At 41.2% G+C, this 144,179-nt stretch overlaps 3 protein-coding genes and 1 long non-coding RNA gene across 7 annotated transcripts; 1 reads left to right on the forward strand and 3 right to left on the reverse strand.

Moving 5' to 3' along the window:
* Positions 1 to 38,476: 38,476 nt before the first annotated feature.
* SMARCE1 (SWI/SNF related, matrix associated, actin dependent regulator of chromatin, subfamily e, member 1) lies at positions 38,477 to 61,542 on the reverse strand. 3 transcript variants are annotated; one of them, XM_027516749.1, is made up of 11 exons: positions 60,972 to 61,542; positions 58,712 to 58,763; positions 58,492 to 58,535; positions 55,464 to 55,568; positions 50,493 to 50,573; positions 49,173 to 49,304; positions 48,737 to 48,908; positions 43,443 to 43,615; positions 42,812 to 42,913; positions 41,964 to 42,186; positions 38,477 to 39,758 (listed from the first exon to the last, which is right to left on the reverse strand). In XM_027516749.1, exons 2-11 carry the CDS (start codon positions 58,716 to 58,718, stop codon positions 39,550 to 39,552), a joined length of 1,248 nt encoding a protein of 415 aa, XP_027372550.1. In that variant the 5' UTR covers positions 58,719 to 58,763; positions 60,972 to 61,542; the 3' UTR covers positions 38,477 to 39,549. The 3 variants fall into 3 exon arrangements, with proteins under 3 accessions (XP_027372550.1, XP_027372552.1, XP_027372551.1); XM_027516750.1 differs by having other exon boundaries at positions 38,931 to 39,758; positions 41,976 to 42,186; XM_027516751.1 differs by lacking the exons at positions 55,464 to 55,568; positions 58,492 to 58,535 and having other exon boundaries at positions 60,972 to 61,313.
* On the forward strand, positions 61,531 to 66,840 carry LOC113877042. The gene is made up of 2 exons (XR_003506675.1): positions 61,531 to 64,523; positions 66,181 to 66,840. It is a non-coding gene; the product is annotated as an uncharacterized LOC113877042 (long non-coding RNA).
* On the reverse strand, positions 65,073 to 74,865 carry KRT222 (keratin 222). Of its 2 annotated transcripts, none has more exons than XM_027516752.1 (6): positions 74,676 to 74,865; positions 71,487 to 71,615; positions 70,542 to 70,762; positions 67,998 to 68,074; positions 67,549 to 67,684; positions 65,073 to 67,126 (listed from the first exon to the last, which is right to left on the reverse strand). In XM_027516752.1, exons 1-6 carry the CDS (start codon positions 74,769 to 74,771, stop codon positions 66,898 to 66,900), a joined length of 888 nt encoding a protein of 295 aa, XP_027372553.1. In that variant the 5' UTR covers positions 74,772 to 74,865; the 3' UTR covers positions 65,073 to 66,897. The 2 variants fall into 2 exon arrangements, with proteins under 2 accessions (XP_027372553.1, XP_027372554.1); XM_027516753.1 differs by having other exon boundaries at positions 74,594 to 74,768.
* Positions 74,866 to 107,168: 32,303 nt separating this feature from the next.
* On the reverse strand, positions 107,169 to 111,645 carry KRT24 (keratin 24). Its single transcript, XM_027519283.1, has 8 exons — positions 110,891 to 111,645; positions 110,006 to 110,088; positions 109,477 to 109,633; positions 108,824 to 108,985; positions 108,601 to 108,726; positions 108,039 to 108,256; positions 107,713 to 107,825; positions 107,169 to 107,520 (listed from the first exon to the last, which is right to left on the reverse strand). The coding sequence occupies exons 1-8, from the start codon at positions 111,539 to 111,541 to the stop codon at positions 107,417 to 107,419; spliced, it is 1,614 nt and encodes a 537-aa protein (XP_027375084.1). The 5' UTR covers positions 111,542 to 111,645; the 3' UTR covers positions 107,169 to 107,416.
* Positions 111,646 to 144,179: the final 32,534 nt, after the last annotated feature.

Genomic DNA, 144,179 nt, shown 5'->3' on the forward strand with positions numbered 1-144,179 from the left:
TAATGGAAGGCAATGTCTCCACATTTGTATGAGGCTTGCATATTTCCAAGCACATTCTTTAGTCTAATCGCATTAACAATCAGGGTTGCTCAGTTTGGTAGGTTTCAATTTTCTGACTAATGAAACTGAGACTTAGAAGTGTCTTGATTTTTGACTCCAAGCTAAGGGGCTTTTCCTACCATGCCAAGTTGACGTGAGGCATGACCTAAAGGGCTAAGGCCACTCCTGGGAAAGATGTTCTTAGATCAGGCTTTCTACCCGCTGCCCTGTTCTCTGAGAATGCGCGCACGGCATACCCATGGGGAAGTCCTGCCCATGAGCAAAGGTTTCTGAGAAGGAGTAGGGAGCAGGACGTGGAAGAGACTTTTATAGTCATTCAATCCAACCATGCACTGATAACCCAGTGACCTTAAGGATAAAGAAAAACTTAGCCTACCATAAACTCAGCCCCACTATTAACATAAGAAAGAACAGGGTAAGTCTTGTACAAGGCATGGAAAAACAGAGACCTTCTGTAGAAGGTCTGATCTGGAGAGACCCAAGAGAAGGCAGCAGACCCAGAGTCCCCTGGAGGGAGCCTTTAGTGCAGGTGGAGCCCTGGTTAAAGTACCAATTTCTTGGCTCAACCCAGAGTCTCCTCTGGCTTCTGGTCCCTCTGGGTTTGTAATTCAATGGGTAAAGTCCCAAACCACGCCTCTAATACTCCTGTCTCCATCCCTGTTTTGTTTCACTTGGGAACAACCAACCCCAATTGAAGCCAAGGAGTGTGGGTCTCCACCAGTGCAGGGTAACCCAACAGGCAGATTTAGGATAGACTGAGGGTCCCAGCCAGACAGGGACACCCCCAAATTTGAGAGAATTTATTTTGAACTGACCTAGAAGTTTGCAATCAGAAAAATCTAAAAGAGAAGTTCTTTTAATTTCAGTGTATGTGTACATTTTGTGTTGGCTGGTCGGTCTCAGGAATTTTATCTGGGGAGAGACAACAATCTTACTAGGTTTGAGGGCATTTGAAGGTCATTATCAGGTCCCAGGCCATTAAGAGGTAAAGGAGAAGCAGGTGAGAGGTGAGGAGTTGTCAGGCTGCAGAGAGAAAGGAGGCTGCTCTCCAGGAGGAAGAAAAGGGAAGGAGGACTGGCGGGAAGCCTCAGGTTACCCTGACACCTGCTGCCACAGCTCGGCGGTGGTTTCCTGCCTCTTGTCGGGACGTGCCTGCACAGAGAACACAATGACAAGAAGATGCTTCCTGTTTTGCTGCTTGGTTCATTGTGGGGCATCAAGTGTTTTTCACGTTGCCGGGTTCCCTGAGGAAAGCGGTGGGGGCAGGTGAGGATGGGGGTCTGATGGCAGGTTAAGGGAAAGCAGGAGGCAGTTTATTCTTCCAGAATTGCTCAGCAGAACCTCACACCATTCTAATTTTGACCCCTAGAGATGTGGGGCTGGCCACAGTGTCTGAATGTAGCCAACAGCTCTAGGCTGGAGCCCCTGTGTGTGGCTGAAGGTTGCCCAGAATCCCTCGTGGGCTCCTTTTGTTCCCTCAGTGAAACCCAGTGTTGACATCTGTGGTGACCTTTGTCTTGGCAGGTGGCGAGGGTGATCAGGAACTTGGACTGAAATAGCCTCTGTGGTGAAAGCAGGAGGCAGGAAGTGATGTCTGGTCTCGTGACAATTGACAAGTGAGACATCCAGCGGGCCCACTCCCTACCCGCTAGGCCAGGCCCGCCACTGGGCCAGTGTTGCACATGTCACAGCTGAGTCTGTACATTGTAGGTATTAGAAAGCCCAGGTGGCTTCACGCTTGCTTCACTTGAGACTGCCTGTTGTGGTAGAAAATAATAAGGGGTTCTGGTCTCGGTTCAGCCAGCTATTTTCCAGGAGCGCCTCATTGCTTGCTTCTTCACCTGGGAACTGAACCAGAGGACCTGAGATGTCCTCTCTGGTCATCCACATTCGAGGAGTCCATTGATCATCTCCTGGTGGGGCTGGGAAAGAGACCATGTCTGCCTCATCCTTTTCTTGTGCTCTCTTCATGGCATTCAAAGCCCTTCTCTAGCCTGAGGCTACCCATTTTGTATTGCCACCATTCTGGACCAACTTTGAGTTCCCTCAAGAGTGAACTCACTTTCCTTCTGGGCTTTTCCAGATGCTCTTCTCTCAGGCTAAGATGCCTCTGAATCCCTCCTCCCCTGTTAGACTCAAACTCATCATTTGAGACCCTGCTCAGAGAGCCCTCACCTCCTGAAGAATTTCTGATGCTCAAGCCCACATCATTCTATTCACACTACTACTGTCCTAGTATCTCTCAGTCTCATTTGTATGACAGGCATCTATGCATTTTTCTCCCTCCATCAGGGTGCAAGTAGTTGGCAATTTATTTATTTCTTGGATGTTTAACACAGCACTTGGCATATTCTTGGTGCTCAACCAGTAGACTGAAGCATCTTTTCATTGATTTGACCCCAAACAGGCTCTACCTTGAGCTCATGAAATAATGCTCACTCCTTGGTACAGCCAGAGAGGAGCTGGGCAGAGGAGGGCAGCTTAACGGGCATATAGCTCTGACTACCTGCCCCTGCTCCTCAAAGGTTAGTGTCAGTGTTGGCTTCTGAATAAAGCTCCTGGGGTCCCAGCTCTGGGGAGGCTCCCAAGCCATTAAGGCAAGTTCCCAGTTTCCAGGATCTTACCTATTGTTTGAGGCAGGACAGGAGCTAATACTTACTCAGCACCTACTGCATACCAGACCCTGAATCTGGTATGCTTCACTTAATTTCACAACAGTTCTGTTAGGTGAGCCCTGCAGATGAAGAGACTCAGAGAAATCAAGGTCTTTCCCCAAGAAGACGTAGAGCCAGTAGCAGAGAGCAGTGAACAGAGCTTCCCCATGCATCCCCATCCTACACAAATTTGAGCTGGTGACCAGGAACTCAACTTCGCAACCACTAAAGACCTCAAAGTCAAATGTCTCTGCTGTCGTCACACCAGCAAAAGTGGAAGCCCCCTGCAGCCCTCACCATACTTCTGAATCAAAATCTTCATGAATGCTTCTGACTGGTGGAGAGTAGGTCACGTGTCCATGCCTAGCTGCAAGGGAGACTGGGAGTTTGAGTTCTTGACTTCTACTTGGGGAGGCAAAACCATAACAAGGGAATTTCTTCCAGAAAGAAAGGCTATTCATACATAAGATGATGGGCAGCTACAAACATGACAGATGTACTCTACACTGACTCATTGACTCAAAGTCTCACCAAAGAAATTTATTTTAGAGACCTGAACACATTCCTCTTTCAAATCTTGCTCCTTTCTTAAAATGTGGTTTGAAGAATTTTTATTATATAAGTTTTTGAGGTATAGTTTGCATGCAATAAAACCCACCTATTTTAGTATACAGTTCTAGGGACTTTTGCAAATACATACAGTTATGTAATCACCACCACAAGCAAGGCACACCATGCAACAATTTCATCACACCCCTGAATCCTCTCATACGTCTTTGTAGTCAACCCCTTCCTCCACCCGCAGCCCTTGGCAACTACAGATCTGGTTTCTGTCTATACTGTCTGGTTTTCTAGAGCAAAGACTTTTAAGAGCACAGGACAAAAATAGAGCTGAAGAGATTCTATGTGTAAATATCAAAGGACAGGTGTTAGAGTCTCCCCTCCTTGGCCTCTGTCCCAGGGAGAGACAAAGATGATTGCAAATTGATTAAAATGGTCAAAAATATAATTGTCTTTCAAATGTCGAGTTTAGGGGTTAATTCAGAAAGAAGGATGAGGCAACTGTTGTGGTCCCAGCTCGCTGCATGAATTCTCACTTGGAGTGACAGGCAAATGGCAGCTCTGACCAATACAGTGCTGTCCGCAGTTCCTCCTAACTGCACCCCTCTTTGTCACATGAAGGATGGGCCCACAGTCAGTCAAGTGTCTCCACTTCTTCGTCACCCTCCAGGTCCCAACATCCAGAATCCCCCAGGCTCGAAGCTGGCCAAAGGCCAGCTGCGCATGGGGATGGTGGTGTAGACAGAGCTTACGTGGCAGGCCGGGGAGTAGGAAGGAAAAGGGACTGAGTTGCAGGTCCTGGGCTGGAGGCTGGTAGGAAGCTCTCCAAGGAATCTGAGAATTCTAAATTTAAACATGGCCTTTTAGGTCATTATAAAATATACTTTACATGATGGAAACATATTTTCAAAATGGGATAGAACCTATTTTATTAATACTTGCCAGTTTATTGGCATACATATCTGGCATGTGGTATGCAGGTTTCTACTGTACCCTTGGCTGGCCCCTGCAAATGTTGGAAGCTGGCCTTAAGAAAACTCTTTAAAAAAATTGAAGTATAGCTTCCCAGGTGGTGCTTGTGGTAAAGAACCTGCTTGCTGATTCAGGAGTCATAAAAGATACCCATTCGATCTCTGGGTCAGGAAGATCGTCTGGAGGAGGGCATGGCAATCCAATCCAGTATTCTTGCTGAGAATTTCACAGACAGAGGAGCTTGAACGGCTACAGTACATAAGGTCACAATGAGTTGGACATGATTGAAGCTACTTAGCATGATTTACAATGTGTTAATTTCTGCTGTACAACAAAGTGATTCAGTTGTACATTTATACGCATCCTTTTTTCCATGTTCTTTTTCATTATGGTTTATCATAGAATAAATGATCTGACTATGGCTGTCTTAGTAGAACCTTGTTGCTTACTTAATAAATATCTTGAGCCTTCTCAGAGATAGTTACCAGAGCTTCCTGTAGGCCAGGCTCCCTGGTCAAGTCCTGTGCTCCTCTCCGGAGGTGGTGAGAAGGGAAGGCAAAAGGGAAACATGTACTGAATGGCCAGCTCTGGGTCTGGACCTGACTTGCGTCCTTTCCCTCACATGACCTCATTTGGGTCTCTCATCTCCACTGCCAAGTGGGTACCACATTGCCAATTTCTAGGTGAGGAAGCGCAAGCTGAGTGACATTTGAGTGCCTTAAGTGTCCAAGCTGGGATTCCAACCCAGATCTGTGTCGCCCCAAACCAGCAGCCTCCTAGGTTGCTGTTAGAGGGTTCGAACTTGCCTCTGCTCTCCTCCGCACCAGGATTCGCAAGGGGCAAAGAGTCAGTCACTGAAACAGGTTGCAATGAAGCCTATGCGCTGCTTTGGGGGTGGAGTAAACCTTAAGTTTCCAGAATCTTCTCTGGTGGACCTGATTTTTATTCCAAAGCAGAAAAGGTCAAAGCACAGGTGGCTAGAGCGGGGAGCGTGCAAACACTTAGGTAAAGAAGGTACACGTGAATTTGCTGTGGAAGCAAGAGAAAGAAAGACAGAGAAGGGGAGGGTTTCAGCACAAAGAACTTTGGCTTTTGAGTCAGTTCTGATTTCAAATCCAGGTCCTGGTCCTGACTAATTGAGTTTGACCGAGTTGCTTAACTACCCAGAACCTCAGTTTCAATATCTGCGAAAATAGATCAATACTAGATGGGTTTCTTCTACAAGTCTCTATGAGGCTGAAATGAAGCAGAATCAGTAGAGCAAAGGGTCGGGGCCGGGGAGCTGGGGGTGAGGAGGACAGGTTCTCACAACTCACCCCCCACCCCTGTCCCCCAGCCTCTCTCCTGTTGACTCAATCACATGAGCACATTTTGGCATTTTGCAGACTTCTACAGTTAAGAAATCTAAAAATAAATTTGAATTATGGTGGGTTTAGCGCCCGAGGAGCCCTGGCAGGCACTTCTGTGTAAATAGCAGAAGTGAAAAAAAAAAAAAAACAACCTATCTCATTTCTAGTATTTGAAACCTGAGTTAAAGAATCCCTATCGTGTGGGCAACTCATAGTGGAGAGGTGGGTGGCGAGGGGGAAGGTTTGGTGTTTTTCTCTTTGTTGTTTTGTTTTTGTTCCGCGATGATGTAGGGGACTCTCCAGGGATGTGTGTCACAGAGTAGGGAGGGGATGGGGGAGTGAAGAAGGCAGGGCAGGTGGGAAATTTAATTCTGTCCCTGACGTAATAGAGCAGAGCTGGGGGAAGGGGGTGTGTCGGTCGATGGGTAGAAAAGGGGACCCCACTCTTAAAGGTCCCGTGGCTGTCATGCCCTTCCCACCCCATGCTCCGAATCACAGTTGGGCAAGTTCCTGAATTCATTTTCAGTGAGCTTCTGAAGAAAGGCCATCTCTGGGGACTTGCCTTGTTCCTGAAATGCTAGTACGTCAGAGACTTCGTTTAAAGGGTGTGAGTGAGTGTGTGTGTATGTGTGTGTGTGTGTGTGAAACAGACTCATAAAAAGGGAAAGTAAGAAGCTGGCTAACTTGACCATGGTCCACATTGATGGGAGTCACAACTTATTCTTTTTAAAAATAATGCTATTTATTTATTTTTGGCTGTGCTGGATCTTTATTGCTGTGTGAGATTTCTCCAGTTGCAGTGAGCAGAGGCTACTAGGGTGCTTGAGCTTCTCACTGCAGTGGCTTCTCTTGTGGAGCACAGACTTTAGGCAAGTGGGCTTCAGTAGTTGCGGTTCCTGGCTTCTGGAGCACAGGCTCAGTAGTTGTGGCAGGCAGGCCGCTTAGCTGCTCTGCAGCACGTGGGATCTTCCAGGCCTAGGGACTGAACCTGTGTCTCCTGCATTGGCAGGCAGATTCTTTACCACTGAGCCACCAGGGGAGCGATCTTATTCTTATTCTTGTTGTTTTTAACAACACTCTTTTGCACCCTTCAAATCTAATTTTTCACTGTTCCTCCAATCCATGTTTTAGAGGCTCAGTGAGATGAAGTGAATTCCCCCACAAGTCCTAAGTGGGAGAGCCAGGGCTTGAACTGGCCGCCTCCTTCTCTGTACAATGCTGGCACTCTGTGCAAGTCAGGCTTAGGTCCTGAGGCTTGGGGAATCCAGGTCTCCCCAAATTTCCCTTATGACCTTGACTTTTGCAACTCTTTTTTAATTTCAATGTTCATTTTAAAATTTTTATTTATTTTTAATTTATTTTTTGGCCATGCTCTGTGGCTTGCAGGCCAAGGATTGAACCCTGGCCCCAGCAGTGAAGGTGCTGAGTCCTAACCACTGGACCATCAGGGAATTCCGGGGAACTTTTAAAAAATGGACATACTGACCTTGTATGCCAGTGTCTTCTAGAAAAGAAGTGAATGAGCCAAATAAAACCATACCATACTATGTTCGGTTGGATGGCATCACCAACCTAATGGACATGAGTTTGAGCAAGCTCTGGGAGTTGGTGATGGATAGGGAAATCTGGTGTACTGCAGTCCATGGGGTCACATGAGTGAGTGAGAGTCTGGCATGACTGAGTGACTGAACTGAACTGATACTATATTTGGTATTTACATCCATATAGTAGTCTCTGAGTGGGCTTCCCTCATAACTCAGTTGGTAAATAATCTGCCTGCAATGCAGGAGACCCTGGTTCAATTCCTGAGTTGGGGATTGGGATAGGCTACCCACTCCGGTATTCTTGGGCTTTCCTTGTGGCTTAGCTGGTAAAGAATCTGCCTGCAATGTGGGAGACCTGGGTTTGATCCCTGAGTTGGGAAGATCCCCTGGAGAAGGGAAAGGCTACCCATTCCAGCATTCTGGCCTGGAGAATTCCATGGACTGTATAGTCCATGGGGTTGCAAACAGTCAGACCCAACTGAGCAACCTTCACTTTCACTTTCAGAAGTCTCTGAAGGTGACTTTGGAGAAGGAAACCAAGCTGTCTCCTGATCCCACCACAAATAAGGGAGTTAAGTGGCAAAAAGAGGCTGTGGGGTAGGTCTAAAGGTGGCCTTCCTGATTGCAAAGTGAAAGTGAAAGTGTTAGTCTCTCAGTCATGTTAGACTCTTTGCAACCCCATGGACGAAGCTCCTCTGTCCATGGGATTCCCCAGGCAAGAATACTGCAGTGGGTTGCCATTCCCTTCTCCAGGGGATCTTTCTGAACCAGAGATTGAACCTGGGTCTCCCCCACTGCAGGCAGATTCCTGACTGCAGGGGGTTGATAAATGCAGGAGCCTCTGGAAGATAGAAGTGACATCTTCTGGTCCCCTGAGCATCTAGTACCTTTCAATATTGGCCAAAACCACCACCTCCTGATGCTCGCCAGTGCTTGTATTCATCTTCTAGATCCAGCTCAAATGCACCTCCTCATCCCCTAGACTTCCTGGCATCGCCATGGAGCATCATGGGCTTTTCTTTCCTGCTCAGTACTGTGACTTTTGTACCTCTACTTAGCACCTCTGTAGTTCTCCCTGACTTACAGCCAAGTCCTTGAGTTTCCCCCTGCCCTGAGCTCTCAGAGGGTAGGATCAGTTCTGGTCATCTTTTAAATTGTTAAAATGTATTTATCTATATTTAGTTGCACTGAGTCTTCATTGCTGCTTGGGCTTTCTCTAGTTGTGGTGAGCCGGGGCTGCACTCTAGTTGCAGCGTGCAGCCTTCTTATTGCAGTGGCTTTTATTGCAGAGCATGGGTGCTAAGGCCCTCGGGCTCAGGAGTTGCAGCACTTGGGCTCTGGAGCACGTGGTCTTCAGTAATTGTGGTGCTCCGGCTTAGTTGTTCCACAGCATGTGGAATCTTCGTGGACCGTTGATCAGACCCTGTCCCCTGCATTGGCAGGTAGACTCTTAACCACTGGATCACCAGGGAAGTTGGTTCTGTTCATCTTTACTATTCATATCTAAGATAGCACCTTGTACAGAGTTGATGCTTATTAAGGTATGCTGGACTTTACAACAATGAGTTGCTGCCTGTTGGTGGTATTTTTTTAAAAACCTCATTAAATTTGACAAGCAAAATTGATAATATTAAATGCACTTTGTACAATGCCAGCATGCATAAAAATAGGTACTGCTACACTCTTTTGGTAGAAGTATAAACTGGTTCAACTTTTCTGGAGAGTAACTTGAATTACTTAGAATTTTTTGTGCCTTTTGGGCAAATTGTTTTCATTTTATTTTCTCTCTTCTTTCCCCTCCCCTCCCTTCTCTCTTCTTTCCTATTCTCACAAGGGGTTATTGAATGGCTTTTCATCAAGTATTGCTACTATTATATTCATGGCAATGTTTTGAAAAATACTAGCAAAAATTTGGCCAATATTAATATGGATTTGAATAAACTATCATTTACATTTATGATAAAATAACAAGTAACCTTACAGTTAATGATATATGAATATTTGTTAACCACATAAACCAAGTTTATGCAGATGGTGACTGTAGCCATGAAATTAAAAGATTCTTGCTCCTTGGAAGAAAAGCTATGACCAACCTAGGCAGCATATTAAAAACAGAGACATTACTTTGCCAACAAAGGTCTGTCTAGTCAAGGCTATGGTTTTTCCAGTAGTCATGTATGGATGTGAGAGTTGGACTATAAAGAAAGCTGAGTTCCGAAGAACTGATGCTTTTGAACTGTGGTGTTGGAGAAGACTTTTGAGAGTCCTTTGGATTACAAGGAGATCAAACCAGTCAACGCCAAAGGAAATTAGTCCTGAATACTCATTGGAAGGACTGATGCTGAAGCTTTAACTCCAATACTTTGGCCACCTGATGTGAAGAACTGATTCATTTGAAAAGACCCTGATGCTGGGAAAGATTGAAGGCAGGAGGAGAAGGCGACAAGAGAGGATGAGATGGTTGGATGGCATCACCGACTCGATGGACATGCGTTTGAACAAGCTTCGGCAGTTAGTGAAGGACAGGGAAGCCTGGCATGCTGCAGTCCATGGGGTCACAAAGAGTTGGACACAACTGAGCAACTGAACTGACTAAACAAAGTTATAAAGGCTAATTACAAAATAGGACTCATGGTATAATTCCAATTTTGAAGGAAACAGAAGGATATATCCGTAGAAAAATATCTGGGAGGATTTACACTTAAATGTTTTAACCCTTTATTTGGGTGGTGGGATTTCAGGGCATTTTAACTTTCTTTTTATTTCTCTGAATTTTCTTTATTTTCTACCATGAATTTATATTATGTTTAGAACATGGAAAGATACCTTACATTGTTTTGAGTGGATTCTCTGAGTAAACTCCTTGGTCCTCAAATTCTACATATAATGACAATTTTTACCTCTTCCCTACCATTTTGGTACCTTTTACTTCTTTTTCTTGTCTGATTGCTGTGGCTAGAACTTCCAATACTATGTTGAACAGAAGCAATGAAAGTGGGCATCTTTGTCTGATTCCAGATTTTAAGGGGGAGGCTTTCAGCTTTTCACCATTGAGTATTACATTGGGTGTGGGTTTGTTATTATGTTGAGATACAGTCCCTCTCTACCCACTTAAATTGTTTTTAAATAATTTTATTTATTGACTTATTCTTTCTACTTCTTTCCCCTCCCCTCCCACCCCTCTTTTTCCCTCTCCTCTCAAGGGGTTATTGCATGGCTTTTCATCAAGTATTGCTGCTATTAGTGGCGATGTTTTTAAAAACACTAGCAGGCCGTGCTGGGTCTTCATTGCCATGCGGGCTTTTCTCCAGTTGCAGCAAGTGGGGGCTTCTATCTAGCTGTAGTGCACACATTTCTCATTGCAGTGGCTTCTCTCTAGAGTGTATGGGCTTCAGTAGCTGCAGCTTGCAGACTCTAGAGTTCAGGCTTAATAGCTGTGACACATGGACTTAATTGCTGTGCAGCAGTTGGGATCTTCCCAGACCAGAGATCAAACTCATGTCTTCCACACTGGCAGGTGAATTCTTTCCCACTGAACCACCAGGAAAGCCCTAATTTTTTAAATTAATTAATTAATTAATGTTTAAGTCTTTATTGAATTTGTTACAATATTGCCTGTGTTTCATGTTTTAATTTTTTGGCCCCGAGGCACGTGGGATCTTCCTGACCAGGGATTGAACCTTCATCCCTTGCATTGGAAGGTGAAGTTTTAATCATTGGACCGTCAGGGAGGTCCCTTCTATGCCCACTTTTATAAGCATTTTTTTTATCATGAATGGATGTTGAGTTTCACCAAATGCTTTTTCCTCCATCTATTGTGATGATTACATGGTTTTGTCTTTTCTTTCATTGACGCGGTGTATCACATTGATTTGTGGTCCTCAAATTCTGAAAACACCAGTAATCACATCAAAATGTAGGAAGTCGGGGTTAGAAGAGCTGTTGGGAGTTTTTTGGGCCAGAGGCTCTCAAACTTGGCTGGACACTGGAGTCACCCATTAAGCTTCCCAAACTCTGCAGCTCAGTCCATGCCCCGTGTGGGTAAATCAGAATCACTGGGGTGTATGTGGGCATCTGAGGGTTATGTCTCCCCAGGTGATTCTGTTGTGCAGCCAGCTGTCAGAACCACTGGTGATGAGCTGCTGTCACACAGCAGTCACTAGCCATGGGTAGATATTTAAATTTCATTGAAATACAGTAAAATTTAAAATTGAGTTCCTTAGTCACACTAGCCATATTTTAAGCACTCACTAGCCACATATGATGAATGGCTACCATCTCAATGCCGTTCTAGATCTACTCAAATTTCAGCAGAAGAGACTGTGGAGGTTCCTGGCTGGGGTCTGTGTATGCATGCTCAGTCACTCAATCATGTCCGATTCTTTGCAACTCCATGGACTGTAACCCCCCAGGCTCTACTGTCCATGGGATTTTTCAGGCAAAAATACTGGAGTGGGTTGCCATTTCCTCCCCCAGGGGATCTTCCTGACCCAGGGACCGAATCTGAGTCTCCTGCATCTCCTGCATAGGCAGGCGGATTCTTTATTACTGAGCTGCCAGGGAAGCCTCTCCTGGCAGGTGGGCACCCTCCTTATAGCAACTCTGATATTTGTGAAAGAAGAGGTCCCTAGCCCTGCTTTCTCCAGATCTGCCTAGGCTGTAGGTAATGGTGTGCCTAGAAAGTTCTTTCTGCTTTCTCAGGTCTCCTCCATCCTCTTCCTTGAGCACAGGGAGGTTTTCTGCTCCATGATTGTTCTCAAGGACTCCACAGGCCCAGGCCCTCCTGAGCAGGCCAGCAGGCAAGCAGTTTACATGGAATCCAAGCGCTCAGCGGGGAGCAGAGCGAGGTAGGTCGAGTGTTTTCCGCAGCTGCTGAGGAAGGTGAGTGAGCCGAGGCAGAATAACAAAAAGCCACTTCAAAAACAGACCAGAAGAGTCAGAGAGCAGAGACAATCAGAGGTTTGAGACACACACACCTCCCTCAAAACCCTGGCAAGAGAGCAAAAACAAGTCAAGGGGGAGCCTCTAGACCTTCTAGTTTCGACACCGTCGCGGTTGCTGACTTTGAGAACGGGGCCTGTCCCAGCCAGTTCTGAGAGGAGCCAGGAGCTGAGGCTGTGGGGGCTCAGAAACCTCACCTGAGTTCTGAGAACTGTATGGCCTGGTGGTGGGACAGTCCCTGAGTGTTCTGTGTCTCTGGGAAGACTGGGTGTGTGGGAATGGCAGACTCAGGCTGGCTGGGTGAGAGTTTGGGGGCTGTTTTAACCTAGAGACTAGCTGCCGTTTAGAAGCAGAGCACCTCCTGGCCTGGGCTCTGGGACCTATCCCTGGGAGATGGGTGGGGGGAGATGGACACAGTCCATCAGGGAATTCCCATGCACAGGCCACCCTTGTCTAGGAAATTCCTCTTTCAGAACTCAACTGTGAAGACGCCAAGCCAGAAATGGAAGCCTGGTGCTCCCTTCCCATCCCCAATTCTGCAGGGCAGTAAAGTACAGCACAGAGAGCCCTGGGAATGGAGGACTTGGCTCAATCCCCAAGCACTGTCACTCACTTGCTATGTGATTTTGGGCAGGTCAGTTTACCTCTGGACTGTAGTTTCTTGACCGGTAAATTGTAGGGTTGGTTTAGACCGATGGTTCTCAAGCTGGGCTACTTGGTGTATAATCTGGTGAGCTACAAAAATAAATGAGATTCTGCTTGTTCTGGGAGACAGCCTAGACATCAGGATTTTTAAAAAAATCCTTCAATGATTCTAATGTGTAGGCAAGATTGATAACCACTGGTCTATCCAGATTCACAAGTGCATCATGCTTGGGAGTCAAAATTGAGATTCAAATTCCGTATGACTGGCATAGAGCCTGAAAAACTGCCTTTCTCCCAAGCTCCCAGGTGATCCTCATGGATCACATCTTAAGTCATAGCAAGTCTATCTTTAACATCCAGGAAACTGAATTTCAGGCTCCAGCAACCGAGTCTGTTACTGTGTGTTGTGTTGGTAGCTGGCAGTAGCTGCATATTTCTACCCAGAGACATCATTGTTCTACATTCTTTCTTTTCCCCCCCTCTCACATAAGAATCATTTATGACTCAAATCTCACCATTTGAATTCTGACTATTCTCTCTGGATATGAATCAAACAGGGATTGTCTCTTCAAGGGCAGAAAATGAAAGGTAAAGCCAGACTGTGGTGTGAGTTCAAGGTGGACCATTTTTATTGGAAGAATGAGGAAAGACTCTGTGTAGCAGATAATAACAGTTAACAAGTGTTGAGCCTCCACCTCCGCTGGGCACTCTTCAAGCTTTACACAGTTGTTTCATTTAATCCTCACACAAGCAACATGGTAAGTACTGATCAGGTCCCCCAGTTTACACATGAGGAAGCTGAAGCTTAAAGAGAATCAGAGACTTTTCCAAACAAGGAGCAGATGTGGGACTTGGACTCACCTCTCTGTGTTGACTGCTAGTCATGGGCAGTATTTGAGTGCATCACCAACCAGACTGAACTCAACCTAAGCAGATGCAACCAGACTCAACCAGGTTCAGTCAGACCCAATCAGACTCAACCAGACCCAGTTTCTTGGCACCAATTAGTTGTTGGTGAGGAGAGGGGTGGGTTGGGGTTTACATGAGTTTGGTCTACTTAAGCAACACCTATACTCACCTTCCCCAAACACCACCGCTCTCCCATCAGAAAAGGCAGTAGTTTTCCACCCTGAGCCCAGGCTTCAAGGCCTTTATCTGGCACCTGGGTTCATAGTAATTCTTTTTCCTACTTGATTGCCTGTCTCAATATAAATCTCTGCCATGTGCATCTTTTTCTACTTATATCATTTTCTTTTCTCCATGGGAGCAGGCAGTGCGTCCAGCTTTGTGACTGCTTTATCTTTTTTCTTTTTTGTAGGCTTGTCCCTCATGAGGAGCCTAGAGTATTACCCCTCTCCCCCAAAGGATGCTGCATAGAAGACCATCTGAAGCTACCACGATTGCTGCGAATTCTCATCATCTCAGGTTCCACTGGGTTCTCCGCCAAAATGGTAGTCAACAGCCCAACCCAACAGTTTTTCCAACTTGACTCAAACCTTCTTGTCTCATTTCCTGACATCGGGGTTGGGCTGGAGTGGGGGTAGGGAGTGAGAAGGCAAGCATGGAGGCTTCCTTGTGCCCCCACTAAGTCTTGAGTTCCTGAAGACAGGGGCCTTGTCTTCTCCTTTTTATATCCCCAGAAGAGAATATGGTGCGGGGGAGACAGATGCACACTGATGTCTATCAAATGAGCGAATGAAGGTGACTCAGGGGCATTTTCTGACGCACTGAACGAATGGTCACACTGATAGCTTGTCCTGCTTGGCCCTCAGGCAGGAGTCACTTGGCACAGGTTTCAGCTTGTGAAGTCCCCGGAACCCTGTGGGCACAGTTACTGGGAAATCTTTCATTTCACCGCATCTTCTAAGCTTCTACAGAAGCTCAGGAAGGGGGAGGTTTTCTTAGAGAGCCCAACCCCTTGATATGCTGGGTGGGTTGTTGAAAATCGACCTGGAGAGCAATTAGAAGAGACCCACTACTCTTAAGGGGGCCCTGGGATTGTAGAATCATGGGGACCCCTCTCTTTTTTATCTTCCAGAGAAGGGTTGATCTTAGTGCAGTGGGTATTTCTTAAAATGGGGATGAAAAAGATGAAGGGTTCAGTTCACACAGAAGAATTTTCCTCTGCAGATAGTTTTTCTCCTGTCATTAAAAAACAGAAAAGGAAGAAAATACAAAGGAAAGAAATCATATATGTACCAAGATGCTGAGTGTGCTCAAGAATCTAAAGAAACTTAGGGAAAGACAAATATCATATGATACCACTCATGCATGGTTATCAAATGTGGGTATCACTCATGTGTGACATCACTTGTAACTGGAATCTAAAAAATCGATGTAAACTAATTTATAAAACAGAAAAGGACTCACAGATTTTGAAAACAAACGTATGTGGGGGAGGGGAAGGATAAATTCAGAGCTTGGAATTAACATACTACTAGATATAAAATAGCTTACCAACAAGGACCTGCTGTGTAGTACAGAGAACTCCACTCAATATTCTGTCTGAAAAAGAATGAATACACACATACACATAACTGAATTACTTTTCTGTACACCTGAAACTAACACAATATTGTAAATCAACTATACTCCAATAAAACTTACAAAAAGAATCTAAACAGATCGTGTTGGTCAACTGGTCCCAGGGGATTGTTTCTATTTATTCAACTTCTGTTCTTAAGTAAGAAAATACTGCCCATCCAATTCCTTAGGAATTCCTCTTATCTTTTGAATCTAACAAGAAATAAGCCAAGAGAAACCTATCCCCACTGCTACGGTGTCTGTTCCAGTGGGATAAAGTCTGGCACTAGGGGCAGAAAGAATTTAGGAGAGGCCCCCAGGAGTTCTCGTGCTGGAGGCAGGTGGGCGCTGCTCTAGGTATCACGTATTGTTGTCGACTCAAACTTCTTCCTCTGGCTTCCCTAGGAAATGGTTAATCCATTTACACCGTCTCTTCTGAAAGCATCTTTCATCCCAGCAGGATGTAAATGGCAATTGGTGCTATTTATATCTCCATCTTCAAGAAATAGCTGCCTTGCTTACATTTTATTGCCCAAGTTAGTGGTTTTGATTGTGTGGAACCATGAGGTGGGCCTAGGAGAATGGATTAATTAATCTTGTGTTTAACAAGCATCTTTCTTGAGTGTCTATTGGCTCCTGTGACTTTTATCTGTATGTTGTTGACTTTTAAACTTTTTTTTGCTTTGACCTCTATCTTTAACATTAAATTCCTATTTTTAAGAAAAAAGGAGAGGGAGAGAGAGAGAGAGGGAGAAGAAATAGGATTAAATGATAGAGGGTAGCCTATAGAAATCATTCTCTAATACGTATTCAGTGATTCTGTTTCCAGGTGCAGAAGTTGAGGCCATGAGATGGGTTGCGATTTGCCTAAAGTCTCATAGAAAATCAGTGGCAGGATTCAGATCAGGGCTTTCCCCAAAGGTCCTGGATAGACCCTTGAAGTCACGGCATCATAACTGATTCACATCTTCTTGGGCCCTATTGTTCTACGCAGGAGACTGGTCTTCTCATGGGCAGGGATCTTCCACTTCATCCTCTGTGCGTCCCTGCACCTAGCAGCCTGGTGCTGGTAGAGCCTGGTGGTTCCAGAGGGATATGAGGAGTTAAATTGGGTGGTTAAATTTGACTTTTGAGACTCAGTGGTAAACAGCATGAAGCAAGGCAGGCGGGCCCCACCCCATCCTCTCCACTCAGCTATGTCTGCAAAGACTTGGCTCGAACCTCGCCTTATTTAAGAAGACTGTCTAGACCAACTCCGTCTCTGAATTTTGGAGCAATTCCTGTCTGCGCCTCTCATTTAGGACCCTCTTTATCTGGTGGCTCTCACTGGTGAAGAATCTGCCTGCAACGCAGGAGATGAGGGCAGGAGATAAGGATTGGATCCCTGAGTCGGGAAGATCCCTTGGAGAAACGAAATGGCAACTCACCCCAGTATTCTTGCCTGGAAGATTCCAACCCATGGTGTCTCAAAAGAGTCGGACACCACTGGGCGACTGAACAATAACAAAATATAAGGATTTATGTGAGGAGGAGGCGGCATTGGTTTTAAGTGTGGGTTGTGGTTCTCAAGCCTGTGTTTAAGCTCTGCTCCATCATTTTTAGCCCTGTTATCTCAGGTGACTCCTCTGAGCCTCCATTTACCTGTAAGATGGCTCTAGTGACAATTCCTTCCTCTCAGGCTCCTTGTAAGGATTAACTGGGACAAGCCACGAAAAGCATTCAGTGCCGCACCAGGCACTCAGCACATTTTAGCTATTATTGTAAACATTCACAATGAAATGTTTTGTTTCTCTGCCTTCGTTGAGCATGGTTACCTTACCTGTGACCTGGAGGAAACAATGGGCGCTCGTGGTGGATTGTTATGACAACCAGACGAGAGGCTACATATGAAAATGCTTTGTAAACTCTTCAGGTTTGGGTGTGAAGTGTGACCGCCCCCAAGATCACACAGCTGGTAAGATGTAGCATCCTCCTGGAAAAACCACACCCACCCCCAACACACACACACACACACATACACAATACCACTGCCAGAAAACATCTAGGTGGTCTGACCCCCAATGCCATTCCTGTTCCTTGGTTATTTCAATGGCCATTCATTGAGAACTCCCAGGCCTTCTGAACCAGCAGCGATAGGATAGAAAAAGGTGATTAACACGTGGACTTCACCCTCAGGAAGCTTACAATGCAGCAGAGGGGTGTGTGAGCAAATGTATTCTAAACAAGGCCAAGTGATACAGAAGCAGTAGCAACAGAAAGACAGAGGGAGGGGAAGTTTGGAGGTGAGAGGTGGTTTCATGGCAGGCTTGGCCTTGGGGCCAGTCTTTGGTGGATGAGGGGTGTATCGTTTGCTCTGGTTGCCAAAACAAACTGGGTCGCATACACAATGGATATTTATTTTCTCACAGTTCTAAAAGCTAAAAGTCCTAGATCAAGGATTTGGCAGGACTGGTTTCTTCTGAGACCTCCCTCCTTGGCTTGCAGATGGATGCCTTCTCGCTGTGTATTCACATGCTCATTCCATGGTCTATATCCTAACACCATCTCCTTATAAAGATACTAGTCATATTGGATTAAAGCCTACCCAAATGACCTAATTTGACTTTAATTATCTTTTAAAGATAATTACAAACACATTCTGAGGTATTGGAGGTTAGGACTTCAGCACAGTAACTGGGGTGGCAGGGGGCACACAGCCTATAACAAGGAGGATGTTTTCTATTTGCGTGCGTCCGTGCGAAGTTGCTTCAGTCGTGTCCGACGCTTTGCCTGTGGACTGTAGCCCTCCAGGCTCCTCTCTCCCTGGGGTTCTCCAGGCAAGGGTGCTGGAGTGGGTTGACACACCCTCCTCTATTTTCTATTTACATTTTTCCAATGATAAAAATATTCATAAAATGTGAACTGCTGAAAAGCCCAAGAAGGAAAATAAAACCACTAAGAGATGACCATATCTGTGCTATATGTATATATAATAAGCTATATATATTATATTATATATATATATATATTTAAAACCTTCTAAAGTGGGCTTATACCTTATGGCACCTGTTGTTTTCAAACCTGCACTTTTCACTTGACAAGTATCTGATGAACTTTCCTCCTCATCATTAAATATTCTTCTACAACATCACTTCTAATGGTTGCGTGGTGGTCTGTCAGAAGGATGTATCCAACAGAGTCAGCCAATGGATAGTGACATTTTGATTGACCAAGTTTGGGACAGACATGTAGTCTTATGGGAGGAAATGGTATGAGATTCAAGGGCATAGTAATTGGTTACATACACTTGAGCAAACGGAGCCAAAAGAATTCTCAGAATCAGATAGATTATACTTGTAAGAATATATCTTTTTTTTTTTTTTGGTGGGGATACACTGTGGGTGAGAGGGCACTACTGCTTCTGAGAAGCCCCAAAGGGTCCTAAGAATGAGCCAGCTGTACAGTTTGTGTCTGACTCATTAGAATCTCAGTTAGGCCTTACAGGGCAACTGAAATCCAATATTTGACTTTACACCACGAGACTGAACTTGATGAGCACTTAGTTGTTTTAATTGAGATGCTGCTTTTTTTTATGAGTGATTCTTAGTGATTGGTGATGATTACTTTCCCTATCCCTCCCTCCCCTCTTTTTCTGCCTCACTGTCTGTTCCTGATGAGAAGTCTTTGGTAAAACAAAGCCAAGAGTCAGGGACTTAGTGATAGAGAGGTCCGTTTCTTGTTTCGTACTGAAGACTCTGAAGGATCTAAAAGGGAAGTTCAAGTTGGACCAGGAGGGCTTCTAGGGAGAGAGGAGGTGGGGAGACGATGCCATCCTCGTGGGTTTTAAATGATCCAAACAGTGCTTCAGTAGGGGAAACACACTTAGGTTTCATTTGCTCTTTCATGCAGGTGGGAGAAGGGGAAAATTGAACGATCTTCTTGTGATTTGATAGAGAAAGCCCATAGAACAGTTGAGGGATGCAGAGATGTCAGCTCCAGTGCGATGTCTAAGACAACTCATCCTCAGGTGAGGAAACCAGTCAGACTTGCAGATGTCTTTCAGGGCTCTTTTTATGGTTGTCTTTCAGGCAACCATTTCTAAAGCTTTAGGGATCTCACCAGACCCTTCTGTTGACCGAATGTGTCCAGGGACAGATTTATTCAAATCAAGTCCAGCCTGAAAGAGTAATGAAAAATCATGTGAGTCCACACATCACCCCGGAGAATAAGATTTATATTCTTGTGAAAATCTTCAACCTGACACCTTATTACATCTGATTCTTTGAAGTATTTTTTGGATATAGAGTGGCACCTCTCCCTCTCCAGCTTCGGGGCAGAAAAGCCATCATCTGTAGTTCCTTCCTAGATACTGGTATTTTTGATGCTGGCCCGCACTGGGGACGGGGGTGCAGGTAGGTTGGTGACTTCATCAGTTGGCATCACAAAGAAGAAAGCAGATCCTCTGAGCTCAGTTTTACTGGCAGAAATGGGAAAAGGATCAGGAGAATAGTACTTATTAATTGTGCCATGCTGAGTGTATATTGCTTTGTATTTGCCATCCTCTGAATTCCCTGTGATTGCAGAAATTGTAAGGCTTTCTTCTGGTGACAGATTGTATTGACACCCCTCCCTCGTGCTGTGGGCGTGAAAAGGGTTATGTAAATGATTGCTACTTTTAGGAGCTAGCAACCCTTCCACTTTAGTGAGGACACAGGAAAAGTGAATCTGGGAAGGATGTAATTCACGTCAAACATTTTTCAAATCCACATCATGCCAACCCAGTTAAGATAATCTGCTGTAAAAAAGGAGAAGTTTGCAACAATTTACCGCGCGATGACTTGAAACAGACAGTTCTTGCGCATTTTATGGTTTTTTTTTAAACGTGAGTCTTTGTTGAGATGGCACTGCACACCCAGCTCTGTAGGAAAACCACATAGGACTGGTCTCAAAGGCGGACGCATGCCCCCTCATTTGGTGCAAGTGAGTTTTTGGTGTCTTTCAGCAACCATCTCCAGTGCCTAGCGAGAGAGTCGTGCCACCCAGGAAAGTAGGAAATGCTGCTAAGGAACAACACCCACATTCCAGCAGACATTAATCCTGGAGGCTGGCAACCCTTCTCCAAATGCCTGTAAAACAGCACTCTCTGCTGGGAACCAGGTAGCCAGGGAGGCAAGTCATGAACCCGAGGAGGAAGCCTAGGTCAGTGATGCACCTAAGGCCCGATGCCAAGGTGCCCAGGGCAAACGTGGTCCTCAGGTCATTTCTGCATCATTCAATTATGAAAAGCTGACTCTATTTAATTCATTTTAATTAAGAGGGCTGGTTCCCCGCCTTGGCAGAAGACAGTCAGTGGATGCAGAGTGAGCTGGGGACCAGGAAGCAAAAGTACCACCTCCCCTGCATCTGTCGTGAGGACTGAACTGGCACCATGTCACTCCTCTCATTACGCTTCATGAGTTGCAGTCTGAAGCACGCCAGAGGCAGGGCATTACTGGCGCCTTCAAGTGCTAAAGTCGAGGGGCCTGGGTGCTCAAGGAGGAGGTGTGAGGGGAAGGGATGTGTTTACATGACACAAAGGACAGTTGGTCTCATTCCCTGTTGAATGTACATTTCTTGAGGGCGAAGGGTTTTGTGCCTTGTTCACCCAGAACCCAGCCTGGCACATCGTCGGAGCTCAGTGAATATTTGCCAAATGAGTGATTCTCAAATGTCAAACTGAGCTGGTCCTTCCAATGAAGTGGTCGCTTCACTGTGAAACCCTGTGGAGAACAAAAGTGGTGTAAGGTTGGGTGCCTGTCCCAAGGTCACATGCTGCCCTATAACCCCTTGGTATTCATTCATTCACTTATTCATTCATTCATGGAACATCTATCTCTTCTGTAATATACTGTCTAATAGTCACTGGGGTACAAAGATGAATGTCAATCAGTATTGTTTAATACCCTCCCTGAGTGGGGCTCCAGGGATACCATGGTGACTCAGATTGGGACCACACCCTTGGGAGGAGACACGGAGTGTGCAAACCACAGATGGTGAGCTTCTCACACCACCTGGAAATAGAGCTGCTGGGAAAAGCTTCTCAGAGGTGGGCACATGTGGGCTGCATCTTGATGGCAGGGTAGGCATTTGTGAGGCTGGGGCGAGACCAGGGGGAGTACTCAAGGTGTGAAGGTCTGGCATCTCCCAAAGTCAGGCTGAGGCTACCCTCCAGCCATACTTCCTCACTCCCAGCTTCCTCACCACCCAAACCCACTGACAGTATCTTTTCTTCTTCCTAACTCCTTCATCATTCACTCCCAGCCAGGCTCACCCTAGAGCCTGACTCCATAGTAAATGTACAGCACAGATGTAGTTATTATTAGTAGTAACACAGTAATCCAAGTCTATGCCCCAACCAGTAACGCTGAAGAAGCTGAAGTTGAACAGTTCTCTGAAGACCTATAAGACCTTTTAGAACTAACACCCAAAAAAAGATGTCCTTTTCATTATAGGGGACTGGAATGCAAAAGTAGGAAGTCAAGAAACACCTGGAGTAACAGGCAAATTTGGCCTTGGTATACGGAATGAAGCAGGGCAAAGACTGATAGAGTTGTGCCAAGAAAATGCACTGGTCATAACAAACACCCTCTTCCAACAACACAAGAGAAGACTCTATACATGGACATCACCAGATGGTCAACACCAAAATCAGATTGATTATATTCTTTGCAGCCAAAGATGGAGAAGCTCTATACAGTCAGCAAAAACAAGACCGGCAGCTGCTGTGGCTCAGACCATGAACTCCTTATTGCCAAATTCAGACTTAAATTGAAGAAAGTAGGGAAAACCACTAGACCATTCAGGTATGACCTAAATCAAATCCCTTATGATTATACAGTGGAAGTGAGAAATAGATTTAAGGGCCTAGATCTGATAGATAGAGTGCCTGATGAACTATGGAATGAGGTTCGTGACATTGTACAGGAGACAGGGATCAAGACCATTCCCATAGAAAAGAAATGCAAAAAAGCAAAATGGCTGTCTGGGGAGGCCTTACAAATAGCTGTGAAAAGAAGAGAAGCGAAAAGCAAAGGAGAAAAGGAAAGGTATAAACATCTGAATGCAGAGTTCCAAAGAATAGCAAGAAGAGATAAGAAAGCCTTCTTCAGTGATCAATGCAAAGAAATAGAGGAAAACAACAGAATGGGAAAGACTAGGGATCTCTTCAAGAAAATCAGAGATACCAAAGGAACATTTCATGCAAAGATGGGCTCGATAAAGGACAGAAATGGTATGGACTAACAGAAGCAGAAGATATTAAGAACAGGTGGCAAGAATACACAGAAGAACTGTACAGAAAAGATCTTCAAGACCCAGATAATCACGATGGTGTGATCACTGACCTAGAGCCAGACATCCTGGAATGTGAAGTCAAGTGGGCCCTAGAAAGCATCACTATGAACAAAGCTAGTGGAGGTGATGGAATTCCAGTTGAGCTCTTTCAAATCCTGAAAGATGATGCTGTGGAAGTGCTGCACTCAATATGCCAGCAAATTTGGAAAACTCAGCAGTGGCCACAGGACTGGAAAAGGTCTGTTTTCAATCCAATCACAAAGAAAGGCAATGCCAAAGAATGCTCAAACTACCACACAATTGCATTCCTCTCACACGCTAGTAAAGTAATGCTCAAAATTCTCCAAGCCAGGCTTCAGCAATATGTGAACCGTGAACTTCCTGATGTTCAAGCTGGTTTTAGAAAAGGCAGAGGAACCAGAGATCAAATTGCCAACATCCGCTGGATCATGGAAAAAGCAAGAGAGTTCTAGAAAAGCATCTATTTCTGCTTTATTGACTATGCCAAAGCCTTTGACTGTGTGGATCACAACAAACTGTGGAAAATTCTTAAAGAGATGGGAATACCAGACCACCTGATCTGCCTCTTGAGAAATTTGTATGCAGGTCAGGAAGCAACAGTTAGAACTGGACATGGAACAACAGACTGGTTCCAAATAGGAAAAGGAGTACGTCAAGGCTGTATATTGTCACCCTGTTTATTTAACTTCTATGCAGAGTACATCATGAGAAACGCTGGACTGGAAGAAACACAAGCTGGAATCAAGATTGCCGGGAGAAATCTCAATAACCTCAGATATGCAGATGATACCACCCTTATGGCAGAAAGTGAAGAGGAACTCAAAAGCCTCTTGATGAAAGTGAAAGTGGAGAGTGAAAAAGTTGGCTTAAAGCTCAACATTCCAAAAACGAAGATCATGGTGTTCGGTCCCACCACTTCATGGGAAATAGAGGGGGAAACAGTGGAAACAGTGTCAGACTTTATTTTTTTGGGCTCCAAAATCACTACAGATGGCGACTGCAGCCATGAAATTAAAAGACGCTTACTCCTTGGAAGGAAAGTTATGACCAACCTAGATAGCATATTCAAAAGCAGAGAAATTACTTTGCCAACAAAGGTTCGTCTAGTCAAGGCTATAGTTTTCCCTGTGGTCATGTATGGATGTGAGAGTTGGACTGTGAAGAAGGCTGAGCACTGAAGAATTGATGCTTTTGAACTGTGGTGTTGGAGAAGACTCTTGAGAGTCCCTTGGACTGCAAGGAGATCCAACCAGTCCATTCTGAAGGAGATCAGCCCTGGGATTTCTTTGGAAGGAATGATGCTAAAGCTGAAACTCCAGTACTTTGGCCACCTCATGCGAAGAGTTGACTCATTGGAAAAGACTCAGATGCTGGGAGGGATTGGGGGCAGGAGGAGAAGGGGACGACAGAGGATGAGATGGCTGGATGGCATCACTGACTCGATGGATGTGAGTCTGAGTGAACTCCAGGAGTTGGTGATGGACAGGGAGGCCTGGCGTGCTGCAATTCATGGGGTTGCAAAGAGTCGGACAACTGATCTGATCTGATCTGGTCTGATATGATTTAAAATTTTCCTTTATATTAGAGTTGATTGACAATGGTGTGCTAGTTTCAGATGTACAGTAAAGTGATTCAGTTATACATATACCTATATCTATTTTTTTTCAGATTCTTTCCCATATAGGTTATGATATGTGTTATTATTAACCCTAATAAATGTAGAAACTGTCCCCAGATCTTGGTGACATTATTGGTGCTGGCATGGCTTGGGGACAGCAACTCCCATTGAGCTGTCCTTGGTTGGTCTGGCTTACTTGGGGACTTGTGTAAGGGAGAAAAGGCTGGCAGGGTTAGAGCATTCTTGGGCTCTCCGTACCCATGACTTCCCACCAGGCCCCACCCAGGACCAGTGGATGGTGAGCCTGTCCACATTTTCTAGCATAACGCAGAGCTAATGTCAGTGGGGCTGCCTGGATACATTGACAGCATCCACTCTTCATTTGGAGGCGTCCAAACTCAGGCTGGAGACCCTCTGAAAGAGCAATACAGTGGTACATTGGACCTACGGGCCCTTCCAGCCCCACAGTTTATTCTGATCTAGCAAATCTTCAGGTCTTGAGTCTGAAATGTCAGAACCCAGTCACGTGGCTGTGACCAGAAGATGCTCTTAAAATGCCACTTGAAGAATGTTGTTTGGGTACTTTTACACATCAGCTGTTAATCTGTATAGGATTTTCCCCTTCCCAGGGTAAAGTGAAAGAAGAGGAAGTGAAAACAGGAGGGGGAGAATTTAGTACAGCATCTCTCGCCTTACAGACAACAACTGAAAACCCCCTAGGCGTTAAACAGAGCCTTGCACTTTCTATAGCTCACCTGCATCCATGGATTGCCTCATTTGGTTCTCAGAGCTCCCCCAGGTGGGAGGCAGCATTCTGAGCCGCCTGATTTCACTCTCATTTGCAGAGAGTAGGTGCTCCTTAGGCAGGAGGCAAGGGCTGGGGACTGGCTATCCTGGTAGTAGTTCTTCAGAGCCATTCTGGAGAGGTGCTTTGGGTTTCTGAGTTTCTTCAGGGAATCTGGATGAAGCTGATCTGTATCTGGTGGAGAAAGGTCTCTGTGACTAGGGATCTGAGCCATCAGTCCTTTGGCCAGAGCTCTTCAGCCAAACGGGACAGAAGCATTGGTCTTCCTAGTGCTGAGTCACCACCATCTGCTGACCTTTCCAGCCATGGGACTCTCCTGGGTGCTGGGGATTCCCTACCTCAAAGCCCAGGGCCTCTAAGAAATTTTGATTGCATTATCTCCTACTGAGAAAGGGGTGGTCTTACCAGAGTCCAGTAGGCATGTTTTAACCTGTCTCGTTGCTTTAATAGTCTCCCATAATAACTCATTCCTATACCTCCCAGCCAGGAGGACCAAGTGGAGGCTGAGATTCAGCCTGGGTTTGGAATCGGAACCCTCCAAAGAGTATCCCCCCTCCACTTAAACAACTGGCTTATTGTGTGATCAAACCCAACTTGAATCTGAAGCCAATCTACTGACCCCAGGTTGTGGTGAAGGAAAGTGCAGTGTTTATTGCAGGGCACCAAGCAAGGAGTACAGGTGGCTAATGCTCAAAAACCCCAAACTCCACGATGGCTTTCAAGGAAAGATTTTTAAAGACAGGGTGAAGGGGAGGTTGCATGGTACATGATCAACTTGTGGACATTCTTCTGATTGGTTGGCGGTGAGGTAATCAGGGATTAACATCATCAACCTTCTGGTTCCAACTAGTCTGGGGTTACGTGCTTGTGGTCAGCATGTAGTTCACATCTTCCATCTGGTGGGGGTTTCAGTTATCTGTGAAATATCTCAAGGAAATGGCTCAGAACATGATCTATAGCCCTTGAGGAAGGACTAAAGTTCCTTGACTTTGTTTAATTGCTAAGCTACTGTTATTTTGTCTTACTTGACTGTTTTCCCTGATTTTTGCATTTTCTCACTTCTCTAATTAAATTTGTTATTTCGGAAGGTCTAGGAGGCTGAAGTTTTTCGATAACTGAGAGGCAGGTAGAGGACATGTTGTGGGGGGAGGGGGGGTTGGTCTTCCCAGGAAGGCCCCACCGGGTCCTGCTTGGTTATAATCCCCCCTTTTCTTTGATACTCCTCAATCTGGAAGGGTAATAGGTGTAGGACAAGAAAGGGAGTGAAGTTTTGGATAAGGAGGTTAACCATAAGCTTGGCAGAAGAACTCAGTTTTAGGGGAATTCAGTTTTAGTTGCTGCTCCTTTCTGTCTCTGCTCCAAACTTTCCACAGGGCCTCCCTTGCCTCCCATAGTGCCCTCTCTCCATCTCCCACTGCCCTTTCAGAACCAGCTCCGATACCACACTTCTGAAGCCTTCCCTAGTGTCTGCACACAGGAAAGTTTGTTTCCCTCCCCTGACTCATGGGACCATGCATGTGGCCTTTGGTAGAGACAGTCAGTGCCTTTCTCTCCTCTTTCTCCAAGGGCCCAGGACCCCCTCCTCTCTGAGTGTGCTCCATCACAGGACTCTCAAACCGTCAGTAAGTGTTGAAGGAATGGGTGGAGATCTGTCACTGGCTCCTCCACCTCTATCTACCATCTGAAAGGCAGTTTGTTCGTGTATTTCTGAGTAAGAGGTCCAAGAGGGAGCCAGGAAGAAATGTTCAGGGCAAATCCTCCCCCTCCCCCATCCCACCCCAAGATTTAGGAGAGCTGGAATCTTATCAGGGTTAGGGTCAAGGGCACCCAGTCAGGGTGATTTGAAAATGACAGGGCGGTTCACTGATCTGGGCAGGAGGAAATGGGCAGAAATCTTTGCCAGCAGGGTCTGGGCCCTGGAGGAATTTGCTGGCCTGGAGGCATGGGGGAGGGGAGAAGTCAGTTTCCAGATGAGGCCAGGGAGGCTCCATCCAGGTGTATTCCAGCTTCTTCTGGCTTTCTAGGGCCAGAGATGGAGGTAAATACAAGGAGCCAAGGTGCTGGGCAACCTCCAAGGGGGCCCCCTTTGACCCCAGAACCATGTTTCCAAGTGGATAAAGCTCCGGGACAGAGTCAGTTCAACCACTAGTCAAATGTCCTAGTTAATTACCTACTTCCTTCTCTTCAACCCAGGGGAAGCCTAGGGTCCTAGGGCGCTGGCTGGAGACAGTGTGATGGGGATTCATTGGCATCCCTGGAGTCTTGAAACTGGACGAACAGGAAGCATCCTGTTTAAAATGGACTTAAACAATCTCACACCTTTTGTGAAGTACCAAGGAGGAGTGGGTGGAGCCTGTGGTATGTGGGAGGAGCTATGAGGTACTGGACCCACCTTCCCATCCCCCGAGCTGGGCCCTCACCCTGAGGACCCGTCCCTCCTTAGTCATCCGCGCACCCGCCTCAGGGCTATAGCAAGTTGTCACTCAGCTTAGCTCAGCCCAGCAGCTGAATCTGTCTCCATCTCTTCATTTTAATGGCAGCCTGGGATTGTTTTCCTTCAAAGATCATCTCTTGGAAGGACACCAGCTCTTATTACATCTCCCAGCTTGCCTGCAGGCCAGCTCAGCTAATCCAGCATCTTTGGCCACTGGATTCGCTTCTGGCCTGGGTGTTACGACGCCACCTCTGGCACCAGTTGGGTGGGAAGACGGACAAAATAATTAAGCCCCATGAGTTGAAAGGAGAATTAATTCCCCTGTACAGGCTTTTCTTTCTTCTCTTCCTGGGTAACTTCAGATGTGTTAATCCAGGACTGTTCTTTTTTTTCTTTTGTAACAGGTTTAATTTATAGCAGCACTGGTTTTTTTTTTTGTTTGTTTGTTTGTTTTGTTTTTTTTTAACTGTAGTTTTTCACTAGAATGTAGTCCACGTGAACTTTATAACACTAAAGATATTTCCCTTGTTTATGGTGAAAATGACTTAACTGTACAAAACCCAGTTTTGCCAAGAGGAATAAAAGATCACCCCTAATCTTACAAACACACTGGATCTGGTTTCTGTGTTTTCCCTTCTAGTTTTTCTCTGGATGCGTATTTAATTGTACAGGAATATGATCCCAACATACATTTACTTTTTGAAAGAAACTAGTCTGAGAGTGTTGGCTACCCAGGTGGCTCAGTGGTAAAGAACCCACCTGTCAATGCAGGAGACAGGTTCGATCTCTGGGTTGGGAAGGTCCCCTTGAGGAGGAAATGGCAACCCACTCCAATATTCTTGCCTGGGAAATCCCATGAACAGAGGGGCCCGGCGGGCTACAGTACATGGGGTTGCAAAAAGTCAGACACACAATTGAGTGACTGAGACAGAGGAAGCAATCTGAGAGTGTATGTATAGCCCCACCTTGTTACATATTCTTTCTTACCAGCATTAACTCGGAAAATACTTTCAGTATCATAATTTACTTAGCCAACCTCCTCTGGCTAGCAATTTCCTGGGCTCTGTCAGTCGGGGGTCAGGCAGAGAAGGTGGGCTAGCTTCAGAGCAGAGTTCAAAGGACTCCAATGAGCCGTCTTATGCTCCTCTGCCCCCTGGCCCTGGGCCTGACTCCTGCCAGTCAGTTCCTGCCGTGCTCAAGTACCCACCAAAAGGAGTGCCTCACTCATTGCTCTGTAGGGAGAAGGCCTTTCCAGGGCACATTTTTGCCATGTCTTTGATTCATGCAGGTGTGCATCCGCTGGGCTCTGACTATTTGGGCAGACATCTCCTCTACCAGACAAAAGGCAAGGGGTCATGTCGTGTTGGATCTTTATTAGTGGTGCCTAGGACTTAGCAGCAGCAGCAGCAGCAGGAGGGTTCTTGGAACATAATAGATTTCAGCAGCTGTTTGTCAAGTGAAGGAAAATCAAAAGAATGATTGACAGCTCACAAGGAAACATGTAAGTCTCCAGTCCCCCATTCTTCCCCCAGCCTGGGCTGTAGAATCTGATACATGGCTCTGCTTTAGGGCTGAGAGCTTTGACTCAGGGCAAAGAGCCTCATTATTCAACAGCTTATTTCTTCTTGCTAGGTAACCTCTGTACCTCTTTCATCCCGGTCTATGTTGTCCCTTCCCCATCCCTGGACTTCAACCATAAAGTGATGACGACGATCATGCCCCTACAACCAGATTCAGGTCCCCATTTATTTAATGGTGTGGCCAGTGTATCTTAGCTTGCCCAGGACTTTCCCAGTTTTAGCCCTGAAATCCCTACTCAGTCCCAAGTAAAGGGGGCCGGTTTTGTCCAAGTTCCCAGCATCCAGTTCTTAACAATGTCCTGTAGAGGGCGCTGGAGGCACAGCACAGGTGTACGATGGATGGAACGTCTGTCTGCTCTCCCAGTTGGCAGGTAATATCACTCGGAAACCATCGGACAAAAGGGTTCTGCCTCCGGCCAGGGTGAGTCAGAAAACAGCCCATCCCTTCCCCTCCTGGAGGGGAGCGCCAAGTGTCAGGGAACCGACCCCTTTTGGAGAAGAGGGAGTTACGTGGTCCACAAGTCTCCTGCTCAGAGCCCTCTCTGTTTCTTGCTCCTGAGAAAGCAAATCATGGATAAACAAACTGCGGTTTAGTTTCAGGCTATCAAGCTTCCTAGCACTAATTGTCCTGATGGCAGAACACCCAGGTTGCATGGACCTAGAACACTTTCAGCCACAGCAGAACAAACCTGTCTGTCAACTTCCACCTGGATTATAGACCTACCTTAGGAGGGCTTCCTTGGTGGCTCAGATGGTAAAGAATCTGCCTGCAATTGAGGAGACCCAGGTTCCATCCCTGGGTCAGGAAGATCCCCTGGAGGAGGGAACTGGCACCCCACTCCAGTATTCTTGCCTGGAGAATTTCATGGAAGGAGGAGCCTGGTGCGCTACTGTCCATAGAGTCACAAAGAGTCAGACACGACTGAGCGACTAACACTTTCACTTTCACAGGAGCTTAAGTCAGAAATCATAAAATTTACCTTCAAAGTGGGTGGTGACAGTAAAAAGAAAATCTTGCTACAATAATTCTAGTATCAATACAAGGGGAGGTCTTTTTCCCTGGTGGCTCAGCGGTAAAGAATCCGCCTCCCAACAAGGGTTCAATCCCTGGTCCAGGAAGATCCCACCTACCTTGGAGCAGTTGAGCCTGAGAGCCACAACTATCAAGCCTGCGCTCCAGAGCCCGGAAGCCGCAGCTACCGAAGCCCATGCATCCTGGAGGCTGTGCTCTGCAACAAGAGAACTCACTGCAATGCGAACCTGTGCATCACAGCTGGAGAGTAGCCCCTGCTCGCTGCAACCAGAGAAAACCCTCACAGCAGTGAAGACCCAGCAGGGCAAAAATAAAATAAATTATTAAAAAAAAACACACAAGGGGAGACCTGTTCAGATCCTCCTTTTTGCATTAGCATGGCTGCAGCCAACTCAAAGCAGCTATTCTGATAAGCACGAGTTTCCTGGTGCCTCGTTTGCATCAGCCCCCTGCTTCCACATATAACGCCTATTGCTGATGTGTTGAGTTCAGCTGAGTTGCAAAGTGTTTGGGACAGATACCATTTTGGTGGGATCTTTTACCAGTTATCTCACTTGCTCCCCGTTTGTTGTTAAGTTACATACTTTGGACGATGATTATAGTTCATTAGGTATGCTGTGAGAACTGTTGTGTAAGGCTGAAGATACCAACAAAATGATTTAAATACGCAGAGCTACTGTTTTTGACTTGGAATGCCATATGTGTGGATGTTTCCATCTACACAAATATCTGGGAGATGACTAGATTATCAGTCTGTTTGTGCATGTGTGTGTGTGTGTGTGTTAGTTGCTAAGTCATGTCTGACTCTTTGTGACCCCATGGACTATAGCCCACCTGGCTCCCTCTCCATGGAATTCTCCAGGCAAGGATACTGGAGTAGGTTGCCAGTCCCTTCTCCAGGAGATCTTCCTGACCTGGAGATCGAACCCTGGTCTGCTGCTTGCAGGCAGATTCTTTACTGTCTGTGTTCTTTAAAGAGAAGTTATTTTCTTCTAATCCTTTCTCCTTAAAAAATCATTTTAAGGTTTAGGAGAAAAGCGTTGGTGCTTAAAAAGAGTTGAAGAAGAGAGGAGGCCAGTTGGCAATGAGTCTGTATCTCACGGGTGGGATTTTACTCATCACCCATGGTAGTGGAGTCAGACAGATCTAGGTAGGAATCCCGTCTCCACCGTAAATTAACTGTGTGATCTTGGACGAGTTATTTAACTTCCCTGAACTTCAGAGTCTCCATCTTTAAAATAAGGATGATAAAATAGAATATCCTATAATTAGGGAGTTTGGGATTGACATGTACAGACTGCTATATTTAAAGTGGGTAACTGACAAGGATCTGCTGCTGCTAAGTCGCTTCCGACTCTGTGCGACCCCATAGACGGCAGCCCACCAGGCCTCCCCGTCCCTGGGATTCTCCAGGCAAGAACACCTACTGTATAGTAAAAAAAGAAAAAGATATCATATTATCGTCTCATAAGGCTGTGGTCAGGGATAAACGAGATGATGTGTCCAAAAGTCCTAGCTCTGAGCCTGGCATCTGGTAGGCATTCAACAGTTTGAGTGGCTCATTTTTTCTTCACTCCAAGATGACCGTGTGGTCTGTTAACCCAGCATTGCTTCAGCTAGAATCCTATTGCAATTGATCAAGTTGTGAGTTTCTTTGGATTTAGATGTACTTATCGAATGGGTTTAGATGTTTCCAAGTTTGCTCAGGTATTCTGTCTTGAATTATTACCATCATCAACACAGCAGCTTTTACTGAGTGTTTACTGCATACCAGGCATCAGGCAACATACTTGAACCCAAAACTGCATGAAGGTCTGTGTTCTTAGCCACCCCTCCCCACTGCCTTTCAACATGGCTAATTCCATCCTTTATATAGGATGGAATTTAGGAGTTCTCCTAGGTTAGATTTTCCAAGTTTTGCTTTTGGAGAGCGTATCAAACTCTAGGCTCCCGGTCACTGGTTACAACTGGTTTTTGGATTTCTGATGACACTGGCAGTGATAAGATAAGTAATGGTTTAGCCATGTGAGGTCTACTAAGTCAAGTGGCATAAAGAGAAACATGAAAAAGTACCAGGCGGTGGGGATGTCAAACTCTTGGCAGAGTTCAGTCCAACTGGACTGGGAGGGGTTTTTGACTATCCTGAGGATCTGTTTCGAGGAACAATTCTTGTCCTGATGCTGAGACAGCTGGATCTTAGGTGAGTCATTTACTTCTCTTGGGCCTCAATTTCCCCTTTTGGAAAATGAGGGGATTAAACCAAATTGCTGGTTCTCAAAACTTTGATGTGCTAGATTCCTGGGCTCCACCCTGGTAGACTCGAATTCAGTAGGCTTGGGTGGGGCCTGGCAGCCTCCTTGGGGATAATCTAATCCCCATTAATCTGAGAAATGTCCACCTAGACTGTGACTGACATTTGATTTTAAAGCTAATGTCTCAGGAAATGTGAAGTGTCTTTTGAGGAGGAGGAAGATCCATTCAAGGCACCCACACAGGAAGAGACAAGTGAAGTTCAGAGAGTCCGTGTGTGTGTGTGTGTGTGGTTAATTGTTGTGTCTGATTCTTTGTGATCCTTTGGACCGTAGCCCATCAGGCTCTTCTGTCCACGGGATTTTTTCAGGCAAGAATACTGGAGTGGGTTGCCATTTCCTTCTCCAGGGAATCTTCCTGACCCAGGGATTGAACCCTCATCTTCTGTGTTTGCAGGCTGATTCTTTACTCGCTGAGCCATCAGTAAATCTGCGTAACAGACATCTGAGATTGGTGCTTGCTAAAATTCTGAGACTCAACCAAGAAGGTCTTCTAGAAGGTTCCCCAGGGCTCACAGATTGACAGGAAACCACAACAGGGGTAAAATGCAAACATAACACACCCTATCAGACTTGAGGGCAGTTCCGTATGTAGTACAATAACTTGTATCATGGAAAAGTTTATAAGTCATTTGTTTTAAATCTGTGTGTGTATCACTGCTATGTTAGGATCTACTGTAGAGCACAGGGAACTCTGCTCAATATTCTGTAATAACCTTAAATGGGAAAAGAATTTGAAAAAGAACAGATACATGTGTATATATAATTGAATCACTTTACTATACATCTGAAACTAACACAATATTGCTAATCAACTGAACGCCAATATAAAGTAAAAATCAGAAAAAAATGTGTGTATATGTATGTGTATTTTTTAATTTTGGGAGTATGGAGAATTCTGGAGGAAAAGGAGGTGAGGATTCAAACAAGATTGCTTTTTATATTTACATCTCCTTTTATAAAAACACTGATCTCTGAGTAGATTCTCTTGAGTCTTTTTGATTACTAATCCACAGTGATGAAATCCCTAAGACAAATCTTCAATTTCCATAACATTTACTACATTGTGCTACAACTCGAGGCTAGGGTTTTTTTTCACAAGAAAAAATATTTGTAGGAGTTGATTGAGTCCAAGATTGTAAATATAGATTTCACTGGTAAAGTGATCAACTCTTATATTGACTTCAGGAATTAGATATAAGATTCAAAAGCATGAAAAGCACAAGGGCTATAGTAAGTGCTCAACAAATGTTGGCTTTATTATTATTCAGCATTAGGTGATCAAGGGATTGACTTTCACTAATTTGCTCTTGAGCTATAAACTGCTATTGACCCAGGGAGAGTTTCTAAGAAAACAAAGTTCTTGACATTCCAGGGACTATAAGGGAAATATAACTTCATCACTGACTCAATGGACATGAATCTGAGCAAATTTTGGGAGACAGTGAAGGACAGGGAAGCTTTGCATGCTGCAGTCCATGGGGTTGTAAAGAGTTGGATATGACTTAGGGAGTGAATGACAACAACAAAAATAACCTCCCTTTATCACACTTGAATCCAAAGAGCTTTATCCCACACTGCTATGTGGGATCCTTCAGCTGCTTTTATTTTTATTTATTTATTTGGCCTCTCCATGTGGAATCTTAGTTCTCTGACCAGAGATTGAACCCTCACACCCTCAAAGTGGAAGCATGGAGTCTTAACTACTGAACTGTCAGGCAAGTCCCTTTCAGGTTACTTTAGATGATGCTCTTAAATAATGTTCTTTAAAATACTTTATATTTAAGCATAAACATAATTGTGTTTATGCTTAAATAAATATCTGTGCTGAAATATATTTTTATGACAGGCAATGGTTTTGCATGTATGCTGATATAAAATTTTCTTGTAAAATAAATTATTCAAGTGGAATAAATAAGTTGATTCAAAGAAAGCTGTTAAGTAATCATAGTACAGGCAGTACCCAGAAATGATAAAAACTGTGGCAGTGGAATGCAAATGATCAAGCCTTGAGAAGTGTTGTGTGATGAACTGAATCTGCCTGTTCCCTGTTTTGCTACATATGAAAATATTGACCCTCATTTTATAGAGTTTGCATATGTTACACAGTTATAAAATTTTCATTCTGGGCAACACTGTGAGATCATCACAGAACAACCCTCCTTGCTTCAGATAGGTGGATTCTGAGGTCTAGAGATGCTGTGCCTTGATTAAGTGCAGTACACTGCAGAGGAACTGGGGTTTGATCCTGTTAGAGAAAACGTTCGTACTTTCTGGTGGTCTAGACCTCAAGAGTAGAAGAGGGATAGTCCTTTACCCCCAGTTCATCAACAGAGACACTGGAAGAGAGAAATTGTGTTCTCTGGCAGGACCTCAAGGGGCATCAGTGTTGGAATATTCCAAGGTCTTTTGGTACACCTGAAACTAACATGATACTGTCAATCAACTATACTTCAGTTTAAAAAAAAGGAAAATAAGAACAACAAAAATACATCATCCTATCAACATGAAGATGCCCAAATGCCTAAAACAGTGTTATCATATGCATTCATTTTTTTCTCGCTTTTCTTTTTTTGTAGATTTATCTTCTCTTTGCTTTATTCATCGAAACCAGTGTGACTTCTCAACCACACCTGTCCACAGAAGTATTGCTAATCATTTGAGATGACTCAGGAAAAAAAAAACAAAACCATAACCCATCTAGACTCAACTGTCTTAAGAAATCCATAGGATCATATGTCTATTCAGTTATTTAGGAAGAAAAAAATAGAAATATTTAGAGATCTTTTATTTGGAAGAGGATTACATTTATTCTCTTTGACTCCAAGGTATAGAAGCAGAACCAGGAGGGTGAGATAATGGAAAGACAAGTTTTAGCTCAATGAGAGGAAATACTTTTAGTTAATTCAAGAAGTGAGTTGTCCTAAGAGAGGATGGACCCTCCTCCCTACACCCTCCCTCCCCTCCCCATTCCCCACCCTCCGCCCCCCCCGCCACCAAGACTAGAGGTGTTCATTTTAGGTAACAATCCTAGAGGACTTGTGGAAGGGAATGGTCCTATCTAAGGGGCTGATGGGTGGGTGAGGTGGCTGACCCAAGGTCTTTGCCACTTCTGAAGGTCAAGTCTGAGGTGGCCTTCCTTGCCTTTCAAATGGCTCGTATAGGGAGGTGGCCATGATCTGCAGTCACTGTCTCAGTTCTATGTAAAAAGCAATTAAATCATTTGGGAACTTTCCCTCCCTATATGTCTTGAATACATGCAAAAAATTACATGTTTTTGTTGCTAAATGGGAAAACATGTGAACACAAGCCAGCTAATTTAACTATCTGTTATTGTGTTGTATTTTAAAAATCAGGCTGTTAAATACTTAATAGTTTAGGATTTGCATCTTAATCTGGATTTTAATAATAGGCAGTAATTTTTAGAGAAGTGTCAGCCTGGAAAGTCCAAAGTTTTATCATTTCACACTCAGAAAACTGCTATTAAGAGCTTATAATTTGGACTATAAAATGCAGAATTATTACGTTAGACCAGGTGAAATGGTCATCTTGTAGATTAAAAACTTAACACTGGCAATTTCATACGGTTTAACCAGTCCATCCTAAAGGAAATCAGTCCTGAATATTCATTGGAAGGACTGATGCTGAAGCTGAAACTCCAATACTTTGGCGACCTGTGAAGAACTGACTCATTTGAAAAGACCCTGATGCTGGGAATGACTGAAGGCAGGAGGAGAAGGGGATGACAGAGGATGAGATGGTTGATCACCAACTCAATGGACGTGAGTTTGAGCAAGCTCCAGGAGTTGGTGATGGACAGGGAAGCCTGGCGTACTGCAGTCATGGGGCCGCACAGAGTCGGACATGACTGACAGACTGAACTGAATATTAAGATGTTTATAAACAGTTTTATGATTACTAAAACCTGTAGATATTTTTGACTATACTCAGAATTTCCCCTGCCGTGTTGATCAAAGAAACAACATTGTAAGCCAGATGATAATCCGGCATGATTTCTTCTAAAAAGGCTCAAGAGTTCCTTTCAGCTTGTTACACAGTGGTTTTTTTTTGTAAAGACACTGAGCCCTCTAATGCGCAAATCAGTAAGAAGGTAATTGTTCCAGCAAGTTTTGCCCAGCAATGAGAAGCAACAGGATAAAACTCCTGCCCTTGTTGAAGCCAGGCAAGGAGACTGTGTGTGGTAGTGCTTTGGGGTAGAAGGGAGTGATTTCTGAAGTGACGGTTTAACACAGTATAATCCCAGCATCATTGCCTGTTCACACGAGAAGCCACAGCTTCAATTTAATGGCAGGCAATAGGAATTTCACATGGTCAGCACCAGTTGTTCAAAACCTAAACTAGTCTCTAAAAGGGAAGGATCAAAACTAAAAATTTGGAGGGATTTAAGCTCCAGATTCTCTTTCAAATATAGTGAATCAAGCATCTTATCTTTTCCATAGGATGTTTCTATGTTAAAACGAGCTTCCCTCCAGTTACTTTCCTGAAAGCTCTGCTTTACAGAGTATGTCATTTTCATGTACTGCAGGAGAGCTACTTAAAAAGTCATGCTTGTTGATGAATGGGGAGATATGACATTTCAAACTCCTGTAAGAAAACCGGGAGACTGTTGGGGATTCCCCTCTGCCATTTGTTAAAAATGAATAAAAATGTAAGCCCTCAAACTTTATATGCATTTAAAAAATAATGGCTGTGGGACTTCCCTGGTTGTCCAGAGGCTCAATACAAGGGGCTCAGGTTTGATTCCTAGTCAGGGAACTAGATCCCACCTGCTGCAACTAAAGATCCTGCATCCTACAATTAAGAACCAGTGCAGCACCACCCCACACCCCCGCCCCCCCCAAAAAATCATGTCTATGTGGAGAAGTAGGGCACTGAAAGTAGTTCAGTCTATTTTACGTTGAAAGAGGCTCAGAGAGTTTCGGTGACATGCCCAATGCCTACTGGAAACGGAAGACAAGGACCCTGACCACATGCCACCTTCTTAAATAAACTAGGAAAACAATCAAACATCAGTGTTTTCTGCATGATCACTCTGACAGGAAAGAAGTTTAATTTGATTTTCCTGCCCTGTGGTTAAAAGCTGCCAAATCCCATCTTAGTTTCTGCCTGTTGCTCTAGCATTGCATGGGCAGGCTCAGTCTAGACAGACTTGTTTTCCCTGCCATCTCCAGCTTAGCAAAGGAACCACTTCCATTTAAGAGACTTTAATACCAGAGCAATCTTGATCTAGCCGTTTACCACCCACATTAACTACTCCTCTGCCCAGTTTTGACAATGTACTAAAAAAGATACCAAGTTTGTTGGGGCTGACCTGGCTGAAGTTCTTAGCCCTACAATACCCTACACCCAGAATATATTATTTAAAAAAAACTATTTTTGAAAATTTAGCTGTGCTGGGTCTTCACTGCAGTGCACAGGCTCTGGAGTGCGCGGGCTCAGTAGTTGCCGTGAGGGCTTGTTGCCCCAGGGCATGTGGGCCCTGTTTGCTGACCAGGGATTGAACTTGTGTCCCCTGCTTTGGAAGGTGGATTCTTAACTGCTGGACCACTACCAGAAGTCCCTGATAAATTAGTTTTTGATTCAGAAAGAAACAGGAGAAAGATTTCATGTGTTTTAAAGAAAAAACAGATACCAACGGGGTGTTCCCAGCTTTGTTTCCTTTCCTCCTCACTCTCAGGCAGCTGGACAAAGTCATAGTCACTGTGGGCTGTGAGCTCAGTCGCAGTGAATTCACTATAAATCAAGTCTTGTCCATATAGACAAGCTATCTACATGTAAGTAAAGGGTTTACCTTTATTTGGACTTTTTTTTTTTTCAGTGTAAAACTTTTTTCTCATATGTGAATGTAGAAATTTACTACTTTTGGGGTTGAAAACCATGTGACATGACTACAATATAAGGAAACGAATTTTCTCAAGTGTCTTGTGCAAATGAACTTACAGTAGTTTACGTACTTTGGTGAGACAGGACCTTATCTGCATAAGCAAATTCATTAACAGCTGTGAAAGGCCACTCCATATTGTCCCTACATTATAATAACAAAATTATAAGCTTGCCTTGCATAAGAATACTTAGTGCATTAAAAACACTGAGACTCTTTTTTCCATTTTTTTATTACATTTGGACCTTTAAGAAACATATACCATCAGTTATACCACTATTCAGTAAAAATCTATTCTAGTTTTTAGAACGCATATGTGTCACAAACTATCTTGCTTCTAGTCTCTAAGACTTTACTAAGAGTTTATCAAAAAGGTTGGCTCTGACCTATGGGATCCTGAGCCTTGAGGTTTTAAATGTTTTGATTATTGTAAAACAACTTCCAGTGGATGAACCTTAATTCCCAGCTGTTTTCTTTCTAGAATGGGCTAATCATTTTGAAGTTACATATTCCTTTACAAGAATATTTACTTCCTTCAGTTTTCTGATCTATTCTGTCTTTGGAAAACTCAGGGAAAAAAAGTATTTTTCCCCCTGTACAATAAAGATGAGTTCTCACCAGAACATATCCAATATTAATGATAACAAAAGGCAGTATAGATAAGTGTATATGTGCCATGTTCACTTTAATGACTATTCATAAGCCAGTAACTAACTATGGAGACTATTTCTGGATCAATACAATCCAAGTGTGGTTGTAGGTACACTCAACACATTAACACAACTCTTGGTATCTGACACTGATGAAAAATAAAAAAGGGTAGGTGAACAAACACATACTCATACATTATTACGTTCTCCAGAAGCTGTTCTTTGTGGAAGGAAACAAGAAAGGGGACCTTCAGGAAGCTATTGACGGGGACTGGGAAGGCTTAAAGCTATGGCTTTGGTAAGCACCCAAGTGAGCTGTAGGAAGGCATTTGTACAAGTAGATTCTGCAGCATCAAAGGATAATTCTCTAAAAGAGGTGGGCATTTTCTCAGTTAATCTAAATTCTGAGGCTCTCAGCAGTTGAGGGCTAGAAACAAGATCCAAAGAACCATCTTTGCAACCGCTTACGAAAGGTGACTGTGCCATTCAGCTCGTGATGCTAAATGGTCCAAAAGCCTTTGGTGGTGTGATATGGACAAGAACAATATTAATACACAAACCACATAACACCATTAAAACTCAAAAAACATTTTTTCATTTAAAAAAGTTACTTAGAACACATAGAACAAGGCAGCATTCATTCCTTTTTCTCGCCCGCGGGTGCGGGGTCTGTCGGCGGCTCCTCCACGGCGGCGCTGTTGCTCTCTGAGCCAGTGTTGCTGTCGCTGGTGCCTTCCTCTGCCAGACTGTCCACCCCTTCCTGCCCACTCTCCTTGTCCTCAGGAGTAGACGTGCCTTCTTCACCATTCTGTTGGCTTTCTGTCGTATCTTCAAGGTGTGTCTCCTCTGTAATCACACATTTGTCACTGTTAGTTCCCAGACAAAAACGTACTCTTCTGTGCTGACAGTCCAGAGCCGCAGCATCCAATGATAAGGCAGCTGCTCAGTACAACTGAAAACACATACCAAGCCCTGAGACGGGCTAGTGTGACCAAGGAACTTTCAGCATGTTTAAAACAAATTGGAATTTGGGAAAAAAAAAAAAAATCTACTTTTTAACTGTAAATTTTGAATCTAAATACAAATCAAGTATTTCTGCTGAAAATTTAGCTTCCAAATTTCAATGTGCTTTAAGTCTAAAGTGCACACTGGTGTTTGAAGAGTTATGAAAATTAATTTCATTTAAATTTCATTAAAAGGAGTCGGTAGCAGAACATTTCTAATTACACAGGGACATATTTCTTTGGACAATGCTGCGTGAAGTACTTGGATTTAATGAGTGAGAAAGCAGGTAAGGAAATGGTATAAGACTGATAAAGTATTTTGTTATAAGTCATGGTAGGCTGTTTTCTGTTATTGCTCCAATAGTCTGAAATGATTTTCTTCAGTTTTTTTTTTTTTCTTCAGCTAGGAAGATAAAAATTTGAGTAAAGACCTATGGTGGTGGTGTTTTAGTCACTAAGTTGTGTCTGACTCTCTGTGACCCCATGTACTGCAGTCTGCCAGTCTCTTCTGTCCAGAGGACTTCTCAGGCAAGAATACTGGAATGGGTTGCCATTTCCTTCTCCAGGGGATCTTCCTGACCCAGCAATCGAACCCAGGTCTCCTGCTTGGCAGGAGGATTCTTTACCACTGAGCCACCTGGGAAGCCCAAAGACTACAGGCACCCTCTCCTGCAGGCGTACTCTATTCACAGATGACAGAACAGCGGCAGGGGACTGAGCAGTGTCCCAGCTGCCAAGGGAGTGAAGGAACCATGCTGTCGTTCTCATGCTCTCGCTTTAACCACAAAACGTGTTCATGCTCCAAATTTGTTAAGATAAAAAACACGTTCACACAAAACAGAAAAAGATTCAGATAATTAAACTTAAAATCTGACTATCTGAAATGTTAATATGCTGATACATTCTGTAGAAATATCTGGTAAAGATAGCTAGCATATTCCACTTCATGTTTTCCAGATGTCAAATCAGAAGCTGTCAGCAGAGCACCCAGGGTGACTCTGGGCCCTCTCAGCCCTTGTAATGACAGTCCAGGGAGCTTTTGGTTGTGTTTCCCATGCTTCCAGCTCAGTTCTGTTTACTATCCAGCGCACTGGGCAGGGTCAAAACAGCGTGCAGGGCGATCCCAAGATTTCAACCAATAATTGATTTAATCAGTACTTCACGTAAGCTTTACATGTTATTGTTTGCCTTGAGGCAGCTTTTAGTCAGGAAAATCAGTAGAACTGGAAGTATGAATTTTTCTAGGATGGAATCAATAAATACTTTCTGTAAAGACTAGATAGAAAATTTTCAGGTTTTTTGAGTCAGGCTGTCTCAGTTGCAACTACTCAACTACACTGCTGGAGCCCCAAGGCAGCCACAGATAATGTGTAAACAAACGGTTCCAATAAAACTTTATTTATAAAAATAGGTGGCAGGCAGGATTTGGCCTGCAGGTTTTATTTGCCCACCTCTGTTCTAGGACACCAAAGAGGACTGATCTTAAGGGCAAGGACCACATGCTGTTTAAACAATTTTAGCAATAAAGGTTAAAATACTGAGTGCCAATACCATGTCAAAGCCAGTAATGATGATTTTATGTACATCTGCTTCTTTATCCTTGGGAACTCAATTTCAAGAGGTGGGTGCTAGAATATTTACAAAGGAGGAAACTGAAATTAACTTACCTAGACTGAAGGTCACAGTGCTAGCATGGGGTGAAACAGTACCCAGATCTGTGGGCCCTCCAGGCCAGCACCCTTAACCATTAAACCACTACATTCAGTACTTTATATCCCAAGTCAGGGAATGATATGACTCAATCTGGGCAAATACCCAAGACCTCAAACAGCCAGACTAAAGGCAACACATCACTGCTATTTTGTACCAATACCAACACTTTAAGTGAATCTATTATAAGAGATTAAGATTTGGGAAGAAAGAATGCGCATGTAATATGGAGAATAATTCAAGAGGCAAGATTAACAGGACCTCCAGAAAGCACTGAGAAAGGAAAGTCAGAATTAAAGACAGCTGTAAAAGCCCTCAACATTTACTCTGTAATCACCTGGCAGGCTACCTGTCTCCATCGGCATGCTCTCGTCCTCCTTCTTGTCTTCGGTCTTGCTTGCTGCTGGCTCCTCCTCAGGGATGATACTGCTCTGGCTGCGCTCGGCTTGCTCTGCTGCCTCTTTTTCCCTTTCCTCCTGCCTTTTTCGAGCCTGCTCCTCAGCTTGTGCAATTTCAGCCGCAATTTTTTCCATATCCACTTCTACTTTCAAACCACACAACTAGTAGTCAGAAAACAAAACACTCTCTTAGTCATGTTCTTTTCTTACAATCTCTGAATCAGAGAACTTATTTCACAAGTGGGTTTTCTTGGCTAAGAACTATATTCATATATACGGCAGGAAAAAAACCAAGCTCCTGTGTCTACAGGAAGGTTGCCCTAGCAGCCATGTAGTACCAAGTGTTACGAATAGTTGGTGAAGCAACGCTGAAAGCACTGGCTTATACTCAAAGCTTCTATTTTATATTTCAGGCTGCCAAACACTATGTTTACTTGTTTTCATGTGAAGTGCGAACTGTGAGCTACAGCTAATGAAGACATTTGATGAATAAGTTGCAATGAAAATAATTCACAAGTGTATGAGAGTTTAAAATATCAGAGGGTTCTAGAGTCTCAGGCCTAGTTCACTGAACGTGTATACTATACAATGTTTCAAACCTATTGCAACGTTGCCAGAAAATGGAAATTATTTTATAAAGTAAAGATCTTACCAGCTACAGCAAAGTTAACCCTGTTTCAAAGTGAATGACACTACATAAAAACACTATTTTGGAAAAAAGAATGAAAAAAAAAAAAAAGAATCTATACACAGCGATACAAGTATAGTTAACACATTAAATCCATACCCTTTTAAGCTCATTGTTAAATGAGTCTGTGCTTTCCAGGAATTTCCTCTTCTTTTCTTGGTGTCGCTCCTCTATTTGAAGAAGTTCAGCTTCTAATTTTCGCTGTAAAAGATAAGATCAGGTTTTGTTATTTACTATTAAATTATCTTCTCTAAAGCTAATGTCAAACACAGAAAATATGTCTCTTTTTTTTAATGGTCCACACTTTTTCACAGTGTGATAAGTGTTTTGCTTTTTTAATTTAACTTATTATATAATGTGCTAAAATTTAAAAAATGTAAAAAGGCAGCACAGAGAGAATGACTCATTAACAAGAGTAAGTTAGACAATACTGTCAGCTCTCAGCAATGTTTTGGAAGAAAAATATTTAGTATGCTAGTAAAAGTTGATAGGATGTCTCAAAATTCTTAACAAATACACTTTCTGTCAAAAGGCTCCCTGTTACAGTTTTAATGACAAACTTACTAAATCTCTGGGAAGGGTTTACTCCCTCCAGCCTCTTCCCTGAATCAGGAATAGGTTAGAGAGGACATAAATATTTAACAGGCACACTCATGCATGGTATACAATCAGGGTACCGGGCACCTACGGCACAGGCCCATCTTACTGTAACAAATGTTTCTGTCTTTACCTGATGAACCATTAAGGACTGGACCTGTCGTTTAAGAACCTGCATTCTAGCTGTCGTGACAACTGACCGAACGTCTGGCACCACACTCTCGCTAAGGATTTCACTGATGAGGCGGTGGTTTCTCTGGAAACGGGCAGTGGCTGTATGCTTCATTGAAAAGCCATCATCATAATCTGGAATAAACAACATGATCTGGAAATCAGGTCGCCAATTACCATCATCAGGAGAGTGTAACAATGTTAATAGTTACCACAGAGCCATGGTCCTCACTGGTCTAATAAGTGGGTTTAAAGGGCATCAAAGGAGCACCAGGGCAGTCACTTGATAAAAACCATACAGAGGATACAATGAGTTCACCGGCCAAGACGTTGGTTTTGCTCACAAAATCTTTTAAGTGAGGATGTGCATCTGATATTTGGCCGGAACTCAAATGAGATACAACTAAGTGTCTCTGGCCTGGAAATCAACTCGAAGGCTGCACGTGCTGGCAGTACAGACTCTGCCAAGCACCTCACTCTGGATAGTAATTCAAAGCTCTTACAACTGATGCTGCACAGGAACTTTCTGGTGTCTCTGTCACTACAGCACTTCAAAGTAAGGAAAACGCCCACTGCAGAAAAGACATCACCTCTAGTAACAGCAGTTTCCCAGATGGGCATATACATATTTTATCAGATTAAAATAACACTAAGGCCTTAAAAAATGTTTAGTTCTAAATTTCACTTTTAATTTTTATCAATTTATACATGTATACATTTGTTATCAGTGTATAAAGGTATCACACATTATTTCTATTCACTCAAGTTCATATACATTTAGTATGGGTCTAGTTTACAAGCCTATTTTTAGTAGCTATTACCTTTGCTCTTACACTATTACACTTTGCCTAAGTGGGTCTTAGGAAGCACCACTACGAACAAAGCTAGTGGAGCTGATGGAATTCCAGTTGAGCTAGTTCAAATCCTCAAAGATGATGCTGTGAAAGTGCTGCACTCAATATGCCAGCAAATTTGGAAAACTCAGCAGTGGCCACAGGACTGGAAAAGGTCAGTTTTCATTCCAATCCCAAAGAAAGGCAATGCCAAAGAATGCTCAAACTACCGCACAATTGCACTCATCTCACATGCTAGTAAAGTAATGCCCCAAATTCTCCAAGCCAGGCTTCAGCAATATGTGAACCATGAACGTCCAGATGTTCAAGCTGGTTTTACGAAAGGCAGAGGAACCAGAGATCAAATTGCCAACATCTGTTGGATCATCAAAAAAGCAAGAGAGTGCCAGAAAAACATCTATTTCTGCTTTATGACTATGCCAAAGCCTTTGACTGTGTGGATCACAACAAACTGTGGAAAATTCTTAAAGAGATGGGAATACCAGAGCACCTGACCTGCCTCCTGAGAAATCTGTATGCAGGTCAGGAAGCAACAGTAAGAACTGGACATGGAACAACAGACTGGTTCCAAATAGGAAAAGGAGTATGTCAAGGCTGTATATTGTCACCCTGCTTATTTAACTTATATGCAGAGTACATCATGAGAAATGCTGGGCTGGATGAAGCACAAGCTAGAATCAAGACTGCCAGGAGAAATATCAATAACCTCAGATATGCAGATGACACCACCCTTATGGCAGAAAGCAAAGAAGAACTAAGGAGCCTCTTGATGAAAAGTGAAAGAGGAGAGTGAAAAAGTTGGCTTAAAACTCAACATTTAGAAAACGAAGATCATGGCATCCGGTCCCATCATTTCATGGCAAATAGATGGGGAAATGTGGCAACAGCGGCAGATGTCATTTTTTGGGGCTCCAAAATCACTGCAGATGGTGACTGCAGCCATGAAATTAAAGACGCTTACTCCTTGGAAGAAAAGTTATGACCAATCTAGACAGCATATTCGGAGAAGGCAATGGCACCCCACTCCAGTACTCTTGCCTGGAAAATCCCATGGATGGAGAAGCCTGGTAGGCTGCAGTCCAGGGGGTCGCTAAGAGTCAGACACGAGTGAGCGACTTCACTTTCACTTTTCACTTTCATGCATTGGAGAAGGAAATGGCAACCCACTCCAGTGTTCTTGCCTGGAGAATCCCAGGGAAGGGGGAGCCTGGGGGGCTGCCGTCCATGGGGTCACACAGAGTCGGACACGACTGAAGTGACTTAGCAGCAGCAGCAACAGACAGCATATTAAAAAGCAGAGATGTTACTTTGCCAACAAAGGTCTGTCTAGTCAAGGCTATGGTTTTTCCAGTAGTCATGTATGGATGTGAGAGTTGGACTATAAAGAAAGCTGAGCAATGAAGAACTGATGCTTTTGAACTGTGGTGTTGGAGAAGACTCTTGAGAGTCTCTTGGACTCTGATCTCTCAAGGAGATCAAACCAGTCCATCCTAAAAGAAATCAGTCCTGAATATTCATTGGAAGGACTGATGTTGAAGCTGAAACTCCAATACTTTGGCCACCTGATGCGAAGAACTGACTCACTGGAAAAGACCCTGATGCTGGGAAAGATTGAAGGTGGGAGGAGAAGGGGATGACAGAAGATGAGATGGGTGGATGGGATCACCTACTCAATGGACATGAGTTTGAGTAAACTCCAGGATTTAGTGATGGACAGGGAGGCCTGGCATGCTGCAGTCCACGGGGTCACAAAGAGTTGGACACAACTGAGTGACTGAACTGAACTGAACCTTTGCTCTTATCACTACCAGTTTTTGACATATCTGCTAACAACATGTGCTATTATTTGTTAATATTTTTATTTAAATCAACTAACTTTTAAAATTACTGGAACAAAAGCTACCATTAAAAAATTCTGTGACTTTTTTTACTTCTTAAGGGAAAGTTTTTCATATTCACACTTAGGATTATGTACATTTGTGCTAAGTTATCCATCTAGGTTTCCTTTTTATTACTGTTCTTCTTTCATATGTCCCTAGTGTTGATCACTGGTAAATAAAGTCTTAGCAATATGGGCTTGTCTTTCCTTTTTTAAAAAATGTATTATTTTTTGGCCATGCTGAACAGCACGTGGGATCTTAGTTCCCTGAACAGAGCTCGAACTCACACCCCTTGCATTGGGAGGGCACAGACTTAACCAAGGAAGTCTGCACCTGTCTTTCCTTGCACTTGAGTTGGCTGATTCATTTTTGGGTAAGGGGAATGTAGGTTTGCTGCTGCTAAGTCGCTTCAGTTGTGTTTGACTCTGTGCGACCCCATAGACGGCAGCCCACCAGGCTCCCCCGTCCCTGGGATTCTCCAGGCAAGTTCCTTCTCCAATGCATGAAAGTGAAAAGTGAAAGTGATGTCGCTCAGTCCTGCCTGACTCTTAGCAACCCCATGGACTGCAGCCCACCAGGCTCCTCCATCCATAGGATTTTTCAGGCAAGAGTACTGGAGTGGGGTGCCACTGCCTTCTCCGAGGGTAGGTTTATATTTTCTAATTCACCAGGTATTTACTTTATCTCATGAATATTCTCTTTCTAAAAAAAGAAAGCCTTCACTACCTTGTGAGGATAACCGCCTATGTCCTGTAGGCTTGTAGGTCTCTGTTAGAGTGAGCAGCTGCTGTACTTGTGGACCTTCTGCCTTCCTCTTGGTTTTATGTACATTTCCACCCCCAAGTCTTCCTCTTTCTACTCTGTTCTGAGGGATAAAGTCCAAAGTCTAAAGTCATCCTTATCCTGGCATCTTGTTACTGTCCTTTCTTACTGCCAGCTCTAGTTCTAATACCCTATTTTCAACTTAAAACACATAATGGGCAGAAGCTGAGAAACAGAGAAGGGTTCTCTTTTCAAGACTATTCCTTAGTGACTCTCTTTCAGTCCCTGTCCACGTTCATGCTGTTTGTCGCTTCACCTAGTGAAAACTTCATCTGATTCCTACTTATGGCTTCTACGTTGCAAGTCTTTGTTCCCACTTATTACTGACCTCCCATCCTTCCAATTATTTGTAAACTGGATCTCGTCGATTTGTTTAGTTCTGTGCTTTTTTCTTGCATTAATCATTCAATCTGAGCAATTAACAGTTTGCACGTGCTTGTGTGTCTGTAGCACTGCTGACTCTGCTTAATATGCTTTATTGTCTCTACTCCCTATTCTAGTCTCTATGTTTATTAGATTTGTATTTATGAGGATATTTGTCAATATTCCAGTCCTTTCTTTTAAAAACTCATTTTTGGTTTTCTCTCCAAGTATTTAAGTTTATTCATGTCTTTAGGTGGTATTAGTGCTTCTTTTCCTAAAGGTCTCTTCTTTAAGGCCCTATAAGCTTCTTCTTTGTTATTACTACTTTAAAATGGGATCTTAAATTATTTTACTAATGTTTCTGTTGCTTGCAGCTAGAGCTTCCAACCTCTTCCACATCACAGCAGCACATGAGGAAAATGGTTTGTATAGCATGCGTGCTATGTGGATGAGTATACTCATAGCTGGAGGTGGCTAGCTCTGAAGCTCCTTGCAGCCTCAGACCCCGCCTGGCTGCAGAGAAGCAGAAGTGCACAAGCACACCTGCAAACTCTTCATGGGAGGCCAATTAGGAAGCTCTGTTCCACGTGCACGTGTGTGTGTGTGTGTAACACTTGTAGGTGTGCACCCTCGGAGGGCTTCTTAGGTGGCTCAGTGGTAAAGAACCTCCCTGCCACGCAGAGATGTGGGTTTGATCCCTGGGTCAGGAAGATCCCCTGGAGGAAATGGCAACCCACTCCAGTATTCTTGCCTGGGAAATCCCATGGACAGAGTCTGGCGGGCTACAGTCCATGGGGTTGCAAAAGATCCAACGTGACTTGGCGACTAAGCAGTAAAGCACCCTTATAAGTTTGGTGACTGAGCAATAAAGCATCCTTGTAAGTATCATTATCAGTTGTACTTATAAATTCTAGTTGGATTTCTGAATTAACTAGAGCTCAAAATGTCTCTTCCCCCTCATTAACTTTCTCACTTAAGAGCCTTTAACTCAGCTGATTTAAGGAACCAATAACAATAACCTGAAGGCATTTAACTTTTAAAAGCAGCTGAGGTAAAATTCTGATTATAACTAAAAAAACCTTTCATGCATTCTGAGTACAAAGATTTTGATAAACAATAGGTAGTTTTTGCTATTGTCTGCACTAAAAAGGGTATTTCTTTTTCTTTGGGAAATTTACACACAAATCTTAATCAAAATAATTATTTAAAATATTGAAATGGCACTGAAATTGTGCTGTTTTCCATTTCGGATAGGAAACAAAACTTCAACTTAAAGAGATTTCTCCTATTTTAATTCTCAGAGAAAGCATAAACAAAGCCCCACTTTTTTTTTTTACCATCTGGGTCTTCAGCAGGCTGAATGCTCATGTAAGGTTCTCCTTTCTCCATGCGAGACTGTCTCTGTCGACTTTCTTCCTCTAAAGCAGCTTCTGCACGACTTTTTGCATTTATGTAAGCAAGGTACGCGGGGGAATTATGGTAGGCCTTCATAGATTCATTGTATTCTATCTGAAATTCAAATGTTTCTCTGTTTTAGAATTAATATTTTGCAGGTTATAATGAATACTTACATTATCTCATTTGAACATCAAAAGACAGGATAACTATCTCCTTCTTACAGACAAGGACTCTGAAGTCTAGAGAAATTGAGTGACTTGACCCAGGCAGATGAAGCCTCAGCTGTCTGATTAGATTGTATGTTTCTTTTATAAGTAACAACAAAGTGTTTACGAACTTTACCTGGTACCTGTCCCACCGTAGTTTCCATCCTACCTTTTCTGCTTCGTATTCGTTTAAATATTCTTGTTTTTCTTCATCAGTGAGATCTCGCCACATGCCACCAATAATCTTGCCAATCTCCCACAACTTTAGGTCAGGGTTGGAAGCCTTTACTTGGTCCCAGACCTTGAAAAGGAAACAGTTCAGATTTTAGTATTGATGCCTAAAAATACAGACTTTTACAAATACTTTTTAATATAGAAACCTTTACTTTAATCGTCAATAAAGGCACAAGGAATAGTATCAAAACCCATGTTCCAATCAGCCTGCTGCAACAATTATCAAAGGTCCGCTGGGTTACTTTAAGGCAGATTTCAGAGACCTCCAAACACTATAGACACTTATGATGAGATAACTCTACACAGTCTGTCTTTCTAAAAATTCACAAGTTTAGAAGGAATGAGGTTACTGTGCGTAATACAACATAACATATTGTCAAATTACACATATAGTAATTATGACCAAAAATTTCAAAATTTCTAAGTAGTGGTGAAATAGGTAAATGCTCATCTTTAATAAAGATATCAGCTATACTTGTTATTTTGAGAGTAATGGAGGTTCATCATCTGTTCCACCCACCAAAAAAAAAAAATTCAAGAAAAGTATGAAGAAAATAAAAGTACCATAAGTTGATTGTTTAGAGATAACCATTGTCTTCTAGGCTTTTTTAAAAAAATTCAAACTAACATGTATTTCCTATTATTTTTATAAAAATAAGATACCAGTACTTGTAGTCTTGCATTCCTTTTTTTCACCTGTTTCTCATGTCATTAAATATTCTCCAAAAGACTACACAATGTTGGCTACACAACTTTATCTTAAGTATTTAAGCTGTTTATTGTATACACATATATATTATTGTTATTTTGGGGTCATGCTGGGTCTTCACTGCTGTGCAGGCTCTCTCTAGTTGCACTGAGAGGGGGTACTTTCTAGCTGCAGCGCGCGGGCTTCTCGTGGTGGTGACTTCTCCCGTTGTGGAGCACAGGCTCCAGGCACGTGTGCTTCCGCAGTTGCTGCTCGGTGGCATGTGGGATCTTTCCGGACCAGGGCTCGAACCCTTGTCCCCTGCCCTGGTAGGCAGATTCTCAACCACTAGAACACAAGGGAAGCCCTTACCTGTTTATTAAATCACTTTCTTGTTGGATTTTAGTTTTGGAATTTCGAAATCATAACTAATATCTTTAACAACTGCAATCCTGTATCCTCTCCTCTGACTATACACAAAACGGCCAGCTAAGTCCATTGACCCTTGATGTAAAGCAAAGAGCAAAGACTGTAGTCCTCATTCCCTTCTGGCTCCAGGGCACCTACCTTTCTGCTGTACCTCATGTAGGGCATCAGCGGCTTATCTGGTGGCTTTGGGGGTTTTGGAATCGTGATACCAGAGGACGCCTAGAAAAGAGTTAAATACATTCATTACTCAATTGCTAGAAGTTCACCAGCAAACTGAAAAGAGAGTCCCTTTAAAAATTCTAATGCGCCTTTCTTCTACTCGTCCATGGATACAAGATTCCTATATTTTCTCCACTGAAAATAGCTATCACTGCAAATTCAGAAACGTTCACATCAAAAGAAAATAAAGAAAATGACTTTAAGCACAGAGCTTTTTAATATGTTACTTAGCAGTTTATTGCCACTGCTTTGACAACCTGGCTGTAAGAACAAATAAAATATTACACAATTATCCATACAGCAAAAATATATGGTTATACATCAGATGTCCCACATTTAGGACATTACCTGGCATCCTTTTATTTTGCTTAATTTACCATTACATATACAGTCAACACTTGATTATCTCACCAGAAGCTGAACCCGATCAGCACTTACCACATCTCACACTGCCTACTGGGGACTATTTACTATTTGTACCATCTCAGGAACACGTTTCCACATGAACACCTGCCACCACCACAAAACCTACTCCCTAGATTCAAAAATGAAAAACAAACTAACAAAAAACCTTCTTACTCCTTTGTTATCACTAGAGATTTTATTTTTCTTTTACCCATATCTAGTTTTTGTTTTAAATAAAGGAGATTAGGAAGTGTGCACTGAAGTCATGTCTTTTTTGTACTCCTAGTCACAGCAGAGGAGTGAACAAGTTTACCAGGAACAGAGAAATGATAGAAACAGGGCCTGATTAAGTTATTTTGAGACCATATGTTAAGAAACTCCACTTAATTTTTTTAAAATGCTGATTTTTGTGGGGGAAGACAGAGAAAAAAGAAATGGGAAACAGAAGGTGAGGAGACTGAAAAATAGTTTAAAAAGGTAAAGACGAAAGTGGGTGAGAGAAGGCAAAAGGGCAAGAAATAGAGGAGATGAGCTCTTTCTAAAGGCTAAGTCCAGGCAGGAGACCAGGCAGCCCGTGGGCACCCCCCACACCTCCAGTACAGGAAAGCTGCTTCTGAACCTACTCACATCTCTGCACACCCTGCTGCATTTGATCAAGGGCCCAGCATCAAATCATGGCTGAATTACATTTGTTTCCCCCACATTTCTGGAAGACTCCTGAAATTGATTTTCCTGCCAGGCTGGGAAGGAAGAAGGCTTCCTTCTAATTATCAAAAGATAGGAATCAACAAATCTTTATAAGAAAACTAAGGTGACATTTTGCTCCCTTGCCCTTATGTGTTCTTGTGGTAAAACCAGAGGGAACCCCCCCCCCCCGCAATTCTCAGCTGAGACCCCAAGTCTAACCTTATTTTTCATCGAAGGGCTCAGGGAAGAGTGTGCCTGTACCCCTTCCACCACTTTCAAACAATGTTTCTTCTTCCTGCGAGGAGGGTCTCCCTCTAGCCCTATATACTTGTCAGTAACTCTGCTTCTTCATACATGAACTTATAAGAAAGCATTTCATCTCTGCAGCAGTATTCCTCTCTCTCCACATCGCCCACGTATTCTTACCACACAGGATGCTGATGCCTGTGTAGACAAACCCTGCTTTTAGCCAGCAGTGGTCAGCAGGGTGAAATGAGACGTGGGGGATGGAAGCTGTCAACAGCGGCGGTACGAATAGCCAACAGGAGATCTGTCTTAGGGCTGCAGGAGTTTTCTGGTGGGTGGGTGTGGATTTCTACAAAGCTAACCTTCTGTCATGAGTTCAGAGCAAGAAACACACAAAAGTCTGATTCTTCATACATAAAGTTACTAGAAAGCACTTCCAACTCGCGGCCAACACAAACCTTCAGAATTTCATGAAGTGGGTTCCAAATGAATTAAAACACTAAAAACAAATTACAATAATATTTGCTCCTTGATATTTTTCAAAGAGCTGCATTTTATAACAATGAATTTGCTTCTTTTTTTTCTCCCAAAGGAAGGTACCTGGATTGTCTGCATGTTGAGGTCATATTTTCATTACACTGACCAGTCAGTTTACAAATACAAACAGAACTAAACCAAAACAATAACAACAAAGTTAAATTCTAGCTGGTTTTCATGACATTAAAGGTTAATATCACTCAACAGTCTTAATTCATTAACCATCTCAAACGGACATCTTTCTAAAATGACTCAAACATTACTTTTCCCCCCACCAAAAAAAAAGCAGTTTGCACTGTACATAATTATAACCACTGCTTTGCTATAATCCCCTGGCTTGAGGTATGAAAAACTGTCGGTTCCTTTATTAAATGACCTGATAGTTATGATTTTGGAAGGCATGTCTCCTTTTTCAGCTGTTTCCTTCCTTGCTGCTGTCAGGAAACCTACCTCCAGCAGCAACTGTCCCCCTCTCCAAATGGCAATGAGTCGGGAGAAGACAACTAATTATGCCAGTTAAAACTGCTTACAACAGAGGAAGGTCCCCTGTGAATAACAAAGTCTATGGTTTTGTGAAATTTTGGCTACTTGAGAGATTTGTGTTATTTCTTCCCAATTTTCAGCTGCTTCTCTGGTAAGATCTTACCCAAGGTTTTCTTCTGGGATGAAATTCCCATTAAAGCACAGAAATGAACTGTTCTTAACATTCTGTCTCAATCTGTTTTCACATAGGTACTTAAGAGAATGTTAATCAGCATCTGATGAAGAACTGACCAGAAGTGAATTCCACTTCATAGTTACCATAAGCACTCCAAAAGGTTTCAACATGCTTATATATATAAAGTGTTTATTGTCTGAAAACTCTTCAGGTTTACTGAAGTCATCGGGAAAACCACATGTTCGTAGATCCTATGGGAAGCTACTCCACAGGGTGTCATCAAATCATTCCTTCAAATCAACGACTTAAGGTGATTTGCAGACAATAATACCAGAGAAGCTCCGCCACAAAGTAACACATAAATGGGGTCATATTAAAATAACACTTTTATAAAGGTCAAAATCAGATCTATTGAGTCCTAACAGAGCTTAAATTGGATATACAGACAAAAAGAAAAAGGTAGTTTAAAATTTTAGGCATAATTTTTGTAAAGAATGATTACCTGAGAGGTCACTAAAAGTTGAAGGATTAACACAGGCTAAAAGCCTCCACATTTCCTAGTCCCTTCAGTTCAAGTCTACATACCACCTGGATTACACTTCAATATGGTGTTGAGAGGACAATAATACAAATAAAACAACTATAAAGAACCAGAACATCAACATTTCCATGTCCAACAGCCTTCCCATACTAATCTACCCTAAAGCTAGTGCTTACTCCAAATACTGGGTTCCAACGTCCCCAGGAAGGAATGGGGAGAAACAGATAACTGCCCAAGACCCTGAGACAGCAACTGTACTTTCCTATTCCTGGTACGTCTCCACTGAATGATACGGCTTTATTAACAAAGGATTCCCAGCTACATCCTGGTTGAGAATGAAATGCCTACAGAAAATAAAATACAAATTATTCTAATATTACCGTTACCACCATTACTTTTCCATCAACATAGATAATCAAGAGCTGACTGTATAGAGCTATTAAAATGTAATCATTCTTTTGATTATTACCCATGAATAATTTTCTGTATTAACATAAACAATCCAAAATTGATTCTGCCCCTTAATTAAATTAAAATGTTCTTTATCATTTGATAACTTTGCCACCCATTACACTTGTCAAACAACACATTCAGGCCAGGGAAAAACAAGTACCGATGCACATAAAAACTGTATGCATTGTAAAATGCATACATACACACACTTTGTCAGAATTCTTTTCAGATACCATGAAATATGCATGGCACATACAACTTGATATGCTTATGAAGTACAAATTATGCAGAAACAATGAAATATTTAGACAAACAAAACCTATCAAGCTAAGCAATATGCTTACCAAGATAGACATATAGTTTGGTAGTTACAAGCTTTCTGCTCTAGCTTGACTACAGGGTGAGAGGGCTTTTTTGAAGTCACACTAAATGAATTATTTTTGAATACAGCAAACAAAAATCAGGTATTAAAAAGTTTACAGCCATTCTGGGTTGTATAAATTCTTACCAATACCACATTCCAATGTATGTAGGCATTTGGCTTTTGGATTTATTTATCTATTTTTGGTAAATCATTTTTATAGTTATTTGTTTTTTGGGTACCTTAAATTTCCTTAAATGAAGTTAAAGATAATTTTAAAATAAAAAGTCTGAAGTTAAAAAAAAAAGTTTGAAGTACATCATCCAATTTTGGTATCTCAGGCTGATTATTTAAGTGAAACATCTAAGTTTCAGAAATCATATCCTTTACCCTCTGAACTATAAATGTACTTCTGGTTGTAGATATGTATAGTCTGGTAACTCAAAGTAATTTCCTTCAGCTTTCATTCTGCAATTCTTTGAATTGGCACAAGTATCTTTTTAACTAGAAAGAAACGAATCTCAGTTACGTCAACTGTTAAATCCAAAAGACAAATAATTGTGTGCAGCAGTTCAAACTGGTAGGATAGCCCAAAAAGGCCACGTCTATAAGCCCAGTCTCTATTAAGAAAATAGTTATTGAACCTAATGCCAAATACCTTAAATGAAAGATACTCTTCGCCTCAAAAAGGGCATCTTAACCATAGGAAATCCTAGGTTTGTCTACATAGAGTACTAGCATTAAGTGCCCAAGGCTTTATCTCTACCAATCACCAAACAGAATGGATTCTCCTTCTCTTCTATATACATATCCAGATCTTACTATTTTTTTTTTGTTTGTTTTTCAGTATAAGATTGTACAATGAATATTTAAAATAATCTGAAAGCCAGGTTAAATTTTTTTTTAAATGGCTGTGCTGATGATTCAAAAGGACCTAAACCTGAAGGCATTTCTGGTCAATTCCAGTTGTTTGCTGGATGCTGTAAGAGTTGATTCTCCTACCGTGACCCGGCTGTTGGTGCCCGGGTTCCCTCCCAGCCTGTAGTTGTTGTAGGCGAGATGACTGTATGGATTGTATCCCACAAACCCTGGTGTGCTGGGCATTTGCTGATGGAAACAAATGAGACAAAAACACGAATGAGAAATGAGCTCAAACGAGGAAAACACAGAAATGAAAAATGATCTGCATATGGCATGCAAAAGCAACCTGAATTTAAACAAGCAATGATGTGTTGTAATTGTTCTTTTTTTTCATTGAAAAACCAGTCTGCAAGTGGTTTTTGTTTTTTTTTTGTCTCTTTCTGTCTCTTTGCAGGGGCCAGTGGTGTTTGTATGTGTGAATGCGTGTTTGTCTTTCAGGATAAGCAATACACTGAAGTGTCTCGAACATTCAGGATCACTTTATGGTCAATATATGAAATAACAACTTAGCGATATATGTCTGAGATTAAAGCTTGAAATGTGATAAACTGGGAGTCTGAAAACACTTTACATGCAAAACAAAACATGATTTATTTGACAGTCATGTGAATGCCACCAATGCACTTATCTACCAAAAACAAAAACAAGAAATGGATTGCTTCCAAAGACAGCTTTAAATCATTTTATATAGTGTGAGAAATGAGAAGAGATTCAAATCAGGAAGCCAGAAGTCATCAATAGAAAAAAACATATGTGGGATTCAATGGATGTCACATACATGATTTCAAAACAAAGACTTGTAAGAAATGCATGGATTTCATTCTGGGGGTACTGTCTGATCTTTTTAACCCAGTCATTTTAAAGGCTTTCTCTTCCATCTCTTCTTTGATCCATCTTCCACAGGTCAATCACGAACAATTTCTGCATTTAGTTTTAATGTGAACTACTTCTCTAGTAGACAGACTTGAACTTTTTTTCCTCATCTGATTTCCTGATAGCCCTAGCTCTTTCCAACCACAATTGCTTGTTGGAGCAACAGAATTTTCAGCTTTTGTAAATTATGTGTTGATGTGATCACAAATGGGCTCTTATATAGCAGTGCCCTTCGTGGTTAATAAAATGACATCCAATGTTCATGAGAATCAGAATATAGTGCATAAAAGGGATGTAGCAAAGAGAGACCAAAAGTAAAGTATTTGACCTAATGAAATTCAATCAAAACAAGTGACAGTAATTTCATTTTAACATGCAATTAATACCAATGCTGAATTGTATAATGTAAAATAAACAACACATCCCAACTAAGCTGTAGCTATTATCAACACAATTTTCTAAAACATGCCACTGCACATATCCTTAGTGTCCAAAAAAGAGACATTCAAGCAGATCAATCATTTGATATTCTTTACAAGAGAACAAGTGATCAATTTCTAGTCTATGTAGTTATAGAAGACGCAAATCAAGCATATATAAGTAGGCAAAACACAGATGAAGTATCAAAGGCACAAAAGAAGTGTATATTACTTGGAGTGGTGGTACATTTGGGTGGTAGTGGTGGGTGGAGGTGGTGGTGGTGGTGATGGTGGTGGAAGAAGAAATGGAAATAAAATAAAGGAGGATAACTCATTTAATATCCATTCTGTTGGATGTACTAACCCCTAGTCTTCTGTATATTATGTGTAATGTAAAATTATAATGGTACAGAAGTATGATTAAAGAAAGGTAAAAATATCCCTTTCTACATTTAAGAAATCATAGGGTTGGTTTCTGAGCTATTTCTATTATCTCAAAAAAATTAATGTCTTCAAGATAATATACGCTGTTAGAGGCAGTATTTGCGTCAAAATGACACCTTCAAAGACTGCATACGCAATGATAATCACTGTTCAATGTTATGAGGCAATAATGTAAGAAAATTAAGTAAGGGAACTTAAAAAAAAATTCAAACTAAAACACTGCAATTATACCATTTCCAAAAATGAAGTACATGGTTAGCTCTTTGAGGTCAGGAATCTCAATTGTTCAACTCCACCTGTATAGCCACTAGCAGAGTGCCAAGGAGATGGAAGTAAGAAATGTTCTTTAAGAAAGGAAATAAACCGAACACAGGACTTTACGATCTACTGGAAGTAACTTTAGAAACTGTACGTTATATAAAGTTGAGATGTGATATAGTATTCCTTTTTAAAAGCATCTTACTAAGGAAAAACAAATTGTTGATAAACTGAAACATACAGCAGAAGGTTAGTAAATAAAAGTTTATCTAGTGGAGAAAACAAAGTTATACAAGGCCCTAATTAGTAAGCTAGCCTGAAATTTAGGGGTAGGGAGAATGGAAGGAGGGCTAACAGCTTTAGTTAACTTCTTTTGTAGGATATGGTCAATGTTAACAGTGTTTTTTGTTTTTAAATAAAAAAATAACAAGGAGTCCATTTCAGCAAGGCTTGAAGAGTTACTGTTAAATCTGTTTTGTGGACTGGGCAATTATTTTACATGCTGACCAAGCTGGGCCAGAGCTTGCTTGATGAAAAAAACTAGTTCACTATTATTTATACACTTTGAAACATATCAAGTCTCAATCCAATAAAATATTATTTATGGCATAAAACTCAATAGCAGGATCTGACCCACAGATAATGAAATCCTTACTTGAACAGCTTGAAAATAAAGATTTACAATAAGGTAGTATAGAACTGGAAGCTTTATTGTTTGATTTAATGTGAAAATTATATACAGATAGGAAGAGAAAAATGTAACCAATTGAAGGTTAGGTTTAAAAACAATAAATGCCAGAATGAGCATTTTTTTCATATTAGCTTTCAAGAATCTTAATAGAGATGAACAAGAAAAGTGTTAAACTTGCCACTTATTTCTAATTAAAAGAAGAACTGAGCATAGGAGGTTGGCATTTCAGTAGTATGTTTCTTTAAATGTTGGGGTTGGTTCAAGGTAAGACGCAGAGTTATTTTATTTAGTAGGAAGTGCTGTTTTTTAGCTGAATTTTTCATCCTGTTGCTGTGATGACTGAGTGACTGTCACTGGAAGACATCTGGGTTTTTGTATCAAGGCCAGACTCGGCTATTACATTAACAAGAAAATTAAAACTTACTGTTGCAGGAGCTGGGGTGGGAGGTGGGGCATAAGATGGTCTTTCTGTTTGAAAGAAAATAAATAACTTCTTGTAAACAACTGAGATATAATACTATGCAACAAAACTACCAATGGTCCTGTTTTGAAGAAAAAAAAATGAGAGTATTTTGGAATTCCCATTTGCTAGGGCATTCGTCTCTTATTAATATAGATTGATAAATATAAAAAATGAAACTTACTTGACATTTTGGAAGATTAAGTTCTCAGTTCCTTAAGAATGAATCTGAGACACTAAAATAAAAAAAAGGAAAAAAAAAAGAAAAATAAAGATAATCAAAACTCAGCAAGCATAAGAGAATGTTTTTCTAAAGAATAGGGTAGTTTGATATTTCTTTGTAAAATTACATTATCTTCTAGTAATCAAGCCTTTTAAATATTTTCCTAGTTCTTTAGGTCACTTAGTTGATCAGAATTAAATGACTATGAGAGGGGATATTAAAAGTAAAATTAGACATGTACTTGCAAGCTTTTTTGTTTTGTTTTTTGATTCTGAGCCACCTCTTGTATGGAAAACGTCTCGCTGATGCCATGTAAACGTTTAGTCAAACTGGTAAAAACAGAGTGACCAAAGAATATGATGTATTATTGGGGCCTACCTCAACAAGGCCTACCAGACACCGACAGCTCCCTGATCAGCCACAGCCCTGCCTTCCTTTTAGGATAACTTCTTTCTAGTAAAACAGCATTTTACTCCTGAAGGCAGTGGAAAAGGTAACTGGTGTGACAATAAACTTCACATTCTCTTATAGTGGTAAAGGGAGCTTCCCTGGTGGCTCAGCGGTAAAAGAACCCGCCTGCCAATGCAGAAGACCTGAGTTCAGTCCCTGGGTTGGGAAGATCCCCTGGAGAAGGAAATGGGAACCCACTCCAGTATTCTCGCCTGGGGAATCCCATGGAGAGAGGAGCCTGGTAGCCTATAGTCCATGGGGTCACAAGAGTCAGACACAACTGAGCGACTAAAAAACAACAACATAATGGTAAATAGCTTCATAACCGCTGGGAATAAATTTCCAGAGTCTACTGGAAAAAACTCTTATTGATCTTCCTTAGCTCAACTCAAAATACATCTCCTCAATGGAGATTTCTGGACATATCTGTACAAAATTAAATGTTTCCTCATTTGTACTCCAATTTACACAGATCAGTGATATCATATTACACCTGCTAAATGGGGGCTGAATGGAGACAGGGACCAGCTAATTCATTATTGCTGTCCCAGTACCTAGCTCAATTCTTACCAATTCAGTCCCAGTAACACTAGCTCAGGACATGACCACACACACGTGAACTTGTTCCTTACCTCACTATACACTACACACAGTGTGTACAAAGAGACGAACATTCATTTTCATAAAAAAGGCAAATAACTTCTATGACTACTAGAGTGTTTTCATCCAACATTATGAGAAACAAAACGTGATTTTTTTTTTTTTTGCTCCTGTTTTGTATTTTAAGGGCATTTCTGGAGCATTATGAGTAAGAGGCCTGGTGTGGAAAGGAAGAAATCATTTATTTTCTCAATGGCCCAACCTGGGTCTCCATTCTCTCCTTAAGGTACAGGCAGGAAACCAGTCTGGTGCAGATTTCCTTCCTGCTCAAGCTTGGGTGGGCTGTCAACATCCAGTAGGCCTTGCTGCGGGGGGCCCTGATAATAACTGCCACAAGCTCCCAGGTGTGTCACATTTTATTGTTAATACTTTAAAATTACTGATCTCTTTTGCTATACCATAAATTTCAAGAGTGATCTCGTACATTTGTCCACCACTGTATGCATCTCCGGTGCCTGGCATAAAATCCTGGAGAAGTTATTTGGTGAATACCTTATACGGGACAGGTTTACTACTTTAACACCATCTGGTTTAACAGTCACACTACCAACGAGATGTGTACTGCTACTGCCATTTTACAGAGGGAAAAAAGGAGTCTCGTTCAGTGTAAGTAACTTGACTCAAGACACAGAGTCAGTAAGTGTCCGAGATGGGTTTCAAACCCAGGCCAAACTGTTGCCGAGCTTTCGCTTTTCACTCCAAGCCACACCGTGAGTCCTCAGATAGCTGCCTGGACAAGGGGAATCCACCTTCCCGGGGTTGAGGACCACGGGCGTAGCTTTCCCCAAGGGCTTCCTCTGAGATCGATTCGTTTAGGTTTGATGTGAAGGTGCACTTTACCAGCTACTCTACTGAAGAGGAGCATGCAGAAGCGCTTTGACCACTTCCGCGGGGTTAGTGGAAGGGGCACTTCTGGCCGCCCAAGAGGAGCCCCAGACGGGACTCTCTCCCCACCCTCGCTCCGCTAGGCCTCAAAGAGGCCGCAACCGGCCCCCGGCCCTGGTCCCGCGGCCAAGTCTGAACCCCAGCAACCCTCAGCAACCCCAGCCAAGCCGGGACCCCACGCCTTTCCACCCTCCCGACCCAGTCGGGCCCAGTCGGAAACACTCACCCGCGGGCAGAAAAAGCGCCCGCAGCTCCGGCCTCGCTTCCCTTTGTCCCGCGCACGCCCCGCCCCTCGCGTCCCGAGCTTCCGCGCTCGCACTTTCAACACTCTCCTTAATTCCTTTCCGGGCCCCAACCGACTCTCTTCAGAAAAATAAACGTTCTATTGGGGACGCGGTGGTGTTTAGGACAGTCAAGGATTTTTTCCAGGCTCCATACGTTCCTCAAAACTCCCCGAATGTCAGTACTTTGCCAGCCGGGCGCCGATTCGTCACTCCGGAGAGGGAGGAGGGGGCCCGACCGAGGGTAGGCCTGGACCGCGCGGCCCCCAAGGAGCCGGAGCGGGGACGGGTGACGCGGCGGGAGGTGCGAGGCTGAGCCGAGGGGAGGTGGGAGCTCGGCCTCAGCTTCCCCGCGCGGGGCCGGAAGGCGGCGGGAAGCGCGCCCAGTCGTGAGTCCCGGAACCACTGTGGCCGCGCGGCCCGCGCACCACCCCGGCCGGACTCAGGCCGCGCACGCCCCGCGTCTCTGCCCCCGAGAGTTTCTGGTTTTTTTTCCTTCCGGTCTTTTTCTTTCCTCTTTCTCTGGGAGCTGGAGTGTATATACTTTAGCAAGCCGAGGATGGAGGCGTGGAGAGCCGGGTTTACAGTTTCCGTCCTCCTGCGCGCCTCCCAGGGCTTCCTGCCTTAACCGCGGGCAAAAGCTTTGGCGAAAGCAGCACAGATCTTTCCAGTTGTTCCCAAGCGCAAGGCTGGTGTAATTGTCACAGTTTTCTGAGCCAAGGCCCGGAGATGTAAATCTCCTTGCCCCAGGTTATGTGTCCCAGGCAGCGCCGGGCAAGGGGTCTATGTCCCAAAGCGCCTTGGCTTATTCGGTTTCCTCTTCCAGGAACGATAGTTCTTCACTTTTGGGCTTAAACTCATCTGTCTTTCCGGATCCAGCTCAAATTCTGTCTCTGATGCCCTCCGGGAACTCCCCGCCTCACGCGCCCCTCCTCCCCCCGAATTTCTTCTTTTGAACGCCCAAGATTCTTTGATAACTATTATGGCCTTTACCTAATACATTGTATCAGATAGTGTTTGTTATTTTCAGTACTCTATGAGAGCCTTGAAAGCAAAAGTTCAGCCGTCTGCATTGGCCATCTTCCTATAGCCAGTGTCCAGTAAGGCCTTGAACCATTGTAAGAAGCTCAGTAAATGTATATTGAGGCAGGCTACGGTCTAGTCCAGGACTCTTTTCACTAAATCATGACTACGTTGATGTACTAGATAGCAGCCTCTCCTTGGATATATAAACACTTTACCGATGTGGGCCACTGCAGAGGGGGAAGGATCTGAAATTACTTGAGAATGGTGTTGACATTTAGAATGATTGGATTCTTCAGCTACCCTTAGCCACCATCCTGGGTGTGCCAGCAGGGACTAGGGCATCTCCAGAAGTACGCAAAGCCAGGGACAAGTGACCCTCTGTCCAGTTCTTCCACCTCCAATATTTTCATGTTCATGATTAGAGATTAGTGAAACTAAAGAGCATATTAAAGGGAAACGAGGTCATCAAAGGATAATGAGCAGCCTGAGTGGGGCTTGAGATAATGTACCTGAAATTGCTTTTTTAAAATATAAAAGCATCAGATATATGGATTAATGTAAGATACACGAAGGCTTCAGCAGGGAATCCCGGTACCTTCTTCCACTGGCTTTTATGGTGGAGGATAGGGCAGGCACCATGCTGGGGCAGGTGCTTGGTTATTCATCTCTAGGCAGTCTTCTGCAGAAAAAGTTCTGGGTGTTAGCAACAAAGCATACTGTAGTGGGAAAGGGAGGACTCAAAAATAGTAGGAAAGGAAAGGAGTGGTGACACTGATACACTGTCTCATCTCCTGATCTTTACTCAAATGTCACCTTCTCAGCACGTTTTTCCTGATTTATATAAAACTGTAACCCATTCCCTAACCTCCTATTCATGTTTTTTTTCTATACTACGTATTACCACCTAACATACTCTATTTGTTGTATTTTTATGTTGTTATCTTTTTCTTCCCATCAAGAATGAAAGCTCCGTGGGCCGGGGGATTCAACATCTGGAACAATGCCCATTCTCGTGCCCATTATCTGTGGAGTAAATAAATGATCAGCTATCTCATTTTCTTCCCTTTAGTTCTTTCTCTGCTCTGAAGATTTGCAAAATTAAGAAAGGAAGAATATAGGCAAAATATAATAGAGAAAGTCCTAGAGATTAAGACTGAAGAGTGAAATAGCCAACAGGATGGACTCTACTTATACTGAGTTGCTGTTGATTTTTTCCCCAAGCAGACATTAGGACATGTGATCTTGCATGGGCAGGGATGTTTATGGGGCCTGCAGGACAGGTTATTTTGAATGGTGATTATTCCTGGAAGATGTGGGATGAACAGTTAATATGACTGTTCATACTACACGTAAAGATATTGGGAACCCTCACAGGCACCTGATGGTAAAACCCAGAGATAGGACCAAGCAGTTTAGTTTTCTTTCTGGCAGCAAGATCCAGGAACTTTACCTGCGTTGCTCTTTGATACTACTCATACTTCCTCGAGGTTCTTCTTCCTCCCCAAATTAGTAAGTGATTAAGCTGGGATTGAAGTCTCTTTGATTTCTTTCCCTCGTGCTGTGGGAAGATGCTGGAAAGGAAAAAACAGGGGTAGAACTAGAACCACGACTGGGAAGGAAGAAAGAGGAGAACATGGGAGAGAACAAGGAAGCAACCATAGTCCTTGGACACCTACTAGTCTGTGATTTGGCTCCAGGAGGTTTATTCCTTTATAACCTTTTAAGATTGTACACAATTTTCAGGTGCTTTCTCCCAACCCTCTTCCAGATAGAGGTTTTGACCTTTAACAGATTTTCAAAGAGGTTTGTGACTCAAAAAGATTTTGAATCCAACACTGAGCCATGCAGTTTGTCTAGAGTTTGTTCTAATGAAGCATTTTTAAATGGATTCCCCCCTCCCCTACCCCACCCCCCCACTTAAAATAGGGAAAGGGAGGACAGAACTCTGTCTGAACCACTTATAAAAGTCTGGCTAATAAAAACCAAAGTGTGGCTATAAGAAACATGGTGAAATAAGCTAGTTTTCTCAGCCCTTTCTGTGAAAGCAGAAGTTATGGCTGTTCAATTGCTATTACTAGAAGTCATTGTGAAATATTGAAGTCTAGTAGATTTCCAGGTCTGAGTGATTCACCATGTTGTGTAGACTTTGACAAAGTATGGTTTGCTTTTACAGTCTTCTGCCTTATCTTCAAAATATCTGGGGATTTGGGACAGGAACATGAATTCTTCTCTCCCAGTGACTGTTTTCATCCATATATTCTTGTATATTTGAGTAGTGCTTTGCCAAATATTTTTACATGTGTATTATTTCAAACAGCTCTGTGAAGTAGGCAGGGCAGGAATGATGATCAAGTGCCACCTTTCTCTTCATTTTCAGGTGTGAAAACAGAGACCTAGAGAATTTAAGTGACTCCTTCTTGGTTGCATGGGTCATGAGTGACAGTCCCAGGGCTGGGATTGTGCAGTTGTTGGTAACTGAACTTATTATTTACTTTTTCCGCCCCCCAAACTTTAAACTTTTGATTTTGTATTGGGTTGTAGCCGATTAACAATGTTGTGATAGCTTTGGGTGAACAGTGAAGGGACTCGTAGTGTTTACTTTTGTATTTTGTTATGGAAGCATACATTTGAACCATTTCAGAGAGATTGAAGAATGTTAATTTCTATTCATCCATCAAATGAGGATGATACTGTTCATCTTGTAGGATTGCTGTGAGGATTAGAGATTGAGTTTGAGGATGCTGATTACAGGACCAGGAGCAGAGTGAGCCCTCTGCAAATGGTGGCTGCTGTTATTATACTTTTCCCAGGACTATGAGATTATTTTTATTTTTTAAGTAGAGTATATCATATATTAGAATATACCATTCTTAATTTTTCTGTTGTTAAATAAAAGTATAACAATTGTGCTTTTATGCACCTTGGTTGTAGTTTTCTCCATTCTGCAATGAAGCTAACAATATTGGAATAATTCTACTCAATACAATGTATCAAACTCAAATACAATACAGGTTTGCAAGTTCATGTTTCATTTTTTTTTATTGTAATGGTATCATTTACTTTGGTAAACTCATATCCCAATTTAAAATGCAAATACTGAAGCAAATAAAGCTGTTATAAATTCAGGTACTGTATTTTAAAATGTACATGTTATACATACAAGAGCTGCATAGTGGAATTACTATCACGAGCAGTTACATTCATGATGCCGGGTACTGTTTTTAACACTGTGTATAGATGATATTAGATATATTCCTTTATTTATGATACTGTTGCTTAGTACAGTAACTTTTAGTACAATAGCTTACATGATTGCATTTCCAAAGCTTTAATAAAGTTAGCATTTAACTAATATTTAATGAGAACACTTTGATGTACAGGATGTATTTTAGGTCAGATGCTTATGCAAAAAGAAGTACTTCACATGCTGTTGTGTCCTTGACAAAACAAAATCATCCCTTTCACGAAATAGAATAAGCCAGGCTAAAATAAAGCTGTACTAACCGAAAGAACATTTAAATGTTATTCCCTGTATTATGTTAAAGATTATTTAACATAATTTTCTTCTGGTTAAAATTATTTTTTTTTTTTGGTTGAAAGAAAGAAGAGAGAGTTCGTTCCAAAGGCTGTATTAATATGCTAACAGCTGTAGCCCTTTAGGTGATACTTTAGCTGGGAAAAAAAGTATGGAGAGTTGTACTCAATGTTTTTTCTGCTTAGAAAAAAATTGATAGCCTATAAATTTCTAATGTTTTAAAACAAGTATTTATTATTTAAGGTCTTTAAATATACCTGTATTAAACAAATTAGGCTGTTTAAAAAACTTTGCAACAATACTTGACTTATTCACAAATATATTTTCTCCATATTTATTAGGGTTTGAACAACTTACAAACATAAATCCTGCAAATACTCTTTGCTTAGATAACAATACTGTTATCTTAATTCACATGAATGTTTGCAAGAAATATTTATAATACTTTATATAGTATCTTTATCTAATGCTCACATCAGAGACTCAAATTAAAATCATATTTAACTTTATACAGATGGAAAAGTTGGAATGATGAGAGGTTGGATCCAGTTCCAGTAATTGTAGTAACTAGATTTCCTCTTTTGCTTGTGCAGCTGGCCCTCTGATTTTTGTGTGGGAGGATACAACCTTTACAGTTCTTCAAGTAAAGTTACTCTTCAGGAAATCAGATAATGATGACAGAAAACTTTCAGATGAAGATTAATCATCAGATGCGCCTGGGGGTGTCTTCTATTGTTTGCTCAAAACATCTGGTAGAAAATAACTCTTATTTTCTACCTGCACAAATTATTATCTCAAAAGGAAAGAATTTGGTTAAGTGAAAGTGATTCCTCTTTAAAGGTTTGTTTATAATTGCTTTCTTTTTTAAGTAGAAAAATAATCAGTCATGGAATAATGATGACTCAATGTGTTTCTTGATATAATACAATCATTTAAACTGACCCTTCCCTTTTCCTTAGAATGTTCAGCCATTGAGTGAAATTTTAAAGACTTAACTAAACCATCTTAATGCTTACAGTTTCTGACAAAAATTCAAGGGAAAAATAAGACTATTTGGATAATAAATAAAATAGAACCTGTACTTAATTTCTGATTTTAAGCTCCCTTTGTCCAAAAAAAAAAAAAAAAAAATACACCTACAATTATATTCAGAGGCATTTTGTCCCTCCCTCTTTTTTTTTCTGATGAGTCACACATTGGTCATAACATACATACTTAATAACTTACATTTTGGAACAGAAGGTGGCCAGCAGGCCTACCCTGGTCCATCTGAATGTCATTTTCACATCAAGTCAAATACTGTCTTTGGATTAATTAGTTGTTGATGGACGTTTGATAGAGGGGATACTGCATGATCTTCTCATGATAAGCCTGACTTCTATATCCGGTAGATTATCCTGCTTAGTCTGTGAACACCCTTCATCAGTGGCTGCTAAATGAAGATCAAATCGAAGAGAAACTGATTTTTTCCTTAATCGAGGGTTATCTTTAAAGAAAGAGCCTTCCCATTCTTTAATAACTTCATCCACTTTCTCTGTCCTGAAATGATAAAGTAAATCTTCCTATATGAAGAAGTACAGCTATAGTAAAAAAAAAGCATGTAATATGTATTGTATATGAAAAATAAATCAAGAAATGTATATAATTTATATTAAAATTTAAATTACAATTTATAATTTACATTGTGACAGTTAAATGTGTAGTCTTTAAAAATCATATGAATAAAATTTCTAAGGGGTTCTATGGAATTTTCATGTTTTGGCTATATTTTTTGGAAAAATGATGAATTAAGGATTGAATACTTCATCTGAGTTTTTATATATTTATTAACGTCTGATTAGAAATCACAATATGTAAAATTATGTTTAGACACATTCAAAGATTACTGAGATTATTCAATTGAAGTTAATTTTTTTTGCATGTGTTCATTATTATTTCTAAGTCAAAATTATTTTACTTACTGAATAGTGCCATGAGCTTCAGTGCTTTCTTTCACAATATTTCCATTTAATATTGCCTGTTTGGTCACTGTTTCCACTTTTTCATCCTCATACTTTTGTGGGACTTTTGTTGAAAAAGATATTTCATTTATAATGGCTGTGAAAATATTATTTATGAAATATTAAATTACAACATTCACAGTACTATTCACAGTACTATTATATACTAAGTACTAGTCACAGTCAATGTGTATGTCAAACTTTATTAAAATATTTCTGGTTTTGCTACTTTAGAATATTTATTTATAATAATTTCTTCTTATTATACATTATATATTATTATATATAATATATAATTATATATTATATAAAATTATATATTATTAATAAATAATAATAATTAAATATAATAAAGTGAAGTGCCTATAAATGGCACTTCACTTTTCAGGTTAGTTAAATCAGAAACTCACCTGAAGGTAAAACAAAACCGACTCTACTTGTGGTAGGTTTTTGTTCTTTTTTCCCACCTTGGATACTACCATAATATCTGAAATTGGAAACAAAATTATAGAAGCAACATTATATTAGCATGTAATTGAAACAAATGTTCTCCAATAAGAGAATGGATAAATTGTAGCTTAGTCAGTAAAGAATCTGCCTGCAATGCAGGAGACCTGGGTTTGATCCTGGGTCAGGAAAATCCCCTGGAGAAGGAAATGGCAACCCACTTCAGTATTCTTGCCTGGAGAATCGCATGGACAGAGGAGCCTGCCAGGCTACAGTCCATGGGGTCACAAGAATTGGACAGGATTTAGAGACTAAACCATCACCAATACAAAGGAAGTACTATCTAGCAGTGAAAATAAGTGAACTAAAGATACACTGTTTATCTGTAGGGAACAATCTCCCAAATATAACATTGAGTAGGGGGAAGAAAGATTGTAGCTAGCTAATTTTACAAAGATTAAAATATATGCAAAACAATTCCCCATTTTGCTTAGGGATATATATATATATATAATGAGACTTACAAGCATCAGACCTGGAAGCCACGTTAGACTGATGGAGGGGGATAAGATGGGTGGGTGGGGGTGTGGTTTAGGTGCTGGGGTGGGGATTAGGGGGACTTCAGTAACATTATAAATATTTCACTTCTTAAATATAGGAGTTCATTATATTTTTCTTGATAACTTTTGTAACTTTATCTTAAATAAATTTAAGTGAATGTTGTTCAGTCATGTCCAACTCTGCAACCCCATGGACTGTAGCTTGCCAGGTTCATATGTCCGTGGAATTCTCCAGGCCAGAATACTTGAGTGGTTAGCTGTTCCTTTCTTCAGGGGATCTTCCCAACTCAGGGATCGAACCAGGTCTCCCACATTGCAGGCGGATTCTTTACCAACTGAGCCACCAGGGAAGCCCAAATACCTGTGTATCTTAAATATAGGATAATAAAACTTTAAAAATTGTGTTAAAAGAATGTTAAAGACCACTTTATCAACATCTTGAATGATTAGGCATTAAACCAAATCTATAACCATTTTATTTCATAAAAAATGAATTATATGTATACAGCTATATAATTTATTTACATAGCACTATTTTAAGCACTTTACAAACATTAATTCATTTAATCCTTAGCAATTCTGAGGTAAGCATTTTATAGATGAGAAACTGAGACAAAGAGATTCAATAATTTGCCCAGCATCACTTAGCTACTAAATGGTATTTTTAATTCAATTTGTGTTTTTCAAAGATTTGGTAAATGTCAAGACTTATTATAGATGATGGTAGTTTCACCCAGTTTTATAGAGGACTCAGAATTCTGACGGAGCAGGCAATGGCACCCCACTCCAGTATTCTTGCCTGGAAAATCTCATGGATGGAGAAGCCTGGTAGGCTGCAGTCCAGGAGGTCGCTAAGAGTCAGACACGACTGAGCGTCTTCACTTTTGCTTTTCACTTTCATGCACTGGAGAGGGAAATGGCAACCCACTCCAGTGTTCTTGTCTGGAGAATCCCAGGGACGGGGGAGCTTGGTGGGCTGCTGTCTATGGGGTTGCACAGAGTCGGACACAACTGAAGCAACTTAGCAGCAGCAGCAGCAGAATTCTGAAGCAAGCACAAATAAGGCTTTATTTTTCTGGGAATATTGAAAATTGTAGGTTGTGCTGTGCTCCAAGTCACTTACAAGTGATTGCAGATTATGAAACTGTGTGTGAATTATTAAGAATCCCTCTTTTGATGCCTTTTGTTGTCAGAATATCTGGAAGTCTTTCAAACCATGTACATAGAACAACATTGCTTTCCACGGTTGTAATATAATAATAACAGTAACAACAGTATTACTAATAGTATTATTATTATTTTGGAGTTTGATGTGTGCCTGGAGTGGGCCATTATGGGAGGGGGAAAAGCAGTAATGTGTGAATTTTTCAAACTTTCTTCGTGGGTGGTCTATTGGAGGCACTAATTCTATAAGGGGTGAATGACAGGGAGAGTAAGAATGTTAAGGAAGGTCTTCTCTTGTAGTGATGGAGGATCATTTCATTTTCTCCAGGCTTGCTTGTACTCTTTCTTGTAGCTCAAGTCCCTGACTTTGGCTCGTCTATTCATAATTTGGTATGTGCTTAGTTGCTCAGCCATGTTTGACTCTTTGCGACCCCACAGATTATAACTTGCCAGGCTTCTCTGTCCATGGGATTTTTCAGGCAAGAATACTGGAGTGAGTTGCCATTTTCCTCTCCAGGGGATCTTTCCACCCCAGGGATCAAACCCATGTCTCCTGCATTGCAGACAGATTCTTTCCCTGGCTGAGCCATCGAGAAAGTCCCTGATAATTTGAGGGGGCTGGAACTAGTTCTCCCACTTATTTTTTTGCAGTGCCGATTGTGTGGTAGGAACTCAGTGATCATGCCTTAGTAATGATAGGTTTTTAGATTTAATTTTTCCGACTACATCAGTGACCTAAGTGGCTCTGTATCTCTGGTCATTCACTATATGGAAATTAGGTACCTGATTTCTTCCTTTTCTAGGAGGCGGCGATACGTTGCGATTTCCTGTTCCAGCCTCATCTTGGTGTTGAGGAGCATTTCATGCTCTTGAAGCTGCCTTTCAATGCCACGCCTTACTTCCTGTAGCTCTTTTTCTAGTCCTTCAATCACTGCCTCTAGGTCTTGCAGCTGCATCTGGTAATGTTGCTCACTGGCATGTAGGGAGTTTTCAAGACCCCTTTCCTGTTTTATACAAATCTTCATCAGTGAATCAAGAAAACAAACTGTGTCTCTGAAATCTGATTTGCAATGTCTTCATTCAGTTGAGTTCTTTCTTTAAAAGGTTGCAATAATTGTATAGCACTTACGCAAGAGGTATGTCCTTACAGCTTTAGGTATGGCCCAACTTTTAAAAATTTTCTATCTACAGCTAGAGAGTTTTCTATTTCCAAGGAAACCTATGATCATTCTTATGCCCTCCCCCAAAGGAATCTGCAGTATGATTAGTTTATTATCACCCTGATTTATTTGATTTCTTAAATATTGAAAAGTATAGAATATTGAATATTAAAGCCAGAGCAGACTCCTTATAAAAGGCATTTTTGGAAAGTGTTTTAATATTTTTCTATTAGAAGTCTTTGTAGCATGGATAAAAGAATCCTCCACTGTTAGGACTTTGGATGATGACAAAAGCTCTTTTCCCCCATTCTAACATTTAGAGAACCCCAGGGTTCTGGTGTAAGGATTATTTCATTATTGTAAGTGTGAACTAAACCTTCAGTGAACTGATGATAGACATTGCCATGATGGAGGCAGGGCGCTAGTTGAACTAGGTCAAATGAATAGAATTCAGTGCCCTGATTTTTAGTTTGTCACTGTCCAGTAATGGATATTACTCCTTCCCTCTCCTAATCAGATAACAAAATCTGGGGACTCAACGGGCCAGCCGCCTTGAGGTCATTCTCACCACGGCATGGAGAGATTCAATTTCCACTTGCAGGTGGTGCCACTGGCGTCGGGCTTCCTTGAGTTCTGCTTGAGCTGCCTTTAAAGCCTCTTCATCTTTGTCCATTTTTTTGCTTAGATCTTCTTCCAACTAGAAGAAAGCCAACAACAACAACAATAGCAACAGCAACGACAAAAAGAGCACTTTTGAAAATGAGATCTTAAAAGCAGTTATGGACAAATAGTATAGGAATCAAATCTTTTTTCTTTAAACTACAGATGTATGTTCTGGTTGGTGCTCAGTCACTGATAAAACACATGCGTGAGTTAACTGCACTCTTAGCCTCGGGTTTCTCAGATGTAAAATGAACCTTGAAAGTCCTTTCCTACCATAACAGTCTATGAAATGCAGAAAAATACATTTTAATGAGAAGTAAGTTTGCAAGGCCTAAGTTTGAGACCTCTGATTCTTAACTTTCCATTATTTATGGCATCATTAAGGAAGAAAGATAGAAAATTAGCTACTACTTCCCCCTTCCCCCACTTTTTTCTTATAAGCTGCTTTATGAATTGATTATTTCTGGGACTGGATATATGAACAGGAAGTAAATACTACTAGAAAATATATTATGAATAATTTAGGGAGTTAAGTTATCATAGGCATTAGGGATTCTAAAATAGACTTCTATATTAAAAGAATCCACTGTTGATTCACCTTTTTAAAAATGATCTTTTTAGAAGGCATGCTAACTTTGGATATCTAGGGTGGTAGCAAAATGACTTCTTTAAGAACTGCTCTCTAAATGTTCTCATATTAAATAATGAGTGAATTAGCTTATATTCAACTTTAAGTGTTCTTATGCTGATGCTGGGATTGAATAAAAGTATCTTTTGACAGAATTCTCAACACTTGGCCCCAGGAGCTGTAGGAGCAATGTATAGAATTGATTGTACTATTTTGAGGCAAAAATTATAATTTTTTAATGTTCATATAAAAATACATTTTAAAACACACAAAAAATTAATTTGGTGGTACAATAGATTTTTTTTAAAGGAAATATTATATTAAATGAAAGTCAATAAAGTATAGTTCAAGGAATTAGATGACAAAATTCATTTGTTGTGTCACTTATTCTTAGTTTTAGGTTGGAAAAACAAAGCAGCAACACATATTAGAGAAACCACAAAAGAGGAGAACAAGAATTTCAGAAATGGAAGAGCATAAAAATTCTGGTATCTACTGGGTTTTGAGTGAGGAGCTGGCAGCTAGGCTTGTGTGGTAGCTAGATTCCAAAGATGGCTCTCAGTGAATCACCCACTCCTCCCCAAATCCATGTCCTTGTTCGGTCCTGTTCCACACTGAATCTGGGATGACTCGTGTCTTGCCTTAGTCAGCAGAATATAGAAGATGTGCCAGTTGTAGGCCTAAGCCTTAGGAAGCCCTGACAACTTCCACTTCTGTGCTTTTGGGGCCCTGGTATACATTGGGAGCCTCAGTGGATAAGAGGTCCAGATACCCTGTTGGAGAGATTGTGTAGAAGCCAGATGGAGAGAAACAGGCCCAGCTGTCTCAGCTGAGCCAGCGTTCCAGAAATGTCCTGCCAAGGTGCCAGACGCAGGAGTAAGCCACTTGGCTGTCCCAACCTAGTTGTGCCCCAAGATGCCTGTGGTCCTGGCCAATGCCATGTGCGGTGGAAGAATCACCCGCACTGAACCCAGTTAACCCATAGCAATATGAAAGACAATACAACTGTCTTTTTAATTCACCAAGTTCTAGAGTGGTTTGTTACATAGCTGTAAATAACTAAAATAGCTTACATTTATTTTGTAATAATTAAGTAATCATGCTTTGTCAAATTTATTCTGGTTGATTTTCTGAATTCTTTGGGAAAAAAAGAAGTCCCCTAAAGTAGTTTTATGTTAAAAGGAAACAAAACTTACTGTAGTCTTGCTTTTTCACTTTAGTCTTTCAGCATTGTGACTTGTAAACTAAGTAACTTGTATTTTTATTATTGCAAAATAAAATGTTTATTTGGTTTATAATTTTCAGAAATTGTCATCTATTAATTGTTTCCTTCTCTTTGTAAAAGGTGAGTGAATTCTTGCAACACTTCAAATATCTCAGTGAAGTTGCTTCATTTGAGATGCTGATCATTCTTTATTAAGACTGAAAATGTTACCTAGAGATTATATTTATGATGTTACTAAAAATGAATTACTAATGCGATAACATCCTATGATTTCCCAGCAATATTTTTTTCCCTTTTGGTGATGTTCTTAAGTAAACTCTTTGCTGTGTTTGGATGCTTGGAATAGAACTTGAACTCAGATATGATAGGTAAACTAAAAAAAAAATAAATAAACAAACCCTGAATTTCTGAAGCTTTGTTTCTAAAATAGATGTTTTTCCATTTGTTTAGAGATGAGATCTTAACTAATTGCTAAGGGGTATTGTCATTTTAAAACAAAGTGTCCATGAAACGAGGATTTAGCCCTTATTTAACTCGGCTGTCTTTCTAAACAATACTTAAATATTACATGCTTAGTATTAGAGATAAACATTTCTCACCTTTTAGAACAAAAGCAAAAATAATCTATTGTCAAAGTGAAAAGTCCTTATTGATTTGGAGAATTTTGATTGTCCCAAATTACATATTTGTTTCTGAATACCATGTTCACATACTCACATGATTTCTGTTTGTAACAGTCTGGTATAGAATCAGACTCATGAAAAAATGATAGAAACCGTTTAGAAATATTTTACTTAGTTTTATCTTGCAAAGTGTACAAGATAATAAATTCACTATAAAGCTTGTCATTTTAAAGGTGTTATTTAAATTATTTCTATAAGTAAATCCGTGATATCTTCCAAGGGTATCTGAAATGCTTCCTTCCTATAAGATGTCTAAAAGAGATTATTGTGCATCATTTTATTGTATACTGATCCCATGTTTTGTTAATGACAGTAACCTCATGATTTATATAAAAATAAAATGCATCAATCAACATTCATTTAATGGTCATTTAACAGTAATAAATACAGCCTTTCCCCCTATAGTCACTGTCACATTGCAGTAAAACCTAAATTCCTTCCCCAGTATATGCTGCATTGAAAAGGAAATACTGTACCTCAGAGAGGCCGGGACAGGAATTGGATAGACATGGATTGTCTCCTTATCCTGGAAGATGCCTGTCTGTATGAAATCATTACCTGGATCCTTGTTGAAAGCACGGTCTCTATCTGATTTCTGGTGAGGAGCTTTTCATAGTTTGCCCTGATCTCATTGAGTAGCTGGGACAGCTCCATTCTTTTCCCATCCTCCACCTTGGCTAACAGAACCTTATCGATAGGATGAGTCTCTGCGGCAGAACCTGCTCTGTCTGCATCGCGAGCAGAGAGAGCGCCATGGAGCCTTAAAGATACAGAGCTCCCTTTTTTCAGAAGCCGTGTAAACCCCTGGGTTTCTCATCAATTATGCAGATATTTGGTAAACCCTTTTCTCCTATTGTTGATCTGGTAGAAGTGTCAGTCTCTCCATAAAGGAACCAAAAAATGAAGACAGTTTCAGTATTCCTGGATTGGGTCTCTGTAAAATTGAGCACATTTGGCAGAGGGAAGTTAATTTAGCTTGTGAAAAGAAAATGGGGCATAACATAAAGAAAATTGTGTTTTGTTTTCCCAAAATATTACATGGAAATAAACCTGGGCTTAAAACATGGTACCTAAGCTTTTCTTTTATGACTTTCCTCGCCATTTGGATTATTTAAACAGAAATGCTATGGGAGGGCATTAGAATATGTTGTAAACCCATTCTGACAGTTACTGGAAAAAGTGACCATTATATTCAGCTGACAGCTGTCATAAGCTGCAAGACTGACTGATCGTATTTCTCTTAAATACATACTGCTTGACTTGTGGTGGGTGGCTGGCCTGAAGGCAGAGTTTGATATATTGAGGTGAATTCCTGAAGGCATATTACAGATGAAGCTATGGCTGGAGATAAGTGCTAATAGAGGATGAGAACTGACAGTTAACATTTCCAACATTTCCACAAGGTTGAAGAAATACAACAAGACAGACCAGACCCTGTGCTGGGTGTATTCACTGAGATAAGATGTATTGTCGGGTTACTCTTTCATGAGTAAAAGTAGAGTTGATGACAACTCCTGCATACTTATATAACATTTGTGCAGCTCTTATAACTTTATAAAGCACCTTTACATCTGTCATTCTATTTAATTGTCACAATTCCTATCATTTTGTACTGTAAAGATGATAAGTCTGTGCAGGAGGGGTTAAGGTGTCTTTCCCAAGGTCATATGGTGATTAGTGATGTAATGGCATCCTTGGGACTGGGCTTTGATCCCTTGGCTATATTCTAAATACTATCTAGTCTGCCTCTGCGTTATGTCTCTCCCCACGTAAATTCCTTGTTTAGCCTGAAAAGCTGGCTGCTGGATATGACTGAAATATTTTAAAGGCTACATCTATCACTGTTATTTGTAGAGTGGCTTGGCTGAAGTTGTATCTGGAGTGTAGTTCAGGAAATAATCAATCTTTGGCTCTGGTGCTCTCGGGGCCTTTGAATATACATTATGCTCTTTTAATTTCTGAATTAACTCACCGCTGGATAGTCCAGTCTGTGCTGGGCATTCTCACAGTCCCCTCCAAACAAAGCTGGGCACCCAGAACTCCTGCTGAGAGGTGAGGTTCCAGGTCATTCCTGTGCTCTGTTTAATTTGACCTTCGCCTCTTCCATCCTCCCCATTGGTCACAGTGGATTGGTCTAGGGGTGGACCCTTTACCCAAGGAGAGTCAATCTGTAGGTCAGAGACCTGTGAGGTAGCCTGACCCAAAAGCTCTGACTAAAGAGCATCGCTTATGATTATTTAGGCCAAACTGATTCTCTTTTTTTGGTAATTGCAACTGAGAAATGGGAAGAGAAACAGGCATTGATAGTGGGAGAATCAGGAAAGAATTACACTCTTATTACTTCATGTAGTTCCTGCGATAGTGAAGTGATAGTAAAGTCGCTCAGTCGTGTCCGACTCTTTGCAACCCCATGGACTGTAGCACGCCAGGCTCCTCCATCCATTGAATTTTCTAGGCAAGAGTACTGGAGTGGGTTGCCTAATCTCTGCCTAAAATACAGAGAGCTGAACTAGATTCCAGGCCTGGCAATCTGTATCTGAAACAAACCTCTCAGGTATTTCTTCATTATAGCAGTGCTTTCCAATAAAGAAACAGAATGTGGGCCACCAATTTAAACCGCATATGTAATTTAATACTTTCTAGTCATCATATCAAAAGATAGAAACAAATGAAATGAATTTTCAAATATTTTATTTAACCTTAAGTACATGATGTAGTTGTTATTGTTGTTGTTCAGTCGCCAAGTCGTGTCCGACTCTTTGCAACCCCATGGACTGTAGCACGCCAGGCTTCCCTGTCCCTCACCATCTCCCAGAGTTTGCCCAAGTTCATGCCCACTGAATTGGTGATGTCATGCAACCATCTCATCCCCTGTCACCCTCTTCTCATTCTGCCTCCAATTTTTGCCAACATCAGGGGCTTTTCCGATGAGTTGGCTCTTTGTGTCAGGTGCCCAAAGTGCTGGAGCTTCAGTTTCAGCATCAGCCCTTCCAATGGATATTCAGGGTTGATTTCCTTTAGGATTGACTGGTTTGATCTCCTTGCTGTCCAAGGGATGCTCAAGAGTCTCCTCCAGCACCACAATTTGAAAGCATCAATTCTTCGGCGCTCTGCCTTCTCATTAGGAAAGCTATGACAAACCTAGACAGTTTGTTAAAAAGCAAAGACATCACTTCGCCAACAAAGGTCTGTATAGTCAAGGCTATGGTCTTTCCAGTAGTCATGCACGGATGTGAGAGCTGTACCATATACCATATAATAAATATAAAGTTTAATGAGATACTTTACATTCTTTATTTGTGATACTGTCTTTGAAATCCAATGCATATTTTTATGCGCATTTCAATTTGGGCAAGCTACTCTTAAAGTGCTTAGAACCCGCATGGCTAGTAGCTACTGTGTTAAACACTGCAGCTTTAGTATTTGGGCCCTGCTGGCCCACACAAATGGGAGTTCCATGTCTGGAACATTCCATGTACATACTGGATTAAAAGAAATAGTGCCAGATTTTTTTTTTTAATGAGAGAGACACATTTAAAAGTATTCTATAAGCATGTGAATCATGAAGTTATTTAATTCAAGATCTCAAAACATCACTTTTCAAGGAAAATTTTGCTAATTTGCTTGTTAAAAATACTGTCTTTTATTAGAGAAATCAGTAATAATAGCTCATTAAAGACTGTGGCATACATAAAATTGCAGGATCCATGTAATCCTCAGTGCATTAATTAGAGTTGCATGCTATTCTTTATGTTTTAGAAATCATAACAGAGTACAAATAAGCAAGGACCTCCTTCCTTCTTATAGGGATCATCTTGAATCTACTCTAGTTATGAGAAAAATAAATCATTTGGAAATGTTGTGTTTTGTTACTAGAAACAAATTAATTATAACATAACTCACAAGAACCAAAATGCTATGGTTGAGAACACCAGTTGTAGGGACATTCACGAGAGTGAGCCCCCAGACCCTTCAGAATTAGAATTCAAGACTGAAGGTCATTCATTCATTCAGTTGGTTATTGGATGGTTACTGTTTGCACAGAAGTGTGTTGGGTAAAGATAAAGTTCTGGAAGAGTTCTGAAGTGGAGAGATGACCTTTTGGGCCATATTGTGGGGAGAAATGGTGGAGAAGGCATTGTAGAGGAAAGAGAAAAAAAAAAGAGGGAGGTTCAGGGTCAGATCATAGAAAAGGGAAGCTACAAAGCCTAGATTTTATTTGGTTGGAAATGAAGAATCATTCCCGGTTTATGAAATGGAGAGTCACATGGTCAGATTAATTGGGGAGGAGTGCAGAAGATTTCAGAGTAAGGACATCAGTTTGAGAACAGTGTTCATGAAGAAAGAAGTAAAGTTGTTTTCAAAGTTCTGGCTGGGCAATCATAAGAAACAGGATGTGAATAATGCCATGGGCATAGAGGAGGGGGAGCATGCATGCAATCAGTGAGTTTTAGCAAACTGATTTTGAAGGGAAGAGGAGGCGAGGGCAAAGATGATACAGATTTACACTCTCTGTAGCTAGAACATGAGCGCTTCTGTCCCAGGTTTCGAGTCAATCTCTGGGACTGGCCACCAATTGAGGGTCCTTGGCTTTGAGCAGGAAAGAATTCAAGAGCGAGCCACAGTTAAGTTGAGAAACAAAGTGAAAGTGTTAGATGCTCAGTTGTGTCTGACTCTTTGGACCCCATGGACTGTGGCCTACCAGGCTCCTCTGTCCACGGGATTTTCCAGGCAAGAGTACTGGAGTGGGTACTCTTTTTCAGGGGATCTTCCTGAGCCAGGAATTGAACCCAGGTCTCCCACGTTGAGGGCAGATTCTTTACTGTCTGAGCCACCAGGGAAGCTCACAAAGTAAGGTGAAAGCAGGTTTATTTAGAGAGATACACATTCCATAGACAGAAAGCAGTCTGTGTGAGAAAGTGAGAGGAGCTCTGAAATGTGGGATGTTTAGTTTTTACGTGTGTGTGTGTGTTAGTCGCTCAGTCATGTCTGACTCTTTGTGACCCTCATGAGGGGTCAGGCTCTTCTGTCCATGAGAATTTCCAGGCCAGAATACTGGAGTGGGTTGCCATTTCCTTCTCCAGGGGGTCTTACCAACCCAGGGATCGAACCGGGATCTCCTGCACTGCAGGTGGATTCTTTACCATCTGAACCACCAGGGCTGAGTAATTTCATAGGCTAATGAGTGGGAGAATTATTTCAACTATTTTGGGGAAGCAGTGGAAATTTCTAGAAACTGAAGTCCAGTGAAGTGCAGAGCCAAGATCCAAAGCCAGGCAGTCTGACTCCAGAGTCTACCCTTTAGAACATAAGCTGGTAATGTCTTAGTAATCGATGTAAAACACTGGGCACATAAGGTGCATTCATGCTAAGTCACTTCAGTCGTGTCCCACTCTTTATGACCTCATGGCCATAGTTCACCAGGCTTCTCTGTCCATGGGGTTTTCCAGGCAAGAACACTGGAGTGGGTTGCCATGGCCTTCTCCCAACCCAGGAAATCTTCCCAACCCAGGGATCGAACCTGCATCTCTTATGTCTCCAGCATTGGCAGGCAGGTTCTTTACCATTAGCGCCACCAGGGAGAATAAGACTTCCTAGTTCTTCACCATCTCCTGGAGTTTGCTCAAACTCATGTCCATCGAGTTGGTGATGCCATCCAGCCATCTCATCTGTTGTCCCCCTCTTCTCCTTCTGCCTTCAATCTTTCCCAGCATCAAGGTCTTTTCCAATGAGTTGGCTCTTTGCATCAGGGGCCAAAGTATTGGAACTTCAGCTTCAGTATCAGTCTTTCCAGTGACTATTCAGGATTGATTTCCTTTAAGATTGACTGCGATTTCCTTGATGTCTAACATGCAGCAAAGTCTGACAATCACTTGAGAATCACTGTTACAAATGTTAGGCTTCCTTCCACTCTTTTCCCTCTATGCTTCACCCAGAGGAAATGGGTTTTTAGCACAAATGTCTGAAATAGAACTCCCAAAGTTAAACATTGGCAAGTCCCATTGTTTGCTATAGTTGATATAAATCTGAGTCCATAGGCTAAGGTAGACAGGATGTATACGTTACTATATTTTTCTATAACAAATTAGTCTTTACCTTGAGCTTTGATTCTGCACAGGATGTGTAATTAAATTTCATCATATGGACTTCCCACCTTTTTCCCCAAAAATTTTGTGTCTAAGTTTTGGGGAACTTTGTAGTTGTGACTATAGGGCCCCTGAGTCAGAGCCCCTGCAAAGCAGCAGATCGGGAGGTAAGCTTGGGGACCTGATGGCTTAGGAGCGCTACATCCTGCTTCTTGATGTCATCTGTCTAAGTCTGGGTTCCCTGAGTCAGTCTCTATCCTTCCTACTGGTTCCATTTGTGTTGTTGGGGGTTGGGGAAAAAATTAACACAAAGTCTCCCAACCCAGAAATCCTCTCCACAAAGATAGTAGAGAAAGAAAACACGTTGCTGTATCTTAGAATATGATGCACATCCCAGGAATCACTGAGTGCAAAGACAGAATAAAATCTTCCCCTTCTAGAATCAAGCAGATACAATTTGTTACACCCCTGTTCTCAAGAGAAGCGGTAACTAGTCCTCCAGAAAGAGGACTTGACATCGCCATTTGTCACACACAGTTCATCTTGTAACTTTACCTGGTAATTGGGGTTACCATCTGTGTTCGCTAATAGGCTTCACATAAAGGAAAACTACACTTGTAACAAGAGGTAGTTTTGGAGAGAGGCTCCTACTTTCCCATAGGAACTGGGAGACTGGGGTGCTATTTTCCTTGAATGTTTACATTTCAAAGTCAAAGACAGGTTGCAAAGCTGGACAAAATCTTATTTAGCTTTTAAAAAGATTCACTTACATTTCAAAGACACAAAGAAAGAATTTACAATGACAAGGTTTCTAAAGTAAATGCTCTAGAAAACGGAGTGTGTGTGTGTATCTTACCTTATTTCAACAGGGAAGATTAAGCCTCTTAGTTTGAATTTGTATTTATGCTTCTAGCTGCTTGCTTCCTGCTTGAGGCCTTGAGAACCAATCTGCTACATTAGTGTGCCGCTGGCATGGAAATACCAGGTGGGTTGTTTGTAGCTCCAGCTGCCAGACACCTTGTTCAACCATAACCTATTTGGCTCTTGTCCATTTCCTGCGGCCACAGTCCAGGAAGCAGGAGGTAGTGCTCCTAAGCCATCAGGTCCCCAAGCTTACCTCCCGTTCTGCTGCTTTGCAGGGGCTCTGACTCAGCAGCAGGGTCTGGGGCTCCTCTCTTGGAGACTCACCACTATCCCTGTCACTTCATTCCTCCTTTCTCCCCTCTCCCTTCAGTCCCAGGGAAGCTCTTCTATCTAAGGTTCTGTTCTAGAATATAAGCCCCAAGACCTGTCTGTCCTGTTCATGGCTTTTTCATCACTTTCTAGCTTTGTGCCTGGCAGTGAGGAGACAATCAGTTCAGTTCAGTTCAGTTCAGTCACTCAGTCATGTCCGACTCTTTGAGACCCCATGAGTCGCAGCACGCCAGGCCTCCCTGTCTATCACCAACTCCTGGAGTTCACTCAAACTCACGCCCATTGAGTCGGTGATGCCATCCAGACATCTCATCCTCTGTCGTCCCCTTCTCCTCCTGCCCCCAAATCCCTCCCAGCATCAGAGTCTTTTCCAATGAGTCAACTCTTCACATGAGGTGGCCAAAGTACTGGAGTTTCAGCTTTAGCATCATTCCTTCCAAAGAACACCCTGGCTGATCTCCTTCAGAATGGACTGGTTGGATCGCCTTGCAGTCCAAGGGACTCTCAAGAGTCTTTTCCAACACCACAGTTCTAAAGCATCAATTCTTCAGTGCTCAGCTTTCTTCACAGTCCAACTCTCACATCCATACACGACTACTGGAAAAACCATAGCCTTGAGTAGACGGACCTTTGTTGGCAAAGTAATGTCTCTGCTTTTGAATATGCTATCTAGGTTGGTCATAACTTTCCTTCCAAGGAGTAAACGTCTTTTAATTTCATGGCTGCAATCACCATCTGCAGTGATTTTGGAGTCTCAAAAAATAAAGTCTGACACTGTTTCCACTGTTTCCCCATCTATTTCCCATGAAGTGATGGGACCAGATGCCATGATCTTAGTTTTCTGAGCTTTAGGCCAACTTTTTCACTCTCCTCTTTGACTTTCATCAAGAGGCTTTTGAGTTCCTCTTCACTTTCTGCCATAAGGGTGGTGTCATCTGCATATCTGAGGTTATTGATATTTCTCCTGGCAATCTTGATTCCAGCTTGTGTTTCTTCCAGCCCAGCGTTTCTCATGATGTACTCTGCATATGATGCATGTAAAATGAATGATGCTTCTTCTGTTGTTTGGACTCTGAATCCTCTTTATTCCAAGACCAAGGATTTTGCATTCTACTTCCCTCAGGCAATGAACAGAGTCACTTATTTGCCTGAAGGAGGTGGGAGTGGGGGGTGATGAACTTTACATTCCCCACGTTTTTAGTGTTTATAAATCCAAGCAAGTCAGGCACATACCCATCCTCCATCTTGATGGATTTTTACTGAGTGATATGTGGGGATTTTGGCCTGAACCTTTGAAGGAAACAGTGTCTCTTCTAACCTGCTTGTACTTAAGACTGGATTTTTGCTTTCAGGATGAAAAAAATATTGAAACGAAAACCATAGGTTCATTTATTTTCAAGTAATGTACTCGGGTGCATGTGAATGTGCTTTTAATATGATGTACTTGGGCATCTGTTCAAGTGCCTAATTTTGTTGCCTGTGTGGGTCCTGAATCTTAATCCACTTACTATTTGCCTGTCCTACACATAAAAGTTGTGATCAGGTTTTATTCTAAAAACTGTACTGCAGAGCACAGGGAACTCTGCTTAATGCACTTTGGTGACCGGGATGAGGAGGAAGCCCAAAAGGAGGGGTTGGCCGATTCACTTTGCTGTGCAGTGGAGACTAACACAACACAGTAAAGCAGCTGCACTGCAATAAAAATTAATTTGAAAAAAAAGGTGAAAACCGTACCAGAGAGAAACGATGGCACACAAGTTTCTATTCAATGGGTTTCTCCTCCAGGCAGTTGTACATACGAATATCTTTTCTTTAAACAGTCTAACTGATCCTTTAATTAGGGGGCTAATCTCATAGAGCTTGGGTATTATTTTGCTTATTAAGAGTAATTTCTTTAGCCGCTTAAGATAGTGTGAGTTTCTTTTTTAATCAATCATACCATTTGATAGGTTATAGATGCATAATTCATCAGCAAATAAAAATGTATTTTTTTGTACTTTAAAAACATTGGCATGTGACAGACCTTCACTTTACTATTTTGTCCTCTTTCTGTTATATTGTTGATTTTTCTCACAGGAGCACGCCTCCACACGATCTGGTTTAATCTTGTGTTTCATGTATCAATTAAGAATATAATTAGACAGATTTGTGTTGGAACATGTTTGTCAGCATTTCCCAGCCTGTTTTAAGGTGTGTGAGTGATACTGGCATTCATTTCTGTTTGTCCTGCACATGCATTTCACATGGAGTGATTTATCAGAGCATCATACACACGCCAGAGTGTTCTTATTTTTCTAATCAAAGATTTGGCATTTGGGTCCTATTTTTTCTGGCATTTTCCATAAGTGCTTCCCCTTCCTGGCTTGTTCATTGTAGCCCAGTACATGGATGTTTCATGCTCCCAAAATGAGCATTATTAGCGGGTGAGGCCAATTTAGGATACCAGTTATGTAGAGTTTCAGTGTATTACCAGTATAACTCATGTTATATTGTTAGCATTGCAGACTGTAAGCACTAAACGAGACTCCACAAGAATTCGATTTCCTGTTCTCCACCCCTTTTTCATTAGGAGGTCCCAACCTCTGAAGTTATAATTCTTAAGCTAAAACTGTGCACCCATCCCTTGGTCCCGTTTGAGTCACAATATTAGACTTTCTTTGTTGGGTCCCAGTACATCTTCTTTACCAGTTTCACAGGAATTCTTTTAGCTTCTCTTCCTGCCTTTGGAGAACTGATTTTTCTAAACCTTCTTTCTCTAACTCATGACATTGGCCCTGCTGTCTTCTAGTAAGTGTCCCAGGGAGTCTTGTCTTAGTTAACTTCCCTTTATCTTAGTTTATTAAAATAAATCCTTTTTATTTTCATTCATCCTTTCTTGGATATTATCTTCTTGCCTTCTTTTTGGCTCTCTTTAAACATTAAAGATATATATATATATATAATATATATATACATTCTTTTTCATAATGATTTATCACATGATATTGAATAGAATTCCCTGTGCTATACAGTAGGACCTTATTGTTTGTCCATTCAGTATATAATAGTTTGCCTCTGCTGTTCCCAAACTCACAATCCATTGCTCCCTCACCTCACCCCCTTGGTACCCACATGCTTAGTCTCTACATCTGTGAGTATTTCTGTTTCATAGGTAAGTTCATTTGTGTTATATTTTAGATCCCACATATAAATGATAGAATACAGTATTTGTCTTTGTCTGACTTACTTCACATAGTATGATAATTTCTAGTTCATCCATGTTGCTAAACATTTTAATTTTGTTAACTTTTTTTTTTTTTGACCCAGTCCATTCTCAAGCTTTCTGCTCTGCACAGCAGTTTTTAGCATCCTGGCTGATAGTCCCCATAGTAACCTAAAGGCATTCCTTAATTCTGCTCAACTCTTCCTCTGAATGCACCTGTCAATTTTCTTCCCTTCAGTCTGGCTTGTATTTCTCTCTATAGTATTCTGTAACTGTTATTTGACAGTTAGTAATTCACATGTGTTTATTCATTCAAGGACATTTAAAATTTTTAATTAAAGTTTTGAGATAAGTGTAGATTTAGTCGTAAGAAATAGTATAGCGAAAACTCACATGTCCTTTATTAAAATCCCCCAATGGTAATATCTTTTTTGGCCTTTTCATACTGTTCATGGGGTTCTCAAGGCAAGAATACTGAAGTGGTTTGCCATTCCCTTCTCCAGTGGACCACGTTTTGTCAGAATTCTTCACCATGACTTGTCTGTCTTGGATGGCCATACACGGCATGACTCATAGTTTCATTGGATTAAACAAGGCTGTGGTCCATGTGATCAGTTTGATTAGGTTTCTGTGACTGTGGTTTTCATTCTGTCTGCCCTCTTGGATAAGGATAAGAGGCTTACGGAAGCTTCCTGGTGGGAGAGACTGACTGTGGGGGAAACTGGGTCTTGTTCTGATGGGCAGGGCCATGTTTAGTTCAGTTCAGTCACTCAGTCGTGTCTGACTCTTTGTGACCCCGTGGACTGCAGCATGCCAGGCTTCCCTGTCCTTTACCAACTCCCTGAACTTGCTCAAACTCGTGTCCATTGAGTCGATGATGCCATCCAACCATCTCATCCTCTGTCATCCCCTTCTCCTCCTGCCTTCAATCTTTCCCAGCATCAGGGTCTTTTCCAATGAGTCAGTTCTTCACATCAGGTGGCCCAAGTATTGGAGTTTCAGCTTCAGCATGAGCCCTTCCAGTGAATATTCCGGACTGATTTCCTTTAGGATTGACTGGTTTGATCTGTAATCCAATTTTCTGTTGATGGATGGGGCTGTGTTCCCTTCTGTTGTTTGACCTGAGACCAAACTACGGTGGAGGTAATGAAGATAATGGTGACCTCCTTCAAAAAGTCCTGTGCATGCACTGCCGCACTCAGTGCCCCCGACACTGCGGCAGGCCACCACCAACCCATGCCTCCCCCAGAGACTCCTGCACGCTCACAGGCAAGTCTGGGTCAGTCTCTTGTGGGGTCACTGCTCCCAGATTTCTGGGAGAAGGAACAATAACCTCAGATATGCAGATGGCACCACCCTTATGGCAGAAAGCAAAGAAGAACTAAAGAGTCTCTTGATGAAAGTGAAAAAGGAGAGGGAAAAAGTTGGCTTAAAACTCAACATTCAGAAAACTAAGATCATGGCATCTGGTCCCATCACTTCATGGCAAATAGATGGGGAAACAACGGAAACAGTTTCAGACTATTTTCTTGGACTCCAAAATCACTGCAGATGGTGGCTGCAGCTTTGAAATTAAAAGATGCTTGCTCCTTGGAAGAAAAGCTATGACCAACTTAGACAACATATTAAAAAGCAGAGATATTACTTTGCCAACAAAGATTCATCTAGTCAAAGATATGGTTTTTCTGGTAGTCACGTACGGATGTGAGAGTTGGACATAAAGAAAGCTGAGCACCAAAGAATTGATGCTTTTGAACTGCAGTGTTGAAGAAGACTCCTGAGAATTTCTTGGACTGCAAGGGGATCAAACCAGTCAATCCTGAAGGAAATCAGTCCTAAATATTCATTGGAAGGACTCATGCCAAAGCTGAAACTCCAATACTTTGGCCACCTGATGCAAAGAACTGACTCATTGGAAAAGACCCTGATGCTGGGAAAGATTGAAGGCAGGAGGAGAAGGGGATGACAGAGGATGAGACGGTTGGATGGCATCACTAACTCGATGGATGTGAGTTTGAGCAAGTTCTGGGAGCTGGTGAAGGACAGGGAAGCCTGGTGTGCTGCAGTCCATGGGGTCACGGAGAGTCGGACATGACTGAGTGACTAAACTGAACTGATGGTAATATCCTATAAGAAATGGGACAAAATGGCAACCAGGATATTGACACTGATGCAGACAAGGTACAGGACATTTCCATCACCACAAGGTTCTCTCCTGTCATCCAGGGCCTTTTCTGAGTGTTGGCTCTGGGCAGAGTGCTGGGCACCAGGAGGGGTGCAGAAAGAAAACAGATACTGATCCTGTTGAGATTACTTCAATTCAAAATACTAAGTGGGAAGTGCCACAGAAAGGTACCTTGGAAGAGGGAGTAATTACTTTTTGCTGAGATCAGAGAAAATAAACACAAATTAAAAATGAGCGATTTAATTCTCCTTCTTGAAAATAAGGAAAGAGATACCTCCCCTATCTCTCTTTTCTTGAAATAATTGCTTTAGAAATCTTGTAGATTCTTTCTCTTCAAAACATAAGTGCAGATTTTAAAAAGGTCAATAAACCATTGGTCAGCTGCATGACCCAGGAATGTTTTCCTCAGGGACCTGGGAACCATACTTTGGAATATAAACATCCAAAGAAAACAGCACCCCGGTCTTCTAGTTCCTGAGGGAAGGAAGGAGCCTCTTTCCAAAACTACCTCCTATTACAAGATACGTACTTTCCCTCTATATGAAGCCTATTAGTGAACACAGACAGTAACCCCAATCACTAGGTAAAGTCACCCGAATTACTAGGTGAACTATGTGTGACAAATGATGACGTCAGGTCCTCTTATTTAAGGACGGGTTTATCTTGAAAACAAAGATGCAATGGGTTTTAACTGCTTGGCTATAAAAGGGTAAAAGATCCTTCTGTCTGTGGTTTTCTTAGTGGATTGAATGAAATGTCCATCACGTTCTGGTTTAATGCTTATTGAATGCAAAAATGTCTTCTTTCTCTACTACCTTTGTGGAGAGGCTTTCTGAATGAGGAGAATATTTTATTTTTAATTATATTTCCCCAACAAGTTCCAGTGAGTTTCCCTGGTAGCTCAGATGGTAAAGAATCTACGTGTAGTGGAGACCTGGTTTGATCCCTGGGTTCGGTCCTTGGGTCAGAAAGATCCAGTGGAGAAGGGCTTGGCAACCCACTCCAGTATTCTGGCCTGGAAAGTTCTATGGACAGAGGAGCCTGGTGGGCTATAGTCCATGAGGTCGCAAAGAATTGGATACTACTGAGTGACTAACACACACACACACACACACACACACACACACACACACACTAAGCTTCAAAAAGCAGGTAGTGTCTGATCTTGGCTTTGAAAGACAACCTACATGTTACAGACAATCTATTTTAAACTATCTAACATTTCCTGTTTGTAATTTAGCCCACACATAGGAGCCTGATTTAGGCAGGTGGCAATGGAGGCTTTGACTTGCACTTAAAAAAAAATTAATCAAGGGGAAATTCACATAACATAAAATTAACCTTTAAAAAATGTACAGGACTTCCTGGTGGTGCAGTGGTTAAGAATCCTCCTGCCAATACAGGGCACATGGGTTAGATCCCATGTCCTGGTTCAGGGAGGTTACACATGCCACAGAACAACTAAGCCCTCATGTGGCAACTTCTGAAGCCTGCACACCTTGGAGCCTTGCTCTGCCCAAATCAAGAGAAGCCATTGCAGTGAGAAGCTGCACACTGAAACTAGACTGAAACTAGAGAAAAGCCAGCGCAACAATTAAGACCCCATGCAGCCAAAAGTAAGTAAATAATAAAACTGTACCTGTCATTTAGCACATTGACAATGTTGGGTAACCCACACATCTATCCAGTTTCAAAGTATTTTCAGAAGAAAAACCGTACCCATTAGGCAATCACTCCCCATTCCTCGAGCCCCAGCCTACGTAACCATCAATTTGCTGTCTGTCTTTATGAAGAGCAGCACTAATCATAATACCCCCAAAATGGAAATAACTCAAGTTTTCATCAACAGATGAATGAACAAACTGTGGTATATCCATTCAATGGAATATTCAGCCACAATAAGGAATGAAGTACTGATACGTGATACAACACGGATGAGCCTTGAAAACATCATACAAAGTCAAAGGAGCCAGACCCACAAAAGGACACATACTGTCTGTAGTAAACATCCAGAATTGGTTAAAAAAATTTTTTTTTGGAAGGAACGTTTTAACACATATGGAAAGACATTATATGCTAGACTTTGAGCTCTTACCACACGTGATGTGGCCTTCATGTGAAGTGGTAAATGGTAGCAGTAAAGAGGGAGAGGTGGGAGGTAGAAAAATCAGAGGGTGGCTGATGGTAGGGGATGCAAAAGTTTACAGAAATTCCTCTCTTTGACATTGAACATCCATCTTGCCTAAGCAAGCTGTGTCTTTGTATAAACCTTCTCTGACATTAGTGCTGGTTGCTTCCTAGTTCTGGATATATGCCCTGCATCACTATTATAGGTGTAATTGTCTAGTCCTCAGAACTGAGCATGTGTTTCAGACACCTTGAATGCAGGACTCCGCTTGAGTTTTCCTCTTTTGTTGTCTCCAGCAGCTTCCCCAGGACAGATTGTGTGGGCAGCAGGAAAAGTGTGGATCATATTCAGAGGTACAACATAGTTCTTCTTGGTAACCCAGATTTGTATATCTTTGGATATTATTTTGGTTTATTGGTCTTCACATAATAGCTTGAATTACTGAGTGCTGTTTTCAGGCTTAAATGCACTCACACTGCACAAACTGGCTAAATGAACATGCCTGCTCCAGAAGCAAGCTCTCCATGTGCCATGTCTCCCTCTGGCTTCTTACTTCCCCTTGGTGCTTATCACTTCCTCAGTTCTGTGCTGTCATGACAGACTTTTTCTGGGCTGGACTCTGCTCCCTGACAGCTGCTGTCAGATGCGTCTGTTTCTGTCCATACCTTCCTTCTCTTCTTCCCTTGCTTTCAATTTTCCAGTCAGTTTCTGAGTGTCTGAGCACCCTCAGCTTCTTGGCATTGTTGTATAGCTCTGAAGGATGCAGTGTGCACGGCTGGTAGTATGGCAGATCGTATTTATACATGGATCCCTTTCTAAGTAAGTTTATATATAAAAACCTGAGTCTCAGGAGTGGTACATTTAGGCTGTTTATAAAAAGATATTTTACAAGAGAAATTTTTAGCTGTACAGTTTTTTTTTTTTTTAATGATATTTCCCCACAGGCTTGGAAGAGGTAAACTCTGGCTATTAAATAAATGGAATGTTCATTGCAAGACTCAGGTATGTTTTGACTTTCTTATTGTATAACCAGGAGGGGAATTGCTCCTTTAGGGATTACTGTTGTCTGTTTAGGACTGAATGATAATCTTTTCCTCTTGGGCGTGGGGCTGTGTTCTGATTAAAGACGTTAATTCAGCATACTGGCAATTTTTGGTATAATGCGACTTAATTACACCTCTAGATTGTATCATTTTATATGAATATAATGCTTCTACTTCTGTGAACAAGTTTGAGTGTTTGGAGGAAATAGTGGAGTGTGTAGATTTTAACCTTGAAAAATCATTATCTTTGAAACCTCTTCAAGCAGCCACAAGACTAAATACCCATGTCTTGAAAGAGATGTTCATTGAACTCAGCACTGTTTGAAAATTATTTTCTATTCTCTTTGATAAATTCTCAGTGTTAATCTCAAAGATTGAGTAAAACAGAACCCACTCTGCTTTCAACTGTATACTCTTATATGATACTATTGACGGTTTAGCTGGGCTACCTTTTTACTTTTAACTATAACTTGGTATATAGTTAATAATAATTTCTGAGCTGTCTTTGAAAGATAATCTGGTATTAAGGTAAGAGTGTTCAAGAATCATTTTCTGATTTTGTGCGTAACACAATGGTTGATTTCTTTTTAAAGGCTTATTTGTTTTTATTTTTGGCTGTGCTGGGTCTTCATTGCTGTACAAGGGCTTTCTCTAGTTGCGGAGGGTGGGGGCTTCTCTCTTCTTGTGAGATGTGGGCTTCTTGTTGCAGTGGCTTCTCTTCCTGCAGAGCTTAGGCTCTAGGCACATGGGCCCAGCAGCTGTGGCCCATGGGCTTAGTTGCCCTGTGGCACATGGGGTCTTCCTGGACCAGGGATCGAACCCATATCCCTGCATTGGCAAGAGGATTCTTAACCACTGGCCCACTATGGAAGCCCAGCTGTTGATTTCTGGAAGACCGTAGTCTGCAATACTGTTTGTGGTATTTGTGAACACTTGAAGATTTCCTTTTCTTTTTTTTGGCCTCTCAATTTGACTTTTATTTCTCTTCTGGTTCTTACACCATTGGTGCATTCAGTAAAAAAAGAAATTCAATACATTTAAAGATATCTTTTGGCTTAAAATACAAACCATTACATTGGGAAATTAATATACTTTCTGAAAATTTGTCCAGCCTATATGAAAAAAAAATTGTCGGTTGGGCAAGAATAGTTGCCTTTTAGTGATTCCATGTTCTGCTGCACCTCTTAGAAATATTTCCACACTGTTGCCCTCAGAAAATTCATTATACTAATCCATTAAGCTTTAACTCCTTTGGAATCACTTTTTTCAAACGTCTCATCTTCCCAGAAGCTCACTTCATCTATAATTTCTGACCCCAGAAATGAAATTGGGTGACATGTGGACCTACAAGTACCATAAGCTCAGTTACCCACAAAAATCATTATCTTTGAAACTTCTCCAGGTTGTTAGAAAACTGATGACTTTTGCCTTGAAAGAGATGTTCACTGAGATCAGCACTGATTGAGAATTAGCAAATGTGTTCAGTTCTCTTTTGAGAATCCTATGTGTTAATCTTTTAGGATTAACTTTGATCTTTTTTTAACTGTATGATACCTTTAATAGTTTAGTTGTATTACCTTATTACTGTACTTGCCTATTCTGAACAATCAGTAACTGTTTTTTGAGTTGAGTCGAATACCTACAAGACAGACATGATTCCATTCTGAATGTGTGTTTGAATGTGTGACTCACTTCCAGAAAGGACCTCTCTCTTGTGGTTCTTGAGTTGAGATATTTCATACCTCAAAATATATTTAGCTCTGAATTTCTAGAGTTGTGTGAATTGTAGAGTAATTCTTAAAATGTACTCTACAAATTTGACAGTTTATCAGTTGGTTAGGATTTTTGCAGTACATAATAAATTTTGCATAACAATGAAAACACAATTGTTTTTCATGCTCTACGGATTTATCTCAGTGTAACTTGTAGGCAGTGTCCATTTGTATCTCTGGTTTTCTATTGGATATTTCCAGTTGGGTGTTCCATTGTTACATCAAATTCAATTTAAGTTCAACTTGCTCTATTATCTCTTCTTGCTCTCCCTCTCAACTTTCCAATTTTTATTCTACCTGGAAAACTAAAAATTTTTGCTTACCCTATTTTAGCTCTTTAAAGTCTAATAACTGACTAAATCCCAACTTTCAGATTCTTTACTACTCCCAGGATCATCTCCATCCAGAAAAATTTCAATTTATCCTTGAGTTGCTGTAGTAACATGCTCACTTTTTCTCTAGTTTCTGTTCCCACCACTCCAAACCATCTTGCATACAGAGGTCATATTAATTTCCTTCTTCAAACCTTGATAGGTTACTCCTAAGCCTAAAGCTTCCAAGAGTTCCTTGTGAAGTTTAAGATTAGTGTCTTCTCAGAGAAGCTCTTAAGACTCTCCTGATTTGACCCTGTATGCTGTATTCTATCATTCTCCTGGTGAATTCTTCACTCTGCCAGATTCAGCATCATGAGTAAGTAAGTGAAGCCGCTCAGTCGTGTCTGACTCTTTGCGACCCCATGGACAGTAGCCGGGCTCCTCCATCCATGGGATTTTCTAGGCAAGCGTTCTGGAGTGGGTTGCCATTTCCTTCTCCAGGGAATCTTCCCGACCCAGGGATCGAACCCAGGTCTCCCGCATTGTAGACAGACGCTTTACCATCTGAGCCACCAGGGAAGTTCAGCGTCCTAGTCCCATATAAATAACGGTCAGTCCTATTGCTTTTCCTTCATTCATATTGGCTGCAAGTCTGCCTATTCAAATCTTTCCTTCAAAATTCAAGCCCTGTAACTTTATTGAACTTAAAAACATTTTTGAGTAGATAAAAAGTAATAATTATAAGCTATGTACAAAGTATTGGGAAAAATGATGCAACGGATACCCGTGAACCACACTCACGTTAGAAATGAGGCACTGTCACTACCAGTGTCGTTGAGCCGCTTGTGTGCCTCTTCTTCCTGCCCCTGAATTTTGCGTTTTTGTTTTATTTGCTATTCTTTTTAGTTTCACCTCTTTTGTTTACATCACTAAACCATACATCATTTCATAGTGGTACATGTTTTTCAACTTTACATAATTGGAATAATTCCTACTTATGCAGCATTAATTAGGTAATGACTCTTTGAACATGAAGCATTCTTGTAAATAATGACCTTCTGGAGAAGGAAATGGCACCCCACTCCAGTACTCTTGCCTGGAAAATCCCATGGACAGAGGAGCCTGGTGGGCTGCAGTCCATGGGGTCGCTAAGAGTCGGACACGACTGAGCGACTTCCCTTTCAATTTTCACTTTCATGCATTGGAGAAGGAAATGGCAACCCACTCCAGTGTTCTTGCCTGGAGAATCCCAGGGATGGGGGAGCCTGGTAGGCTGCTGTCTATGGGATGGCACAGAGTCAGACATGACTGAAGCGACTTAGCAGCAGCAGCAGCAGCATAGTGTATTCAGCTAAAGTGATCTTTCATTTTTAGGATTTCATTTATTTCTAACAGAAAAATACTCTTTTCATAACTGGTGACTCCAGTATAAAAATGAGGATGGCTTCACGTAGTGTTTCCCTCATTGGCTGTGTTTTCCCTTATGCCCAATAAAATAACCACGTCTTACTTTTGTCTGGAGCCCTTGGCTACTCGTTTTACATTGTCAGTCTGCAGCAGGAATATGGTGTTGTTAACGGTTGTATCTGATATCTGGGGAAGCAGGACCCCCAGAAGCTGTGTTTGTTACACTCATATTCTGAACTTCTGTGCACTGATACTTAGCAATGCCAATTTCAGGGTCTTCAAAGAAATTACATATATATATGATTCTCTAAAGACAAATACATTAGAAAATTGACTAAATATTTATTTACAGCATTTATCTATTCTTTTGAGAAGGAAAAAGTTGTATGCAATTTGCTTAGTCTAATTTTATTGAAACATTTGGAAACATTTCTATAGCTCTTTCCATAAAATGAACTATATAAAAGTGAACAAATTAGAAAAAGAAAGCTAACATAGTTAAGAGGTAGATTTTGTTGCTTGTTGAATTCCTTAATCTGGTTAAATTGAGAAATGTATAGATTATGTGTAAGATGTTCCCAATCATTTAGTATTTTGTGATTTTTTAGTGCGGTTCTTTTGTCCAGCAGTAGCAAAATTTCTTATCTTGTTTTGAAATTCCTCAATTATCTGATTAATACTTCTTGTAGAACTGTTTTACTTCTTTTTCCCTTTTTCTGGCCATGTCATATGTCTTGAGGGATCTTACTTCTTCGACCAGGGCCCAGACTCTTGGCAGTGAAAGTTTGGGGTCCTAACCACTGAACTACGAGGTAATTCCCATGTAGTCCTGTTTTTCTCCTTGACCATTAGCCCCAGATCCAAAATTTTGTTTACAATGCTTTGATTTTATATTCAAGTGTACTGTTTGCCTGCTCCAGAGTCCCACCTGGTCTAGGTAAACTGTGAGATGGACATTTAGATTTCTCTAAATGTTGTTGTTCTCTCAATTACTCCTCAGTTGGCACTCCCAAAGTTGGTGGAAAAAGCTCCCAGTTTAGTTCAGTTCAGTCGCTCTGCTGCTAAGTCACTTCAGTCATGTCCGACTCTGTGCGACCCCGTAGACGGCAGCCCACCAGGCTCCCCCGTCCCTGGGACTCTCGAGGCAAGAACACTGGAATGGGTTGCCATTTCCTTCTCCAATGCATGAAAGTGAAAAGTGAAAGTGAAGTTGCTCAGTCGTGTCCGACTCTTCGAGACCCCATGGACTGCAGCCTACCAAGCTCCTCTGCCCATGGGATTCTCCAGGCAAGAGTGCTGGAGTGGGGTGCCATTGCCTTCTCCAAAGTTGTGTCCAACACTTTGCAACCCCATGAATTGCAGCATGCCAGGCCTCCCTGTCCATCACCAACTCCTGGAGTTCACTGAGACTCACGTCCATTGAGTCAGTGATGCCATTCAGCCATCTCATCCTCTGTCGTCCCCTTCTCCTTCTGCCCCCAATCCCTCCCAGCATCAGAGTCTTTTCCAATGAATCAACTCTTCGCATGAGGTGGCCAAAGTACTGGAGTTTCAGCTTTAGCATCATTCCCTCCAAAGAAATCCCAGGGCTGATCTCCTTCAGAATGGACTGGTTGGATCTCCTTGCAGTCCGAGGGACTCTCAAGAGTCTTCTCCAACACCACAGTTCTAAAGCATCAATTCTTCGGTGTTCAGCCTTCTTCACAGTCCAACTCTCACATCCATACATGACCACAGGAAAAACCATAGCCTTGACTAGACGGACCTTTGTTGGCAAAGTAATGTCTCTGCTTTTGAATATGCTATCTAGGTTGGTCATAACTTTCCTTCCAAGGAGTAAGTGTCTTTTAATTTCATGGCTGTAATCACCATCTGCAATTATTTTGGAGCCCCCAAAAATAAAGTCTGACACTGTTTCCACTGTTTCCCCATCTATTTCCCATGAAGTGATGGGACCAGATGCCATGATCTTCGTTTTCTGAATGTTGAGCTTTAAGCCAACTTTTTCACTCTCCACTTTCACTTTCATCAAGAGGCTTTTTAGTTCCTCTTCACTTTCTGCCATAAGGGTGGTGTCATCTGCATATCTGAGGTTATTGAGATTTCTCCCGGCAATCTTGATTCCAGCTTGTGCTTCTTCCAGTCCAGCGTTTCTCATGATGTACTCTGCATAGAAGTTAAATAAGCAGGGTGACAATATGCAGCCTTGACGTACTCCTTTTCCTATTTGGAACCAGTCTGTTGTTCCATGTCCAGTTCTAACTGTTGTTTCTTGACCTGCATACATGTTTCTCAAGAGGCAGGTCAGGTGTTCTGGTATTCCCATCTCTTTCAGAATTTTCCACAGTTTATTGTGATCCACACAGTCAAAGGCTTGAAGCCACTTAAGCCACATTTTCCCCTACAATTCTTCTTTTCCCTTGAAGAGAGTCTGATTGCCATACACTTGATTTTTGGGCAATGTGTGACATGAAGAAAGGCTTCAACACTGCAAAACCCAATGTTTCAAGGGAGTGTTGAGAGAATGATCAATTAGTAACTCCTATTATAGTGGATAAAGTGGATGTTTCATCTCTGATGGAGTTACCGTAAGGATTTTTAATGACATCTACAATATTAAATTATTGTTTTGGTAATTATTTGTTAAACTCCATAGAATTTATTTACCTAAAAGTACAGAAAATACCTTCAGATATCTATTATCTAATATTGGAGAAATGGAGCTGAGAATATTTACATGATATCAACCTAGTGAAACTTGTATTTTCCCTTATGAATTTCTGCCCTCATGCATTTTTTTATGACTGTGATTATTAGGCTTTATTTTGCTTTGGAATTGTGTGATAAGTGCTATCTTTTCAGCTGAAGTTATTTGAAATCAACTTTAGGGATTTCTGTGAAGAAATAGGAAGTGGCCAATCCTTAGCTTATGCACCCTGTACAGTATGTAAAAATAAAACGTAGGAAGAGAAAAGGGTCTAAATCATTTTAATATTCTCTTGTTATGTTTTTCTTAAATTTTGTCAATTGTAGAAAAATAAAATGTGAAGTTTCAAAATTTTCTTGAAGCCTGCCTTGGACTTCTGAAGCGATTAGTGCTAATTTTGTGTTCTTATTTTATTAAAGTTTAAGACCCTTAAATAATTAAAGTGGAATAGATACAATATAGTGTACTGAGTTAGTATTAAACAGCAAGCTTATAAGTTTCTCCAGGTTCTTATAAACCTCTGCAGTGGCTGCTTCTTGTTTGTTTTGCAGTTAAATTGTTCTATGCAGATCCTGAATTGTAGTGGAAATACTCTACTTGGAGATAATAACCATGCTATGCTGCACTTCCAGCACCACCCCCCCAATTTCTTACTAACATAGGGAAGCCCCTTTCCCATGATTTCCATATTACAGAATGTATTGTTCACGTATCTATCATCTTTTTTTTTCAGTTTTTTAGTTGATTTACAATGTTGTGTTAATTTCTGCTGTACAGCAAAGTGATTCAGTTATACATATATGCACATTCTTTTTTCATATTCTTTTCAATTATGGTTTGTCATAGGATATTGAATAGAGTTCCCTGTGTGTACGGTAGGACCTTGTTGTTTATTTATTCTCTACACACAATCATTTGCATGTGCTAACCTCAAACTCCTAATCCATCCCTCTCCAACCTGCCTCTCCCCCTTGGCAACCACAAGTACTTAAGGTGGAATCTGAGCCTGTTCCTGCGTCTTCGAACACCCCAGCCATCAAGTAAACATCCCTTAAAACTTCTGTTAAAGTAGAAACAGTTGCACACAGAGTAAAGTCCTCAAATGGCATATTTAGGAAACACAGATGTCAGGCTGATAGCTATTATTGGCCTGTATGGGGCCATGAGGGTGATGATATCTGCATTTTTAGGTTTCATGACTGTTACTTTTCTTCTAAATGATCCCAAATATATGTAATATGTTGAGTGAGAGACTTGAAAGTATATTACAAAATCTTTCAGGCTGAAAGGATGATGCCCAATAAATTAGATTTTGTAAAATAAGTGAAGTTTTAAAAGTGAAGTTCTATAAGTTAAAGACACAAAGAGAACAAAACATCAGGTGAAGGATAAAGTTTCTCTGCAGAAGTTCCCCAACAGACTAGTGCCTGCTGCTGAGACTACATACAGTAAAGGAATCAGAGTCCAGGGGCCATTCTCCCTCTACTCTTGAACCAGGGGTTTACTTCTGGGTGCTATATTTTAGGATACTGTTTAACTGCAAATATGTCCATTATGTCAATAACACGTGATCCAGATAATGAAGAGTGAATGAATGAAACAATGTCAGATGAGGCTAAAGAAACTGGAATTTTTATTTAGAAAAAAGAGAAGATACACAGCGTATAAAAAACTGCTCCCAAAGCTTGAGCCAGGATCCAATAATTGCTGGAAGTTACACAGGGAGACAAGTCGGGTTTGACATAAGGAAGACTTTTCTAACACTACATCTGTTCTTAAATTGGATGACCTGTTTTACCAAGTCAGGAACTTTCCAAGCTCTGGGCACCTTCAGCTGGAGGCTAGAGGCCTAGAATCATCTTTCAGGAAGAATTTCTGTTCTGGGTTTGAGGTTGAAATAATTCCTATCCAACTCTTTAAAATTGTGTGATTTTTTTTTTTTTTTAGATTAAAGCATAGTTAATTTACAATGTTGTATGAGATTCTAGCGTACAGCAAAGTGGTTTGTGCTCAGTTGCCCAGTCATGTCTGACTGTTTGGGACCCCATGGACTGTAGTTTGCCTGGCTCCTCTGTCCATGGAATTTTCCAGGCAAGAATACTGGAGTGGGTTGCCATTTCCTCCTCCAGGGGATCTTCCTGACCCAGGGATTGAACCCGTGTGTCCTGCATTGGCAGGCAGATTCTTTACCACTGAGCCACCCGGGAAGCCCATGCTATGGTTGTGATAGAAATCACAAGCCTTAACACTGGGTCTTTACAGAAACTTTTAGATGTGGAACACCCTATGGGGAAAGCCAAATGACCTCATTTTGAAATGGTGCAACGGAGTTTTTGATAAAAACATGGAGATTTAACAATCTGACCTTTCGATCTTAGGCATACTAAGAAAACATTATTTGAAGTAATTTATTTCACAGATAGCTGTCAGCAACAAGTGAAGCTAAAAAAGATATGTTTCTAAAGATGAAGATGCCAGGCTTAATTGACAGAGATTGTGAGAGTATGACAACCTCTTTCCACAAGGCCAGTGAATTCCAGGTACTAATAATCTCAGTTATGTATTGTACATATAGATTGCTTTCAAGGATAAGAGGGAATGCTTAGACTATGATTACATCTCTCAAAACATGTATCAGATCTTTACAAAGTTCTTTGCAGAAGATCTCCTCACCATCTTATTATAAAATTTTTAGAATGGCTCTTGCTTATAATGCATATCATCTATACTTTTTGTGCATAAAAATTTAGTTTAAATGAAAATATTTGCCTCGCCTGTTTCATCCTCCACCTTTGCAGCCAAGGTAAGATTATGAAGCTCACTTCAAGATGCCACACTTGACTTTACCAGGAAACATCTCCTTTCCTACTTTGAAAGCTGGTCTTCCCCTTGTTTTGCCCACTATCAGAAATCCAGCTTCAGTTTTAATGGCCAAAGGGGCATTTAGTATCCTGTCTTCTGTTCTGAACTCAGGCTGAGGGCCACCTCTGTTAGCACTTCCTGTTTCCAGCTTTGACAGTTTCCTCCTGTTGAGGCAGATGGAGGAGTGTTCTGGGAATTTTAAACCCTGCTTATTTACTTTAGTTGGGGGAAAGGTCGTTTTGGAAAAATGGAAATATACATAGTTCTCTTTTGGGTACTTTTTACAGAATGAGGCTACATTGTGATTTGAATATAGGAAACGGTAAACATTAATTTACGTATGGATGTGAGAGTTGGACCATAAAGAAAGCTGAGCACTGAAGAATTGATGCTTTTGAACTGTGGTGTTGGGAAGACTCTTGAGAGTCCTTTGGACTGAAAGGAGATCAAACCAGTCAATCCTAAAGGAAGTCAGACCTGAATATTCATTGAAAGGACTGATGCTGAAGCTGAAACTCCTATACCTTGGCCACCCGATGTGGAGAGCTGACTCACTGGAAAAGATTGAAAGGGAAAAGAAGAAGGGGGCAGCAGAGGATGAGACGGTTAGATAGCATCACTTCCTCAGTGGACATGAATTTGAGCCAACTCCAGGATATAGTGAAGGACGGGCGAGTCTGGTGTGCTGTAGTCCATGGGGTTGCAAAGAGTCAGACGTGACTTAATGACTGAACAGCAACAACAAAGTATTTACATGTATAACAAGTGCTTAGGAAATGCAAATTCCTTTTCTTTTCTGAATTCATCTTCTTCCTCTTTTTTTGGTTGGCTCAAAAAGTTGTTAGGCCTTCACAACACTGTTAATCGGCTAAACCCCACTATTAAATTTAAAAAAAAGTTGTTATGCTGCCATCACTTATAAAAACACCTAGCTTTTATAGTTATAGACTTATTAGTTCATTGTAATGCTTTTGCATCATGAGAGGAAGCACGTACAGTTGCACTTTTTCTAAGTTACTTTTAAATACAAAAGCAATGCCTACTCCATAGACTCAGTATAGCCATTAACAGATGTATTAAGAAAAATTGCACATTCTTCTTCCCCTGCCCACCAGTTCCTCACCAGGCCCCACTAGGTAATCACAGCTAATCTTTTGGTGTAGGCATATTTTTCTACACTCATACAAACACATAAAAATACTTAAGGGTTACTCTTTCTTCTCTCCCTTCTATATATATTACAAAAATATATTATGTGTACTGACTGAGCATTTGTTTTTTATACTTAACAAAATATTGTAGATTACTGCAGGTTACCACATGGCTTCCTAGGTGGAAAAGTGAAAGTGAAAGTCACTCAGTGGTGTCTGACTACAGTCCATGGAGTTTTCCAGGCCAGAATACTGGCGTGGGTAGCCTTTCCCTTCTCCAGGGGATCTGGTCAACCCGGGGATTGAACCCAGGTCTCCCACATTCCAGGCAGATTCTTTACCAGCCGAGCTATCAGGGAAGATCCCAGGGGGTACAGTGGTAAAGAACCTGGCAGCCAGTGCAGGAAACATAAGAGACACAGGTTTAGTCCCTGAGTCGGGAAGATCGCCTGGAGAAGGGAATGGCAACCCACTCCAGTATTCTGGCCTGGAGAATCCAGTGAACAGAGGAGCCTGGTGGGCTACATTTCACAGGGTCCCAAAGCGTCAGACACGAATGAAGCGACTTAGTACTCACACACAGGTTAGTACACAGAAATTCAATGCATTTTTAAAATTTTATTTTTTATTGAAGTATAGTTGACTTACAGTACTGGTTAATTTCTGCTGTACAGCAAAGTGATTCAGTTGTATGTGTATATATATGTATTCTTTGCTATTATGATTATCATAATAAATAGTGTTTTTGCTATACAGTCAGCAAAAACAAGACCAGGAGCTGACTGTGGCCTCAGATCATGAACTCCTTATTGCCAAATTCAGACTTAAATTGAAGAAAGTAGGGAAAACCACTGGACCACTCAGATATGACCTATATCAAATCCCTTATGATTACACAGTGAAAGTGATAAACAAATTCAAGGGATTAGACCTGATAGAGTGCCTGAAGAGCGATGGATGGAGGTTCGTGACATTGTACATGATCAAGGCCATCCCCAAGAAAAAGAAATGTGAAAAGGGAAAATGGTTGTCTGAGGAGGGCTTAAAAATAACTGAGAAAAGAAGAGAAGCTAAAGGCAAAGGAGAAAAGGAAAGATATATTCATGTGAATGCAGAGTTCCAAAGAATAGTAAAGAGAGATAAGAAAGCCTTCCTCGGTGATCAATGCAAAGAAATAGAAGAAAACAGTAGAATGGGAAAGACTAAAGATCTCTTCCAGAAAATTAGAGATACCAAGGGAACTTTTCATGCAAAGATGGGCACAATAAAGGATAGAAATGGTATGGACCTAACAGAAGCAGAAGATATTAAGAAGAGGTAGCAAGAATACAGAGAAGAGCTATACAACAAAGATCTTAATGACCCAGATAACCATGATGGTGTGATCACTCACCTAGATCTAAATATGCTGGAGTCCGAAGTCAGGTGGGCCCTAGGAAGCATCACTACGAACAAAGATAGTGGAAGTGATGAAATTCCAGCGGAGCAATTCTAAGTCCTAAAAGTGCTGTGCTCAATATGTCAGCCAATTTGGAAAACTCAGCAGTGGCCACAGGACTGCAAAAGGTCAGTTTTCATTCCAATCCTGAAGAAAGGCAATGCCAAAGAATGTTCAAACTACCACACAATTACACTCATCTCACAGGCTAGCAAAGTAACACTCAAAATTCTCCAAGCCAGGCTTCAACAGTACTTTTCCAGTCCTGTGGCCACTGCTGAGTTTTCCAAATTTGCTGGCATATTGAGTGCAACACTTTCACAGCATCATCTTTCAGGATTTCAAATAGCTCAACTGGAATTCCATCACCTCCACTAGCTTTGTTCGTAGTGATGCTTCCTAAGGCCCACTTGATTTCACATTCCAGAATGTCTGGCTCTAGGTGAGTGATCACACCATCATGATTATCTGGGTCGTGAAGATCTTTTTTGTACAGTTCTGTGTATTCTTGCCACTTCTTAATATCTTCTGCTTCTGTTAGGTCCATATCATTTCTGTCCTTTATTGTGCCCATCTTTGCATGAAAAGTTCCCTTGGTATCTCTAATTTTCTTGAAGATATCTCTAATCTTTCCCATTCCATTGTTTTGCTCTATTTCCTTGCATTGATCACTGAGGAAGGCTTTCTTATCTCTCCTTGCTGTTCTTTGGAACTCTTCATTCAAATGGGTATATCTTTCCTTTTCTCCTTTGCCTTTCATGTCTCTTCTTTTCATAGCTATTTGTAAGGCCTCCTCAGACAACCATTTTGCCTTTTCGCTTTTCTTTTTCTTGGGGATGGTCTTGATCACTGCCTCCTGTACAGTGTCATGAACCTCCATCCATAGTTCTTCAGGCACTCTGTCTATCAGATCTGATCCCTTGAATCTATTTGTCACTTCCACTGTCATTTCCATAATCATAAGGGATTTGATTTAGGTCATACTTGAATGATCTAGTGGTTTTCCCTACTTTCTTCAATTTAAATCTGAGTTTAGCAATAAGGAGTTCACCATCTGAGCCACAGTCAGTGCCCAGTCTTCTTTTTGCTGACTGGATAGAGCTTCTCCATCTTTGGCTGCAAAGAATATAATCAATCTGATTTTGGTGTTGACCATCTGGTGATGTCCATGTGTAGAGTCTTCTCTTGTGTTGTTAGAAGAGAGTGTTTGCTATGACCAGTGCATTCTCTTGGCAAAACTCTGTTAGCCTTTGCCCTACTTTATTCTGTACTCCAAGGCCAAATTTGCCTGTTATTCCAGGTATTTCTTGATTTCCTACCTTTGCATTCCAGTCCCCTATAATGAAAACGACATCTTTTTTGGGCTTCTGCAAGGCTTCAACAGTACATTAACCATGAACTTTCAGATGTTCAAGCTGGATTTAGAAAAGGCAGAGGAACCAGAGTCAAATTGCCAACATCCCTTGAATCATAGAAAAAACATGAGAGTTCCAGAAAAATATCTACGTCTGCTTTATTGACTACATCAAAACTTTGACTGTGTGGATCACAACAAACTGTGGAAAATTCTTCAAGAGATGGGAATAGCAGACCACCTGACCTGCCTCCTGAGAAATCTGTATGCAGGTCAAGAAGCTATAGTTAGAACCAGACATGGAACAATGAACTAGTTACAAATTGGGAAACGAGTACATCAAGGCTGGATATTATAGTCACCCTGCTTATTTACCTTATGTGCAGAGTACATCATGCAAAATGTCAGGCTGAATGAAGCACAAGCTGGAATCAAGATTGCCAGGAGAAATATCAATAACCTCAGATATGCAGATGACAACATCCTTATGGCAGAAAGCAAAGAGGAACTGAAGAGCCTTTTGATGAAAGTGAAAGAGGAGAGGGAAAAAGTTGGATTAAAAGCCAACATTCAAAAAACTAAGATCGTGGCATCTGGTCCCATCATTTCGTGGCAAATAAATGGGGAAGCAATGGAAATGGTGACAGAGTTTCATTTCTTGGGCTCCAAAATCACTGCCGATGGTGGCTGCAGCCATGGAATTAAAAGATGCTTGCTCCTTGGAGGAAAAGCTACAACCAACCTAGACAGCATATTAAAAAGCAGAGACATTACTTTGCCAACAAAGATTCATCTAGTCAAAGCTAGGGTTTTTCCAGTAGTCATGCATAGATGTTAGAGTTGGACCATAAAGAAAGCTGAGCACTGAAGAATTAATGCTTTTGAACTGTGATGTTGGAGAAGACTCTTGAGAGTCCCTTGGACTGCAAGGAGATCAAACCAGTCCATCCTAAAGGAAATCAGTCCTGAATATTCATTGGAAGGACTGATGCTGAAGCTGAAGCTCCAATTCTTTGGCCACCTGATGTGAAGAACCGATTCATTGGAAAAGATCCTGATGCTGGGAAAGATTGAAGGCAGGAGGAGAAGGGGACAATAGAGGATGAAATGGTTGGATGGCATCACTGATTCAATGGACATGAGTTTAAGCAAATTCTGGGAGTTGGTGATGGACAGGAAGGCCTGGCGTGCAAAGAGTCGGACATGACTGAGCGGCTGAACTGAACTGAATTATGATTTCTCACAGGACGTTGAATATAGTTCCCTGTGCTGTACTGTGGGACCTTGTTTATCCACTCTCTATATAAGAGTTCGCATCTACTAACCCCACACCCAACTCGACCCCTCTCCTCCCCTCCCCCTTGACAACCACAAGTCTATTCTGTATGTCTGTGTGTTTATTTCTATTCAATGCATTCTTACTAATGTCTACATTATATTCCATTGTCTATATGCACATAGTTTATTATTTATTGATGGCCATTCAGGCTGTTTCCATCCTTTTACTTTGTTAGAAAATAATGTAACAAAGATCCTTGCACATACCAGATCTCTGGGTCTAAGCATATTAAAGAATCTGACAGATCTTAATTGTCACATTGTGAGGAATGGTCAGTCTCTGAGAGAACTCTTCTCCCTATCATTCTGATGAATTAGCTTCCCAAAGGAAGTGGCCTTGTTCTCTTAATTTTTTAGGATATCCACATCATAACTCTTTGTTACAATATATTATAACATTTTACACTTAACTGTTGCAGTTTCCTTAAAACAGTTTCCAGATCTTTGGATAAGTTTTGTGGTGGGTAGAGTGGAATCCATTGGAAAAGACCCTGAGGCTGAGAAAGATTAAGGGCAGGAGGAGAAAGGGACAACAGAGGATGAGATGGTTGGATGGCATCATTGATTCAGTGGATATTAACTTGGGAAAACTCCAGGAGATGGTGAGGGACAGGGAAGCCTGGTGTGCTGCAGTCCACAGGGTTTCAAAGAGTTGGACATGACTTGGAGACTGAATAACAACAGTCTGGAATAACAACAGTCTGAATAACAACTAGGCTGGAATCCAGTACCTGTCTTTGAAATGTCAAACAATAACATATGAACACCCTGTCCTTAGTATTTATTCAGCTCTCTAAATAAATTTTACAATCCAAAATGATTCAATAATTTCAATTTTTAAAATTGAATGAGCTCATAACATATTCTACTGCATCTCAGCAAGTTGGCGCTTATGAACTAGACCTTTCCGTATCTGTAAACCATCATTTAGTACAAATGCAGCATCTCCACACATGCCAAGGAAACCCAGAATGAGGGTTTCACCTAAAGATAATCTTCAGAGTAGCCACATACTTTTGCCCTGACATGAAGCTAATACTAGCCATAAACATAGGTCCCCGGTAGTACAGGACTGGAAGACTGGACCTGGGACGACTCATGGAGAGAGGCTTTCTTGATGTGACCATGATGGCCCAAAGGATGGGAGGTCACATATAAGCTGGTTTCCAAGTCTGTCCTTCTGTCTTTAATCAAAGCTGAATCAGCCAGTTTACATTTCTTAACTTTTCAGCAGAGAAGAAACATCCAAGTTTAACTTGCTGTAATAATGCTTTGATGGGAAACACATGTTTGACTTGAGACACTGTTGCTCTTTTTCTGGGAATAGTGGTTGATGCTTAGGTACTAACTTCATTCTCTGGTTACAGGGTGCTTTTAGGTTCATTTTAATTTTTTATTCAATGTGCCTATAAGAAAAAAGCTACATTATTTGGTTGTTTTTATTATTAAGGTATGATACGCTCATACAGCTCTTACTGACTTTATATTTGAAGGTACAATTTACATGAATTACATTCAAGTTTACCCTTTTGTAATATTTAATTTGAGTTTTTGTGCCAAGCTCCATGTTCTTTTCTTGAGGACTGGCTTGTGGGATTGATGATCTAATTTGTGATCTGGCCCTATTAAATTCCTTAAGTGGGAAAGTCCTTATAGAACCTGGCTTTCTCCTTTGTCTGTTTCTTCCTGAGACTGACCTGTATCACCCTCTACCCTATTTTAAGAGGCTTCATTTTCCCAGCAAGGCAAGACAGATCTCTGAGGACCACTGATGGGGTAAAAGACTTCAGCCGTGGAGAACAGGGGAAAAGGAAACACCAGCTTGGCTAGGTGACAATTTTTGGTTAGAGATATGGCTAGATTTGACAAGGGAGCAAATTTCTGAGCATCTCTTCTCTTTGGGACTTTGAAAGTTTTCAGAAATTTGACACCATATCACACATCCCGTCTTCTTTCCTAAGATTTTTATTCTGACCATTCTCCTAAGAGTCCTGCACATGTGGATTGTCAGATTCTCGAGGCATTTCTAGTGGATACTGTGGGGTCAAGCCCTTTGGCAGTAACACCCTGTATTGTGTGCTGTCTTCTTTGCCCTTTTAGCTTTCCTTTCCATCTAAAATGTAAACTTTCTGAAGTAAGAGACATATTTTATGTTTCTTTTTATCTCATGAAATCCCCAGTTCAGTGATGGACAAAAAGAAACTATATATTAAGAATCTGAAAAAGAACAGATATATGTGTATGTATAACTGAATCACTTTGCTGTATACCTGAAACTAACACATCATTGTAAATCAACTGTAATATAAAAGAGCCCCAGGGGGCTCAGTGGTAAAGAATCCACCTTCCAAGCAGGAGACTTGGGCTCAATCCCTGGGTCGGGAAGATCTCCTGGAGGACAAAATGGCAACCCACTCCAGTATTCTTGCCTGGATAATCCCATGGACAGAGGAGCCTGGCGGGCTACAGTCCATGGGGTCGCAAAAGAGTTGGAAGAGGCTTAGTGACTAAACAACAACGTACTCTAATATAAAATAAAACTCAAAAATAAAAGCAGAAAAAAGAAATTAGACATTAATTTATTATAGATTGATTATTCAAATAATCTCATCCTTCTTTGGGCTGAACTGTTAACTGCAGTCGTAGAGACCTGAGGTCTAATGTCAACTATCAGTGTGTTCTAATGTGATGTTAAAATTTCCCACATACAAAATGGCTGTAATTTTGATTCTCATGAAGAAGATACTATATAAATAATGTATAATACATACATTATTATTCATAATGATAATGCAGCTAGGTCATAACTGGTAACTTCATTTCTAGGTTAAAGTATTGTATTTCTTAAAAAAAATTCAGGAATAATTTCATTAACTTGCAAAAGTAAGTTTATTGAAGCACAGAAACAATTAGAGCAGAGCTGTCTTTCGACTTTTTCAAGAGCATTCTAATAAGAAAAGAAGAGGATGCAGGAAAATTGGTTAGTCTTCTATTTCTGGATAGATACTTTTCCCTGAAGTGATTCTGAAAGATGGCTAGATTGATGCAGTTTCTTCATTGGTGTCCTTTAGAGTTTTTTTTTTCCTCTGAAAGACACTCTTGTTGCTCTGGAAATTGCTTATTTCAGTTTCACCTCAGAAACATTGCTGACTTGAGATGAGATGACTTTGCCATCCACCACCTCTTCGACGATGGTCTTAGTCACTCTACTCTTGCTTGGGTCTGAAAATCGCAGAATCACAATGTCAGTCTGGAAACTCACAGAAACATAGATCAAGAGAAATCCGAATATATTCACTGAGTATGTTCTATCTAGGTAAGTATATAACAACAGTACATTCTTTTTGTATGAAAAGTGAAGCATGTCTTTATGTTTCAATTATAAAAACTCAGAAACATGAAAAAAATATCTACCTCTGCCTTGGACAGAAGTTCCAGATCTTGAGCCATCAGACATGGATGAATCCCTGGATCCCATGTTTCTGGATCCTGAATGTCTATAATCAGATCCTCCAAAACCAGAACCACTGGAGAAAAAAAGAACTGTTTGTTTTTTGCACTTTGCAAAGGCAGGAGAAACCCTCCACTCAGTGGGCTCTTTCCCATGATGGCAGCAGTCTTTTCATCGGACCATGTCACTCTTACATTATAAATACAAGTCTGGTCCCCACGCCCCTTTTTGGTTGCATAACACAAATACACCAAGGTCTGCATTTAGCATGTTCCTGACTTTCATTTACCCTCCTTCTCCATCAAGCAGGCGGCGGTAGGTCTCAATCTCCATCTCCAGGCGGGTCTTGATGTCCAGCAGCTGCTCGTATTCTGCGTTCTGGCATTCGGTCTCACCCCGGATCTGGCAGATCTGCTCCTCCAGGCTGCTGATCTGCATCTGAATTTGTGACAGCTGCACCATGTAGTTGGCCTCCGTGTCTGCCAAGGTCCCTTCCAGGGAGCTTTTCTAAGAGAAAAAGCAAATAAAAATTTCACCATGAAAATAAATCATTGGGTGATTTTTTAAAAATACATTTTATAAAATACTAGGAGAAATGCACTTTCCATGAGTTACAACCTCTATGGCTTTCTCTGCTTCCTTAATTTTTCTTGCCATTATTTTTTAAACTAAATCTTTCATGGAAATAGATACGTTATCTTTAACTGGAATGTCTTATGCTTTTGACAACCATAATACAGTCCTCCCTAATTCTGCTTTTATGACATGCCAAGTGGGACATCTTGGCAAAGAAAGGAAACCAACTGCTCAACTTCCCTGTTGGAGAGTTGCGAGAAGTTCTTTGTACAAACCATGGCCAGTTGGGACTGCAGCTCAATTTCCAGGGCTTGCAGAGTGCGTTTCAGTTCTGTGATCTCATTCTTGGCGGAACTGGCTGCCCCAGCATCAGTAGAGATCTGTGCTTGCAGTGAGGCACTCTAAATACAAATAAAATGCAGTCATTGTGCGCTGGTGGATTGACAGGAAGTGGCTTACATGTGGCCATGGACTTGGAGGCTCAGGGTGATGATCTACCTGCTTGTTGAACTGCTCCTCGGCCTCGCGGCGGTTCTGCTCAGCCAGCTCCTCATACTGTGCCCTCATGTCATTCAGTAACTTAGTCAGGTCTGTACCCGGGGCAGCGTTCATTTCCACAGTCACGTCCCCTCTGGAGCTTCCTTGCATACTCTTCATTTCCTAGCCCGAAGCAAAAAGGACCATAGTGATGACAAGCAACGACTTCCCAGACTACCCTGGTGGTCCAGTGGTTAAGAATCCACCTGCCAGTGCAGAGCTTGGGTGCCACAACCACTCAAGCTGGTGTGCCCTAGAGCCGGTGCTCTGTAACAAGAGAAGCCACCGCAATAATGAGCAGTCCCCATCGCCGCAACTAGAGAAATGAAGCAATGAAGACCCAGTGCAGCCAACAAAGAAAAGAGAAACTTAAAAGAAAAGCAATGATTTCCTAAGATGTGCATAAGCCAACAAAAAGTTGAAACTAGGACACCGAAAGGAAAAAAAAAAACAACCCACCAAATTCACACATAATTTTCTCAGGATTACTTTTTTTCCTCCTGGTTACAGAAGTTGAAAGTCCATCCAGATGGAATTTATTTTATTTTTATAGAATGGATGTGGGGGAACCTCTGTAGGCCAGCATTGTTGATTAATGTGGACCCCGTTCCTACCTCCTCGTGGTTCTTCTTCAGGTAGGCCAGCTCCTCAGTGAGGCTCTCAATCTGCATCTCCAGGTCAGAGCGAGTCATGGTCAGGTCATCCAGGACTTTCCGCAGGCCATTGATGTCAGCCTCCACGGTCTGCCGGAGATGCAGCTCGTTCTCATATCTGGAAGAGCACAGTACAGCCCATTTCAAAGAGCACAGTGCATTCTCACATATGCAAAAAAATGTTTTTTCTCCCCCGAGCAATTTGATCAATGAACGATAAGTTTTCTCTTAGGAGTTTTCCCCTTGTAAAGCAAAACCTGAACCGTACATTAACTCTATTGATGGCCAACATTTTTGATAACAAAAATTTCATCCTGAAATTGCCTTTGTTCTGTTCTTGTTTGTGGAATGAGGGTTTTGTAAAATGTACCCTTGTGAATTTAAGTCTTGATCCCATAAAAGATTTCTTTAAAATTTAGAATAAACTAAGCCAAGGGATTGGATTTTATTTTTCCTACAATGTTTGTTTTCAAGTCTTCACTTTTCTTACTTCAGTCTGAAGTCATCAGCAGCCAGTCGGGCATTGTCAATTTGCAGAACGATCCCAGCATTTTCAATGGTGGCAGTAATGATCTAGACAAGACAATAATAGTGAATAAATCGTGGTTGCTTTTTTTTTTTAAACCTATGTCTACATGCCCATCTGTGAGAGTAGATGTCTCCTGAGTTAACCTTTAAAGGTGACTTGCTTTGAAAATTTGCTTAGTAATGACACCTGCATTGATGAGCCTAATGTACTTTAGACTAACATCCTTCTGCAAAAATTAGCAGCCTGCACATTTGCTGGAATGAGCATGGAACATTGTTTCCCAGAACACAATCCTCTACATATTTTTGCTGTTTTGGAAGATCAGTTATTCTATGAGCTTTTTCAGAAAATAGTGTGAAACATGAATTTCACTTCCAAAAGAGTCTTTAAAACTATATTTCCCATACAACTATGTCTAAGCATGTTAGACTCCATCACATTCTCATACAATATTTGCACCAGGTTTTCTAGGAAGAAAAATATCTGTAAGGCTATTTAAATCTAGTAAGAGGCTAAAGGACACCAATCTGCCAGAATTAATTGTGATGAAAAATTAGAGGAAGATAGTGTCGACTTATAGCCATCACTCTTAGGTTAATTAGCTGCCTGGCATTGTGTAAATTCTACTCTTCTGTGGAAATACTCAAATGTGAGATGCAAACAAAATTAATATGTTTGGATGTGTTGTACACAGTGTCACAGTTAAAGCACACCACATCCCGTTTTATACATACAACAAAACAAATATGTTTTCAAATAATTCTGTGACTTAAAGTCATCATTCATGATCTGAATAAATGGGAAAGATACAGAAATAATAGAAACTCAGCATGGCTAGTGTCTCACCTGAGTCCTGACATCTTCAATGACTGGATAGTATTTGCTGTAATCTCTTCCAGCTCCACCATCTCCAGACCTGGGCCCAAATTTCTCATACCACTCCTTGATTTTGTTCTCTAGGTCAGCGTTGGCCTCTTCCAGGGCTCTGACTTTATCCAGGTAATTGGCCAGCCGGTCATTGAGGTTCTGCATGGCTTGCTTTTCACCTCCAGAGAAAAGCCCCCCGTCACCAAGGCCGCCACCCACGCCACCACCCACACCACCAGCATAGCTGTAGAAACCTCCACTAGCGCCTCCAGTGTATCCCGCACTCCCGCCGAAGCCAGAACCCCCGCCAAAGCTAGAGCCCCCACCAAAGCTAGAGCCCCCACCAAAGCTAGAGCCCCCACCAAAGCTAGAGCCCCCGCCAAAGCCAATCCCAGAACCTGAAGCTCCTCCAAAACCGCCCCCTACTGAGCAGCTACCAAACCCCCCTCCAAAGCCTCCGCTTGAGCCCCCACTCAGGCCATAGCTGCCGGCCCCTCCTCGGAAGCCCCGGGCAGAGCCTCCCCCGAGACCAATTCTGCTTCCGCTGCTGAAGCTGCTGCCACCAGCAGACACTCTGACCGAGCTGCTGCCTCCAGCCCTGGAGGAGGACATGCGAGATGAGCAAGACATAGTGTTCCTGCGAAGGTCTGGCTTGTCCAGGTGAGTAGGAGAGGTGATCGTGAAGAACCTATTTGCAGGCTGCCTTTTGGGCCCTTATATACACACTTTTAGGGTGTTCCTTTGCCGTGTCACCTCTTAATCCCTGTAACACCTTTGCTAATCTGCAACTGGATAACTTTTTTCCCTCTGAACCCACTCTACTGGCTCATTCTCTGAAGCTAGGTCAGAGCCTCCGGGCCTCTACTAAATTAAGAAAAGAAATAAGGTGGAGCAAAGCAAAAAAAAATTATTTTTCAGAATTACAGTCTTAATCTTTCAGAGGGTTGGTGACTGATAACTCTTGTCTGAAAGAGTAATTGTGTTAAATTTGCTTCATGATTTCCCAATTGCAGGGCATATCCCCAGATTAACAGGTGTAATTAAAGTATACTTAATATGATGAGAATGGAAATTTCCCATCAAACTTGTGACTTTTTGTTCATATTGTTCTCTTTAAGGTGAAATGAGCTTTAGCATCAGCATTTCTTTCTGGTTTGCTTGTCCTTCTCTGATGGTTTCAATTGCCTATTTCTAAGGTTTTTGGTTTGTGACTTTAGATGATTGTCTTTCTTTGTATAATATTTTGAGATCAAATTAGATATTTTTACTGTTACTAAGAAACAATAGTATTGTTACTATGAAACAATAGTATTCCACATTTATATGTATGCATTATTAGATCTTAATGACATTTATTTGCTCAGAGAAAGTCTAAGAAAGATTGAGAAAGTGTTGAGGCAGGTTGTTTTAGTATCAGATCAGAGTTAGTGGTGTGATGCTGTGCTGCAAAGATGCTTTTCTTTCTGATTGAACTGGGTATGATATAATGATACTGGTGACTTAAAAAACAGTCACAGCCTAGAAGCTGAGAGTTATGTTTTGTTCCCAGGCTTCAGGCCCTAAAATCCCCACCAACTAAAGCATGACTCTCTACTTCTGCTGCTGCTGCTAAGTCGCTTCAGTCGTGTCTGACTCTGTGCAACCCCACAGACGGCAGCCCACCAGGCTCCCGGGTCCCTGGGATTCTCCAGGCAAGAACACTGGAGTGGGTTGCCTTTTCTAGGTTGTGACTATTTTTTTAAGTCAACAACATCAACTTCCTTCTTTAGACTCAGATCTTCAGAAATGAAGAGATAATGTTGATTTTGTTGATACCTAGAGAAGAGGATCTGAATCGCTTCTTTTAAAATTTATTCATTCATTCATTCATTCATTTATTTTTGGCTGCACCATGAGGCACTCGGGATCTTAGTTCGCCAACCAGAGAGCAAACTGTGTCCCTTGTAGTGGATGCGCGGAATCTTAACCACTGGACTGCCAGGAAATTCCCTAAATTTACTTTATTTTTTATTTTATTTAAAAAAATTTTTTTGTGATTCACTTCTGAGTACCAGTGGAGTTGTTTTGCAGGTACCCAAATCTGGAGTTTTCCAGTCTACTCTCTGTTCAGGTTTTTTTCTGTTTTTGTGTGAAAGAAAAGAGGATCTTGATCCGCTTCTGATAACTAACGTTATGGTTGAGATCATATTTCATAGGTACTGAAATCTAGAATCCTCCCCCATTGTTCACTTTCTGCTTCCTGTTTTTCTGTCCCTTTGTTCTTTAGATTATTTCCATTTGCCTCTGCTAGTAGTTTCTCTGGTTTGAAAGTGTTTTTTTTTTTTTTTTTTTTCTTTTTAGATAAATACTGCATGATTCTATTTATGAGGTACCTGGTGTAGTCAAATGCAGAGACCAAAAATAGAATGGTTGTTACCAGGGACTGGGGGAGGGGAAATTAGTTGTTTAATGGGTGCAGGGTTTTAGTTTTGCAAGAGAAAGGAGTTCTGGAGGTTGGTCACATAACAATGTGAATGTACATAACATTCCTGAACTGTACACTGAAAAATCATTTAGATGGTAAATTTTACGTTATGGGCATTTTGCAGCAATTTATAAAAAGTGGGTTTTTTTGGGAAGGTATAGATGCTTTCAAAAATATTTCTTGGCTTGCTGAGCTTTAGGCCCAAGTCACTGACTTTTATTTACAACTTTCTTGCTTATCTTGGCAGTCTCTGTTAAACTGTGTGCATTCTTGAATCTTTATATTCAATTGTTTGTTGTCCAGTGTTTTGCTTGCTTTGGATTCTCCCTTAGACTGCCTTTGATGGGGACATATTATTAAACAGGTGATTGTTCCTTTTACTGAGTAGCTCTTTAGGTTCTTAGTTTTTAGGTTCTACTGCTTTGTTTTTTGCAGTAATGGTGTGTCATTATTTTTACTCTAAGTGCACCAGTGCTTTGAGGATTCAAGGTGTTTCCTAAACTTTAAATCATTAAACTGGGAGTAGTTCTCATTACACTGTTCTAAGGTAAGTAAAAAAATGCACCACCCATTAAAGTACTTTGGTCACCTTGCCTAATCTCTCCCCAGAGCTATGAAACCAAAGAAGTCTAAACACTAATGGGTAAATGACATGCAAATATTAGGGTTCTGGGAGGAACAGTCCCTTTCTTTTCCTTCCTTTTCAAATGGTGAAATGTAACCTTTCCACTTTCATAAAGGCTGGCATTTGGCTAAAAAGTATAAAGAAAGCCACAATACCTAAGTGAAAGAAACTTGACGAAACTTAGAAATTTCAGATCCTGGGTAGAAAGAGCTTTAGGTGAGAAGAATGAGAAAAGACAAAGTTTAGCAGTATCTTTGGCCTGCGGTTTGTGGAGTTTTTCTATAGTTGTCATCTGAGTTGTAGCAGTTTCAGTTTGGAAACTTTATGTACTGTATATTTTGGGATATTTAGATATTTGAGTCTTAATTGAGGAAGCTTGAGATGACTGAGGTATTCTTGTTTCTTATTTTTAGCTTCTTCTTGATACAATTTTAAATGCTGACATCTATCTCTTCTTTGTTTTTAAAATTCAGTTTAAAAATTCACTTATTCTGGAAATTCTCTGGCAGTCCAGTCATTAGAACTCAGAGCTGTCATGCTGGGGCCTGGGTTCGATCCCTGGTCAGGGAACTAAGATCCTGCAAAGAAAAAAAATTAAGTGATTCTGAGATACTTCTCTGATATTATTCTTTTATTCTTTATTCTATACTTTGGAGATGACTGCTGGGAAAGGCATTTAATAAGTAAAATGGCCATTGTGTATGTGTGTGTGCTCAGTCATGTCTGACTCTGTGCGACCCCATGGACTGTAGCCTGCCAGGATCCTCTGTCTATGGAATTTTCCAGGCAAGAATACTGGATCAGGTTGCCATTTCCTACTCCAGGGGATCTTCCTGACCCAGGGATCAAACCCGTGTCTCCTGCATATCCTGTGTTGGCAGGTGGATTCTTTACCATGGAGCCACATGGGAAGCCCAGCCTGAAATTCTTTACCTAATGAGGCAGTGGGTAAATAAATGTGGAGGTAAACCCATAGGAGTTCCCTCTGTTTGGATTTCCTTAAATGCATTTTTATGCTTTTTCTTTCTGTTTCTTTGTGTCTTTTCTTTTAGTGACTCTATCCAACAGACTAATCTAGATTCCGTGAATTGCAAACTGTCTGGAATGTTGGCATTTCACAAATTAAAGAATTTTAATCACATATGTAAATAAAGTTTTCTTCTTGCTTGAAGTGTTAGAATTCTTTAATAAACCTTAGTTCCTGTTGTTCTCAGACATCCTTGAATTTAATACTTACTTGGTTTATTTAAATAATGATTTACCAAAGATTACACATTAGTTCTCGGCATTTCTTTCACCTGTAAAATGAAAGCTTTCAGAATCTGATAAGGTTCTAGTGAAACAGAACGTTCAGGAATGCTGGCTTCAGTGCCTGGCATCTAGTAGCTTTTTAATATATACTTGTTTAAAAGCAATGGACTGAATCCCGGGTGTCCAGGCTCCCAGCTCAATGCTCTGCCTTCAGTTCCATGTATGTTTGATTACTTTGTGCTTAGCAGTTTATTTATTTATGTATTTTTACCTGTGAAGAATCATACAAATGACACTTCAGTGTAGCACCTGACTTTTATAATAAGTGCAGAATGATTTGCCAATAGTAACCATCAGCATTTTTTTTGTGAGCTGGATTTGTATTTTAAAAGATTTCAGAGGAATAAGCTGCATGTTTTTAGATTAGGAGGAAAACTAAAGAATATGGCATGTTGCCCCTGATTAATCTTTTGAGTTAATAATAGAATGATCTCAGGGTATCTACCTTCTGTTCATTCCAGAGAATATTGAGATAAAAGCACAAGATCAGATTAGCTAAGGGAAGGAAGTGGGCACCAGAGAATCTGTGGCGTGTTGGCAGAAATTTTGGTGGCAGACATCCGGAGAAAGGGAAAAGCTCCAGCGTGATGTGTGCACAGTCTCCCTGTAATATGTGCCGTACTGCAGAGAATCACGAAGTGTTGCTTGAAATGAATGAAATACAGCCTGGCCTGACTTAACTTCGTGAACATTTTGATCACTTTTGTTCTCTACTGTTTGTTCTGCCTTCTAAGTCTTTATTTCTCCGTCTTCTGTGTTTGTGATTCTGTGTGTGTGTGTTGGAAGGGTTACTGGTGAGGAGAGGTGCTATTTGTGGAGGGAACAGCAAGGACATGCCAGAATGAGCCCAGGGCCTCCCCTGTAAGAATCATTGCTTAGGTTAGTGTCCTGGTGGCGGCCACTGTGAGCCCCACTAGGCTCAACTACTTGGAGGAAAAAAAATTTTTTGGCAACAAGAAGTGTTCTGAGAGGCAGTTCTAGTTGGATCTGGCATCATCCCTAAATCAATTTCAACCCGGTGCTCTTGTCAGACACCAAAGAAGTTACAGATAGAGCAGAAATCCACCAATGCTGTGAGTGCTTGTCTTCCTTCACACCTTCCTCTCCTTTCCTGAATTCATTCCTTGTTATCTTTCCATTCTTCTCTTTGTAGCTTCAGTTAAGTGTGTCTGCTTAAGGCCCTCGCTTCCCCACCTGCATCTGTTCAGTGACATTTTGCCAAATTTTGTTCTGAAACAAAATGACTTAGCTTTGTACTTGAAGACTCTAGAATTCCTTTACACAACTTAGTTCTCTAATTTTCCTGAAGATAATTGAGTCAGTTTATGGAGAATCAGGAGAATAGACAAGTGACTTTGTGTGTGCTAAGTTGCTTCAGTTGTGTCCTATATGGACTGTAGCCTGCCAGGTTCCTCTGTTCACGGAATTCTCCAGGCATGAATACTGCAGAGGGTTGCCAGTTCCTTCGCCAGGGGATCTTCCCCACCCAGGGAACGAGCCAGCTTCTCTTAGGTCTCCTGTATTGGTAGACGTATTCATTATCTCTAGCGCCACCTAGTGGCTTACTAGAGGTGGAGATTTAAGATGGGTTGAAGTAAGAATAGCATGGAGAAGGAAATGGCACCCCACTCCGGTATTCTTGCCTGGAAAATCCCATAGACAGAGAGAATCATGGTGGGCTACAGTCCACTGGGTCGCAAAGAGTCGGATACGACTGAGCGACTTCACTTAAGAATAGCAAGGAGAGATAAGAAAGCCTTCCCTAGTGATCAATGCAAAGAAATAGAGGAAAACAATAGAATAGGAAAAATTAGAGATCTCGTCAAGAAAATTAGAGATACCAAGGGAACGTTTCATGCAAAGATGGGCACAATAAAGTGCTGGGAGCCAGCGTGAGGCACTCCGCCTGTGGCAAAGGTCATGAGGAAGGAGGCTCAGCATAGGCAAAGGTGGGATCGAGCCTCAGGAGTCCCCCTGGAAATTCTCGAGCATCTACCTCCAAAACCAGAGTCTGCCTACTTTGTGCTTTGTGCTCTCACCTACACCTCTGACTTTATGGGGGGCTGTCCCCCACTACCTCTCTCTGAAAAAAAAAAAAGAGTTAACTTACAGCTCCAGTTAATAATTCCTGGGTGTGATAGTGTTTCAACCTACAAACTCCTTTGGAAATCCTCTAGCCTGCCTGAATAGGTTTTTCCAGCCACATTTGATTGTTCAGAGCCTCCCAACTGTGAGAGGCAGGAGATGTTATAAACTGTCTAAACACAGATTCCTTTGAGTAGTTAAAAGATTGATTAGAAATTGTATTGGTGAAGGGTTTTTCACTTGTTGGGCCAATGTTTGCTGCTAAGTCTCCATATCCCTTACCTGCTGTGTCCCTGGCAGTGTATTGATTAATGTAATTGGTGTAAGTAGTAGCTTTAATGTTTGTTACCTTGGACCCTTGAGTTAATTCTTTTTCTTGTTATAGCCCACCACACCTTTGCTCTGTAGGAATGCAACTTTATCTAATGCTTTTGGAGGGTGGCTCCTGACCAATCACCTTTAGAGAAAAATAAGTTTTCTGAAGAAAGGGTCTTACAATGTTAACAGGCCTCCGGGCCAGAAGATGATGCAAATCACCTAAACTTTTGCATATGATAAGTTTGCAGGAAGAAAGCCTGGCTTACTGCATGACTCTACCCCTTCCCCCATTATCCTCTATGCATAATTTAAGGTATAAAAACTACTTTGGAAAATAAAGTGCGGGCCTTGTTCACTGAAACTTGGTCTCCCCATGTCGTTCTTTCTCTCACCTTCTGGCTGAATTATTCAGCCTCTTTTCTCCACTGAATTTCCTCACTGAGCTATCCTTATTTCAGCCTCTTTTCTCCACTGAATTTCCTCACTGAGCTATCCTTATTTAACCACTCTTTATATCCTTAATTAACATTTAATTAAGCGATTGTTTCCTGATCCTCGCCAACGCCATCCCTGCTTCGAATTCCCTGGATCCACCGGGGCTGGACTCCAGCAATAAAGGACAGAAATGGTATGGACCTAACAAGCAGACGATGTTAAGAAGAGGTGGCAAGAATACACAGAAGAACTATACAAAAAATACCTTCATGACCCAGACAATCACGATGGTGTGATCACTCACTTAGAGCCAGGCAACCTGGAATGCGAAGTCAAGTGGGCCTTAGGAAGCATCACTATGGACAAAGCTAGTGGAGATGATAGAATTCCAGCTGAGCTATTTCAAATCCTGAAAGATGATGCTGTGAAAGTGCTGCCCTCAATATGCCAGCATATTTGGAAAACTCAGCAGTGGCCACAGGACTGGAAAAGGTCAGTTTTCATTCCAATTCCAAAGGAAGGCAATGCCAAAGAATGCTTAAACTACCACCCAATTGCACTCATCTCACACGCTAGCAAAGTGATTCTCAGAATTCTCCAAGCCAGGCTTCAACAGGACGTGAACTTCCAGATGTTCAAGCTGGTTTTAGAAAAGGCAGAGGAACCAGAGATCAAATTGCCAATATCAGTTGGATCATTGAAAAAGCAGAAACAAGAGAGTTCCAGAAAAACATCTATTTCTGCTTTATTGACTATGCCAAAGGCTTTGACTGTGTAGATCACAGCAAACTGTGGAAAATTCTTCAAGAGATGGGAATACCAGACCACCTGACCTGCCTCCTGAAAAATCTGTATGCAGATCAAGAAGCAACGGTTAGGACTGGACATGGAACAACAGACTGGTTCCAAATCAGGAAAGGAGTACGTCAAGCCTCTATATTGTGAAACACCCTGTTTATTTAACTTATATGCAGAGTACATCATGAGAAACGCTGGGCTGAAAGAAGCACAAGCTGGAATCAAGATTGCCGGGAGAAATATCAATAAGCTCAGATATGCAGGTGATACCACCCTTATGGCAGAAAGTGAAGAGGAACTAAAGAGCCTCTTGATGAGAGTGAAAGAGGAGAGTGAAAAAGTTGGCTTAAAGCTCAACATTCAGAAAACTAAGATCATGGCATCTGGTCGCATCACTTCATGGCAAATAGAGGGGGAAACAGTGGAAACAGTGGCTGACTTTATTTTTTTGGGCTCCAAAATCACTGCAGATGGTGATTGCAGCCGTGAAATTAAAAGATGCTTGCTTCTTGGAAGGAAAGTTATGATCAACCTAGACAGCATATAAAAAGCAGAGATATTACTTTGCCAACAGAGGTCCATCTAGTCAAAGCTATGGTTTTTCCAGTAGTCACGTATGGATATGAGAGTTGGACTGTAAAGAAAGCTGAGCGCTGAAGAATTGATGCTTTTGAACTGTGGTATTGGAGAAGACTTTTGAGAGTCCCTTGGACTGCAAGGAGATCCAAGCAGTCCATCCTAAAGGAGATCAGTCCTGAATATTCCTTGGAAGGACTGAACTGAAGCTGAAACTCCAATATTTTGGCTACCTGATTTGAAGAACTGACTCATTTGAAAAGACCCTGATGCTGGGAATGATTGAAGGTGGGAGGAGAAGGGGACGACAGAGGATGAGATGGCTGGATGGCATCACTCACTCAATGGACATGAGTTTGAGTGAGCTCTGGGAGTTGGTGATAGACAGGGAAGCCTGGTGTGCTGCAGTCCATGCGGTCACAAGAAGTTGGACATGACTGAGTGACTGAACTGAACTGAACTGAAATAAGCAGAGTTTGACTGTTTTTGCTTGAAAGGTCCTCTTGGATTTTCCTTCATACAAGGTAGACAGTAGATTCTACTTAGAGAACTCACAGACATCTATAACCCAGATGGTGATATGAGCGGCAGGACCCAGGCTCCCATGTCTCTTGCCATTACTAACTCAATTTGCTGGGGAGTCTCATCTCTGTCTCTTGGAGGTTGACCCCTCAGTTTCTTCTGACTTTTTTTTTTTTTTTTTTTGAGCAGGTCACTTTCCATGAGTCTCCAGAAGTTTGGGGACTGAACCTTCTGAGCTGTAAAGTGATCCCACATGGTCATCCTTCCCCAAAATGGTCACAGTCACCTTTGCTAAGGGCTCTCAGGCCCTTAATCTCATGCCTTTTAAAGAAAAATTTATTTAGCTGGCTGCATTAGTTGTGAGATCTTTGCATCATGTGCATGGACTCTCTAGCTGTGGCACATGTGCCCTCAAGCTTGAGCAAGCACAAAAAAAGTGGAAATGCCCCCCTTATAACTGCTCCTTGGAATCAGCTGACCTCAGGAGAAGCAGACTCTTTTCCTGTCAGATCCCAGAGGTCTTTCCTCCTTGCTTGTCTTGCTTCCTCTCCAAAAATTCTGTGTATCTCTTCCTGCCTCCTATTTTAATCTATTTAAAAAAAAACCCTTTTCTGCATGATTTTGACATGCTTATGGATGTCTGACATCAGAGCAATCTCCCTATTGCAAGAGTCTTTCTAATGAAAGTCATCTAAGTCCAGATTTGTTTTTATTTGACACAATTAGAATTCAGCAATAAAAAGACAAATGGAACAACCTTAATTTATAAATTCAGACACATTTTCCTAAATAACTCTTGGACCAAAGAAAATCAAACCTGATATGATGAGCCAACTAGAAAGTAATGAAAAGAAGAAAACTCCAGACCTAGACTTTGGGGTTATAGCTAAAATTGTAGAGGAAAGTGTATAACCTCAAATAGCTGCATTATTAAAGAGAGACTAACAATGAAGAACCTTACTACAAAAATTTTTTAAAAAGAACAACACAATAAAATAGATGAAAAATAAATGAATAACAAGAAGAGCTGACATAGAGATAGAAAATAACAAATACATGCTATGCTATGCTAAGTCACTTCAGTCGTGTCTGACTCTGTGTGACCCCATAGACGGCAGCCCACCAGGCTCCCCCGTCCCTGGGATTCTCCAGGCAAGAACACTGGAGTGGGTTACCATTTCCTTCTCCAATGCATGAAAGTGAAAAGTGAAAGTGAAGTCACTCAGTCGTGTCCGACTCTTAGCGACCCCATGGACTGCAGCCTACCAGGCTCCTCCATCCATGGGATTTTCCAGGCAAGAGTACTGGGGTGGGGTGCCATCGCCTTCTCTGAACAAATACATACAGATACTTAAAAACTGGTTCTTTAAAGAGACCATTAAATCAGAGTCACATCTTTGTGACTAAATCAGAGTCACATCTTTGTGACTCTGATTTAGGAAAAGAGAGAGAGATTAAAAAGTACAAAATTAGAAATGGGAAAGGAGACATAACTGTGGGTACAGGAAAGGTGAAAATAATAACAAGAGAATGTCATATACAAGTTAATGGAACACACTTGGAGATCTTTCTAGTATTTAGCCAAGTTGTTTTTTGCCTGTGATGATCTCGGTGCTCATCGGACCAGTCCCACCAGTGTTCATCCCAGGCACTGGGGCAGGCCCAGGTAGACAGTTTACCCGCACCGGCGCCGGGGCTTGCTGGGAGAGAAGAGGCACAGGGCTGACCCTAGGAGAACACGGTTGTTGGGAAACCATTGCAGAGCTGTGGTCTCAGATGGGAAGAGCTCACAGGACAGGACAAGTCTGAATAGAGAGGCTGTAGATCTGAGCCAGGCTTGGAGGGTTGAACCTGGGGGCCAGTCTATATGGTTACTATTGCATGAAGGGAACACGTGGGAATGCTGATTAAGAAGCCAGATCTTTTCAGGAAGGGAGAAAAAGAACTAATGTGGGGCTTGGCTAGATGAATGAGAAACAGGTCCCAGCAAGCAATAGTTCTCCTCTGATGCCTGTGTCCTGGAAGGAGACAGAGAAACCTGGTGTCTGTGAATCTTAGGTTGAAGGGTGCATGGTGGTTAGCCTAGTGTTCTTCCCACAGCGGGGTTCAGCAGCAAGTCCAGGGCCTACCATTGCCCTTCTAGGTGCAGAGTGGACACAAGTATTGATATTTCTTCTTTAAAAGTCTTTATTGAATTTGTCACAGCACCGCTTCTGTTTTATGTTTTGATTTTTTGGTCATGAGGCATATGGAATTTTAATTCCCCAGCCAGGGATGGAACCCACACCCTCTGCAATGGAAGGCGAAGTCTTAACCACTGGATGACCAGGGAAGTCCCTGATACTTCTAAAAAGGGTAAATGGGTGATGTTCATACACTGACCTATCACCTCTTCACAGTAGGTGACGGGGCATTTCTAGAAGCACTTGGATATGATTCGTCCTGGAGCCAGCCAAGGACCCAAACCATGCCTGCTTATCTCCTTTCTGTGTGTCCACATTTTGCCACCATTCAAACCCCGCCTCTTCTAGAACGCTTTTCTTACTCCAGTCACCAGCTCCTAATTTACCAGCTTCTCCTCCCCACACACTTCTTTCTTAATTGTTCTTAAAGTTTCTATGACATTACTTACCTCTTGACTACTCTTTCATTTTTCCTTAAAGATTAAAAATAGGAACATATTCATTGTAAAAACATTTAAACAAACAGATGGTTTTTCTTGGAAGATTCAAAAATTTTACCAATATTTATTTCAAAAAAAATTAGAAAATGTATATAAACATGTAGCAGGAATAAACATCAGCCATATTTTCCCTACCAGTGCATAATCACTGTTAACGTTTATAGGTATATTGTTTCCATTTTTTAATGAGCACGTATATAATTAGCATACAATTCTTTTTCGTTTAAAGGTAGATGATAGTGTATTTACTGTGTTGAAACTACTTTTTTATTTAATTGATGACTGACATCTTTTCAGGTCAGTCCATGAACCTGAACATCCTTAATGGCTGATGACTCTCCTCTTATGGACTTTTGATGGTCTGTTGATTCTTCATTGTCAGATGTTTTATTATGTCTGATTTTTCACTGTGATAAAACACTGCTAGGAGGAATAGACACATAATAAATAACTGATTATTTAAGAATAAATTTCTAGAAATAGAGCTGTTGGCTCTTTAAGATATATTATTTTCTTAAATATCTGGTGCTGAAGTTTTTGCCAATTTACAATCCATCCAGCGAAGTATTAGTGCCTTTTCCCTACACCATGAGTATAATCATAAAACAAACTGGATCTGTTTAATGCCTTTCTTGGATTACTACAGATATTGGCCATTGGTCACTTTTTAATGCCAGTTGGCCATTCATACTTTATGAATTGCTTATATATATCAAGTACCCATTTCTGATTAGTATGGTTAACTCATAGATATATGCTCATGAATTTATATATTGGGGACATCAGTCCTTGAACAGCCATATATAATGCAATGAAAACACCCATGGGCTACTTTCTTGAAGTTAGCTGGTCCCAGAATTCTCTCTTGATTTTAGACATAGAAGACAGCGGCCAGAAGGTGGCGCCAAACTGCAGCTGGGACAAGATTAAATTGTGCAGTCAAAATTTGGAGTCACTTGGCTTACGAGCTGCATGTATTCATTCCCCTTGGTGTTGGGATGGATTTCTACCATATTCTATTAAGGTAGAAAATATTTTTAAACTAAATTAAAACTGTACTTCTATTTTCTGTGATTGCTTTTGCTATTAATAAAATGAATCTTGAAGAAAATTATTGTTTTGAAAGTGAGGTAGACAAGAGTGAGGCGTGATTCTACTTTGTGATAAGTCTCTTTCTTCAATTTGGTTTTCATAGGCCAGCACTCATCAAAGTTTTCAAGACATCAAATGGGCATTTGACCTCCATTTTGTTCTGTAGATAAACCTTACTTTAATACCAGTGCTTTTGGAAACTGCTTAAAAATTGCTTCAAATAAGACTATTTCTAAAATATTTTCTATTAAATTATATCCATTTTCTGCTGTCTAGTCCAAAGACAAGACTAGATAGGCAGGTTTTGAATAATTCTGTACCACTTAGAAAGGGATGAAGCATGTATAATGATTTAGACCAATTTATTTCTTTTAAAATAAAAAAATTCAAAACTCAGAGTGATGATTTCTTTAAGATCTCAAAGTAGTTAATGGTATTGCCTAAATAAAGCTCCAAGGCATCTGCATTTTAATTTGTTTATTTATTCATAAGATAAAGAATATTCTCCATTACATTGCTTTGTAGATTTTGCTGTTTTCTGCAAAGAGGAAGTTGGACCAAAATGTCTGTTTGAACAAACTGGAATCATGTCTTCCTGCTATGCCATAAGATTTTCAAAATTAGATTTGGGAATTTTGATAGCTTCAGAATAACTTATTTTGGAGAAAGGTTAAATCTAATACCTGCTTTCTTTTTCAAAATTAATCAATTAAAAATACCTTGTCTACTTCTTTATGTAAAATATTTTTGGCTGTGTTGGATCTTCGTTGCTGTGTGCAGACTTTTCTCTGGTTGTGGCGAGCAGGGGCTACCGTCTAGTTGGGTTGGGAGGGCTGCTCACTGCGACGGCGTCTCTTGTTGTGGAGCACAAGCTCTAGAGTGCTCGGGCTTCAGCAGTCACAACACGTGGGCTCAGTAGTTGCGGGTCCCAGACTCTAGAGCATAGATAGGCTCAGTAGTTGTGGCTCATGGGCTTAGTTGCTCCATGGCACGTGGGATCTTCCTGGCCCAGGGATCAAACTCGTGACTCTTGCACTGGCAGATAGATTCCCTGAGCCACCAGGGAAGCCCTTTATTTATTTTTAATTGGAAGATAATTGCCTTACAATGTTGTGTTGGTTTCTGCCATACAGCAATGTGTATCAGCCATAAGTATACATATATTCCCTCCCTCTTGAACCTCCCTCCCACCTCCCCCCATCCCACCCCTCTAGGTTGTCACAGAGCACCAGGTTGAGCTCCCTGTGTTGTGCGGCAACTCCCCACTAGCTGTTTATTTTACATATGATAATTAATACCTGCTTCCTTAATTGCTCACAAGGTCATATGATTATTTCAAATTCATTGCATCATTTATGCTGAATGTAATAGTTAATAGCTGGTTCTATTGCTTCATTCATTTACCATTCACCTACTACTCTATTCAGTTATTATTCTGTTCACTTATTAGTGTATTACTTATTATTCACTTGTTATATTTATTGATTATTCTGTTTATTCTATTACCTCTTTTTATAATTCTCTAATTTTATTCTATTGATCTTGTTTTAGTATTATTCTCGGAGAAGGCAATGGCACCCCACTCCAGTACTCTTGCCTGGAAAATCCCATGGATGGAGTAGCCTGGTAGGCTGCAGTCCATGGAGTCTCGAAGAGTCAGACACGACTGAGCAACTTCACTTTCACTTTTCACTTTCATGCATTGGAGAAGGAAATGGCAACCCACTCCAGTGTTCTTGCCTGGAGAATCCCAGGGACGGGGGAGCCTGGTGGGCTGCCGTCTATGGGGTTGCACAGAGTTGGACATGACTGAAGCGACTTAGCAGCAGCAGTATTATTCTACTTTATTATCATTCTATTACTATATTATTAGTTTATACTTTATACACAGTAATAAGTCCATTTTTCTCAATTATTAATTGGGCATCTTGCAAAAAGCACTCAGATCTTGGAAGGTCATGGTCCCTAATTTTGAAGAATGTGCATAAAATTTTTGTTCCTTGTTATATGATCACATCAAGTCTTATATAATTTTCACAATGTTGAGCAAGTGTCAGAAAAATAACTTGCTTTTTAAAAAAAACCAAGTAACAATAGAGTTTATTTACTGTCTCGGTGGTTGACCTAGCTGTAAACTCTTGGTTGCTGATGGCTTATTTATCATCTTCCCTTGCTTACAAACAGCTGCCCTAGTTAGAGACCCAGTTTCCCTGTAGCTTGGTCCTATCAACTCAGCTTGCCATTCCATTATATGTTTCACACCACCTTCTGTCACAGACTTGCAATCATATCCTCCTACTCAGCAGTAAAAACCCAGATTCTCTCCTTAGTTTTGTTACTGAAATTTTAGGCTGCTGTTAAAACCAAGACTCCCATATGTCAACTGTTGCCAAAGACTTGTTCCACCTCCATTGACCCATTAGTCCAAATTCCTTTCCACTCTCAAGCTGTTGGGACCAGTGTGGGCGAGGCTGGGAAGGAGAACACCTATGTTCCTGCTGTTGGATGCTCCAAGTCCTTCTAGAGTGCTGATGTCAATAGTGAGGTGTCCTTTGTATATTAAACTCAAGGAACATTTATTGCGTGCTTGCTCTGACTGACACTGTGATGGGAACCAGGGATAGTACATCAACAGATCTACAGAATTTCAGCTCAGCTGCTGCTGCTGCTGCTAAGTCACTTCAGTCATGTCCGACTCTGTTCGACCCCATAGACAGCAGCCCACCAGGCTCCCCCGTCCCTGGGATTCTCCAGGCAAGAACACTGGAGTGGGTTGCCATTTCCTACTCCAATGCATGAAAGTGAAAAGTGAAAGGGAAGTCGCCCAGCTGTGTCTGACTCTTTGCGACCCCATGGACTGCAGCCCACCAGGCTTCTCCGTCCATGGGATCCTCCAGGCAAGAGCACTGGAGTGGGGTGCCATCGCCCGCTACCTGTGGTAAAATAAGCCAGCGAGAAATTTTATAACTATGTATAACATTGTTCATTTATAGCATGTTCAATGAATATGAACTTGGGCAAAATCTGGGAGATAGTGAGGGATGGGGAGGCCTGCAGTCCATGGGGTCACAAGAGTTGGACACAGTTTAGTGACTGAACAACAAAAACAATAATAACTTTGTTCTAAGAAAATATATTCAAGTTCCCAAAGGTCAGCATTGTCATGGAGCCTAAAGAATCCTGGAACCACATTTTTGCACTTCCAGCTCTCCAATTATTATCAGGCTATTTACCAGCTGTGTGAGGTTGAGAAAATTACTTAACATCTCTGTACCTTGGTGTTTCTTCATCTGTAAAATGAAGACACCAGTTCCTATTTCATAGAGTTGTCATAAGGATTAAACCAATTATATTCGTAAAGGACTAGGAATAATATGTGACAAATAGTAAGTGTGAAATGTGTTTGTTACATAGAAAAATTTATAAACAACTCTTGGAATACAACCCCCTTTTGAACAGAAGACTGCTTTTTGTTTTTAATGACAAATCGAGGTAATCAATAACCCTTATGTCCTTGCCCATTTAAAAATAGTTCTGGAATTTTGATCACTAGCAGCAGTTACCTAAAAAATAGAAGCCTAGCTATGTATATGTTGCAATGCATTATTTTTTATTTTAAAAATCTCACAAAACTATTACCTATAAGAAAGAGGTTGATGCACGATACTGGATGCTTGGGGCTGGTGCACTGGGACGACCCAGAGGGATGGTATGGGGAGGGAGGAGGGAGGAGGGTTCAGGATGGGGAACACATGTATGCCTGTGGCGGATTCATTTCGATATATGGCAGATCCAATACAATATTGTAAAGTTTAAAAATAAAATAAAATAAAAAAAAAGAGAAAGAGGTTGAGCAGTGTAGGTTTCTCATTTGACTCATTAATTCTTCAGTTACTGAATATTTGCTGTAATATCTGCCTGGACTAAATCTCTGTTGATTTTGATTTTCAAATCAGCAGCCTGTTTGTACTGTCTTCTGATATCTGAGGTTCCAGATGGTATGTCTGTCACCTGGAAAAAGCCCACGGCTGTGGATCCTAGTTATTGCATCATGGCACTGCCTGCACGGTAGGAGTGTTTATTGCTACGGAAGCCTATACTTACACCTACACCACTATCCTTAATGGGCATGGTGTCATTTTTCAAGTTTGTTCTAATGATTCCTCAGATTCAAGACTTTTTTCCCCTTTAAATAAGAAATTATTTTCTTGTCCAGTCTTTTCTGCTATTTATGCTTGCATTTCTATATCACTTTTGCAGTTTTCAACCCTACCAGCTTATGTATCCAGCCAGTCCATCCTAAAGGAAATCAGTCCTGAATATTCACTGGAAAGACTCATGCTGAAGCTGAAACTCCAATACTTTGGCCACCTGATGTGAAGAACTGACTCATTCGAAAAGACACTGATGCTGGGAAAGATTGAAGGCTGGAGGAGAAGGGGACGACAGAGGATGAGATGGTTGGATGGCATCCTCGACTCAACGGACATGAGTTTGAGTAAGCTCCGGGAATTGGTGATGGACGGGGAAGCCTGGCGTGCTGCAGTCCATGGGGTTGCAAAGAGTTGGACACGACTGAGCAGTTGAACTGAACTGAACTGAGCCTATGTATTGGTGTATAAGCAGATGCTTATGAATGGGCTTCCCAGGTGGCACAGTGGTAAAGAATTTGCCTGCAAGGCAGGAGACATACGAGATGCAGGAGACACAGGAGATCCCTGGGTCGGGAAGATCCCCTGGAGTAGGAAATGGCAACTCACTCCAATATTTTTGCCTGGAAAATTCCATGGACAGAGGAGCCATGGGCTACAGTCCATGGGGTTGCATAGAGTTGGATACATCTGGGCATACACGCAGAGTAAATGCTTATGAGCTATGTGAGAAGTGGTCAGGAAATTTTACAGAGAAGGAAACTGAAGCTCAAAAGTTACGTTTTCCTTTATGTAATATAATTTTGGTGTAAGAACCAAAATCAGAAACCTGGGTCTCTTGACTCTGCCCAACAATCGTTTCATTACATCTAAGTAAGCATATGGCTGACACCCTCTCCTCCAGACTGTCACCCAAGGGTGTCCCTGACCACCCACTTATCTGGGAGAGAGTCTTTGGCTGAGAGGTATCACACCTGAAGAGATGAAGTTTATCAGTGAATAGCATGGATCTTTTAGTTTTTAGGATTCCTTACACAGAAAATTCAGTATTTCCTTCTTAAATTCTGCCCCTTCAGAGCAATTTAAAAATTATCACAGGATATTTTATATTTTGTATTCGTTTACTTCTTTGCAAAAGAAAGAACTTCTTTGTGTGTGTGTGTTTGTATGTGTATGTGACAGGTAGATGTGGTAAAGCAATTTTTAAGATGAAATTGTAATCTTGGTAATTTAAAAATGAAAATCCATGTTCTCTCAGTACTGTATATAACTATACTCGTTTTTACATTAAGTAGGTAAAAGGCTCTGATGAACCACAGCAGTTACATCCCTCTTCCTTTTCTGGAGAGCTTTCAGCTACATCCTGCCTTAGAGACTAGTTCAAGCACGTTAACTGCCTTGCCAGGTAGTACCTCCCACCCGAGCAGGAGCACCTTGGCCTTGCTGAGCGTCACACTCCAGCAGGCGTGAGCATCGCAAGGAGTAGGATCAGGAGCTGTGCCTTTTTCTCTGTTCTCTTTGTAGTCTTGCCATTTTGGCAACACATTCATTGGAATTAGGTAATTTTTTCCTCCTAAATGCTTCTGTTTTAGCTGGCTGATTTATTCAGTTCAGTTCCTGAGGCTTATCATAAAGTAGAGAGAGTTAGTATTCAGCTTTAAAGGGATTAGTACGATTATTGCTCTCGTTTTGAGAACCAAGGATGACTCTAAACCAGCCACTTCATCCTTTTGGGAAGCTTGACAGGGACTCCATAACCTCTAAGCTCTCCTATGTGTTTGAAGTTCTCTAATTTCATCATCCTATAGCTACATTTATTTTTAAAATATTTCACTTTTATTCATTTATTTGGCTATGCTGGGCCTTGGTTTCGGCATGCAGGAATCTTCAGGTGTGGCACGTGGGATCCTTTAGTTGTAGCTCGTGTGATCTAGTTCCCTCACCAGGGATCAAATTCAGGCCTCCTATACTGGGAGCATGGAGTCTTAGCCACTGGACCAACAGGGACGTGCCCTACATTTATTTTTTAAAACATTTTGTTTTCTCTTTCAGTTTTATTGAGGTGTAATTGACAGATAGCACTGTATAAGTTTAAGGTCTATAGCATAAGGATTTGACTTACATACATCATGAAATAATTATCATAAGAAGTTTAGTGGACATCCATTCATCTCATATAGATCTTTTTTTATACAGAATTTGTTATTGTTCAGTGGCTAAGTCATATGCAACTCTTTGTGACCCCAGGGATATAGGAATTAAAAAATATTAATGTTTTCTGATGAGAGTTCTTAGGATTTATTCTCTTAATGACTTTCATATATCACATAGAGTGGTGTTAATTATGTTTATCACTGTACATTATATCCCTAGTACTTATTTATCTGATAACTAGCAGTTTGTACCTTTTGATACAGCTACATTTATTGAGAGATTAATATGAACCAGGCACTTTTCAAAGTACATGGACTGGATACTGACTCTTCACTACAACCCTCTGAAGTAGATAGTATCGTTTTTATCCCAGTATTACAGGTAATGTGAGCGATAGAGCAGTTAGATACTTTTCTCAAAGACACACAGCTAGAAAGAGGTAGAAATTATTTTGAATCCAGGCAGTTCAGGGCTTCCTGATCCCTTAACCAGGCTTCAGTGCTTTCCTTCTCCAACAAGTAAGTGAGAGAATTTTTATTTTTCCTTAGTTTGATAGGTTAGTTTGATTCATTAGTTCAGTCGCTCAGTCGTGTCTGATTCTTTGTGACCCCATTGCCTGCAGCATGCCAGTCTTCCCTGTCCATCACCAACTCCCAGAGCTTGCTCAAACTCATGTCCATTGAGTCAGTCATGCCATCCAACCATCTCATCCTCTGTCATCCCCTTCTCCTCCAGCCTTCAATCTTTCCCAGCATCAGGGTCTTTTCCAGTGAGTCAGTTCTTTGCATCAGGTGGCCAAAATATTCGAGCTTCAGCTTTATTGAGATGAATTAAAGGAGAAGGTCTAAGTTAAGGTGGCCTGAGCCGCCAGGTGAAGCCAGGACTACTCAGCTACAGTCTGAATTGTCAAAAAGCTCTTGTTCTGGCCCCTGTTTCTTGCCCTGAAAACTGACCACTTGGAACATAGTTCTGTACACCGAGCCACTCACTACTGAGCCGGTGAATGGTTCTCTGAGGCTTTCCTAAGAACATGAGCAAGAAAGCAAACAAACAGATAAAAACCCAAAGAAATACAGATAAAACAAGGTGTGATATTCAATATATTTAACAATCATATGGCAGGGGCGCTGATGAATCAGAACAAACACCAATGGCTGAGAAGTCTGGGGTGGGATTCTGGAGGCTCCTGCTGTGCCTCATGTATTTAGTTACTAAAAGGTGGGAAGGGGTCATGGAGGAAGCCCTCGGACCATGATGAGGGCATTCAGGGAGTCTGTGGCTACTTATCAATTCCATGAGATATTTTGGTATTTTATGACATGTACCATCACTGCTATAGTCCTTCCTGAACCTTTGGGAACCTCAGTGCAGGGCATAATCCACACAAAGCCTTCAAGATAACTTTTTGTAATAACAGTTCTCAGCCGGGAGTGGAGCTGTTGTTCATTCACTCAGTCATGTCCGACTCTTTGTGACCCCATGGACTGCAGCACGCCAGGCTTCCCTGTCCTTCACCATCTCCCGGAGCTTGCTCAAACTCATGTCCTTGAGTTGGTGATACCATCCAACCATCTCGTCCTCTGTTGTCCACTTCTCCTCCTGCCTTCTATCTTTCTCAGCATCAGGGAGAAGGGCAGGCATATCAGACTCTCTGGGGGGCTGGCATGTTGCTTTCATTTTTATCTCAAAGGGACAGACATGAGACAAGAGTTGAGATCACAGCTTTAGGACATCCTCATGGCACTCGTCATTCCCTGCAGCTTGGCCATATTCCCATAGAACGGTTTCTTGTTACAGTACAGTTCAGAGGCAAAACTTTTGCCTAAATTATCTTAGGAAAACTATGATATAACTTTCCCCACCCCTGTCCCCCAAATCGATGATCTGATTCTCTGCACTCATTCTCATAGATGCCTTTTGGATACTTACTATGCCACATATGGTACAGAGTGGAGAGATCCAAGTTTATTTTGGCCCTAAACCGTTTCAGTGACTAATTATTTATGTTTCCTTTAGGCCGTAGATGCAGCTTTGAGTTGTTTTGGTATAAGCCTGAGACACATCCTTCATTCACTCAGCTCTGAGTCTGGTCCTGTGCTAGGTGCTAAGGAATTGGAGATGAGAGAAATAGCCCCTGTTCTTAAGAGCTTCCAGTGGGCCAGATCATGAGCTAGAAAGGCAATAGGCAATTATAACCCAGGGGTGAGGATATGGACCTAGTGCTGTGGATGGGTGTTTTGGGAGGACTTCCAACAGAATGGGGAGGAGTCTTGAAAGCCAGGCCATGCCATCTCTTGTGTAGGTCACTGCAAGAGCCTTTCTCTTGCCACTGTTGCAGCAAAAACAGAAGTGAGGCTTTTCTAAAATAAAAATGAGACTTTTCTGATTTAAAAGAAAAAGGTAAATAAGAAAACAGTGAACAGGCTGGGGAAACAACATAAACAGCCCAAAAGAGTTAAGCAATCTTGGTTATTCTTTAGCTGTTAGTCACAAATGGGCTTCCCTGGTGGCTCCGCAGTAAAGGCTCTGCCTGTAATGCAGGAGATGTGGGTTCGATCCCTGGGTTGGGAAGGTCCCCTGGAGAAGGAAATGGTAATCCACTCCAGTATTCTGCCTGGAAAATTCCATGGACAGAGGAGCCTGGTGGGCTATAGTCCATGGGGTTGCAAAGTCAGACATGACTTAGCAACTAAACAACAACAGACACTTGTAGCTGGACTTATCCTTCAGGAGCTAATTACTCCCTGACTCCATGTGAATTATACTCTGCAGCTAGTGTTCTTCTCTTCCTGTACTCCCTTGAAGTATTCTTTGTTTCAGAAAGAAAGTCTTTGGCCTATATCTTCAGAAAAGAGCAACCCCAGTTACTGGGAGTTTTCTGATGCTAGCCGTGGCTGTTTTCTGAAATTTTGCAAGAGAAAAACACACACACAAGACCTTCATTAGAATATAAAACTGTGGTGACCCAAGGACGAAAGAGCAGATAAAACCAAGGAGGGTCTTGGAATGCAGGAACGGAAAAAACCAGACCCTTACTGTCCTTCCCTCCCCCAGGTTGTAACTATGAATGGATTTCAGGTCCTCCTGAGCAGAATAACCTGTCTCCCCTGCTACCCCACACACGGATGAAGGTATTTGCTTTACTCTTCCCCCACCCAGTACACATGCCTCATCCAATCAGCAAATGACCCGAAAGACCCCTATCCCGCTCCTTGTACCCTGGGTATAAAAGTGGACTAAAGACCCCTGTTCAACATCGATTCTCCCTTGAGCTGGCCCGCTGTTCTAACAGCGTCTCCCACTCTAATAAACTTTATTTCCCTTTTATTCTGTCTCATGTCTGGAAATTCTTTTCCAACCCATGCACGGACCACGACAAAAATGTCTCTATTCCCTCCCCGGGGGAGTGGGCATAGTTCTTGAGGCTCTAGCCCACTGTGTTCCCTCTGCCTGGCAAAGAATAAAGCTCCTCTTTCTCGTTCCTCCAAAACTCAGTCTCCGTATTTCTCTTCGGCATTGGTGTACAGAGTTAGTATTTTGGCATTACCGCTCCTGCCTTCCTACGATTCATTGTCCACACAGGCACCAAAGTGATTTTTCTAGGTTCATGGCACCCTCAGGTCTGGACCTCCCATGGCTCCTCATTGAATAAAGTCCAGCTTTCTCCAAGGCGTCTTTTGAACCTCTTTCCCCGTTGCTCGCTCCTGCCACACCGGCCGTTCTTCTACTTCTGTAACATGCCCGCTTTCCTCCTGCCGGTGCTAGCTCTGCCCTCCCACAGAGCTTCCCAGTATCGGCTGCTTCATGTCCATTTGGGCCTCAGCTCAACACAGGCCCCTCTGAGAGCTCTCAAATAACTTTTCTATCTGAAGAAACCACCTTATCCCTGTATTCGTCATACTTTTTATTTCTGTATTTCATGATGTTCAGACATCTTAAAACTCTCTGGCCCAGGACTAGCCAATTTTAGCAAAGGGCTCAGCTGGGAGCACCTCTTTTATATGCGCACTAACCAATGCTGAATTGAAAGCGCCCAATCAACTTCTTATATGACTGTCTATCATCAAGCCCCTATTCCCCTGGCACTTATGTCATCGCAGGGCCACATAGAGACCCTCCACAGCCCCAAACCCGGGGGAGTTACTCTAACTAGTCAAACCTAAGCTGCCTGCCTTGATTTTCCTGCGGAAACCCCATAAAGGCTCTGGCCTTGGCCTTCTCCTTGCTCCTTTCTTCCTCTTAACCTATGCAGGTTCTCCCTGTGAGGCCCTGTGTGCTGAGATATGCCCCCCTCTCTCGGGAAGTACAGGTAATAAAAACTTCTTTCAGTGGTATTGGCTTCTCTGTGTTGTCACTCAGTCACACCTCTAAACTAAATACTGGGTATAATTTTAATACAGACTTCCAGTGGCAGTCCTTGGCAGTCTGGTGGTTAAGACTCCATGTTTCCAAATGCAAGGAGCTTGGGTTCCATCCCTGATCGGGACACTAAGATCCCACATGCCATGCAGCCAAAACAAACAAACAGAAAGATATTTTACATGCATTAAATTGTCAAATGTTATAAAAAAAATTTTTTTTTTAAATACAATCCACAAGCTCCCTCTCTCTTTATCATCTTTAAGGCACGTGGCAGCGCTGATGTCTTCTTGTCTGTCCACTTACAGGTGCCCTGTCTCCTCAACTAGCATGTAAGCTTCAGGAAAGCAGGAGCAGGATTTGGCTGGGTTCCCTGGCCCCTTAAGTGGTCACTTAATTGATATATGTTTTTGGTTAAATCAATGAATAACAGATATCTTCATTCACACTGACCTATCTGCATTGCTCTACAAAGATCAGAAGAGAAATGGCACCAGGTTGGAATTATTTCATGCTAAAAATAGGAAAGTATCAGTTATAATTTTCACTCATGTTTGTGAGTACTCTCCAAACAGCATGGTGATATTTGTTTTAAAACAACAAATTAGAGACATTTGCAGAAATAATGACTATTACTTGTCAGCTTTGATATTGCTCAGACAGTAAAGAATCTGCCTGCAATACAGGATACCCGGGTTTGATCCCTGGGCCCGGAAGATCCTTTGGAGGAGGGCATGGCAACCCACTCCAGTATTCTGGAGAATCCCTTGGACAGGGAGAATCCCTGGAGAATCCCTTGGACAGGGGAGCCTGGCGGGCTACAGTCCATGGGGTCACAAAGAATCGGACATGACTGAGTGACTAACACACACACAGACACCTTTCTTCCTGTTAGATTATTACCGTAAATGAATGTAAATCCAACAGTTCTTTGATGTTCTTTAAAAAATAAATATATTTTATGTATTTATTATTTGGCTATACCAGGCCTTAGTTGCAGCATGTGGGATCTAGTTCCCTGACTAGGGATCGAACCTGGGCCCCTGCATTGGGAACACAGAGTCTTAGCCACTGAATCGCCAGGGAAGTGCCCTGACCTGCTTTCCTAATTAATCACTATCTGTGTCCTTCTCTCCTGCTCAGCGAGACCTCTGCTCTTCACCCTCTGGAGAGTTCTTTATTCTCATCTACCTTCAGGGCCTCAGTGATTACCTCCCTCCTGTGGTCTCTGAAACCCATCTCCTGCTCCCATTTGCTTTCTTCCTTTGGGAAACAATTCGCTTGTCCTGATCTCAAAGCTCACGTTCCAGACTCATCTCACCCTCTTCCATTCCACTGACACCCCCTGTCACTTTGCTACTTCTCCCAACAGTATTGTTATTTTCTAGTTATGCTCCTTAAAACCTTGGCATCATTTTTGGCATCTGTTTAAAAATTTTTTAATCATTAAGTATCTTAAATTTTTAAAAATTTATTTATTTTGGCTGTACTATGTGGCATGTGGGCTCTTAGTTCCCCAACCAGGGATGGAGCCTGTGCTCCCTGCGGTGGAAGAGCAGAGTCACAACCACGAGACTGAGACCACCAGGGGAGTCCCTATTGTAAAATATCTTATATGGTAAGGATTTAAAAATTATCTGCATAGTTTAAATAATGATAATGAAACTTACCTGTATCTGAGAGTTCCTCATTTCTTCTCATTCTTGCTCAGATGTCATCACTATCTAAAGTTTTCTTTTTGCCAGCTTTATTGAGGTAAATAAATAATAAAAAATAATAAAATAATAAAAATTCTGTGCTTAAGGTGTACAATGAATTGACTTGATACATGGATAAATTGCAAAATGATAACCACTGTAGTATAACTATGGCCCTCCATCTGTCAGATAGTTACTGTTTCTTTACTTTTTTTGTGGTGAGAACATTTAAGACTTATTCTCTTAGCGACATTCTAGTATATGATACAGTATTATTTGCTATCACCACCATGCTGTCTTGTTACATCCCAAACTTGTTAATCTTATAACCATAAGTTTGTACCTTTTGACCAACACATTATCTAAACTTTTTCTTTCAAACAATTTTGTCATTGATGTTCTTCTAAACAATGTGTTATTTAGTTTTTCTGTTCTGAACATCATGCAAATGGAATTATACCTAATGTACCCTTCTGGGACTTGCTTCCTTCACATGCTTTATATTGCTGGAATTGCTCAGGGTTGGTGAGTGAGGCAGTTGTAGGTTGGGTTCCTTGAGAAGCAGACTTGAAGGTGAATTCTGTGTACAGGCGAAAGAAAGTAAAAGTGTCAGTCCCTTAGTCCTGGCCCAGAGACTGTAGCCCTCCAGGCTCCTCTGTCTGTGAAATTCTCCAAGCAAGAGTACTGGAGTGGGTTGCCATTCCCTTCTCCAGGGAATCTTCCTGACCCAGGGATTGCATCCTGGTCCCCAGCATTGCAGGCAGATTCTTTACCGTCTGAGCCACCAGGGAAGCCCCTGTACTTGTACAGGGTGTTTATTAACGATTGCCCTTGAAATCCTTACTTGTGAAAGGGAAGAAAGAAACAAGATTGGGTATAAGGAGAAGGTGAACTTCCATGAGGCACCCTGGAGCTTAGTATTGTCCTGAGATGGGGTGAGATGTCCATGCCTTTGTGCTCCTGAACCACTCAGCCATTGGATGCGGGTCACTCCAGGAGGGGGCATGATCTTGAGTGATTCCCTGTAGCCAACACTATCTCTGGGGGACCAAAGACTGAAAAATGTCTGTTTCCAATACTCATAGCTGAGATAAGAAGTCTTTCTTTGAAGGAGGATCTGGGTGGTACATCACAGTGAAGGGGTTATACTTCGTTCTTTTTTACTAATGAGATACTATTCCTTGGTATGAATAAGCCTTGGTTATTACTCCATTTCCACTCTTGATGACTATCTGGGTTGTTTCTAGTTTTTTGCTATTATCAGCAGTGATGCTATGAATATTCTTGGACATGTCTCCTGGTGCACATGTTTGAGGGTTTCCAGAAGTTCTAAACCTAGGAGTAAAATGTCAGGGTTATAGAATATGCACGTATCCAACTTGATTAGGTAAAACCAAACAGTTTTTCAAAGTGATCGTATTTTTACAACCCCACAAGAATATGAGAATTTCTATTACAGCCTCATCTACACTTGATAGAGTGAGACTTTTGATATTTGTCAAGCTGGAGCATGTGTGAAATGAAATCTTGTGGTTTTAACTTGCATGTCCCTGATTTCTAATGAGGGTGAATATATTTTCATATATTTATGAAATGTATGGGTTTCCTCTACAGTGAGGAGCTTGTTCAAATTTTCATGCCATTTTTATACTGCTGTCCTACTTTATCCTGTGTATCTTGATCTTCTAATATATTTGTTCACATATATGAACATTATGACTATATATGTGCTAAACTATATACACTATTTCTGTGCTCAAGTCTGGATAATTCCTTAGGATGCAACTTACTAATATTCTTTTCTCCTGTGTCTTATCCACTCCCGAATCTAAACACTGAGGTTTTATATTTCATTTCTTGTCTCCTTTCTATCTAGACATGTACATTTGTCTTTTTCAAATCTGCCTAGTTTGTCTTTTCATATTTTAGGATTCTGCTCATATTTCAAGGTTTTAAAACATTTCCTTAAATATATTCATCATATTTTTAAATACTCTCTGTTTTAATCTTTGTTTTCATGGGTTTTTTTCTCATGGCACCTTGTTTCCCTGGGTTGATTTTTGATCATGAAAAATACATGGTCCTTAAAATTTTATTTGGGAGAATCCTTCGAGGCCTAGGATGATGGTGGCTTTAACCAGAGAAAATTTTTATTTGCTTCCATTAGGTCACCTGGAAGGATACCAGTAGATACAGGGATTCTCTTAAATGGAATTCTCAGCTTAAAGTTATTTTGAAACAGCCAGATAATGTGAATTTTGACTCCAAATCTGTCTGAAGTTTGACTTGTAACTGTATGTTCTAAAGGGTAATTTTTTCCTCTTTTTTATGCAAAGGGTTGAAACAGGAAACTTTCCTTGTACTCCTGGGAGGGAGTGAATTAACTTCTCAGTCATGCTTACACTTGGTGCATGGCCCTTTGGGGCTCACACTTACAGAGGAGGCCCTCTGTTTATACTTCCCCCTTTAGGCAAGTGATGTGCTTTATCTCTTGACTTTCATACTCTGTGGGTTCATATAAACTGAAGTCCAAGTTCACAGCTTCAGCAGTGCCTCAAAGTTCAAGCCAGCTTCAGGTCTCTATTTACCTCTTAGGTTCCCTCCTTCATGTAGTGGTTGATCTGAATTTCTTTGTTAGTATCAGTTCATTAATGCTTTCAAAAAGATTTAAAAAGGATTTTATACAGAGTTTTTAGTTGTTTTCAATAGGAGAACCAATCAAAACAATTTCCCATACTGATTCTTTTTACCTCTTTGACTGTTCCTATTTATTGTTATTCATAGATTTTTGTTCCTCCAACTACTCCTTAAGGGTTGATATTCCCCAGTTTTAAAATACATACTCAGTTGCATCTGACTCTTTGTGACCCATGGACTATAGCCCACCAGGCTCCTCTTACCCATGGGATTTTCCAGGCAAGAATACTAGAGTGGGTTGCCATTTCCTCCTCCAGAGGATATTCCTTATCCAGGGATGGAACACAAATCTCCTTTGTCTCCTGCATTGGCAGGCAGAAGCTTTACCACTGAGCCACCTGGGAAGCCCCCATTTTTTTTTTTTTTTTTGCTTGTCTTTTAAAATTTCTTTTATTTATTTATTTTTTATTGAAGGATAATTGCTTTACAGAATTCTGTTGTTTTCTGTCAAACCTCAACATGAATCAGCCATAGGTATACATATATCCCCTCCCTTTTGAACTTCCCTTCCATCTCCCTCCCTATCCCACCCCTCTAGGTTGATACAGAGCCCCTGTTTGAGTTTCCTGAGCCATACAGCAAATTCCCATCGGCTCTCTATTTTACATATGGTAGTGTAAGTTTCCATGTTACTCTTCCCATACATCTCACCCTCTCCTCCCCTCTCCCCATGTCCATAGGTTTATTCTCTATGTCTGTTTCTGTAAATAAATTATTCAGTACCATTTTTCTAGCTTCCGTATGTATGTGTTAGAATAAGATATTTATCTTTCTCTTTCTGACTTACTTCATTTTGTATAATACGTTCTAGGTTCATCCACCTCATTAGAAATGACTCAAATGCGCTCCTTTTTATGGCTGAGTAGTATTCCATTGTGTGTATGTACCACAACTTCTTTATCCACTCATCTGTCGATGGACATTTAGGTTGCTTCCATGTTCTAGCTGTTGTAAATAGTGCTGTAATGAGCAATGGGATACATGTGTCTTTTTCAATTTTGGTTTCCTTAGGGTATATGCCTAGGAGTGGGTTTGCTGGGTCATATGATCTCCATACCGTCTTCCATAGTGGCTGTATCAATTTACATTCCCACCAACAGTGCAAGAGTGTTCCCTTTTCTCCACACACTTTCCAGCACTTATTGTTTGTAGACTTTTTGATGATGGCCATTCTGACTGGTGTGAGGTGATAGCTCATTGTAGTTTTGATTTGCATTTCTCTAATAATGAGCAATGTTGAGCATCTTTTCATATGTTTGGTAGTCATCTGTACGTCTTCTTTGGAGAAGTGTCTGTTTAGGTCTTTTTCCCACTTTTTGATTGGGTTGTTTGTTTTTTTGGTATTGAGTTGTATGAGCTGCTTGTATATTTTGGAAATTAATCCTTTGTCAGTAGTTCCACTTGCTATTATTTTCTCCCATTCTGAGGGTTGTCTTTTCACCTTGCTTATAGTTTCCTTTGCTGTGCAAAAGCTTTTAAGTTTAATCAAGTCCCACCTGTTTACTTTGGTTTTTATTTCCATTACTCTAGGAAGTGGGTCATAGAGAATCTTGCTTTGATTTATGTCATCGAGTGTTCTGCCTATGTTTCTTCTAAGAGTTTTACAGTTTCTGGTTTTACATTTAGGTCTTTAATCCATTTTGAGTTTATCTTTGTGTATGGTGTTAGGAAGTATTCTAATTTCATTCTTTTACATGTAGCTGTCCAGTTTTCCCAGCACCATTTATTGAAGAGGCTGTCTTTGCCCCATTGTATATTCTTTCCTCCTTTGTCAAAAATAACTACCCATAGGTGTATGGGTTTATCTCTGGTCTTTCTATTTTTTTTCCATTTGTCTATATTTCTGTTTTTGTGCTGGTACCATACTGTCTTGATGACTGTAGCTTTGTAGTATAATCTGAAGTCAGGAAGGTTGATTCCTCCAGCTCCAGTCTCCTTTCTCAAGACTGCTTTGGTTATTTGGCGTCTTTTGTGTTTCCATGTGAACTGTGAAATTTTTTGTTCTAGTTCTGTGAAAAATGCCATTGGTAATTTGATAGGGATTACAGTGAATCTGTAGATTGCATTTGGTAGAATAGTCATTTTCATGATATTGATTCTTCCTACCCAGGAACATGGAATATCTCTCCATCTGTTTATGTTGTCTTTTGTTTCTTTCATTAGAGTCTTAAAATTTTCTGTGTACAGTTCTTTTGTCTCCTTAGGTAAATTTCTTCCTAGATATTTAATTCTTTTTGTTGCAATGGTGAATGGAATTGATTCCTTAATTTCTCCAATTTTTCATTGTTAGTATATAGAAATGCAAGTGATTTCTGGGCATTGCTTTTGTATCCTGCAACTTTGGTAAATTCACTGATTAGCGCTAATAATTTTCTGATACTATCTTTAGGATTTTCTATGTACAGTATCATGTCATCTGCAAACAGTGAGAGCTTTACTTCTTCTTTTCTGATCTGGATTCCTTTTATTTCTTTTCTTCTCTGATTGCTGTAGCTAGAGTCCAAGAACTATGTTTAATACTAGTGGTACAAGTGGACACCCTTGTCTTGTTCCTGATCTTAGGGGGAATACTTTCAGTTTTTCACCATTGAGAATAATGTTTGCTATAGGCTTGTCATTTTTGGCCTTTACTATGTTGAGGTAGTTTCCTTCTATGTTCATTTTTTGAAGAATTTGGATCATAATGGGTGCTGAATTTTTTCAAAGGCTCTTTCTGCATCTATTGAGATTATCATAAGGTTTTTATCTTTCAGTTTGTTAATATGGTGTATCACATTGATTGATTTGCATATATTGAAGAATCCTTGCATCCCTGGAATAAACCCAACTTGATCATGGTGTATGAGCTTTTTGATGCGTTGCTGAATTCTGTTTGCTAGAATTTTGTTGAGGAGTTTTGCATCTATGTTCATCAGTGATATTGGGCTATAGTTTTCTTTTTATGTGTTGTCTTTGTCTGGTTTTGGTATCAGGGTGATGATGGCCTCATAGAATGAGTTTGGAAGTGTTCCTTCCTCTGCAATTTTTGGAAAGAGTTTTAGAAGGATAGGCATTAGCTCTTCTCTAAATGTTGGATAGAATTCTCCTGTGAAGCCATCTGGTCCTGGGCTTTTGTCTTTTGGGAGATTTTGGATCACAGCTTCAATTTCAGTGCTTGTAATTGGGTTGTTCATAATTTCTATTTCTTCCTGGTTTAGTCTTGGAAGATTGAATTTTTCTAAGAATCTGTCCATTTCTTCCAGGTTACCCATTTTATTGCCATATAGTGGTTCATAATAGTCTCTTATAATCCTTTGTATTTCTGCATTGTCTGTTGTAACCTCTCCTTTTTCATTTCTAATTTTGTTGAATTGATTCTTCTCTCTTTTCTTCTTGATGAGTCTGGCTAAAGGCTGGTCGATTTTATCTTCTCAAAGAACCAGATTTTAGTTTTGTTAATCTTTACTATTGTTTCTTTCATTTATTTTTCATTTATTTCTGCTCAAATCTTTATGATTTATTTCCTTCTACTAATTTTGGGGGCTTTTCTTCTTCTTTATCCAGTTGTTTTAAGTGTAAAGTTAGGTTGTCTATTTGATGTTTTTCTTGTTTCTTGAGGTAGGATTGTATTGCTATAAACTTGAGTTGTGTTTTCATTGTCATCTGTTTCTAGAAATTTTTTTACTTCCCTTTTGATTTCTTCAGTAATCTGTTGGTTATTTAGAAACATGTTGTTTAATCTCCATATGGTTGTGTTTCTTACAGTTTTTTTTTTCTTGTAATTGATATCTAGTCTCATAGCATTGTGGTCAGTGAATATGCTTGATATGATTCCAATTTTCTTAAATTTACTGAGATTTTTGATTTGTAACCCAAGATGTGGTCCGTCCTGCAGAATGTTCCATGTGCACTTGAGAAGAAGGTGTATTCTTCTGCATTTGGATGGAATTCCCTGAAGATATCAATGAGCTCCATCTCATCTAATGTATCACTTAAGACTTGTGTTTCCTTATTAATTTTCTGTTTTGGTGATCTTTCCATTGATGTGAGTAGGGTGTTGAAGTCTCCTACTATTATTGTATTACTGTCAATTTCTCCTTTTATGTCTGTTAGTGTTTGTCTTATGTATTGAGGTGCTCCTATGTTGGGTGCATAGATATTTACAATTGTTATGTCTTCCTCTTGGATTGATCCCTTGATCATTATGTAGTGTCCTTCCTTATCTCTTGTAATATTCTTTATTTTAAGGTCTATTTTGTCTGATAGGATTGCTACTCCAGCTTTCTTTTGCTTCCCATTTGCATGGAATATATTTTTCCATCCTCTCATTTTCAGTCTATATGTGTCTTGAGGCCTGAAATGGGTTTCTTGTAGATAGCATATATATGGGCCTTGTTTTTGTATCCATTCAACCAGTCTGTGTCTTTTGGTTGGAGCATTTACATTTAAAGTAATTATTGATACATATGTTCCTATTGCCATTTTCTTAATATTTTGAGGTTGATTTTGTAGATCTTTTTTCTTATCTTGTATTTCTTGACTATATAAGTCCCTTTAAGATTTGTTGTAAAGCTGATTTGGTGGTACTGAATTCTCCTAACTTTTGCTTGTCTGAAAAGCTTTTTATTTCTTCCATCAATTTTGAATGAGATCCTGCACAGTACAGTAACCTTGGTTGTAGATTTTTCCCTTTCAATACATTGACTATATCCTGCTATTCCCTTCTGGCCTGCAGTTTCTGCTGCAAGATCAGCTGTTAAGTGTATGGGCTTTCCCTTGTATGTTACTTGTTGCTTCTCCCTTGCTGCTTTTAATATTCTTTCTTTGTGTTTAGTCTTTGTTAGTTTGATTAGTATGTGTCTTGGTGTGTTTCTCCTTCGGTTTATCCTGTATGGGATTCTTTGTGCCTCTTGGGCTTGATTGACTATTTCCTTTTCCATGTTGGGGAAATTTTCAACTATAATCTCTTCAAAAATTTTCTCATTTCCTTTCTTTTTCTTTTCTTCTTCTGGGACCCCTATACTTTGAATGTTGGTGCGTTTGATATTGTCCCTGAGGTCTCTGAGACTATCCTCAGTTCTTTTCATTCTTTTTACTTTATTCTGCTCTTCAGAAGTTATTTCCACCATTTTATCTTCCAGCTCACTGATTTGTTCTTCTGCTTCAGATATTCTGCTATTGATTCCTTCTAGAGTATTTTTAATTTCAGTAATTGTGTTGTTTGTCTCTTTGTTTATTCTTTAATTCTTCCAGGTCTTTGTTAATTGATTCTTGCATTTTCTGCATTTTGTTGTCAAGGTTTTTGATCATCTTTACTATCAT

The sequence above is a fragment of the Bos indicus x Bos taurus genome, chromosome 19 (genome assembly GCF_003369695.1).
Source record: "Bos indicus x Bos taurus breed Angus x Brahman F1 hybrid chromosome 19, Bos_hybrid_MaternalHap_v2.0, whole genome shotgun sequence".
Taxonomy (NCBI): domain Eukaryota; kingdom Metazoa; phylum Chordata; class Mammalia; order Artiodactyla; family Bovidae; genus Bos; species Bos indicus x Bos taurus.

Coding starts and splice junctions, on each gene's coding strand:
- KRT222 (XM_027516752.1), bottom strand. CDS start 74,771: ATGGAGCTGTCCCAGCTACTCAATGAGATCAGGGCAAACTATGAAAAG. Junction 70,763..71,486: donor TTGAATCTCTCCATGCCGTG/GTGAGAATGACC, acceptor TGTATAAAACAG/GAAAGGGGTCTTGAAAACTC. Junction 68,075..70,541: donor CTAGAAAAGGAAGAAATCAG/GTACCTAATTTC, acceptor TTCCAATTTCAG/ATATTATGGTAGTATCCAAG.
- SMARCE1 (XM_027516749.1), bottom strand. Junction 50,574..55,463: donor GCACCAACAGCCGGGTCACG/GTAGGAGAATCA, acceptor ACTCTTTTCTAG/GCGTCCTCTGGTATCACGAT. Junction 42,187..42,811: donor TTAACAATGAGCTTAAAAGG/GTATGGATTTAA, acceptor TCTGACTACTAG/TTGTGTGGTTTGAAAGTAGA.
- KRT24 (XM_027519283.1), bottom strand. CDS start 111,541: ATGTCTTGCTCATCTCGCATGTCCTCCTCCAGGGCTGGAGGCAGCAGC. Junction 109,634..110,005: donor GCTGATGACTTCAGACTGAA/GTAAGAAAAGTG, acceptor GTGCTCTTCCAG/ATATGAGAACGAGCTGCATC. Junction 107,826..108,038: donor CTGCTTGATGGAGAAGGAGG/GTAAATGAAAGT, acceptor TTTTTTCTCCAG/TGGTTCTGGTTTTGGAGGAT.